This window comes from Castanea sativa, chromosome 12, assembly GCF_040712315.1.
Source record: "Castanea sativa cultivar Marrone di Chiusa Pesio chromosome 12, ASM4071231v1".
Lineage (NCBI taxonomy): Eukaryota > Viridiplantae > Streptophyta > Magnoliopsida > Fagales > Fagaceae > Castanea > Castanea sativa.
The window spans coordinates 2769813-2913991 of record NC_134024.1 but is presented as its reverse complement, the minus strand read 5'-3'; the positions used below and the strand labels follow the sequence as shown (position 1 = coordinate 2913991).

At 33.7% G+C, this 144179-nt stretch overlaps 3 protein-coding genes and 1 long non-coding RNA gene across 8 annotated transcripts; 3 read left to right on the top strand and 1 right to left on the bottom strand.

Moving 5' to 3' along the window:
- The first annotated feature begins 48018 nt into the window (after positions 1–48018).
- Positions 48019–117363, top strand: LOC142618895 (TMV resistance protein N-like). 5 transcript variants are annotated; one of them, XM_075791946.1, is made up of 10 exons: positions 48019–48679; positions 53363–54455; positions 54607–54822; positions 54930–56776; positions 57508–57567; positions 58285–58694; positions 60084–60192; positions 61388–61655; positions 61904–62066; positions 116807–117363. In XM_075791946.1, the coding sequence occupies exons 1-4, from the start codon at positions 48159–48161 to the stop codon at positions 56763–56765; spliced, it is 3666 nt and encodes a 1221-aa protein (XP_075648061.1). In that variant the 5' UTR covers positions 48019–48158; the 3' UTR covers positions 56766–56776; positions 57508–57567; positions 58285–58694; positions 60084–60192; positions 61388–61655; positions 61904–62066; positions 116807–117363. The 5 variants fall into 5 exon arrangements, with proteins under 5 accessions (XP_075648061.1, XP_075648063.1, XP_075648060.1 ...); XM_075791948.1 differs by lacking the exon at positions 57508–57567 and having other exon boundaries at positions 60084–60137; XM_075791945.1 differs by lacking the exon at positions 57508–57567 and having other exon boundaries at positions 58272–58694.
- Positions 63930–66788, bottom strand: LOC142619494 (uncharacterized). The gene is made up of 3 exons (XM_075792614.1): positions 66543–66788; positions 64718–64832; positions 63930–64003 (listed from the first exon to the last, which is right to left on the bottom strand). The coding sequence occupies exons 1-3, from the start codon at positions 66786–66788 to the stop codon at positions 63930–63932; spliced, it is 435 nt and encodes a 144-aa protein (XP_075648729.1).
- Positions 102627–111155, top strand: LOC142618843 (TMV resistance protein N-like). The gene is made up of 6 exons (XM_075791876.1): positions 102627–103603; positions 106072–107164; positions 107316–107531; positions 107632–109487; positions 110011–110126; positions 111008–111155. Exons 1-4 carry the CDS (start codon positions 102873–102875, stop codon positions 109474–109476), a joined length of 3885 nt encoding a protein of 1294 aa, XP_075647991.1. The 5' UTR covers positions 102627–102872; the 3' UTR covers positions 109477–109487; positions 110011–110126; positions 111008–111155.
- Positions 117364–130434: 13071 nt separating the features above from the next.
- LOC142618900 (uncharacterized) lies at positions 130435–135708 on the top strand. Its single transcript, XR_012841387.1, has 4 exons — positions 130435–130603; positions 133965–134211; positions 135026–135092; positions 135414–135708. It is a non-coding gene; the product is annotated as an uncharacterized LOC142618900 (long non-coding RNA).
- Positions 135709–144179: the final 8471 nt, after the last annotated feature.

Genomic DNA, 144179 nt, shown 5'->3' with positions numbered 1-144179 from the left:
TTATCAAAATTCAATTGACTTTAGTTGGGATTCTGTATCCTTTAAAAAAAGAAAAAAAAATACTTTTAAGTCACCATCGATTTTTTTTTTTTTACCACTATGGCTACATACAAAGAAACCTACAAATTATGAATTCTAACACAAATTTTTTAAAAAAAAAATTCTAACTTCATAAATAATCAATTAGAAGGTTTCTTTTTCTTTTTCTTTAGTTCTAAAATAAAATATATCTATAACTTTCCCAAACCAAAATCTCAAACACTCAAAGACTCCAAGTGAATCATAACCTTCACAAAATCTACAATGTCTGACTTCAACATCAAAATCGTAAGCTACAGTCACTAAATAAAAAATGCAAGCCCCTTCAACATCAAAATCATAAGCTACAGTCACTAAATAAAAAACGCAAGCCCCATTCCTTGATTATAGCTTACTCATATAGGTTACAATCAAAAGATATTGCAACATTGGAGTTATGTAGGTATCATTGAAAGGTCGAAGCTAAATGACATCATTTTTTGTCTAAGTGTATTTGAGATAGGATGATATGAAAGGCTATGGACAATGTGTATATAAATGAGCAAAAGTGAAAAGGATGAATGGAAATGCAAAGAGTTTTTTTGTATGTGTGAGTGATGGAAGGTCTTGAAACATTGAGCCAAATATAATAAATAGTAGTCTTAAAACATTGAATACAAAATGTAACAAAAATTGGTCTTGAAACATTGAACCAAAAGAAATAAAGAGTTTCCACTTTTAAATTCGTTCTTATCTCTAATATGACTTAAGGGTATCTCAATTTTTTTCATAGAGTGCGCCACATGGCAGAACCTCAAGGCAGAACCTAATAAATACTAACTTGGACCCCAAGTAAATAACCTAAGATACTTAGAGTACCTTAGTATATTCTAGACTCAACTAAATTAACAAAATACCCTTGATCTGCAGGAACTGCAAAAATTACAGATTTGCCCCTCAATATAAAACTGACTGTAACTAATAAAATAAAAACCCAAATTAAAAATTGTTTTAACCCTAAAGGCTCATACTTATACCAATAGAAGGGCATGACTTTCACTTCCATTGGACTTCACACAAGGACCCAATAAAATAATTATTGAATTGGCGAATTTGCAAAGTAATAGCATATTAATCTTCCATGATTCCATCAGCACCAACATAGATTGTCGCTTCCAACACACCTAGGAATCCAAGATTGAATGAAGTCAAGAAAAGAAAAAATTATCTCTAACTCCCAATCATGGAAATCATTGTAAAATCCCAAGTTCAACACTCGTCATTTTCACTTGCCAGAAGACATAAAACATCAGAAATACAAGCTTCCTTGTTGTTTGAACACTCATATAACTCAGGACAAAGGATTTTAAGAGGATTATCCTCCACCCACCTATTATACCAAAAGAGAATACGAGTACCATCACCTACCACAAAAGTCTAATGTTTAGAAAAACTCTCCCACCCTTCACTAATACTTTGCCATAAACCGCACTCATGAGCCCTCCTACATACTTTAGTACTCCACCCCCTTTTACCCTTTCCATATTTAGTGGCAATAACCCTCCGCCAAATATGGGTAACTTCATTGCCATACCTCCATAACCATTTCTCTAATAAAAATTGATTAAAAGACACCAACTTCCTAATCCCCAACTTGCCCAAATCAAGAGGTAAGCAGATCTAATCCCAAGCCACCAAAGGGTATTTGAAACCTTTGAAACCTCTCCTTATAATTGGACCACTTGAGAATGCATAACGGTCTCATCCTCATAAAGAGCACCATTCACCTCAATACTTCTAATATGATTAGTTCTTTTGTGAGAGTTCGCTAATCGATGAAAGAAATGTGTATTATTATCTCTCTCTTTCACAAATAAAACACGAAACTTTTGTCTCCAGAGGATCTCCTCCAAAGTAGCTAAATGTGAATTATTGCCTTTAATCTGTGTTCAACGAGTTTGTTCCTCATGCGAAAGACCTAGAAAATCTTATCTAGCATCCAAACCCATTAGTTCAGATAACACGCTCCTCTTCCTAAATGCCAAATCCTTATATTCCTTCTTATTCCACTTAGATTATCTTTAAGAGCTTTTAATTTTCGAGCTACAGCAAAACTTGGAGAGCCCAAAAAATAGTACCCATTCCACCATTGCTAAACTCTCTCATCCTCATCTTTCAACCACATATTTTCAAATTTGAATGAACAACAACCCTTATGGACACCACTAGCTTCCACCAAAAGTGGACAATGATCAGAAACTGAAAACTTAGACCTTTTTTTTTTTTCCTAATTGTCAAAGAAACTAAAAACTTAGACCTTTTTTTTTTACTTGTCATCTAGAGAAATCTTGTTTGGTTTGATCTGTCCATTAGAATTAATTTCATTCAGCCATTCAGAAATGGATGAAGAGCTGGATGAAGGAAATCAGGGCAATTTGGAGAACTTGAAGTACTTCTCGTTGTCTTTTGTCTCAATCTTATGGTCTATTTGGACTTATAGGAACAAGGTAACCATGAAGAAAGAGCCTTTTTCTGCCACTAATGAGGTCATGCATTTTAAAAGTTTGAGTAGAGCTGCAAGGGTAGGAGAAGGAAATTGTGGGATCTAGTTTCTTTTGTAAAAATAGAGAATGTGCTTGTCCATGGCTGGTTGTGAGGAGTCAAGTGAGTGATTAGCTATGAAGCACGGGTGCGTTTCGGGATTCGGGTGTGGGTGCGGGTGTGGGTGCGAGACTCGGCAATTTTTGAAAAAGTAGGGTGCGGGTGCGTTGGGGTGCGGCGATTAAAAAATTATTAAAAATACTTTTATTTATATTTTTAATATATTGCTAAGCATACTTTTTTCACATTATATAAACATATACCAAATTTAAGAGTAATAGTAGATAATAACTAGAATACAACTCCATTATATAAACATTCCATTATGTTCGAAAATTAGAATACAACTCACAAGTTTGAAACTAAAACAAAATAAAAGATACATCAACAAGACAATCAAACACCAACTTCATCATCATCAAGATCAATAGGTTCACTTCGAACTTCACTTTCACTAGTTGTAACACTAGTGCTAACATTCCCAATAACCATGGCTTCCAACTTTGGCTCATCAAGTGTAAGGGCTGCATTCTCAAGAATTCCAACTCCTCCACGTATGTCGCTCTCATTCCAAGAGTCTCCTACAATATCCCACATCTTTGTATATCTATTTATGTATTCCTCATTACGCCTTGACAAGAGTTGAAGATTAGAATGCACATATATCTTTTTTCTTTCCATTTTCTTATAATTATTTTTGATATTTTTTTATTTCATATTTATAATTCTCCAACCTTTTTCCCTCCCTTACCTTTTTATCTCCCCTCTACTTCTCCAACCTTTCTCCTTCTCTTACCTTGTTATCTCCCCACTACCCTCTACATTAATATCATTCTTCATATTTCCTTTCATTTTCCTCTATTTTTTCTCTTCTTATTCACACCCTCTTACTATAAATATTTATCACTATTTCTTTCATTCTATGCATAATTTTTCCTTAAAAAAAAAAAGGGTTCTCTCTCTCTCTCTCTCTCTCTCACACACACACACGCACACACACAAAATTTTTGGGTGGATTTTTATCTTTTATTTTTCTTGCATCTTCGCTTTAAGTTGATAATTTTTTATATTCTTTAATCTAATTTAAGTTGATGCGATTCGGTTTTGTTTTTTTTTTTTTTAATTGTTGTGTTTTTTTCTCTCTCTTTGATTGTTAAATGTTATCCTATATTGCGTTATAAATTATTAAATATAAATATATAATATTGCATTTAATCCTGTGATGCTCATGTTGAGCTACGTCAACGTTCACGTCATTATCTTCTTCTTCTTTTTTCCATTTTCTTATAATTATTCTTAATATTTTTTAATTCATATTTACACTTCTCCAACCTTTCTCTCTCCCTTACCTTTTCATCTCTCCACTACTTCTCCAACCTTTCTCCTTTCCCCACCTTCTCATCTCCCCACTACCCTCTACATTAATATCATTCTTCATCTTTTCCTTTATCTTCCTCTATTTTTGTCTATTCTTATTCACTTACTCTTACTATAAATTTGTCACTATTTCTTTCATTTTATGCATAGTTTTCCCTTACGAAAAAAATGTTCACTCTCTCTCTCTCTCTCACACACACAAAATTTTGGGTGGATTTTTTTTTTCTTGCATCTTCGCTTTAGGTATAATTTTTTATATTCTTTAATCTACTTTAGGTTAATGCGATTTAGTTTTTTTTTAATTGTTGTGTTTTTTCTCTCTCTTTCTCTCTTTGATTGTTAAATGTTATCTTGTATTGCGTTATAAGGGATTAAATATACAAATATAATATTATTCTACTACATAGCATGATTTGGATAATTTAATTTGGTAGCTGTTGTAATTTGATAGCATGATCTTTATAGTGCTCAATTTAGATGTTAAACTATGAGACATTAATCATTTTTGTTTATTTTTTAATCCTTTGTGGTGGACAAAGTACTCTTAATAATTGTATTAGAAGTACTCTATAATGCCATTTATTTAGAGAAAAGCAAAGGTTGGCTAAACAAAAATTATTGGATGAGAGACAAATATTATCTTTTGCAATTTTACTTTAATTATTATTATTATTATTTTATAACTATGCATATATAGAAATTTAATTCTTAGATATTGCTAACAATTGTTTATTTGATAATATGTTTTGGGTGGATGAAATTACAATTTCTGCGAAGAAAATAACCTTAGTAGATTATAAACAACAAATTATTTTCCTAATTGGTCCAATTAATCATAGTTAAGTTTTATTAATTTTTTTAGTTACTTTTTGTAGTGTTTTAGATTGTAGGCAAAAAAAAAAAAAAGTTTGAAAAAGTTTGTTTAAAACTAAAAGAATAATTTCCAAATTTTATATTCTTTTTAATGATTTACAAAATGTTATAAATAACTTTTATTAAAAAATAAAATTTTAGTACGACAAAAATTATTAAATTTATGATTTATGATTATTCATACATTACATTTATGATTATTCTTATAATAAATAAAAATATAATTACAAAATACATTACCCTTTATTAAATTAGTTTAAATTGTAGAAAAATAATTAATAAAACCACCATAAAAAAAATTATCATGCGTAACGCGTAGGTTCACGGCTAGTATAAATAATCTTGATGTCAATTACGAACTTTGCTTGCTCCTAGCCTTCACTATTTTTTTCCCTACATTATTTTTTACTCTCTTCATTTTCAGTTTCTAAATGTCTAAGTCACCCTATCTGTGCACTTCTATAGTTTATTTGCACCCTTTGCCTTTTCTCATAAAATTATTCCTACTTATCATAGAGAGACCAAAAAATAAAAATCAGCCTTACCAACCCCAAATGAAATTACTCTAAATAAGAAAGAAAAAAGAGTAAAGCAGAAACCAAGTGCAAACACAGTTACACATCCTTATCATTGTTATCAATGACCTGGAGTGCATAATTATTTTGCACTCTGCTTATATTAAATTAGTTAGTGGATGTATTAGTCATAAAATTTCCAGATTCCACTAAGCATTTAAATAAAAATAACTTTATAGTTTTTCAAAAAGAAATTAGAGCAGGACTTCTAGGAAATTACACAGAATGTGTAGGAGTAATTGTCATCAAATTTCCACTATAGTGCTAATCCAAAAATAATAAAAATATCATAAAAGCATGATAAAGCGTAAACAAGACATTACTAGTTACCTGAAACTTAATCTTTCTTCTCTCTTTTTTTTTTTTTTTTTTTTTTTGAGAGAGTTCCAAAATCTCTTATTTAACCATTAGAAACTTTACCAGTTGAGCTAACTGGAACCCACTTTCTTCTCTTTTTCTTAATGGGAGAGTAAAAACTTATATATAACTCTAATAAAGTCCACTTCCCTAATTTATCTTCCTTCAACTTTTTTTTTTTTACTTCAGTTTTAAATTTTATTTGAATGTACTTATTATTTAAATAGTGGTTCTAAGATTTATTAGGATATATTATGATTTATTCCTTTGAAGCTATGGATTGGGTCTAGTGGGTCAGTAGATTTTGTGATTTGGACTTGACGGGGGGTTTGAGGATTGGTATGTGTTAGGAATCAAAATCTTGTGTCTCATTCTCTCACAAGTTTGAAAATAGTTTTGTTCCATTAGATAATCTTATTGAAAAATGGGTCAATGCAAGGTCAACACAAAAATCCAAAAGAGCACCAAAAGCCCATACAATTTACCTCGCTCCATGAGATTATTTTCCACTAAGCTTTTCAACTTTCCACTAAGCCTGACATTTATAAATAAATAAATAAAAAGTTTTCCACAAGAGCATTTATGCCGTCCACGATACAACGACGTCTAAATTGAAGAAAGCAATATTAACAAACTTTACAACGTATAACTATGAAGCTAAATTTTTTGTCCCACAATTTTATTTTATTTTATTTTTAATTTCAAAGCCTATTTCCGCTAAAAACTTGCTATTAGAAAACTTAAGTTATTATAGAAAATTTTATGCTACAAAAAAAAAAAAAAAGTTACTATAGAAAATTTAACATAACTTTAGAATATGTTTCAAAATATAATTGTAACTTTAATATATACATACAAAACATACATTAAAAAGAATTTAGAAAGAACTAGAAATTCATAGAATTTTAAGATTACAATTTGCTGTTTAGAGAGAAATTCCTTATTATATATGATGATGACAATATACGGTGAGGCTGTCATTTTAGTCTCTCATAATTATCTTCCATTTTTTTTTTTGAGAAAGTAATTATCTTCCATTTTGTTTAACATAGTTGAATAAGTTTCTCACTTTCACATCTACTTACTTTGTTTTAACAAATGATTTGTTGACTCTCTCTTTGATTTCAATATGGCAATACCCAATGCCCATTCTTAAATTTATTAGTAGAATAGTCCTAGTTGTTTATGATTCTGCTTTCTTAAAACACGGAAAGCCCACTTCCTATTTTTGAATTTAATGGCTCTTAACGTTAAACAACACCGTTTTATAATTTAATGGCACGACGGAGTCAACATTGTTCTTCCATTAAAGAAGAGCTATATATATAATTGAAAAATATATTAAAATCATATTGTGTCATTGAAAAAAATTAATTAATTTTTTACTTTTTTAGCTTCTCTAAATAATACTTATTTTCCTTCTTTTTGGTACCACTAGTTAACCTGGAAAAAAGTAATTATTATATATAAAATTTAAAAATATTATGATTTTTTTTATCCTTAAAATATATTTGGACCACCCTAAATTGCTTTAAGCCCAATAAAATTAAAAAATAATTAATTGAATTAAAATAAAAAAAAAGATCTCTAAATTTATTACTAGCAATTAATAAACAATTTTTTTTTTTAGAAAGAGTTTCAACCTATAACGTCCACTCCTAATGATAACTCTTTTATCTTCAGACCAAAATACCAATTGATTTTTAATGTAGGCGGGGATTGAACTCCAGATCTCTTATTCAACCATTAAAGACTTTACCAATTAAGCTAACTAGAACCCACTAAAAATAAGTTAAATAAAAAATTTTAGTTCTCAAATCTCACATGTAAACATTGCTTTGCACATAAAGCAAATAGAAAATAATTTCATCATGTGTTATACACTGTCATAGTGAAAGGTCTCACCTTTATACCAAAGGGCAAGATTAATGGTAACATCACTCACAAAGATCCAAAATCGACAAACAACACAACTATATACATACTCTGCAAAGAATTAATAAATTGGTGGGTGCATTATTGATCATAAAGTTTATAGATTCCATCAAAGCATTTGTGAGTGACTCATCACAATGGCATACTGATTCTGAATAGGTAGAAAGAAAGCAATATGAATAGAACTTTATTGTTGGTCAAAAAGCAATATAAACAGAGGACTTTATAGCTAACCACTAGGATGTTACTCTTTTCCTTCTTTTCAACCACGCAGAATGTGTAAAGTCAAATTTCCACTCACGTACTAAAATAATAAGTTTCCTCTAAAGCAAGTAAAAAGGTTCTCCTTTCCCTCTCCCCTGTGTGTGTTTGTTTCTCAAAAAAAAAAAAAAAAAAAGGGGTAATTGTCCCATATTGCTTAAGAGAGTGTGTTGTGTACAGTATAAATTGCCCCACCCTCCCTTAAAAGTTACCATGACTTTTGAGTGGAATTGTGATGTGCCTTTGTGTTAGAACCCCTCTCCCTCTCCCCTGTGTGTGTGTGTGTGTTTGTTTCTTTAAAAAAAAAGAATGGGTAATTGTCTCACATTGCTTAAGAGAGTGTGTTATGTGTAGTATAACTTGCCCTACCCTCCCTTGAAAGTTATCATAGCTTTTGAGTGGAGTTGTGGTGTACCTTTATGTTAGAACCTCATTCCCTCTCCTTTGTATGTGTGTGTTTGTTTCTCAAAAAAAGAATGGGTAATTTTCTCACATTGCTTAAGGGAGTGTGTTGTGTATTGTATAAATTGTCTCACCCTCCCTTAAAAGTTACCATGATTTTTTAGTGGAGTTGTAGTGTGCCTTTGTATTAAAACCTTTTTCTCTTTTCTGTGTGTATTTGTTTCTCCAAAAAAAAAAAAAAAGAAGTAAAAAGGTTCTAATAAAAGCAAAATAAAGTGTAATCAAAACTTTATACTGGTTCCCACAAACTTACACTTTCTTCTCTTATATTTTTTTAATGGGGGAGTAAATTATTTGCATATTGCACTAATTTAGTTCATCCCATATGATATGACACGTTTAAAGAAGAAAACCCAAAAAGCAAAGTCAAGAGTAAATGCATTTAAGAATAACTAGCCGGGGAATTAATTAAGGATAAAAGAAAAGTAACTTTAGAACTGTATCCAGAAGCATTGTTTTAAGAGGTTCTAGAGCTTTATAACCAATTGTACACATTTATGTGTTTTATTTCCCTCCTTGAAATAAAATCTCCACAACAAAATGTTTTCCCTCTTCTCTCATTTATCTTCCTTCTAATTGTTTTACTTCAGTTTTAAATTTTATTTTAATGTACTTTTTGAATAAAATTGTGGTTCTAACATTTATTGGGATATACTACGATTTATTCCTTTGAAAGTACATACCCCACCAGAAGATTTTGAATCATTAGAATATACCCATTAGATAGTCCTTCTGGTCAATGCAAGGTCAACACAAAAATAAAAAAAGGGAATCGAAAGCCCATAGAATTTATCTCACTCCATTAGATAATAATTTTCTTGGAAGTGGAAGTGAGCCAAAATAAAGCATTAATAAATAAATAAAAAGTTTTCCACTAGAGCATCTATGCCGACCATGAAGCAAAACCTATTGTCCCACTAATTTTTTGTTTTTTATTTTATGTTTTACACCTATTGCCCCTAAAAACTTGCTATTACAAAACTTAAGTTATTATAGAATATTTAACATAACTTTAGAATATGTTTCAAAAAATAAATATAACTTTAATATATACATAAAACTCATACATTAAAAAGAATTTAAAACATATGTCAAAAAAATAAATTAAAACAAAATAGAAATCCATAGAATTTTTAGATTACATTTGCTGTTTAGAGAGAGATTCCTTATTAGATATGTTGATGACAACAAATAGTCAGGCTGTCAACTTAGTCTCTTATAATTATCTTCCATTCCGTTTAACATTGTTGAATAATTTTTGGTCATTGTTTTCTCAGTATCACACGGACCTACTTTGTTTAAACAATTGATTTGTTGACTATGTCTCTTTGGTTCCAATACCCAATGTCCATTCATAAATTTATTAGTATAAAAGTACTAGTTGTTGTTTATCATTCTGCTTTCTTTAAAACATGAGAAGCCCACCGAGTGCAAAAACAGTACTAGTAGTTGTTTATCATTCTTTATCATTCATAATATCCAATCTTGTTGCCTATTGTTTGTTCTTCAAAAACTTTCAAAGTGCAAAAACAGCATGTGCATGCCACTGCGCAGCACCTAAAACTCATGGAAAGGGTTTGATACCCAAAAATTTCACTCAAATAGCGGTTTCTAGCTCTTGCTGTATGTGGCTGAAACCTTCAGCGAACCTTTTTTAGCCCCTAAGAGCAAGTTGTCTTCTTAGGACAACTTTGGTTGCATATTTAGGGCAACTTACCAAAAGGTTGAATTGGTTAGGGAAGAGCATCGAATCTCATTTAGTCAAGCCTTTAATCTTTTGATGTAAAAAGAAAGCCAACCCTTTGCCTAAACAAAAGCAAACTAAACACAAACATCAAATTAGCACCAAAGAGGTCCATGTCCTCATCCATTATCCATACACTAGTCCTTAAGGACATCCAAAACTTGCTATAACGCCCCACAATCAGATCTAAACAACTGATTCACGTTTTACTTTAAAGCTGAAATTTCAAAACAAAATCGCATACAACCATCAAGGAGTTACACAATTTTGATACCCAGGCATGAAAATGGTGGTACCAAGAACTCTTCTCTCTCTCCCTCACCACCTCTCTCAAATTCCACTTCCTGCTCTGTGAAAAACAGTTTCAAACCTAGTGTCTTATGCATGTTTTCTATCTCTTTGTTGTTTTGCAATTTGATTTTATTATTGTGGTGCACCACTAGCCTCTATTCACTAGTAGCTGGAATTTTGGGCTTGAATATCTCCATTTAATTGCACTTTAAAGAATCCAAGGGGACTTTAGGCTTGTCCTAGCATTTTGGCCCTGGTCGCAAAAATGTCCCCAATACTATCAAATTCATACCCAGCCTCTAAATCTAACATATGTCAAGTTAACACATTTAAAATACATATCTTTGTCAAAATTATTAAAAAGGAGTTGTGTTATTTGAGTTGAAATGCTAATCCGAACTAGATCCAATCCAAGCTTAGGGGGAAAAATTAATTTAAAAAAAATAGTATTCAAACAGACCCAAAGGCGAAAGTGATAATTTTGATATAATTTTATTAGTAGTAGGTAGAAATAAATTATTTAAGCAAAGTTGAGCATGAAAATTACCCAACAAGTGGACTAGGAGGTCCAATCAGGAAACTTCTTCTTCTTACAACTTTATTACACAGAAAATTTAGTTGGAGTGGCACATGTTCAATCTTTTTTAAAGAAAAGTGTTGTTGCACATTCGAATATGCACACAACCATCCACAGTACACGAATCGAAATTTCAGTTCTGATTTTGAAATAGTGAAATGATGTCTTGACTGAAATTGTGTTTTGTACACGATTTCGCACTAGTGTATAATTAACAGCGCCCATCCCAGCTTCTTCCTTAGATTATCTTCCTTTGGCTTTTACATTTTTAAATAATTTTCTGTCATTGTTTAAACAATAATTTGTTGACCACACTGCAAACGAGACTGTCTGGATGTGCATGCTTGCATGTGACTCTGCCTCATTGATTCCATTGCCAAGCAATTACATAATGTAAGCTGAATCTGGCTTTGAAATGAATAAACAAATTGGAAACAGAAGATGGGTTTAGCTAAAAAGGCCAAAACATGGGTGTTGTGAATGACCATTCCATTTCCATTGTATAATAGGAACAGAAACTGGTACCTTTTCAAGTGGTCCTCAAGCTCTACAGTCCGCTGCTGCAATAAATAATAGAACTGTGGCGCAACAGCGTTTTGTTTTCAGTTACTGCTATTATTTGACGAAACGACCGGCGTTTTGTTATTTGTAAATTCTGTTAGTTATGTTAGAGCCACAACGGCTAGTTTGATATTTTAGTTAAGTAGATCAATTTTCAATCTATAGATATGATAACCGTGTAAAAATAGTTACTGACAACGTAAAAAAACAAATAGAATTAAATCTAAAAGTTGCCAATACAGTCTTCACCTAAACTATATTACACCCCAAAAAAAAAAAAAAAAAATTGGCATGTTTAATGTTTTAATTATTTGAGAATCATCTCTCTTCCTTAAGCTACTCATTTAATCCAAAAAAAAATTTAAAACTTGTGATTTGTATAAACTAAACAGTGACTAGGGGTCATTTTGGTTCAGTGATTTGTGTTTACTTATTTGTGCTAGTTGCTCCCATAATGGAAGATTATTGGACTAATTCATGAGAAGAAACTGGCACATGGCTAGGAGACAAGAAGGCAAGTGCAATTGAAGGGTAAAATATGCAATCTTGTTGCCTGTTGTTTGTTGTTCAAAAATTTTCAAAGTGCAAAAACTGTATCTGCATGCCATTGCAAACATTATAATTTCTATTAATTAAATCAATTATTAGTTAATGGATTGCCCAACATATATTTGATTATAATTGCCAAATAGACTGCAATGTACAAACAATTTGATTTGAAAGAACAAAGCATGGCAAGAAAATGCTTTTTGCTGGTGTTTTAGAAAGCATAAGAAATCATGTGTTGGACGATACGTAACCAACCATCAAAACTAGAAAGCTTTTATACGTTCTTAGTAGATAATAAGGGACTAGTAGAAATTATAGTCTTTTGGCTGAATATTGCGGAATCTGGAGTTTATTTGCATTACAGGTACCGTTCCAAGTTATTTAGGGAATTGAGGAAAGAGAGTTAATTTCGGCAACGGTGTTGCCGAAATTCTAAAAAAGTATGAGAGAGAAATAGAAAAAGTTAGAGAGAGAAAATTTTGAATTTCGGTAATGTCATTACCGAAATTCCTGTTGCCCAAGCTGCTGCCCAAGTGAGTGAATGCGTGAGTGCCCGAAGTGCCAGGAACTACTGAGCGCCCGAAGTGAATAAACCAATTGCGGCAATGGCATTGCCGAAAATGGAGGGAAAGAAAATTGTGCAATTGATTTGTGGCAATGTCATTACCAAAAATGGGGAAAACGTTTTTTTTTTTTTTAAAAGAACCAATTCTGGCAATGACATTGCCGAAATAGAGGGAAAAAAATTGTACAATTGATTTATGGCAATGCCATTGCTGAAAATGGGGGAAAAAGTTACAAGAGAGAGAGAGAGAGAGAGAGAGAGAGAGAGAGAGAGAAAACCAATTGTGGCAATGGCATTGCCGAAATAGAGGGAAAAAAATGTGTATGTCATGTTCTTTCATATTGTAAAAGTACCATATAAAACAAATTCAAGTACACTGAGTGCATTGATTCTTATTATAAAAAAAGTACATAAATTCTTGTCCATTATAGAAGAAAAAAATGATTGATGTGCACACTGTAAACGAAAAAAAAAAAAAAAGATTTTTACAGAGATTCTTTGCAGTTGCATTGCCGAACTAGAAGAAAAAAAAAGTACGTCCACAACATTTTTATTTTTAAAATATTTTTACAATAAATCATAGGTGGTTAGTTGTTGCTAGTTCAAATTTGAACCTAACGTTAAGATACTTTTTTGCCTCAACAATAATAACTACTAACAACTTGCCACTTATAATTTGTTATGAAAATATTGTCCAAATAAAAAAATATATATAGTAAACATATTCTTATCTTTCAGTAGTTTTTTTTTATCTGATTTGTGTATATGTCATGTTCTTTCATTTCATATTGTAAAAGTACCTATTAGGAGTCAATCAACCAATCAATTCACCTCTTCCTCCCATTCTTATTTTCTGCTTGAAAAGGTTCCATTGATCCTTCCCAATAAAATCATATCACACCTAAACTTTATCTTTAGAGATTCTTTTTGACTTTTTATCCCTCCTCCCCGTGACAAGAGATTCTTTTTTGTCTTTTTATTTCATCTCTTCCTAATAAAAGGCAAGGGCCCTTTATTAGGAAGAGGTGAAATAAAAAGACAAAAAAGAATCTCTTGTTACAGAGAGAAGGAATAAAAAATTAAAAAGAATCTCTGAAGATAGATTTTAGGCGAGATATAGTTCTATCGGGAATGATCAATGGAATCTATTCCAGGCAGAAAATAAAAATGGGAGGAAGAGGTGAATTGATTGGTTGATTGACTCCTCACAAGTACTTTTACAATATGAAATGAAAGAACACGACATACACACAAACCAGGTCAAAAAAACTACTGAAAGATAAGAATACGTTTACTATTTTTTTTTTATTCGGACAGCATTTTCGTAACAAATTATAAGTGGTAAGTTGTTATTGGTTGTTACAGCAACAACTAACCATTTATGATTTGTAATAATATTGTAAAAATAAAAATGGTGTGGACGTACTTTTTTTTCCCCTTCTATTTCGGCAATGGCTTTGCCACAAATTAATTGCACAAGTTTTTTTTCCCTTCTATTTCAGCAATGCCATTACCACAATTGGTTTTCTTTTTCTTTTTTTTTTCTTTTCTTTTTCTTTTTCCCCCATTTTCAGCAATGGCATTACCACAAATCAATTGCACACTTTTTTTTCTCCCACCTCTATTTCGGCAATGCCATTGCCACAATTGGTTTTCTTTTTTTTTTTTTTCTTTTGTTCTTTTCCCCCATTTTCGGCAATGGCATTGTCACAAATCAATTGCACAATTTTTTCCCCTCTATTTTGACAATGCTATTGCCAAAATTAGTTTTTTTTCCCCTTATTTTTGGCAATGGCATTGCCACAAATCAATTGCACAATTTTTTTCCCTCCATTTTCGGCAATGGCATTACTACAATTGGTTTATTTGCTTCGGACACTCACAGCACTTCGGGCACTCACTCACTCGGGCAGCAGTTTGGGCAATAGGAATTTCGGTGATGAAATTACCAAAATTCAAATCCTGCCATCACCTGACAATTTATTTCTCTCTCATACTTTTTGTTACAATTTCGGCAACGTTGTTGCCGAAATTCAGTCTCTTTCCTCATTTTGCCAAATAACTTTGAACAGTGCCTATAACAACAAAAAACTTCATTTTTTGCAATATTTAGCCAAAAGACTCAGGAATTATGTGATATTAATAAAATGAATTATACGTGTTCTCATTAGATACCAATGGACTAATAATACTAGTATGAATGAATTCCCCTAATTGAGAAAATGAAGTCATATTTTAAGAACAAAAGGGTTTTTGGTAAACATTGTTAATGTCAAAGCTGCCCTCTTAAATTGAGATAAGCATTGCTTAGACTAATTATTACCATAATACTGACATAGATTGTGGGACCAAGCAATGCTTATCTTAATTTATTTTATTTACAAATATAAATTTAAGTCATTGTATATGACTTGTCTAGATAAAGGTGGCCACTTGCACACCTACTCTGTTTAAAAAATGAGAAGGTGTGGTGGGTTTTTCTCTTTCTTTTTTAACATGCAAATTACATAAAAATAAACTGAATACGGCTTTGATTTTTTTTTCTTTATGTTTTGTTTTGTTTTTTCTTTATGGATTTGATAACTTCGAGTACGACTTTTGACTGCAAGATACCTAGAAGGAGATGATGTAAATGCTTAGCTCTTTAAACAACCAAGCAATACATGGGGTTGGGTTTATCATTAGAGCTGCATTATAGTCAAAAAATAATTTTCAGTCGCTGTCTTGCCATTGTATATGACTTGTCTGAATAGAGGTGGTCATCTGCACACCTACTTTGTTTAAAAAATGAGAAGGTGTGGTGGGTTTATCTCTTTCTTTTTTAACATGCAAATTACATAAAAATAAACTGAATCCAGCTTTGATTTTTTTTTTTCTTTATGTTTTGGTTTTGTTTTTTCCTTATGGATTTGATAACTTCGAGTACGACTTTTGACTGCAAGATGCCTAGAAGGAGAGGATGTAAATGCTTAGCTCTTTAAACAACCAAGCAATACATGGGGTTGGGTTTATCATTAGAGCTACATTACAGTCAAAAAATAATTTTCAGTCGGTGTCTTGCCAGGAAAATTTTTGGAAGGAAAGGGCCATTTACACACCTACTCTATTTAAATAAATAAACAAATAAATGTTGCTGACTGAAAACAGAGGATGTGAATCCCCCTCTTTTCTCTTTCACAAACACAGAAATAATAGAGGCCATTCCTTTATTAAAAAGGCAATTATATAATAGGATCTGAATCCGACACTGTTTATCCGAGTTTGTTGAGCTTTATACCAAAAAAATTAAAAATTTCTCTAAACAAAACTTTATACTAGTTAGCACTAATTAGGTTCATCCCACATGTCCCACACCTAAAGAAACCAAAAAAGCAAAGTCAAGAGTAAATGCATTTAATAAGTCGGTGGTAGTATGGATTAAAGAAGACACTGAAACCGAGTGCATAGTTACACATCCTTACCATTGTTATCAATGACCTGAAGTGCATAGTTGTTTTGCACTTTGATTATATTAAATTAATTAGTGGATGTATTAGTCATAAAGTTTCCAAATTCCATTAAGCATTTAAATAAAAATAACTTTATAATTTTTCAAAAAGCAATTAGAGCAAGACTTCCAAGAAATTACACAGAATATGTAGGAGTAATTGTCATCAATTTTTCACTACAGTGCTAATCTAAGAAAAAATAAAAATATCACAAAAGCATAATAAAGCGTAAACAAGACTTACCTAGGTACCTAAAACTTAACATTTCTTCTCTTTTTCTTAATGGGGGAGTAAATTACTTGCATATAGCTCTAATTAAGTTCATCCCATGTGACTTGTTAAAAAAAAAAAAAAAAAAAGCAAAGACAAGAGTAACCAGTCTTTCATTTTTTGAGAGCATTGCCTAAGCACAAAAACAAATAGTACAAAATAATAAGTCGTTCTATTCAAGGAGGGAAATAAAAGACATAAATGTCTGTAATTGGTTATGAACCTCTACAACCTCTTGAAACAACGCTTCTCCACAACAAAGTTTTCCCTCTTCTCCAATTTATCTTCATTCAACTTTTCTTTTTCTTTTTTTACTTCAGTTTTAAATTTTATTTGATTGTACTTATTATATAATTGTAGTTCTAAGATTTAGTAGGATATATTATGATTTATTCCTATGAAACTGTGAGTTGGGTGTAGTGGGTCAATAGATTTTGTGATTTGGACTAGATTGGGTGGGGGGAGGGGGGGTTTGAAGATTGGTATGTGTTAGGAATCAAAATCTTGTGTTTATTTCCCTTACCTAATCTTGTGTCTCACTCTCTCACAAGTTTGAAATTAGTTTTGTCCCATTAGATAATCTTACTGAAAAATGTACGTGTCAATGCAAGGTCAACACAAAAATCAAAAAGAGCACCGAAAGAAAGCCCATAGAATTTACCTCGGTCCATGAGATAATTTTCCACTACGCTTTTCAACCTTCCACTAAGCCTGGTATTTATAAATAAACACTTTTCCATTAGAGCATTTATGCCGTCCACAATACGACGACGTCTAAATTGAAGAAAGCAATATTAACAAACTTTATAGCGGATAACCATGAAGCTAAATTTATTGTCCCACAATTTTTTTTTCATTTTTTTTTAAAGCCTATTGCCCCCTAAAAACTTGCTATTAGAAAACTTAAGTTATTATAGAAAATTTTATGTTACAAAAAAAAGTTATTATAGAAAATTTAACATAACTTTAGAATATGTTTCAAAATATAATTGTAACTTTAATATATACATACAAAACATACATTAAAAATAATTTAGAAAGAAATAGAAATCCATAGAATTTTAAGATTATAGTTTGCTGTTTAGAGAGGAAATTCTAATTATAATGTTGAGGCTGTCATTTTAGTATCTTATAATTATCTTCCATTTCGTTTAACATAGTTGAATAATTTTCTCACTTTCACACCTACTTACTTTGTTTTAACAATCAATTTGTTGACTCTCTCTTTGATTTCAATACGGCAATACCCAATGCCCATTCTTAAATTTATTAGTAGAATAGTCCTAGCTGTTGTTTATGATTCTGCTTTCTTTAGAGCATGGAAAGCCTACTTCCTGTTTTTGAATTTAATGGCTCTTTATGTTAAACAACCCTGTTTTATAATTTAATGGCACAACAGAGTCAACATCGTTTTGCCATTAAAGAAGAGCTATATATATATATATATATATATATATATATATATATATATATATAATTAAAAAATATATTAAAATCATATTGTGTCATTTAAAATAAATAATTAATTTTTTACTTTTTCAGCTTCTCTAAATAATACTTATTTTCCTTCTTTTTGATACTACTGGTTAACTTGGAAAAAAAATAATTATTATATATAAATTTTCAAAATATTATGACTTTTCTATCCTTAAAAAATATTTGTAACCACCCTAAATTTTTTTAGACTCAACATAATTAAAAAAATAATTGATTGAATTTAAAATATATATTTATAAATAAATTTATTACTAGCAATAAACAAGTAAAAAAAATTAGTTCACAAATCTCAAAAAAGAGAAAAATAGTACAACAGAAACCGATTGCAAACAAAGTTACAACTATGTCCTTATACACTGCGCACCCTGAGTGCGGTGGTCACTCTACAAGTATAAGTACTTGTGAGGTGTGGGGAGTAAGGATCGGGATTCAAGTCTCTAGGAGGGAGCTTTACGCACATATACACTTAAATTAGACTAGACTAGAAATTTTATCTTGTATAAAAATAAATAAAAACTGTGTCCTTATAAATGATCTGAAGTGCATAATTAGCTGTACTTGTACCCATTTCTTCAGCTACTTTACACACTACTTATACTAAATTAATTAGTGCGTGCATTATTGGTCATAAAGTTTATAGATTCCACTAAATCATTTATGAGTGACTCATCACGATGGCATACTAATTATTGTTATTATTATTATTATTATTTTTAAGAAACAAACTAACTGTTAAACACACACACTTAATTACTCTCTCTTACCAAGCTTAAATACTGATTTTGAATAGATAGAAAGAAAGAAATTTGAATCAAGGGAGTCAATCTTGTACCAAAGGTTGTACTGGTTTGACCAATGGAATGATATATTTCGGTACTGATCAATACCAATGTACCGTTTTGGGTTTATAGTTTTATTTATTTATTTATAAATATATATTATAATAAATATATAAATTTACCATAAAACATTACCTCAATTCAGAACAAATTATTCATAGTTTTAGACTTCAGTATCTGTAAGGTCACAAGGCCCAAAGAGCCCAATACAATAAATTTGTAGAGAGTGGGTTGGGAAACTAGGCTTTAATGAGTTGGGTAACAATTATAATGGATCCAGATGACAAGAAAGCAAAGATAAACTAGTTTATCTAAAGAAAATTGTCCTCGACACAATTCGAGGAGATTAATTCTTGTATAAATATCTCTTTTGAATTTGGTTACAAGTCCTGTTCTTGTTCTTAGTGTGTTTTTCTCTTAATCTTTCGACCCCCCCCCCCCCCCCTCAGATTATTCTTTCTCTTTTATACTATCTTCTTCTTTCATCTCCATCCTCCACGTATAGACCAAGTTACTAGTGTTGATCCCTATCCCATCAACACCTTCCTGAAATCTCTAGGAGTAGCTATAAGACTGAAAATTATTGTTCATGTATCAATCCACATTAATGTGGCCAGAGAGTTAGCTGCAAAGCATTTAATGCGGTGGTAGCAGTTTTATTTTAGATATTTCATAGTTTTTCTTTGTCTTGTGCTTTCATGATGTATATCCTTATCACTAGAATCTCCTAGAACATTGCTTCTGGATGGCAGACCGCCCCTTCTGACCTCTACTTTGCTCAACCGAGGAAGCATTCCTTCTTGGACCACCTTTTTGGATCATCATGACCAGACCCCTTTCTTTATTCACTAATGTCGACTTCCATAATAGTGTTTACCTGTCCTCAGACTACTAATGTCCTCGGACCGGGCCCCCGGCCTAATATATACTACTGGGCCTATCATCCCTACAAATATAATATAGAAGAAAAAAAAGAATAATTCAAGAGAAAAAAGATACAAAACTTATTGTTTACCTTTTAAAAGTGTTATGAGTTGAACTTTAAATTATTCAGTAATTAAGTGACCTCTATCCTGTGGACATAGATAGAAACATTGTGTTTTGACATGAATATTGGACACAGCATCCTATTGTTTTATTTTCACGAAAAGTGGGGTCATGTAGCCTGCTCCTAAGCCTTCCTTAACAACTAAGTTAAGGTTTTTTTTTTTTTTTTTTTTTTTTGAGAAACAACTGAGTTAAGTTTAACAAAAAAATATGATAAATCACACAAATTTCCCTTAACTTCTTCGAAGTGCATTTTCTCTCAAATTCTCTCATAATAATAATAATAATAATAATAATAATAATAATAATATAGTTTCAAGCAATTTATGCATGTTAAAGATATATTAGACAAATTAGCTCAATGTAATAGGTTCAAACCCATACCTACTATGCCCATTCCCTTTCCATAAAAAAATTAAAACTGTACTATATAGCTGGTTACCACCATTAGGTTAATCTGTGTTAGTGATTGAAGTGTGTCATATTTCTTTTTCCAGTTTTCATTGAAGTTTCTAGTATTTTCAAAATAAAAATAAAAAATAAAAAAGAACAAAAAGAAAAGAGAGGAGCGGGATAAATGAGGCATGGTTAAAGTTAAACACTAATGTAAAAAACAACTCAGAAAGTAAACCATGGTTAAGCACTATTGAAAAATGCTAAGGTTAAAAATAGACATAAAAAGCAGATAAAATTTTCAATGAAAGTGCGGGAATCGCCGAGGTATTTGTGCAAATAGGTATAATCCATGTAATCGCATAAATTATCAAAATGAAAAAATGGATGCCAATAGATGGAGACAATAGATTCATATGAGAAAACATAAGTAAACGAGCCTCCACTTGAGCCTCCAAAGATGCATTATGCATTATTTGGTCATCCATTTCCTCTAAAAACAATCATGCAGTCAACAGTCCATGTTAGGTTCTAAGACCTTTAAGTTTAAATATATTAGAACACTAATTTGTAATGTTGGCAAACCATGATCAAAACGTTTTAGTCTTGTTTAGACTGCTCAAAGTATGTGTCTTTTATGTAAAGTTTGAATCGAGTTGCTGTAGAATTTATTGTGCAATTCTGCCTGGCTCGATCGATCGAGAATTAAACTTGACCGATTGAAAGTCGTGCAGATTGTTTTTTCTGCAAAATTTTCCAACTCAACCCAAGCCCGTTTTACATGTAGGGTTTTATATTTTGCCTTAGGTGTAAAAGGAAAAACCCTAGCCACATTTTTAGACGTTGTTGATGCTGTGTGTGTGAATCTTTTGTGAAATCTAGAGGTATTTGCCTTCACACATACTTAGAGTTATCAATGATCAAGATTATGTCAAGAACTTGATGATCATTCAGTTGCTGCATTAAGAGCTTAAAGATATACAAACGGGAGTGCTTGTGCTTGTTGGGAATCCAAGAAGGAAGTAGTCCGTGGACTCGGAGCTGTCACGTGGTCGTAGCAGTAAGTTTCTTACTCGAGATAACAATAGGATGTTAGTGGTCTAAGTCGCTATTGTGTAAACTTCAATTCTTTCATAGTGGATTCTATTTTACCTTGAGGATAGCTAAGTTAAATCCTCCCCAAGTTTTTTACTGGTTTGGTTTTCATAAGTCATCATATGATTGTGTTCTTTATATTTCCGTTGCTTTGAATAATATGATATATTTGTGTTAACTTAAATCTGCATAATTTACCTAAGTTAATAACTTGGCTAAATAACTAGGTTAAACTGGTTGTTTTAAGTGGTTTAAAAACATACAAGTATTATCAGAGCGGGTAGCTCTTTTGTTGAAGATCTTTTGATCTCTGAGCTGATCCTTGACCCTAGTTGTCATGGAACACGGACACTCTCTTGTTATTCCTTCTCTCTTTGATGAGAATAATTATGCTAACTAGAAAGTCAAGATAAAAGCATTCCTAAAATTTATTGATGAGAGAGTCTAAAACTTTGTTGAATACGGATGGGAGAAGCCCACTACTCCTGTGAATGAGTGGCAAACTTCTCAGAAAGAAGCAGTAGCTTTTAATAGCAAAGTCATGAATGCTATCTTTAATGCTGTTTCTATGGAGGAATTTAAGAAAATCTCTAATGTTGAGGTTGTTCATACTGCTTGGAATATCCTCCAAACTATGCATGAAGGCACAAAGGCAGTTAAAATTAATAAGCTGCAGCAATTAACTACTAGATTGGAAAGCATTAGGATGTTTGATGATGAATCTTTTGATGGATTCTATGCTAAACTTAATGACATTGTTAATTTTGCATATAATTTGGGTGAAATCTATGATCAACTTCAAATTGTTAAGAAGATTTTTAGACCCTTGACTGAGGACTTTAGACCCAAAGTGACTGTTATCACTGAAAGCAAGGATGTAGACTCCATCCCCATTGATGAACTTGTAGGATCTCTTCAATCCTATAAGTTGGACCTATCTAAGACTAGCAAATCCAAATTAATGGCTCTTAAGTCTATTGATGATGTTGATGTGAGTGATTTTGATGATGAGCTCTATGCTACAGAGATTGCATATCTTGCTAAGAACTTTAGAAACTTTCTTAGGAACAACAACAGAAGGGCAAGAGGTAAGAACACTACTGAACCTAAAAATTTTAAGAGGAATGATCCTACTAAGGTTAATAACACTGAAAAACCTAAAGAAAAAGTAGGTCAACCTTCTAATAATTCTATGGGACAATAATGTTTTGGGTGTCAAGGGTATGATCATATGAAATCTGAATGTCCTGCATACTTGAGGTCTAAGGGTAAGGCTATGGCTGTAACCCTTAGTGATGATGAAGTTTCTGACAATGAATCTGGTAGTAACGAGGATGGAAACTTTATTGCTTTCACTGATACTGCTGTAGTTGATAAAAGTGTTGCTGTTGAGGAGAACCCTTCTGATGAGGAACTCTCTGAGGATGCAGATCTTCAACAATATACTTTGCAAAGTTACTGCAAAGGATGCTATGAATGTTGATCTAGGCTTAAAGAAAATTGCATCTCTTGGGCTTGAAAAGAAAAAATTACTTGTGAAATTGTTTGATACTAATAAACTATTGAATAATATGAAGACTAAGAACATGCTTTTACTTGATAAAGTTAAGAATTTGGAACATGATTTATCTGTTGCTAGAGAACAAACTAATAGGTCTACTAGTTCCAAACTTGATCATATGCTGAGTGTTCAAAAGTCTCCTTCAGAAAAAATTGGGTTAAGTTTTGTAGTAAGCATCTTTGTTTCTGAAACACACTTCACAAACTTTGTTCCATCTTCTGAGCCCCCTGCGTGTGAGGTTGTCAAACCTGCAGAAGTCATACCTCCGAGAAAGATTAGGGTTGATCTTCAAGAGTCTAAACCTAAGACTAATTTTTCTAATGTCCAGTTGCATGATAGACGTGCGTGGGTTTGTCATATTTGTGGAAAGTCTGGTCATATTCGTCCAAACTGTTTCAAGTTGCAAGTTGCTAAGCGAGCAAATAAACCAAAAGTACATATGCCTTAAGCACACGATCCTATAGTACTTATTGGTGAGTTGGTAAAGGCTTTAAACCTTTATTCCAATTCTAGAGTTGGAAATAATTCTAATGTGAACAAGAACTCCAATGCTCAAGGTGCATCAAAAAAGCTTTGGATGCAAAAGGCTCAATCTAAGTAAGTCTTTCTGACATGGTCCTTGTGCTTCATTGCTCTACTCTTTGTGACTATTTTTTTTTTGTATTTATTTTTTTTGTTTTCTTTACCTTTCTAGGAATTGCATTGCATAACATTCATGCATTTCATTCCAGGTTGTTTTTGTTGTTTTCATCATAAATTTAAAAAAAAAAAAAAAAAAAAAAAGGGAAGCAAAATGTGTTTTGCATTTTTGTCTTGGATTTGAAATCAAGGTTGGCCATATTATCCTTACATAACATGTTTATGTACCTTGTTTAGCTTGGATGAGCTTATTTTATTGCACTTTACTAGTTTAAACTTTGTAGTGCATGGTGTGTGAAAAGATGTTTATAGTTTTTTATTACATGATTTTGATCTTGAAATCACATACTTTTGATTGTCAGACTTGAACTTAATGAGAAAGGCATAAATAACCATCTCACCACTGTTTACTAGCTAATCATGAACACCTTAGTGCATCTTGTAAGATTTTGTACTCGAGAAAGTGTAGCACATGCACAAAAAGAATATAAGGTGTTGCTTTGGTTTAAATGCTAAAATTGGTGTGTACATTATTGGACTATAATAATCTCTATCGATTAAAATTGGTGTGTACATTATCCTGGCTAATTCTTAATAAGTTGTTGATAAACTAAAATCTGTGTATATTATGAGGCAAATCAAAAAACTTACATGATTGCAAGCTTTTATTCTAGGAGATGTGAGAGTTATATGATGTAACTTTTTGAAGGATAGTCTCTTTTAAATATATGTGATGAATTTTGTAGAAAGTGTACTTAATTACTATTCACATGTCACCTCACATGTCTCTCAAGCCTTTGCTAGTTGCACACACTACACAAGTTACTATTTGCTAAACTTTGTACATATTATTGTGTGTGATTTTGGTTGGCCATCCAAGATTGAAACTTCCTTGGTTTAAATGCAAAATATGTTTTGAAGTTTGAGATTTTAAGGTGAACCGAGTGAAAATCTTAACTTTTGGGAAATCTGGGTTTAAATCATGTTTTTTGAAAAGCATTTCATCTCATACTCATGCATTTTATTTATAAAATTCTTTGCTTTAAGGAGTTTTTGCATACAAATCCTATGTTTTTCAAAAATCTGATTTTTTCAGAATTTCGATCGATCAAAGCTGTTTCTCAACCGGTTGAAATTGCAATTAAAATTTTGGTCAACTTCTGTCTGTTTCAATCAGTACTCGATCGTTGTTGGATCAATCGAAGGCATTTTCGATTGATCGAACCTAATTTTTGACCAATCGAAAATCGCACAGGGAGTTTGTTTAAAAAAGCTTTGAATTTCACGTGTTCATCACTTTCCAAAACTTTTCAAACTTATTTTCTTTCTTTTCAACCGGTCTAAGGGTCAAAGCTAATTTTTGTCGTTTTCCTCCGAATCTTTTGCAAGGTTTTTGTCTTCTAAGGCCGGTAAGACCATTCTACCCTTCCTTTTTCATTTATTTTCTTTTTTCATGCATTAAATCATGCATTTAAAGGGAAATTTCGAACCTAAGAATTTTTGGGGCTTTTGCTGTTTTAGGCTATTTCTTTCACAATTGATCAATGAGTTTTTGTTATGGGTTGATATATTACGATTCTTGGTGATTTAATTTGATCAATTTGGAGTTTTGTGAAAATTTTAAAATTCTAGGGCTTGAAATTACCTAAGTTGGGGATTTTGTTCAATTCAGTTTAATTCGATAAAATTGGCTTGTTAGATTGATTAATTTGATCATTTTAATATTTTATCTATCTTTTGTAATAATCAATTGGTCAATGTACAAGCCAATTTTGGGGTTTTTGATATAAACGCTATGCTCAAGCCAATTTTGTGATTTTAAAGTTGTATTGAACTTATTCTCATTGCATTAGGGCATGCATCATTTGCTTACATTGTTCATGCATCATATAGATTTGTTGTTTTTCTATATTTTTTTGTGCTAACTTGCAGTCTGCCCTTGGTTTTCTCTTATTTTCTTTTTTGGTTCTTTTTCTGCTTGTCTGTTCTTTCCTTAGCATCATGCCTAGGAAAACTAGAGCCAATAAGACCTCCTCCTCTTCTTCTGCTCCATCCTTTGAGAGAGAGATTCTTGAGTGCGAAGCACCAAGAAACCTTTGAGACACTTAATCTTAAGAGGAACATTTGGGCTGAGAGAAAGGTTCTTTTAGATGAGCTAGATCCCGAGATTAGGAGAAACTTTGAGTGTAGGGGTTGGTTACCTTTGTTAGATATTTCTCACCCCCTTCCTACTACCTTGATCAGAGAGTTCTACTCAAACCTCTCTGTCCACTCTGCACTCTTGTAAAGAGTTGGATTCGTGGTGATGAGTACACCATTACCCCTTCGGTAATGGATACTGCTCTTGGTGTGCCTATTGTTTAGCATCTAGTTTATCCTAATGATGAGTCTCCTCCCTTAGACGACATCATGTCTTACATCACTGGGTCTTCTATTCAATGGGGTTCTGATCCTCGGATCACTACTGCTGAGCTTTTTGAGGTTCACTATCTTTTCTTTCGGATTGCTTGTCATTCCTTGTGACCTATTTCTCATCTGCACACTGTCACGCCCCAAACCCAAATGAGAGCTAGGCACGTGACAACGGCCACACACTTATAAAGTTTACACCCTACAAGTATGTAAGGCCCTCATAACAATTAAAGAGTTATCCTCAAAGAAAATTTCATCAAGTCCATAAATTTGAAAATATCCTCAATAAGCAATTCTCGAAAGATCTTCAAATAATAATCTTCCAACATCAAAATAAAAAAAAATAAAAAAAATAAAAAAAAAACTAAACCCTTTAAATTTGAGGGTCCACACAAAATGGTAATCTTAAACATAAAAATTCAAATCTTATTCCATTGATTTCCTAAACTTCACTCATGCACACATCCCAGTGGAAGCCCCAACATTTGCTACTCTTCCTGATCAAAATTTGAAAGGAGAAAGAGGAGGGGGTGAGTGACAACTCAATAAGTAACCAAAATCCTATGAAGTTCTATCAAGTAATAGATCCATAAAGTAATAGGTGTAATATGTGTTTTCAAATTAACTGAAGAAGTTTCATAGTCTTAAAATAATAGGTTGCATATAGATCGCATACTTTACTCTTACAAGTATATCATAGATAGTTTAGAAAATAGTCAGTTCCTCATATATCCAGAAGCCATAACTTACAATACATTCCAAAACTCATAAGCAGTGTTTATGTCTCAAAGTAGTTCCAATACTTAAACATTTCCATAATCATATGTGTAGTTTAAGGACTCAAAATAAATCAAATATTCAATGGAATTCATATTTCTTAATAATCTTATGACTATGGTCACGCTATATCCCCGCAACTGGACATCAGAGTATCAATGAATAACCCCCATTGGCTGGGTATCAGAGTACCAATGAATGACCCCCATTGGCTGGGTATCAGAGTACCAATGAATAACCCCCATTGGTTTGGGTATCAGAATACCAATGAATAACCCCCATGGGTTTGGGTATCAGAATCAATTCATGGTCAGACTGTCTATAATCATATATATGAAATCATAATTTCTAACAAAATATATCTTATTCAATCGCATATACATATAATCATATATTCAATATTTTCAATACATTTGTGATATTTCTATATTTCTTACTTTAAATCAATATAGCAAAGAAAACAATTAAATAAAATAAATCTTATATTCAATGCTCATATATGTTTGTGGAAATTCTTTATTCTTTACTTTGAATCAGTATGGCTAAAAACAATTAAACAAAACACATCATATATTCAGTAACCAGATATATTTGTGATAATTCTTTACTTTGGAATTAGTGATACAATAGAAATAAAATTGTAACAATTATAAACAAATTTTTTAGTAGTTAAAAATACATTAACATAAGCAAAATAAAACCCAATTAGGATAAGGTTACTTACCTCAGTTAGCTCACCACAAGAACTTCTTCCTAACACTTTCTCTAAAATCCTTAGATATCACCTAACAATTTTAAGCACTATACTCAATAATCAAATAATTCAAGAAAAACTTAAATGGTATTCAATCAAAAATGAGACTATTAAAAATAACCAATAACTGCCTACTATCAACTCACACCAAAATCCCACATAATTACAATATTTTTGCTCTCCTTATTTTCTGCCACTAATAGTTCCTAGGAATCAAGTCTATAGTCACATCATACCTATAGACATAAAGGATCAAAAGTACATCAATTAATCTTATTTTCATGAGTTGATATATATATATTTGATCACTTATGTCAGACCTGCTGACCTCCCTTGTACGCCTCAACCAATCAATAAACAAATATTATAATAATAATAACAATAATGGAAGGTGCTGGCATTGCTTTGTCAAAGTGGTAATCCATTTATCATATATATATATATATATATATATATATATATATATATATATATATATATATATATATATATATATATATATTTGCCATTGCCGCCGACCCTAGTTTCTCTTTTAGCATGAGGACAAAACTAAGAAAAGCACCCTATTGAACTAGAATCAAGCTCCTAACATGCTTTTAAGGAAAAATATTATTTGACATATATATATATATATATATATATATATATATTTACCTCAATAACTTATCACACTACCGCCAACACCATAACTTTTGCTATTCACCAAAACTCAATTTAGTAAACTTGTGCAGTACTTACAGTTAACGCAACACCGGCACAGGGAAAATAGATCTAATTCCTTCTTCGTTTACATCATCATACTCATTGGATTTTTTTTTTTTTTTTAAAGTAGTCTCACCAAAATACTTCATATAAAAAAAAATACTCTAATTCCAAATAAAGTTTAGATTCAACAAGAAAGAGATTCTTAGGCTCTTACCTCAAGGGTGTAGTCAATCCTTCTCTACTTCAGTCCTTTGGATAGTTTCTTCTCTCCAAATATCTGTCAGTATACGCTAACTTAAATTAGACTATATAAACTAGGGTTTGAACCTTATTTTCTAAAAACTCCTTAGTAATTTTAATTATAACAATTGACCCCATAGACAAATTTACTTAAATACCCCTCCTTTTAATTTTTTTTTTCTTTTCGGGTATTACAGCACACCATCCCTATTAAGCGATGTGTGTTTCTGTATGCCCTTGTTACTGATACTCCTATCAGTTTTCCTCATTTGTTTATTCGTTCTTTGAACAAGGTTCATCAGAGTAGTTTTACTGCTCACGCTATTTTCTTCCCCATTTTTATTCACCAGATTCTCTTACATCTTGGTTTAGAGGAGTTTCCCGTGTCCGAGCCTGTTCATATTATCACTTCTATAGGTGCCACATTTCTTAGGCAGAGGGCTGCTCAGTTGAAAGCGAGCTCAAAACATCCTAGGGTGACTCTTCTGGTGTCGTACCTCCTCCTCTTCTTCCCTCTTCTACAGGTGATACTTCTGCTGAGGCGTCTGATGATCCTGCTGCTGATGTTCCTCCGTCTTCTACTTCAGATGATTCAGACATTCGACGTATGTTGGAGACTGTCATGACCGTTCAGGCGGCTCATGGTCAGCTTTTGGTGGACATGTTTGATGAGCTTCGTGCCTTGCAAGCACATTTGGAGAGTATTAGACCGCCACCTCCTTTTGATGATGAGTGAGTGCCCTTTGACAATTCGTCACAAAAAGGGGAAGTGCATATATGGTGTAGAGATATAGTTAGGGAGAGATTTTTCAGTTGTTTGGAGCTATGGAGTTTTTAGATTGTATCTAGGTGCTTCACTTTGGATGTATCTTTTTGGCTCATGATATTTATGTTGAGGTTGTCCATGATAGGGTGATATATTTTGTTTTGTTTATCTGTTTCTTGTTTCACATTGTGCTACATTGTTTATTGATCTATATTGATGAGTTTATTCATGATATATATCTTGTAGTTTATGTTTATGTGAAAGTTGTTTTACTTGTATCTTCATGCGTTTATGTGTTTGTTAAGTGTTACAGGAATATATAGGTTGATTCAGTCATGTTGCTGTCTACACTTGCAACTGATGGATAGTAGTTAGGTTGAATTTGTTATATTGGGCTTTGTTTTTGTAATGGGCTGTTTATATGTAAACTTTGAGTAATTTGTTGTGTTTGTGTTTTGTCACGGATTGCCAAAAAAGGAGTTTGTTAGGTTTTAAGACCTTTAGGTTTAAATGTATTAGAACACTAATTTGTAATGTTGGCAAACCATGATCAAAACATTTTAGTCTTGTTTAGACTGCTCAAAGTATGTGTCTTTTATGTAAAGTTGGAATTGATTTGTTGCAGAATTTACTGTGCAATTCTGCTTAGCTCGATTGATTGAGAATTAGACTCAACCGATCGAAAGTCGTGCAAATTATTTTTTCTACAGAATTTTTCAACTCAGCCCAAGCCCGTTTTATGTGTAGGGTTTTATGTTTTGCTTTAGGTATAAAAGGGAAAACCCTAGCTATGTTTTTAGAGGTTGTTGATGCTATGTATGTGAATCTTTTGTGAGATCTAGAGGTGTTTGCCTTCACATATACTTAGGGTTATCAAAGATCAAGATTATGTCAAGAACTTGATGATCATTCAGTTTCTACATTAAGAGTTTAAAGATATACAAGCAGGAGTGCTTGTGCTTGCTAGGAATCCAAGAAGGAAGTAGTCCATGGACTCGGAGCTGTCACGTGGTCGTGGTAGTAAGTTTCCTACTCGATGTAGCAATAGGATGTTAGTAGTCTAAGTCGCTATTGTGTAAATTTCAATTCTTTCATAGTGGATTCTATTTTACCTTGAGAATAGTTAGGTTAAATCCTCCCCAGGTTTTTTACCGGTTTGGTTTTCTTAGGTCATTATATCATTATGTTCTTTATATTTCCATTGCTTTGCATAATATAATATATTTGTGTTATTCTAAATCTGCATAATTTACCTAAATTAATAATATGACTAAATAACTAGGTTAAACTGGTTGTTTTAAGGGGTCTAAAAATGTACAGTCCACACTATATAATTTTATGTCTAAATTGATGAAAGCAAAATCAGCAGAACTTTAATGCAGGAGTTATGTCCTACTGTACACTTTCCAAGAACTTGGAGGGTGGAAAGTGGCTAGCCTTGAAGAGTACTAAATTAATTCTTCGTTAAAGCCTTAAACGTGTTGAGCAAAAATATAATATATATATATATATATATATCACTCTTCTTTTTTAACTCATCGCATGTCAATTTAAATAACTATTTATTTGTGCGTTCAGTTCTATTGCTTATAAAAATCATAATAACTTATGCAGGAACCATTCTGTCTTTAAATTGTCCAACATGCAACCATTGACATATGATAAGGGATAAACATAAATATTCACAATCCAAAAGTCATGAGTTGACATGCAGTCACTAGGGTCATTATGGAACTATTGTTATAGGCAAAACACATTTGTTGAAGCACCACTACTTAAACCACTCAATTCATGCCAAGCATCTTGTGAAGTGATAGAAGAACTACTACCAAGTCACACTTTATAGTGGAATCCAAAAGCCATGACTAGTCAATTAATTACTAACAAAGAAATATATTTAAAAATATATGATTGTGATCAAAAGACTAAGAAAAGAAAATTAATTCTTCCTAACAAAAAAAAAAAAAAAATCAAAGCATGCTCTGGACAATTTCTAGGCATGGTGAAAATCTGTTATACGAAGATAGTGATAGTGTAATACTTCTTTAGAAAATCAAAAATACAAAACAATACTGTCTTTGTACTCTCTCTCTCTCTCTCTCTCTAAATAATGGCTAGGGCTCCATGTCATATATGCAATTTCATCAGATATTTTTCTCGTTTCTTAATTTTTGTTACTTAAAATTTTGGATTTTTGGAGACAGATTTTTCATTATTTATTCATTTTATTCAAAATCCTTTTCAATTTTTGTGGTTGTGGAAGATTTGCAATATGGGATATCACACAAACATTAATTTTAATCTCTTGGGTGACTTGTGTAAAAAAAAAAAAAAAAAAAACTAGTGACTAGTGAGGAAACTTTCTACAGCATTCATACCCCACCCCCATCTGATTAATGGGAAGATAACTATATAGACTATAGAGTCACCACGAAATTACTAGCGAGCCTTGTCTTCTTGGTAGCTGGGAAAGAAAAAAAGGGAAAAAGATGCATGCACTAAAGAAAGTGGGGAATCAATGACTTGCAAGTCTTGCATATAGTGTTAAGGACTTTTAGAATTGCGTGGTGACTTGCGCCAAAACTATTTGGGAAAAAAAAGGGGAGGTGGAAAAAATAATTGGGTGACCAAAAAGAAATTTTTTATAAAAACTAAAATAAAATAAATTCTGCAATAGCTGTGCTCTTTCTTGGCCATTGTATTGACCGCAGCCTGTGGGGTTTCCAACAACAATGGCACCAAGGGAGTCTAGGTGGTTTCCTATTATATCAAATTAAAATTTAAGGTTTGAAAGTTAAAGAAAAAAAAGGGTGAATAAATAAATATAGAAGAAAAAAGTATAAATCAGGAGGAAAAAGATACAAAACCTATTGTTTACCTTTCAAAAGTGTTATGAATTTAACCTTAAATTAATCTATAAGTGATCTCTATCTTGTGGACATAGACAAAAACATTGTGTATGGACAATGGACATACCAGAAATCATAGTATTTCTAATATTTCTATGAACAGGTGATTATATTCAATAGAAAAATTGCACCAAAATTTATACAATGGCAAATCTCTCCACAATCCGTTGAAAAAAAATTATATTAAATATTTTAAAATACTGTTTAATTTAAATAATTGATTTTAGAATTAGGGAACAAGAAATTGAGAAAAGTTAATTCTTCTTCCTTTATGGGAGTTCTTCTAGGACAACGATCTACTTGTTTATTAGCATCAGTAATAGTAGCATCAATTCTTGGCATTTTGGGTATTTCAAGCAAAATATAAGAGCATTTGTGTACTTGTGTTTACTAGGTAGGGTTTTTTTAATTTTTAGACATTTTAAATCTAACAGGAATGGAAATTTTGGAAGACTGCCCTTATTGAAAGGGTAGATTAATACACAACATTTTTTACTTCAAATTAATAAAGTTTTGTTAATTGGTGGTGGGATATACTATTTGGGATCATAATTTTCTAAGATAATATTTGTTTATGTGCATCAGGTATTCTTTGTGATTAAACCTCAATGCTATATAATTAAATTTCAACTTATCTTATTGAAAAATGCAACAGTTTAAGTTGTGAAGATGTAATTTTGAGATGTTTAGATTTGAGTTGGTTTAAAGTGTCTTCCTTAAGAACTGGTGCGCAATTCTTGTTATAATTTTAGTTAAACGATTATAATTAAATTTACCATTCCCTAACAGTAATAGTTTAGACTTTTGAAAAAATCAATAATTTAAAATAGTATTAAAGTAGAAGATCTTGACTTCAATCTTTATCTCTCATTTAAAATGTTTAAAGTCCTACGTATTGAACTCCACTTATTAAGGGGAGTATGGACTTACACGTGAGAGAAAGTGACAGAATTATAATTAATAAATCATTTAATTCACCCTATAGCATCCTAAGCTTTAAAAAAAATTGATATCTTGGAAACCAAATCTTATACCTGCAGGTCATTAGAAAATTATTTTACATCGTATTCTCTTCCTTTCATGAAGCCGGAAAGTGGGTCACGCTGCTCCTAAGCCTTCCTTGACAATTGAGTTAAGTTTGATAATAAAAAAATGAAAAATTACACAAATTTTCCTTGAACTTCTTCACATGCATTTTCACCCAAATTCTCTCATAATAATAATAATAATAATAATAATAATACAGTTTCAAGCAATTTATGCAGCCCACGAAATGACTCGCTATATAAAGTCACCATGAAATGACTCACTAGCCTCGTCTTCTTGGTAAGCGGGAAAACAATAGGGAAGATAAACTAAAGAAAGTGAGGAATCAATGACTTGCAAGTTTTGCATAATAGCGTTAAAGACTGCAAGCCAAGGGTAAAGGCACTGAAATAAAGTTACCACGAAATGACTCGCTAGTCTCGTCTTCTTGGAAGGTGGGAAAAAACAGAGGGAAGATGAACTAAAGAAAGTGGGGAATTAATGACTGGCAAGTCTTGCCTGTAGCGTTAAAAACTGTAAGTCAAGGGTAAAAGCACTAAAATAAAGGTTGTAAAAGAAAAAATGAGATAGGAATTGGGGAACCTTTTTGTTTAGGAAATATTATTGAATTTCCTAGTTTAGGAACTATTTTTATAAATATTTTATGAGAAAATAATAAAAAAATTTCTATTATAGTTTATTAACAATTGTTTTATGGGCACTTATTAACATGATAATTTGTTTAAGAAAAATGCTAACGGATACTCTTAGGGTAATGATTAACAATATATTTAAAGAAAATTTTTTATGGGAAAAGAAAAAAAAAACAATTAACATTTTGACAATTTTTTTCATTTCTCATAAAAATGGTGTCAAAACTTTCTTAAAATGAATTGTTAACCATTGCTCTAAGAGCACTCGTTAGCATGACCATATGTTTAATTAAAGGGATTACACTACGCCAGGTATTGAATCCATAATGTCTCTTTTTGGGGAGATGCAGACATACTTCTAAGAAATTGAAGTGAAATAGTAAGAAATATAACAAAAGAAAACTTCAAATCTTGGGAGACGAAAATTCACCTATCTAAAAAACCACATAGACTAAGTTTATAATTTCCTTCAGCACTTTCCTCAAACACAGTGTTTTAAAACTTGTGAGTTACTCAAATATGCATTTATAAGTATGACACCATTAGCTAGACAATGTTCATGTAAATGGTATATTTTGTGGTGTTTTATGTATATAGTTCGAATCCTACCAGTAACTTTCCCTCCCCTATTATCAACCTATGAAAAAAATATTTAAGCAAATTGGGAAAATAAAACTATAAATTAAACTTGCCCATTAATTATGTCCAACATGGCACACTAATTATGTCTTCTTGCCAAACTCGACAGTCGATTTGAAATTCATGTTACATGGACTTCATACCATTAACAAGGTTCACCAAATAAGGATCAACAATTAAATCAAATCTGTCAACCCTAATAAAATTTATAAATTTTGGTTCAGTACTTCCCACCAAAATAAATTTGTAGTATCCTTTCCATTGTTCTTCTTCTTATCATGCTATTAGATTATGCATAATAATCAGGTTTCATTAGTTCATATTATGGCCCAAGGCCTCAAGTTTACAAGATTTCAATAAAAGCCCTTAGATATTTTCTACTGAAAAACTTAATGCCATCTGTATATCCAAAAGAGCCAAAATTTTACTAGATTAATAAGCCAACAGGGATCAAAAAGGTTATTGCCGCATTAGCATTTTGTTGATTATATTATACGCATGTCTGGATCTTTAATGTTTTGGGCCCTTAAAAGATTCACTTTTTTGTCAGATCTATTGAATATAGATTTTGTTTATATTCTTCTATTGTTTTTTTCCCCCTTTCACGTCTATAATCAAAAGTTTTGTTGATATACAAATTTGAGTTTGAAGCTTTTGCGGTCAGTTTGGTACGGAGCAGATGGAAGATAAGGAGGGAAAATTTAAGAATCTTGCAATGCTTCATTTTTAGTGTTTGTGACATGGGGAATTATCATTTCTTTTACCCATTATAATAGTTAATGGTTTTTATCAATCATATAGTTCAACTGAGTCTCTCAATTCCCCATTTCTTTTACCCATTATAATAGTTCATGGTTTTTATCAATCATATAGTTCAACTGAGTCTCTCATGCATGTTGAAGCACCAATTTTTGCATCACTAAACAGCAATCATTTTAGTTTGCATGCTAAAAAAGTTTGGTATTATAAAAACATGAATGTAAAAGATACAAATTAAATAACACAACTATAGACCCATGTGTTCTAAGAAATCGATTGAAAGGCCTTTTTCAATCTAATTAATTTTGACCCAAAAAATAGTTGGTATCTAAATTGGGAGCCAAAATGGGCATTTGCCCTTTTTGCCTAAAACAAGTAGAAAAATGCCTCTGTTCTGAAATTATTTAGCCATATGCTCATGTTTTAAACTCGATTTTTAGAAAATTGAGTTATAGGCAAAAAAAACTTTAAAATATATAAATATATACTACATGGAACTCGAGTTCCATGAACTTGAGTTCCATTTAAGGAACTCAAGTTCTATGTAGCATTTTGCAAGTAACTCAATTTTCATTAAATCGAGTTTTTCATTGAAACTCAATTTTTTTCAAAACAGGAGCATTTTGCTAGATAGTTTCAAAACATGAGCATGTTACTACTTGTTTTGGGCGAAAGGGATAACTGCCCATTTTCGCCCTAAATTAGGTGGTGGGGAAAACAAGAAATCCGCCCTACAAGATCTACCTTTATACGTGAGTTATGGTTAACTCAACTGATAAAATTTTTTGTCTTTGAAAAAGAGAACAAGGGTTTGAACCTTGTCTACACCAAAAATCAATTGATGTCTTAATATGATAATAAAGACCAATCAATATGAAGCGGATCCCATTGATTAAAATTTTATCCTATCTATAATAAAATAAAAATAAAATCTGCTTTTATGCGTATGTGTCAAGTTTTTACAAAGGCATTTATGCAATCAGCACTAAAATGGCATGTATAGAAAAAAAATGAACATAATCTGAAGACTAAGGTTGAGAACACAAAGTTTTCTAATTTTTTTTCTCACAAATGTTTTTTTTTTTTTTTTTTGAGAAACAAACACACACACCTGTATAAGAGAGAGGGAAAGGAGTTCTAACACAAAGGCACACCACAACTCCACTCAAAAGCTATTATAACTTTTAAGGGAGGGTTCCTACAAATGTTGATGTGTCAAGCCGTGATTAAAACATCATCACTTTTACATGTTTCTCTTGTGATTAAGTGTCATTAGTGCACCTCATTTTATTTTTTTAGCAAGTAACAGTTGTGGTCCGTGTGTATGCATTGAAATTCAATTGAATTTTTTTTGGAGAGATGAAATTCAATTGAAATTGAATGTGAATTTAAGAGGGCGTTTGGATCCGCCGTTTTGTGCGTCTACGTTTTTGTTTTGTTTTTTTTTTTTTTACTCAGCAGCAGATATTGACTTTTCAGCCATGAACAGTGCACAAATTTACTGTTCATGATCCCACAAATTTCACTTTTTAACAACTTTTTCATTAAAAATGGGTCCCACAAAACTATTCACATATTTAAAAATTATTTTGCTACAGTATTTTCAGTTTTCAGTTTTCAATTTCAGCAAAATAAGTTCTATCCAAACAGACCCTAAGTGTGCACCCCCTTCCATTTCCGTACATATTCAGAATTGAACTTCATGCTCTAGCTAGTCACCATCTGTGTCCTATTTCCCTCGGTTAAAAAGAGTGGAAAATGGGCTATGATTAAACACTAAAACCCAAAAGTTAAAACAATGCAGAAAGTGAACCATGATTAAACACGCAATATTATTAAGAAGAACGCGGAAAGTGGATGGGACTGTCAACGAAAGTTACTGCATGTATTGGTGGTCGTACTCGTACATTCCACACTTTTATCACCCTGTTACTTCGTGCGTGGAAAACAGGCTAGGCTTGACTACAACTTTGAATTTTCGTTAAAGGTATTGAGTTTTTCAGGAGAAAATATCTAAGGGCTTTTTAAGAAAGTGCATGAAAATGAGTTTACTTATTCACGAATATTCAAAAGCCATGATTATTTGTCTAATTTTTAATAGTAAATATAATTTATTATCATATTAATATTTTTAAATGATTGTTATCAACAGTTTAAGAACATAATTTTTTTTGAGAAGATTTAAGAACATAAAATTAATTCAAAAATTAAAGCATACTTTACATGACTCTAGTGCGCGCTTATAAGCTATAGTTTCATAAGGCATAGTGAAAATTTAATATGAAAAAAAAAAACACGAGTTTAGACCCCAATTACCACTAATTTACTAATGTATACGCTAGATCTTAGTATCAAACTAATAAATTACATTGTAAAAGAAGGGCTTATCTGTTATACCATTTTAAACTCACATTTTTACATTTTAAACAACATTACATACATTTTCACACACTTTTTTACCCACACATATTTTTAAAAACTACAAAAATCTCATCTTAAACTACTCTATCAAACATCCCCAAATTATAATTAGAGATTGAAATTTTTCTTCATAAGAAAGCTAGAGTTAATTATGTTGAAGCACCAACTTTTGCATCACTAAACAGAAATCATGCTTGTTTTTTTTTTTTTTTTTTTTTTTTTGCTGAATAAATCATGCTTGTTTATTTTGGAAACATTTTGGCGGAGCTATTCAAAGCTCAATCTCAAGCCTCTCTCAAAGGGGTGTCCCATGTGTTAAACATAATGATTCAAATTAATGATATCCTTTCATAGACTACTTAACACTAAGTGTGCGTTTAGCTCCAAATTAAGTCCACTAAAGAAAATGACGTCGTTTCTTAGGCTTCAGAATGGTACCGTATCAGCTTTGAGCCATTGGTTCCAAGTCAAAAAATTGTGTTATTGTTTTCCGTGGTAATTCTCTCATTCCCGTTACATTTATGGACATTCACAAATAAAAATCTTTCATCTTAGTCTTACTATGGCACTTCATGCTCCATTAAGGCACTAACTACAGTAAGTCATGCATATGGTTTTTTCTAATTTAAATACTGGATACTTTATAAGGGGTTGAAAAAAAAATATGTAGTAGACTGCGATTGTTATAGTATAAAATAGAACACTGAGAGAGAAAAAGACAAGAATTTTTTTATACATCCTGATAAGCCAAGCTATGCAATTGCTTGGTGCAGTGGCCTGAACTCTGCTAAGTCTTGTAGCATGTTGGCAAATTCCATGACAAATTAATTGTATTTTTTATCTTTTTATTGAATTTTTTTTTCATTGGGCGTTCAAGTTTATATCAATTAGTGAATTTTCTTGCGTGGAATAAAAGACTAAGGTTTGAATTATAATTATACAAAAAATTAATTGATATATTGGAATGATCATAAATACTATAAATATAAATCTTTATCTTATCTAGATTTTTTATAAAATAAAAATAAATTATAGTTATCACTAAAGCAATTTATGCAGCCCCTTCCATTTCCATATATAAATTGAACTTTATGCTTTAAAGCTGGTCACCAATCTGTGTTCAATTTTTTTTTTTAGGGTAATCTGTGTTCAATTGAGTGAATAAAAATAAATTGAGCCTTATATAATGTTTATATATATTATATACAAAATTTTAAAAATGATATTGTTTTCTTTAAAGGTTTCGCCGCACAAATGGTTATTATATGGTTTAAAATTGTAATAACTTAATCATTTTATGAGTCTAACAAAAACTTATATAAACTGTACCTGAGGCTTATTGAATTATTAAAAATTTTTATTGAGAATTATAAGTGGAATTTTTTACTATGAAAAAAATAGAATAAAACTTATTCAGACATTAAAAAAAAAAAAAAAGTGAATAAATACAACATAGTAAATATACTATAATTTAATGGGTTTCTAACATTAAAATGCTACTTAATATTCACATGAGTGGTATTTTATAATACAAATTGGCCTCAGGTTTTATATATATAAATTATAATGTATGTGTTGTGCTTGTCCATAAGTTTGTATAAATCTACATATGCTTGTGAGTATAAAAAATGAATGTCTAATAGAGTGATAGTTACAAATTTCACCCTTGTGAAATTAAAAGGGCGTTTGGATACGGATTATTCGCGTTGCGTTTCCTTTGCTGCGTTTTTTTTTTTTTTTTTCTGGGCACGCGTTTCAGGATGCAGAGGCTACTGTTTATGCACTGTGCATGAACAGTAGCCGCAATAGTGGATCAAATCAACTGTGAACAGTGCACTATATACTGTTTATAGACCCACAAAATTCACTTTTCAACAACTTTTTTATTAAAAATGAGTCCCACGGTACTATTCACATATTTAAAAATTATTTTGCTATAGTATTTTCAGTTTTCAGTTTTCAATTTCAGCAAAATAAGTTCTATCCAAACGGACCCTAAATCTTAGCTCCGTTACTTGTTCTGGAGTGTCTCATATATGGACAGAAAATGAAATAGTTTGATGAGACAAATTATGCAGACCATTCCTTACAATAGCCTCTAAATTATTGAAAAGCGATATAAAATGGATTTTTTTTCCTGGTCACACTCACATAACAATGTATGTCTCCTATTTCCTCTATTTGAAAACGTGTCAAGTTTTGCTAAAAATGGGTCATGGTCAACACGAAAATCAATAAGAGCACCGAAAGTGCATAGAATTAACCTCGCTCCGTGAAATAATTTTCCCTGGAACTGGAAGTGGGCCAAAGTAGAAGACTACCATCAAGGAGGGTAGAATTTTCCTCCCGAAACTACTACATATGTATTGATGATCAAATTCTACCAAAGCATTTATGCAGTCCACGCTATGATTAATTAGGTCTAAATGGGAGAAAGCAACATCAACATACTTTTAGCAGATAACCACGAAGCTACACCGACTATTGTCCCCATTCCCCAAATTATTTTATTATTATTTTTAAATCCTATGGCCCCTAAAATTTACTATTAGAAAATTTAATATAACCATAGTATACAAACATACATTAAAAAGAATTTAATGACTCCAAAATATGATAGGAGCAGTCTCAACAGAAATCTTTGCTAATGATGGACCGCTATGACAAAATACACTTACAAGCATTCCACAGTAGAAGATGCAAATTAGTATTGCCCTTTGAAAATCTATCTCAGAATTTTTGCATAACTTAAGTCATAAATTTTTGTTGAACAAAAGATTCTAATTTGGGTCCAATATTGCTGCCATCACTTTTTACTCATCAATAAAAGTTTGTCACATAAGATTTTTTATGAAAATGTTGTGGATATAGCGTTGTAAGGTCACAATTTGCACCCAAACCTAGAAGTAAGAATCGGATAGGCCCAAAAAGTCCAATACAATGAAATTTATAGAGAGTGGATTTGAAACCTAGATTCTAGTGATATTAAATAACCAAAATGATGGACTAGATTGCAACGTCATACACATTAGATTGTTTATGTAATAGAGATTGTCCTCGGACTCAAGCCAAGGATGCTGGATCTTATCTTTTACTCTTTCAAAGACAGATTACAATTATGGACATTAATGTGTACAGTGTTTTCTCTCTTTTTCTCCAATCCCCCTTTCTCAATGTCCCCTCCTTCTTTTATATCATACTTCTTCTTTTCCCCATCCTCCACGTATGGACCAAATTGCTAGTTTTAGATACTTGTCCCATCAGCCCATCCCCGAAATCTTTAGATGCAGCTGTAAGGCTGAACCCTGATGCTCAGACATCACTTTCCCATTAATGTGTCCAAAGAAGTAACTGTAGAGCATTCAATGCGGTGGTAACAGCTTTATCTTAGATATTTCATAGCCCTTCTTCTTCTCATGTACATTCACCACGCCTACCCCTACTTATAGGATCTCCTAGAACATCGCTTTTGGACGTCGGACAACCCTTTTCAATCTCGGCTTTAACTAGCTGAGGACACAATCTTCCTCGGACCACCTTCTTGGACAACCTTAATCTGATCTCGTCTCTTTATCCATCAGCAATGCCTCTTGGGCGGATATTCCTACATCCTCGGATCATTCAGTGTCCTCAGATTGGGCCTCTAGTCCAACACACATTCTTGGGCCCATTGACCCCACAAGCGTTATTCTAAAAAAATAATTTTGGTCCCAATCATAATCCTTAACCCCTTAAACAAAAAAAAAAAACAAAAAAAAAGGAGGAAGACTAGACCAAACAACAAAAAGTTAAATAAAAATCCTATTAAAAAAATTCTCTAATAATTCAAATTTGTAACTCATTTAACTCATTAAATACAAACAATCCCTTATTTTATTTTTAATTGAAAAATGTACCAAAATAAATATTGTGGTCATAAGTTGTCCTAGGTGGTGCCGACATTAATGCTCTCTTTGGCTTTATAGTTGCATCAATTTTGCTCTTCTTAGCAACTCAACTTGCAATTATAGCAAATAGCATCTGTGTGTGTGTGTGTGCGCGCGCGCGTGTGTTAATAGAATGAAATTGTAATATACTTCATGTATTTAATTAGGCATTTTTATTTTGTGTAACAATATATTCAAGTTAACCATTTATTATATTTTGTATAATTTACGTTTCTTAGTAACTACCCTAAAATAAATTTTTAGTCACCACTGTACCACCGGAGTTTTAATGGGATTATCATTATGGGCACAACAAATTTGTTACAAAGCCACTGCTAGAACCATTCAACTTCTATCAAGTATCATGTGAAGCGATATGAAGAATCTTTCCACCTTGTAATCGATAGATTAAGGGTCCATTTAGTTGAAGGAGTGGAAAAGTGGGAGAATAGAAAAGATTTTATTTTCTCTCCTATTTGTTTGGTTGGGGGTGAAAAAGTGGAGGGATGAAAAAAATGGGTTTGAATAAATTTACTCATATACCCTTATTAAAGAATGATACCCAATTAAAACAAAAAAAAAAGTGACAAATAACCACACAAAAAAATCCAAATTTATTAAAAAAATAAAAATCATGTAAAAAAAATCACAACTAGTTAAAAAAAAAAAAACTATCATGCCCAGGCCTAAAAAATCAAAAGAAGAAAAAAAATAATAGGAAAAAAAAGAAAGAAAAGGCCACTGCCCCGTAGAAGAAAAAAAGAAGAAGAAGAAAGAAGGCACGCATGCCTAGGCCTGAAAAAAAAAAAAAAAAAAAAAAAAAAAAAAAAAAAAACACATAAGCCAAAGCAACATTACTAAGAAGAAAATAAAAATAAAAGCAACTTGAAGAAGTATATGTATATGTACTGGGCATTTTTGTCAATCAAGAAAAAATTTATCCTCACTCAGTTTTCTCTCCATTTTGGAGATAAAACATTTTGGTGGGCCATAGGAGAAAATACCTGGGCCCCATCATTTATTTTCCTTTCTCCCCACTCAACTAAACACACTCCAAAAAAGTTTTCCCTCCTATTTTCTCTCCAAAGTTTTCCATCCACCTTATTTCACCTCCAAACAAACACACCCTAAGAAAAGAAAATTAATCAAATAATCAAAGCGTGCTCTAGATAATTTCTAGGCATGGTGAAAATCTGTTTATACCAAGATAATGATAGTGTAAAACTTCTTTAGAAAAAAAAAAACAAAAAAAAAAAGTGTCTTTGTACTTGAAGAAGCAACGTTATTGAGAAGAAAAAAAAAATAAAGGCAACTTGAAGAAGTATGTAAAAAAAATAAAAGCAACTTGAAGAAGCATGTATATATGTACTGGGCATTTTTGACAATCAAGAAAAAAAATTTCCTCACTCAGTTTTTTCTCCATTTTGGATAGAAAACATTTTGGTGGGTCAGGAGAGAAAATACATGGGCTCCATCATTTATTTTCTTTCCTCCCACCCAACCAAATACACTCCAAAAAAGTTTTCTCTCCTATTTTCTCTTTAAAGTTTTCCATCCACCTTATTTCATCTCCAAACAAACACACCCTCAGAAAAAAAAATTAATTAAATAATCAAAGTGTGCTCTAGATAATTTCTAGGCATGGTGAAAATTTGTTATACCAAGATAATGATAGTGTAAAACTTCTTTAGAAAAAAAAAATACAAAAAAAAAATTGTCTTTGTACTTGATTTGATTGTCTAATTCCAAGCGCTTTTTCTTCTCCGTCTCTCACGCTGTGCTTCGAATGGCGGGAAGAGGAGGGAAGGGAAAAGAAATGGAGGGAATGGATAGTATTTCTGCTGTTTGGTTGACTGGAGAGAAAAGAAACAAAAGATCTCATATCCTTCCGGGCCCACCTTTTCCAATCCGCCCAAATTGGGCAGAAATGAAGATAAAGGTGGAATGGAGAAATGCAGCTGCATTTTTTTTTTTTTTCAAAATTACAATTTTGCCTATTTGGCCTTTTACTCACTTCTCCAATTAATGAGGGTATTAAAGTAAATAAAACATTTTCTTTTCTTCATTTCTCTGCTTTTGCAAACCAACAAACATTTTCTTTTTTCTTTTCCCTTCCCCTCCCTGCTTTCAAACATATACCAAGGAAACATTTTCTTTATCATTTCTTTTCTCATCCTCCGTTTGCAAATTAACACAGTGTTAGTATCTTTCCTAAATCCTCCAATATACATACCCCACCCCCGATCTGATTAGTGGAAACAGAACTATATAAAGTCACCGCTAAATTACTCGCTAGCCTTGTCTTCTTGTTCTTGGAAGGTGGGAAAAAGAGAAAAAGGGGAAGATGAATGCACTAAAGAAAGTGGGGGAATCAATGACTTGCAAGACTTGCATAAAGCCTTAAAGACTGTGTAAGTCAAGGGTACAGGCACTCAAATAAAGTCAGTAAAAGAAAAAAAGAGATGCAAACATACTGGTAAGAAATTGAAGTAAAAATAGTAAGGAATATAACAGAAGAAAACTTCAAATCTTGAGGGACAAAGAATTGCCTATCTGAAAAACCCACATAAATTAAGTTCATAATTTCCTTTAGCACTTTCATTAAACACGGTGTTTTAGCACTTGTGAGTTACTCAAATATGCATTTATAAGCATGACACCATTAGCTACACAATATTTATGTAATTGGTATATTTTGTGGTGTTTTTATGTGTATAGTTCAAATCCTTTTCTAAGAGTCTGATTGAGAAAATTTTATTTAACTGAAATTAAAAAATTTTTATTGAAAGTACTATAGATAAAGCTAAAAGTTAACTGAAATAGTACAGTAGAATTCGTAAATAGTATCAAAAAATGCAATAGAACCAATGAGTAGTAACAAAAATAAGCTAAATAGTTAAAAAAAAATCTGTCTTTTTCAGCTAATGTCAATCGCAACCTAACTTTTTCTCCCCTTTATCAAAATCAACCTATAATAAAAATATTTAAGCAAATTGGAAAACTTGGAACACAATTGGGTGATTAAAAAAATTAATTAAATTTCTCCTACTTGTGTACAGATTGTACTCCTTTGGTTGACTGTAATTGTGTGACTGGCTATACTAGTCATCAAGTCTACAATTTATGTCTTGGGTTACGTTAGATCAATTGGTAATTCTTTTGTGATTAAATAACAAACTTTAGATTAAAATTTTATTTACACTAAAAATAAAAATCAATTTTTATCTATGTCTGGTGATTAAAAAAAATTATTATTATAAAAATTGATAGTTTGATACTATAAACTTAACTCTTATCATATAAAAAAGGGAAAACAATAATTGTAGTTACCAGTAACACTAAAGCAATTTATGCAGCACATTCCAATCTTATCAAACTATTTGTAATTATTAGTATGGCACTGCCATCCTAATAAATTACCTTGTAATAATTTTATACTTGAGATTGAAGGCTGAGGCTTCACTTTCTAGGAAAACTATCGAATGCATGGGGGTGAATAAACTTTTATCATCCCCCCTTAGCGAATTAAGCCATCGATTATGTTTTAATTTGATATTTAGGATTTTTCTAATTTTTACTAGATTAATAAGCCAACAGGGATCAAAAAGCTTGTTTGCATTTCATTGATTATATTATATGCTTGTTTGGGTCTTTAAGATTTTGGCCTCCACAAAGATTCACTTTTTTGTCAAATCTATTGAATATAGATTTTGTTTTTCATTCTTCTGTTGTTTTTTTTTTCCCCATTTCACATCTATAATCAAAAGTTTGGTTGGTATACAAATTTGAGTGTGAAGCTTTTGTGGCCAGTTTTGGTCCAGAGTAGATGGAAGATAAGGAGGGGAAAAATTAAAAATCTTGCATGATTTTCATATTTAGTTTTTGTGACATGGAGAATTATCATTTCTTTAACCCCATTTTGCGTTTGGTATTCATTTTTTTTTTTTACTATTTAACTTATTTTTGTTACTATTTAATTTATTTTTTGCTACTATTCATTGGTCCTATTACACTTTTTGGTATCATTCATGAGTCAAATTGTACTATTTTAGTTACCTTTTAACTCTATTTACAGTACTTTTAGCAAAAAAAATTTCAATTTCAGCTAAATAAGTTGTTCCCAAACGGACGCTAAATTAATTGAAAATTCAAAGCATACTTTACAAGATTCTAGTGTGCGCTTATAAGCTATAGCTTTACAAGGCATGCATAGTGAAAAATTATTACGAAAAAACACTAGTTTAGACCCCAATTACCACTAATTACCAATTACCTCTCAAAGGATAAAAGAAATGTTGTAAAGGACAAAAGGAATTGGGAAGAAGGGACTCAATATCGTACCCGAGGTCATTTAAGTTTGGTAGAAAGCGAAATATTTCGGTACTAATTAATACTGATGTATCATTTCGGAATTATTACTAATTTTATATAATAAAGCAAAGCACGCATTATGCTATTGAATTATAAAGTTCTTAACTTTTACAAGGAAACATTTTTTTTTTAAATGGCTAATTATCATGATTGCTTACTCTAGCTTAACCAAAATCGCTGAATTCCACTCACAATTTTTAATGAGACAAAAATTTCCCTCTCTTTCATATTGTATCTCCCACCAATTTCTCACTTTTTCAATATTTTTCATTTCACTTTGCATCACTACTTTACAAACATAAAAAATTAAAAAATAAAGGGAAATGTTAACAAATTCTCTAAGGGTATTGGTTAATGAATCATTTTAGAAACAAATATATATATATATATATATATATATATATATATATTTTTTGACATCTTTTTCTATTTCTCATAAAAGTAGTGTCAAACTTTTCTTAAAATAGTTTGTTAACAATTGCCCTAAGAATATCCCTTACATGACCTAAAAATAAAACAACAGAAAATACTTGGGAAGTATTTAGGAGAGACTAATCATTATAGTTACTAAATTATTCTAAATTATTCAGCAACACATGCAATACACGAGAAATATAACATAATATATATTTTAAAAATTTGATAATTATGGTAGTTATTAATAGACATTTATTATGATTATGTTTGTACGTGCTTGGAACTTTATATTTTTGCATGAGGCATTTATTATAATTGTGTTTGCATAAAGAATTTATATTCTACTATCTAAAGAAAGCATGAAGTACCAAGATTATAATGGAATATTTAAATAAAAAATAGAAATTAAATTCAATTAAAAAATATATAATAATAATAATAATAATAATAATAATGACTTGTAAATTGTGAGGTCTTATAAGTTTATGTGGCATAATAATATTATAAAGTTAAGCAAAAGTCAAACAACTTCCATGTATATATTTTGTAGATAGATTATAGATAATGTACAATTATTACAAAATTATAGTTTTTTTTAATATCCAAATTTTATTATATAATATATACTTTTAGTTAAATTTTTTCATTTTTATAAACTTAGTTCAGTTCTCATAGATCCTTATACATGATTATACAAGACTCTATTTTTTTCCCTAGACCCATTTAAATATTTCTTTTTATTAATTTTCTCTTTTTAGTTTATTTATTCTTTAATGAGTAGGATAATTAATTTCATTCTAAGATTAAGAAAAAGTTGGTAACACCACCAGTTCATCACAATTAGAAAGAACAGTACATCACTCTCAAACATTTTTTTTTCCTTTATAGCATTGATGGGAACTTTTTTTTTTAATGTAATCGGTAGAAAGAGTTTATAAGCGGTATGAAAATGTACCTAATATATTAATTAGGTGAAAATACCATTTTAGCCACTAAAGTTTGGGGTTATTGTCAATTTTGTTCCCTACATTTTATTATTATCAATTGATTGTTGTTATTTTCAATTTTAAATCAATTTTTCTTAATGAGTTAATGGTATAGATTAATTTGCAACAAATTGAAAATAATATAAACTAAACTGGCAGTAAATATATAAATAAATAAATATATATATATATATATATTTACTCGTTGGCCCGCGTGCACGAAAGTCCCTAATTTTAATGCTAAGCCACGTTCACACCGCAGTCTGCAGGTTGCTGTGCTGCGTTCTAAGCCAAGTGCAAGCCTTTCGATATCTTTTTTTTTTTTTTTTCTAAAAAAAATAACACTAATTTAAAAAATCTGAAAAAACGATAAAATATAGCAATATTTTCACAATTCTATTTACTTTTAGTTGTGGTTAATCCTAACCTAATAAAAGATTTGTAACTTTTGTGGTAATTTATTATATCCTAATTCATTTGTAATTTTTATTTTTTAATTTTCCTTGCATGGACACGTATTCCACTTTACCTTTTATTTTTATTTTTATTTTTATTTTTTTTACTTTTCTCTTTTTTCTCAACCACACGTTTCCTTTCACCCTTATCTTCTTCCACCTTTATATTCCCCCATCCTTATCTTCTTCCTCTGCTTCTCATTTTTCTCTAATAGAGCTAGCTAGACGATCCTTGCAATAGGGCATTCTACTTACAGAAAGTAAGATCTCATAAAGCTCTGATAACTCTCTTTCCAGGTTTCCATTTTCTTTGTTCTGCAACTTTCTTTGTAACTTTTCCACAAAAAAGCTAGTTACTAAGTTTCCAATGGCTTCCACTAGCTCTAAAACACCTTCCTCATCATCATCATCATCTCCTTCTTCAATTCCTGGTTCAAACTATGATGTTTTTCTCAGTTTTCGGGGTGAGGACACCCGCCATAGCTTTACAGACCATTTATACGAGGCATTTAGATTGAGAGGCATTGACGTCTTTAGAGACAGTGAAAAACTCCAACTAGGACAAGTCATTGCTTCTGAGCTCATACAAGCAGTAGAAGAATCCCAGTTTGCAATCATTGTTTTCTCAGAAAAATACGCTGATTCCAGGTGGTGCTTGGATGAACTTGCTGAAATTGTTGAATGCAAAAAAAATAAGCAACTTAAAGTGGTGCCCGTCTTTTACCACGTAGATCCCTCCGATGTACGGAACCAGACTGGGCCGTTTGAAAAAGCCTTTAATGAACATCAGAAAAATGACAGAATCAACGGAGAGAAGATCCAGAAATGGAAGGTCGCTATGAGAGAAGTGGGGAAATTATCCGGCAAGCATTTACTGCCACATCAAAGGTAAGATCGTGTATTTTTTTAGTAGCATTTTTTACACTGTTACACACGTATAAAGCATGTGCATCTTCTATAAAAAGTTATTTCTAATTTAGTATAAAAATCTATTTTTTTTTATCTTATTTTTTAAAATACTCTGCATCAAATTATCTATTTCACAAACTATTTCACATTAATTTTTCTTGATTTTTTTTAAAAAAATTTCTCTTTCTTTCGTATTCAAAAACTAACATTCCCTCTCCTTTCATTTCCAAGATAGGTAAAGAAAAAAAAAAAAAAAAAGTAAAAAAGTAAATACAAAATAAATAATGTCAATATAAATTTACAAGATATCTATAATATTTATGTACTTTTACACTACTTGACTTTACATTATCTGACATATGTTTTGTTTATTTCGGTAATGATAATTTTTAAAAATAAGTCATTTTTTAAAAAGTATTTTTTATAATATTATCTCATTTTTCTATATTGGTAAATGGGCTAAAAAAAATTTCTTCACTTCTTTTATTTTTGTTCGTTAGAGGTGTTTTCCAAAAAAATTAGTGAAGGACCATCTTTAAAAATAAGCTATAATTTTTTTGTTGACCAAATATAATTTTCAATTAACATATATTTTCTGATGTTACAAAATATTGAAGAACAACAAAAACTATATTTATACAAGATTTTTCATCGAAAACAAACAAAGTAGCAAACGAATTTCGTGCTTGATTAATTAAAATGTAATGCTTTTTTTTTTTATTTATAATTCTACAAGCAACTATAACTGTGACCCTAAGTCATTTCAACCAAAATCGTACTCTTTCAAGCGTGTGTAAATGTGTATTCGAACTTCTTTTTTTTTTACTTTATTTGCAATTTGTGTCTCTTGTACCACCCAGTCAATAAAGCTATCTCATTTAGAAAACTTTTTTTTAAAAAAAAAATTTGAAATGGTAGAAAACTTTAAACATAAAGAATGAAAAAAAGATATAATAAAAGTAAAACTAGGTGAACACAAAGATATAAATATATATATATATATATATATATATATATATATATATATTTATATATATATATATATATATATATAAGAATAAAAAAATATATATAATAAAAGTAAGACTAGGTGAATACTCTATGTTTACATGGAATTTTAGCATTTGGCCCAACTTCATCTCGGCCCCCTAGTATGATCCTGAGCCCGAACATAAAATAAAGACAAAGTTTAGTTACAAAACCAGTTGTAATTTATGGCTACAAACTGCTCTAATAAATTAACATACGTAAAAAATGACATGTACATCGCACATAATTACTTAAGTAAATTTATCCCAACTAACCCTAGGTAATTATAACACCTATAGAAAACATAAAAACATAAAAAGGACAAAATGTATAATCTCTCTCTCTCTATTTCTTTCATCGAAAAAACCCAGCTCCCAAAACCAGAGACCCAAACCCTCCTGTCTCTACCATCAGCCAGCCAACCCATACCCTCTATTTCCACCGCCGGCCAACTTCAAATCAGTTTGAGATCCTTTCGCTTTTGTAGACACCTTAGAATAAATAATAGAATCTTTCTTTGGCCTTGTCTGTGTAAGTGATGAGAAATTGAAGATTTGTCAAAGTTCTTTTTTGTTTTTCTTTCCTGAACCTTAATAGTGGAGAACTAAGGACTCTGATGCGTAGTTGACAAAAGTGAATTTTTTATGATGTAGTTTTGGAATAGCACAGATCCTCACGTCTACATGAGTTGGATTTGTAGTTACTGAACATAGAGTTCGGATTAAGGTACTTAGGTGAAGTATGTGATTAGAATATACTGCAGGTTATCTCACCTCTAGGATAATGTTCTTGTTCTTCATGATCATGAAACTTAAGTGGTTGAAATTGGACTCACATTGCCATTGGAATTCATGAAGGGTTAATGTGATTGACGACTTGTGAATGCATAAACTGCCATCCTCTATTTGATCTCAGTTCTAATTGCAATTTTGGATTTGGATTAGGAAGAATTTTCTAGTGAAAGTCCCATCTTGTCATTGTAATTTTTATTAACAACTTTATTGTGTTGGCCGGTGGTGGAGACAGAGGGTTTGGGTTGGCCGACCAACAAAGGAGACACGAGGGTTTGGGTCTCTAGTTTTGGGAGTTAGGTTTCTTCGATGAGAGAGAGAGAAAGAGAGAGAGAGAGATTATATGTTTTGTCCTTTTAGGTTTTTAGTTTTTTTTTTTTAATAGGTAATGTGGTTAATTAGGGTTAGTTGGATTAAGTTTATTTAAGTAATCATGTGTAATACATATGCCATTTTTTACCCATGTCAGTTTATTAGAGTAGTTTGTAGCCTTAGGCTACAATTGGTTTTGTAGCTAAATTTTGTCCAAATAAAAATTAGTCCAACAAACAACAAAATTAAACCCAAACAACAACAAAAATATAGATCTCTAGCCCATTTTTAGCCTTGCAAAAACATGAATTTTTGTTGGTTTCATATTTTAAAAAGTAAATGACAAAATTTGAAGTACAGAATATGATGAGCTTTTTTTTTTTTTTTTTTTTTTGAGAAAAGAATATGATGAGCTTAAAGTCTTAAACTTGTCAAATTAAAAAGATACCCCAAAAAAAATCTTAAATGGTGGGATGTGAGAGGGAAAAAAGGTTGAAGAAAAAATTGTTATCTTTTGGAATCGATCCATACTTAATTACATTTAAAAAATAGTGAAGGAGTTATTGAAATTAAATATATATATATATATATAATTAGGCAAACTAAAATTTTAACAAAAAAAGTGCTTCAAATCAATTAAAATTTAGCAAATTGCAGTTCGATCGGTTAAAGGTCTCTCTCGATCGGTCGAGCTCTTCAGTTGTTAAATTCATTTTTCTGCAGCTTGTACGTCCTTGAATCTTGACTTATATCAACTTGAGCAATGTCTAAACCACTTCAAAGACACTAAGATCTTATTCTAGACTAGTTTTTGTTCTTGGTTTTCCAACATACAACATATTTAGAACCTAAACATTTAAGACTAAATATTTAGAACCTAACAATCCTAATTCAAGATAAATTCATGAAGAAGTAAAATTTCTTTAGGATCTAACCATGAAAAAAGTTATTTAAAGCAAGTATAACATAAATCAAATTTCTACAATAATACAACAAATAAAAAAGTCCTATAGATCTTAACATAAATAAAAGCTATGTATAAATTTCTCACATTATATAAATAGCAAAGAATAAACTCAACATCACAAATAAGACATTTAAGTTGTCATGTCCTGTGTATTGTCCAAGCAGGAAGGATCACACTTATATGGGTTCATCTATGAATATGGAGATTTATCAAGTATGACTCTTTTTCTTTTTTTTTTTTCTTTTTTTTGAGAAGAAGACAAATGAACTTCATTAATCAAACAAGGCTAAATTGCCTAAAGTACATGAGTAATGTCTTGTGGCACATCTTCCATCTAGAGCAGGAAAGTAGGATTTACATGTTAGATTTATAGAAACCTCAAGAGGAATGAGTGTTATTTAATATAAATGTTGTTGGGACGAGTGTCATCTCAATAAATCTCAAGGAATGTTGGTTTAATTAACCCTAATTTTAAGGATTATAATATATGATTTGATGTGATTTTGACATGAGCTTTAATAATAGTTAATTTTAATGTGAATGTTTTGGAGACAATAACTAAATGACCGATTGTTATATAATTCTAAAACTCTTATATATTGTACCAAATATATTGTAATTTTGCATGGAATAATATTTTTAGGCAGGCATAAGTCACAATTTATGTTATTTGTAGTTAACAGTAACTTATTAAGGGCGACAATTGAAACAATTAAAACAGTTAATGATTTGATGTACAAGACAAATAAACAAGACTAATGGTCAACAAGGCTATTTAGTCGGCTCTTTTATTTCTTATATTTTATTATAATGATTTTTTTGATAGATTTAGTAGACTTATTAAGGAAAATGCTAAGAACACAAAAAATTTCACAACTTGTCACATGACAAGCTGTGAATGGTGGAGGTCAAATGGTGGGTCCACACCTTCACCACTCATAATTCGCCACATAACAAATTGTAGCAAAAATTGTAAAAAAAAAATTTGTCCCTAACATTGCTACACTTATTAATGACCATTGCTATCGTAAGCAATGGGTTGGATGATGACATTGAATTTCGTCATTTCTAAATATTCTGCTGCTCGTTTTCCCTCCGGTTCATAGATTTTCTTCTTCTTGCTTACTCCCTGTAAATTAGCTCTAGTTTGGAAGGCCAAGATCATTTCATATGAAATTACACATAAAGAGGTATAAAACATGTTAAAGATTGAAGATGTAAAATCTAGGAAATTTCAACGACAATTATTTATGAAAATTAAGAAAGGAATCAAGGAACAGTTCATAATTGTATTGCTAAAAATGAACGATGGTAAGTTGATAACCCAATATCTATATGGGTAGTTTAACTTATATGGGTAGCTCTTTGGATTTTGGCTCGAAGCGTTAAATTACATTATTATAAAAAACAATATAAAAAAGAAGCATTCGATTCCATCTATTCGTTCCAAATTCAGTTTTAACAAACTAAACTTAATGCCATATATCTACTAAATTAATATTATGGATATATCCTGCACTGGTAGATTCAGATTCACAGCTTATTATTCTCTCTTTTATGTAGGTCTGAGGCGAAATGTATCAAAGTCATTGTGAAAGAGATATTAAATAAATTGAGTAATACATTCTCAACCGATACTGTTGGACTAATAGGAATAAAAACCCGAGTTGAGAAATTGAAGTCACACTTAGCTATGGAATCAAATGATGTTCGCATTATAGGAATTTTGGGAACAGGAGGAATGGGTAAGACAACTCTTGCTAGAGTTGTTTATGGTATGATTTCCAATAAATTTGAAGCTTGTAGTTTTATCGCTAATATTAGGGAAGAATCTAAAAAATGTGGTTTACATAAGATACAACAAATACTTTTGAGGGAACTTTTAAATGATGGAGATTTGAAGGTACACAATGTTCATAATGGAGTTCTCATGATAAAACATAGATTACGTAATAAAAAGATTCTTCTTGTTCTTGATGATGTAACTGAATTAGACCAATTGAAGAAGTTAGTTGGGGAGAATTGTTGGTTTGGTTCAAGTAGTAGAGTTATGATAACAACAAGAGATAAGCATTTGTTGGTGTCGCATGAAGTAAAAGAAATATATGAGGCTGAAGTCTTGAATCATGAGGAAGCTCTTCAACTTTTTAGTTTGAAAGCTTTGAAAATGGACCATCCACCTGAAGATTATGGAAAGCTATCTCAAGCTTTTGTAAATTATTCTAAGGGTCTTCCTTTGGCCCTTGAAGTTTTGGGTTCTTTCTTGTTCGGAAAAAACATTGATGAATGGCAAAATGGATTGGATAGGCTCAATGTATTTCCTGAAAGAAGAATTCTCGATGTGCTTCAAATAAGTTTTGATGGACTACAACCAATAGAACAGGAAATTTTCTTAAATATTGCATGTTTTTTTAATCACGTGCATCAAGATATTGTCATAAAAATACTAGACTATCTTGGGCTTTATCCTAAGATTGGATTAAGGGTTCTTATTGATAAATCTCTAGTAAAATTGCAAGAAAATCAATTGTGGATGCATGATTTACTACAAGAAATGGGCCGAGATATAGTTCATCAAGAGTGTCCTAAAGACCCTGGGAAACGTAGTAGATTGTGGTTGTTTGAGGATATTGACAATGTGTTGACAATAAATACGGTAAGGGATTATTGAAAGAAACTAAGCATATATCTTATTTTATTATTCAACATATATTTTTTTTTAGAAAGAATGATATGGAGTTTAAATTATATTAGTCTAGTAATAATATAATACATTTTATACTAATCCCTCTTATTCTTATTAATAGGTAACAAAGGAAATTCAAGGCATAGTACTAGAGTTGAATGAACCAAAAAAGGTATATTGGAATCCTAAAGCCTTTTCAAAGATGCAAGATTTAAAATTGCTTAAAATTTGTGGTGTTCAACTTATGCATGATCTCAAACATCTTCCTAATAGCTTAAGAGTTCTTGATTGGAGAGGGTACCCTTCAAAATCGTTGACATCAAATTTCCAATCAAAGGTAATTTAGGTACCCTTATACTATTTTTTTATATATAATAAGTTTGTTTGTAGAAGCTAATTGTTTCTCTTTTTCTTTTTTCTTTTTTCTTTTTTGGCTTTTAACAGAGTTTTGAGAATTTGAAATCCATTAAGCTGAGTGAATCTCCAAAACTTATTGAAGCCCCAGGCATCATTGAAGTCCCAAATCTTAAGAGTATGGTTCTTAAAGATTGTATAAATTTACGTAGGATTCACCCATCAATTGGAATTCATAAAAAGATTACTATTCTTAATTTAAATGGGTGTAAGAACCTCACAAGTCTTCCAAGGAAGTTTGAAATGGAGTGTCTTACGGAACTCAATCTTTGTCGGTGCTCTAAAATAAAAAAAATTCCAGAATTCAGCAAAAACATGAAACATGTACAGAGCCTTTATTTAGGAGATACTGCAATTACAACACTGCCTACGTCGATTGAGCATTTGACTGACCTTGATTGGTTGGATTTACGTAATTGCAAAAATCTTATGCATTTACCTGATACCATTTTTAATTTAAAGTTGATTAGAAGAGTCGATCTTGATGGATGCTCAAAACTAGATAGACTGCCAGAGAACCTAGGGAATGCCAGAAGTCTAAGGTCGTTGGCTTTGGGCAACACTACTATAAGAAAGGTCCCTTCTTCCATTGGTCTCTTAAAAAATCTTGATTCGCTATCTTTTTTTCAATGCAAGGGGTTATCATCTAATAAATTGTGGTATGAGCTCCTCCCGTTTTATTCAATGCCAACTAGTCCTCGTCCCATGGACTTGCTATTCTCTTCTCTATCAGGTGCGTCTTCTTTGACCCATTTGTGCTTATATGATTGCAATCTCAAGGCAATCTCCAATGATATTGGTTCCTTATTCTCTTTAGAACGGTTAGATCTAAGTGGAAATGATTTTGTTTGCCTTCCGGAAAGCATCATTCGACTTTCGAAATTAACATGGATGAACTTGAATAAGTGCACAAGTCTTCGATCATTGCCAAAGCTTCCATTGAATATTGAATGGGTTGAGGCAGAAGGTTGTATCTCACTGGAAATGTTAGCAGATCCAATAAAACCAAGCGATTCATTGGAACCATCTCTTGGTCTTCATAATTGCTTTCAATTGGCTGACAATCAAAGCTACATAGACAGGTTTATCTCAGGGATAAAAAAATCTCTCAAGCTCTCTCCCTCTCTCCCTCTCTTATTCCTAGAAAAGGAATATAACATTGTTATTCCTGGAAGTAAAATTCCTGAGTGGTTTAGCATAAGGAATGAAGTGAAAATAAAACTACCTTCTCATTTGTGTAAGGAAGTGGGAATTGCTATTTGCGTTTTGTTTTGTACGCATGATAATCCATACCCCTCTCTTAGCTATTGGTTGATAGCCAATGGAAAAAGAATTTATATTTGTAACTCTACCTCAATTGGTAAGGCTTCGTCAGATCAGCTTTGGCTAGTCTATCTGACTCCTCAATACTTCAACATGGAATTTAATAAATTATTGTGGGAAGATGACGTGAATGGATTCAGTCAGATTAGAATCAAAATTGAAGACGATATTTTAAGGTTGAAGGTAAAAAAATGGGGGTTCCGAATGATATACAAGAAAGACATAGAAGATCTTGACCGAACAATGGTCCAGTATAGCAACAACGACATCACTCTTTATGATGGCATGGATGTTCTCCATCATAATTTCGGCAATTCGTCAGTGGCAGTGGAATGTCACGAAGTCAAGCGCAGTCATGATGATTACAATGGGGTTGGACCCAGTGGAGAAGGAAGCTCTAATGACATAACAAACCCAAAAAGGATTAAAAGGCACACAGAAGCCCATGGTAAATCAGATTGTGAGGAGTCAAGTGAGTACAAGGAATGTGATGAGGAGTTAAGCGATTGGGACGAATCTAATGACAGTAACCCCGACGCTTAATCAACTTTTCAGTAAGTCATCGTCTTTCCTCTATTGGTTTCTGCATTTTCTTTTTCTTTTTCTTTTTCTTTTAGTGTACATTTATTAATGGATTGCCCACCACATGTTTGACTAGAGTTGTCAATGAGAGCAATTTGAAACAAAGAATGGCAATACTCCTAGCTAATTTGATATGCTTATAAAAAAACAGAGTCTTATGAAATAAACAATGATTAGGGTCATCTTGGTTTAGTGATTGTGTTGCTTGTGCTGGTTGCCCCCTTGATGTTGGATTATTGGACTATTTCATGAGGTGAATCTGTCACATGGCCAAGAGACAAAAAGATAAGTGCAGTCCGTTGAATGCTTTGTAATTTCTCTCGTCATTGATTTAAAATTTTTCAAGGTGCAAAAACATTATATGCATGCCACTGCAAACATTAAAATCAAAATTAATTTTTATATCGATACATATTATATATGTGAAGTCATGCATATATCGCAGTCAGAATGATTAGTCTAGCTAGGGGTAGTATCTAGCTTCCTCCTTAGTTGAAAGTTCTCTTAAGTTGTGTACTAACCTTCAACCAAAGAAAATGCTTTTTTTTTTTTCTTTTTTCTTTTTCTGTTTAAGAGAATAGCTGAGTTTTCTGTTCTTGTTCCTTTTAGTTTAGTTTTGCTCTGAAAATTCTTATTATGAACATTAACTCTGAATAAAATTATTGACTGAAATTTGTACTTACCCATTTCAAATCATGACCAGGGCAAAACTGTTCATGCTTATTTCACAGGATAAAACAAACCAGAAGACTTATCTCCATAGGTAACCTAAGCGTACAACAAACTTAGCCATAAATTACTAACCCAATTCTCTGGTGCATAGTCAATCAGGCAAGCAACTGTGCAGAAAAGGTTGAAAAATAGAGAAGGCATCCTACTTGGATTAGTATGCCCTGCTCTAGATGTATTGTTGTTTTGATGCCTTACATCCACAATTTAAGTTGTCATATTTTTTGGCTTGGTTTTGTCTTTTTAGTCTGATGTATTGTGTTTTGTAGTGGAAAGATCCTATAGTTTTATTTTGATGTGTTTGTCCAGAATTTAAGTTTAGTCATGTATGTGTGTGTCAATGTTTTTCAATAATACAAAAAATATTATTTTGCTAGGTTATAAAAACCATACTTTAGGAATCCCTCAATTAATTCAAAATAAGCTACTACTATTAATAGGTATTTAAACTTATCTTTACACTTTGGCTTGAAAACAGGACCTGAGTAGAGAGCTATACTCTCCCGAAGTGGCTGCTCAAATTTTAGCTATCCCTAGCTCAAACTGTGGAGTTACTGATAAGCTGCTATGGCCTCATACAACACAACTTAGTGAGTGAAACCAAGTGTCTTATGCAAGGAGGGAGACAACTTGGATCGTTTATTCCTGAAGCACAGTCTTGCTTGGGCTGTATAACCTCAACACAGTGATGTTTGAGGGTGCAAAAAAGTGTACTTATCATGCTAATGCTCAGTAAAGCTTTGTTTTGTAGGTATGCACAAGCCTATGATGCACAACATGTTGATTAGAGTAACTACTGGAGAGTCCCAAAGCGAGTGTGTCCAGTCGTGGAGGGATGGCAAGTGTTGCTGACAATTGAGGGGCACTGGCAGAGCAAATGCAAATGGGGTTGTTTTGCCTATGTAGCTAAATAATGGGCTGGCAGATAATTTCTCAAGCTGTTCCAGTAATGCTGTATGCAAACGAGTGGAAGCTTACTGTTTGAGAAGCATATTTTCCCGGCTTGTTTTGGTTAGTGGAAAATTGGAGAACCTGTGGAATAGAAGAAGGTTCCTTGGGAACTTGCTGTGCTGACTGAAGAACACGAGTGCAAGGAAGTTAGAGAACACGAGTGGTGTACATTTGCTGTGCACGGGAGTCACCAATGAGGCTAGAGCCCTGGTTAGTGGTTACTCTTGCTTCTAACTCTTTTATGAACATTTTTTGGGCTTGTAACTCTATTACTAGAGAGTTAAATTTAGCAGTCTGGATAATATATAGCCAATTTGTTTCAATAGTGGTACTTTAGAGTTACTTTCAGCAAAACTGTTCATGTTTAGTAGATATTCATCACATGTTAATAGACAGTCAAAATTGCCAATGAGCTGGTTAGCTCAATGGTATTTTCTATCCTCCAAATTATATACCAAGTAATCACAAGGCTCAAAGGTAATTTAGGCACCTGACACAATTTTTTTTTTTTTTTTTTTTTTAAACTATAAGGTTTTGTTGAATCTTTCTTTTTCTTTTTTTTTTGGTTATTTCAGAGGTTAAAATCCATCCGATTAAGCAAGCCTCTAAAACTTACTGAAACCCGTCTTCACCGAAGTCCTAGTCCTTGAGAAATTGGTTCTTGAAGATTGTTTAAATTTATCCAAGTTGCACCCATCAACTGGAGTTCATAACAACCTAACTCTTCTTAGTCTGAAAGGTTGTAAAAATTAAAAACTCTTTGAAACAAGTTTGAAATGAAGTCTCTTGAAACCCTTATTCTTTTTGGATGCTCAAAAATTTTAATAAAAAAAATTTCCAGAATTTGGGAAAAACATGCAATGTGTATTGAAAGTTTAATTGGATGGAATTGCTATTACAAAACTACCGACATCAATTGGGCATTTGAACGGCCTCGCTTTTTTGAATGTAAGAGATTGCAATAGTCTTACATGTCTATCGAGAACACTCTTTAATTTAAAGTTGCTTGAAGACGTAAATATTTCTGGATGCTCAAAACTTTGTTTGGTTTTATTTTAAATTCTAAAAAGTATTTGCGAGCTGCGGCTTAGCTTTGCTATTGGCACTTATTCCAACAACAACATCATTGAAGATTGTTGAACTTCTTGTCTTTTTTCTTAGTCAACTTTTTCTCTATATTACCTGTAAGTCATTGCTTTTTCTTCTCAATCAAAGCTTTTCATGGGTTGCTCTGCATTATCTTTTCTTTTCCCCTTCCTTTGGACACATGTACTTAACTAATATTAACTTAAAAATATAATTTTACTATCTGTGTATTAGCTTCATTTTGATCACTTATTCCTACTCTCATCTGTTCTGTTTCCTTGATCAAATAACACAAATTTGTGCACCTAGCTAATTAATGCATATTATTAAATCTTATGGATTGGTATAATTGATAAAAAAAAAAAATCACCTCCCTTCTTGAAGCTACTCATTTAATCCACAAAAAAAAAAAAAAAAAAAAAAAAACATAGTTTTACAAAATAAAAAATGATTAGAGTAATTTTGGTTCACTGATTGTGTTAGTTGTTTGGGTTGGTTGCCCCCTTGATGTAGGATTATTGGACTTGTTCATGAGGAGAAACTGTCACATGGCCAAGAGACAAGAAGGCAAGTTCAACCCATTTTATGCTTCTGATTTTTGCTAGCCATAATAGATTGCAAGGTAAAATCTGCACTCTTGTTGCCTATATAGTTTATCGTTTTAAAAATTTTCTAAGTGCAAAAACAATATATGCATGCCATTGCAAACATTATAATCTGAGTTAATCATTATGTCATTTCTTATCGTATATGTGAGCTCATGTATAGATCGCAATTAAAATGATTCTAGCTAGATGTAGCATCTAGCTTTCTCATTGAAGATTATCTATAGCTATGTACCCACCTTTAACCAAAAAAGTGCTTTTTCCTGTTTAAGAGAATGACTGATTTTTCTATTCTTGTTTTGCTTTGATATTTTTCTTATTTTAATGTAGGATAACAATTAAAGATGTTATAAAAATGATTTTGTATTACATGTTTGAGGACATTGGTAATGTAACTCTCATATGTTTAAAATTTCAAACATTCAGAGTTTGATCATAATTTACATTTTATGAGGAAATAATGTAGATATGCAAAATTTCCTCATTGACCAAATCATTCAACTGAGTTCCTGATATATCCAAGTATCATCAACATTGTTCATAATTGAGTGATCTGCACCAGCATAAGTTATGTTTTTCATAATTTTCTTAAGCTATCATCATTTGGAACCTAAGCTTGTGCCTATATGTAAATAAATGTGTAATAACTAACTAAATATTAATCTCTCATAGGAGACCATCTTCAAAGCTAAAAGCAATTAATTTAATTTATCTTCACCAAATAAATGTTATGAATGACTATAAATTGTTCAATTGTTAGACATGCTGTGATGGATCAGTGATTTATCATAATTGAATATTGAAATGTAAGCAGTACTAAATGGCCTTAAGCCATGTGCTGCTTTTATTCTGCAATGTAAGGAAATCATCATTCTTGTCATTGTACCATGTAATGCTTGTGTAGAAGCATTGGTGAGACCTAAATAATATTTCAATCCCATTTAAAAGTAACGACTTTTTCCTCTGTGTTTTGTTACTAGGAGATACATACATACATACATACATACATCCCCGTCGAGTTTAAAAGAAAATAAGTGCTATGACATGAATTTAACAGTTTAAAACTCTTTTTAATATGAAACAGCTCTTAATTTTTTAACTGCACAAAACTTTTGTGCTTTTGCCTCTTGATGTACTTGAAATTTTTTCTACCTTTCTAAAACCTTCACTCTGAAACAAATTATTGACTGAATGTTGTCCTGCCCATTTCAGATCATGATCAGGCAGAGCAGAAACAAACCAAAAGGCCTATCTCAAAATCGTAACTTAATTAGCTTACACCCTGTCAAAGAGACTCGACTAGAATTAGAATTAAAGGACAGCAGTAGACAGTAGAGAAACCCAACCATACAACAAACTTGATTATATATCACTAACCATATCATCTGAGCCATATTTGTCCTTACAGTAATCAGACTCAAGCAAGCAAGCAACTCTGTAGACAAGGTTGAAAATTGGAGAAGGTAGCCTACTTAGATTGGTAAGCACTCCTGTTCTAGTTGCTATCGTTGTTGTACTACATCTAGAATTTAACTTTTCTCACTTTCTTCCCATGGGGTTTGTTATTTTAGCCAAATGTATTATATTTTATACTGGAAAAAGATGCTACACTTTGATAATCAATGTCATTAATTTTTGAGAATTTTATATTTTTTTTAGGGAAGTCAAAAAAATCTACATCTATTAATAGGTATTTAAAGTTATCTTTACACTTTGACTTGGAAACAGGACCTGGTTAGGCAACAATACTCTCCTGAAGTAGTGAAGTGACTGCTCAAATTTTAGCCACCCCTATCTCAAGCTGAGGAGCTACTAATAAGCAAATATGGCCTCGATGTAACACGTGGTCGATATCAAAATTAGGCTACCATTGAAAGTAGGGGGAACTCAGGTAATGGATTCTCATTGGAGGGTCACAGCTCTTAGATGGAGACATCTGTGGGAATTGAAGCTTCCTTTGAAGTTAATAATTATTATGTGGAAGTTCGGCATGAGGACTTACTTATTAAAAATTTAAAACAGAATAGTGAAATGAAACATAGTGAGTGATAATAATTATGTGAGGAAGAGGAAAACTTGGTTAATTTATTCCAGAAGTGCAATCTTGCTTGGGCTGTATTGTTTGGACAGATTTGATCCTTAGAACTGAGTTCATTTCTCCTTGCTCTTTGAAGCAGTGGTTGGCTCAGTGGATGGAGGATCTTAATTTTCAAAAACAGGAATATATTATGTTCTCTAGATTGATGTTTAAGGGTGCAAAATAGCTTCTAAAGAAGTGCTAATGCATTGTTTTGCAGGTCTGCACAATTCTCTAATGCACAACAAGCGGATCAGAGTAACTGCAGGAAAGTACCAAGGCGAGTGTGTTAAGTTGTGGAGGGTTGTATGTGTTGCTGAAAATTTAGGGACACTAGCAAAGATAGTGTGAACGGGGTGGTTTTGGCTTTGTAGCAAATCAATTGCTGGCAGGCTGTTGCAGTTCTTCCATATGCAACCAAATGGCATGCAGCTAGATGCCCCTTTGTTCGGAAAGCATTAACTAAGGCTATATGGCTTGGTTTTTGTAGACTTGTTTCCATAATTTCTAAGAGTGGAGGACCTCTTTTTGAAAAGAAGGTTTCCTTTGCAACTTGCTGTGCTGATTGAAGACCACCAGTGCATGGATGTTGGAGAATGGTAGTGGTTGTATATTTTGTAGATAAGAGAGTTGCTACGGATGTTGGGGCCTTGCTTCAAATTCTTTTGAACATTTTTGGACTCTCCTACCAGCCAACGCTTCAGACATTATTGTATTAATAAACCATACCCAAAAAGAAAAAAGAAGACGAAAAGAAAGTAGTTAAATTAACACCTTTTCTGGACTAATTGAAGCTATGGCATGCAACTACATGCAATCATTAACATTGTAAGACATCATATAAGAGATTCATGTCCTTGCGTGAAAATCATATTCAACTCTACTATCTAATGGCTCTGACTGATGAACATGCTTTTATTTTTGTGCCCTACAAATGGATTGTTCTGTCAAACGTATATCAAATACAGAAATTGAAATTTCTCTTCCTTTTATGAAGGTTGTTATATACTTAGATTGTTTTTATTTTTCCCCACGATAATGCAAAATATTTCATGTGTCTTTTTGGTCAGATTAAATATTTTTTTATCAGAAAATGTTGGCTCCGGCCAAAGTCCCATTAAATAATTTTTTAGCATAAATACTTGGGTCAAATTGGCTAGGGGGTAATGATAAGAAGATAAATGATGTTTAGAATGACAGACTTTTTGTTTGTTAATGGAAGGTTGAAATTTGCTTAATTGATTTCCAATTTAAAAAGGATCTAGGGCAAAATCATCTAATCTTTTCAAGCAAAAAAATGGTTAATTTTTGCTATGTTGCAAAACATGAGCATTTGGTTTCATTCAAGGTTAGGCAAAACATATTAAGAAATCTCATTAGTACTTGTTTTTTTTTTTTCTTCAATAAATATCATCAGTGAACTTATTGAAACTCTCATATAGCTCATGATGCAAGTCCATGTGCAAAGTCAAAAAATTTTATGAAAGGATTCCCACTCAATTTTTAGATTACATTTTCAATCTTCAGATATTATAAATTCTCCAAAAAATAAATCCTTTAGATATTAAGAATAATTTGAAACAGTTACATCTAAAATCAGCAATAAGTCTTCGACTGCCTTCTAAATCCCCTCCCCTCCCCCTGCCCTCCTTCCTTTTCCTTTTTTTAATCTCTTTTTCAACGAACGCGGCGAGCTTTCTCTTCTTGTCCTATCCCTAGTGATTTTTGGGCATTTGCTATACCTTCTGGATCTACAATACAACAAATCACATAACAACATTACACAACGAAAATCAGCTATTCTGTAACAATCATCAATGCATTAATGGAAGGGAAACATGTCAAAGGTTTGATTGCATGATACAATTTTTTTTTTTTTTTTTTTTTTTTTGTGACTTTCAAAGAACTTGAGTGCAATCATGAGACCAAGATTAGCATTTTTTTTTTATAATAAGCATGAGACAAAGTTAGCTATTGTTTGCAAAGATCAAACCAAAATATAGAATCAAGAGAATTGTCTACCAATTCTAAGTCTAAAAGTTTTGCAATTTAAATTACTTGATTGGACATTGAAAATCTCTCAAAACCAGTTGTATTCCCTGAATTTATACTTCTTAGTCCTTCTAAAAGATGTAGGAGTCAAGCCCATTGTAACTTCCAGTGAAGTTATAGACTTGATAGCCCCAAATGCATTGAAAAAAGGTTCAGACCTTCCACAAGCATACTCATTATGCTGCATAAATTGCACAACTCTAGATTCAGTGAAAGAAACAGATTACTAGAAAAAGAGAGAAAAAAGAGAGAGAAAAGAGCCAAGGGGAGCAGAAACAGAAGCTGCAAAGGAAGACTAGGAAAAAGAACCCTCAAAAGTAATTAAGAGTGACATCGTTATCTTGTTCTATGAATTTGTAATATATACCATCTTCTCTACTACCTATAAATGGCACAAAGAAATCAATACTCACCAAAGAACTGAGTGAAAATTCGCGTAAAGAAGTTCAAGTTGCGGGAAACATTGTAGGCCATGGCAGGTGGAAGAGGTTTCACAATGGTGTCAATGCTGAATACTCGTTGAAGAAACTGCATACACAAAACTCAAAAGAAGTACCATATCACAAACTCAATTATGAACGGATTTAGATGCAAAATTATACAAAGGAAGCAGATGGAAGAAGAAAAGAGGAGTAAAGATATTATTGAGAGCCAAACAAACATAGATGTAAACTGTATAATTCCAAGCAATAAGTGATGAATAGGCTATAAAAGTGTCAATCATGCCCTTGCCATAATAACAATGTGGATATTGATGGCGTTCACACGCACACAAAAAAACCCTCAAATCAATTTCTGTGATCTACATTATAGCAGGCACAAATACGTAACCTCACTTCATAAATTGAGCCTTCAACCATATTAAGAATCAACTATATGAAGCCTCAAATAATAAGAGGCTTCAACCCCATGTTAGTTTCCTTACTACCTATAACAAAAGCTTAAACTATTAAAAAATAGTAGATTTAATGTTTTAACTATTATTACAACATTTTCTCTCACGTGTCGGTCCATACTCCCCTTTAATAAGTAAAGCCCAACATATTTGATTTTTAACTTTTTTTAAAATGAGAGGGTAGAGCAAAGATAGGGTTTGAACTCAAAATCACCTACTTTGATACTAAACTATCAGATGTCCTAAAAGCTTAAATAGTTAGAAAATAGTGAGCTTAAGCTTGGTTTGGATACAGCTTATAACGTCCACGTCTTGAGTTTTCTGCGTTTTCTGTTTTTTTTTTTCTTCTTCTTCTTCTGCTGTTGCACGGGTCAGGGGGGACAAAGGCTACTGTTCATGTACTGTGCATGAACAGTAGCCGCATTTTGCTGACTTTTCAGCACATCTATGGGTCCCGTGTACTGTTCACAGGACCCACAAACTTCACTTTACCGAATTTTTTTATTAAAAATGGGTCCCACGGCACTATTCATACATTTAAAAATTATTTTGCTACAGTGTTTTCAGTTTTCAGCAATAAGCTCTATCCAAACGGACCCTTAATCATTTAATCATTATTCTAACTGTTTGAAACAAAATGACCTGCCATGGTCAGATGGTCTATCAACTTGAAACTTTATATTAGGTAAAAGTTCTCATCCGCTACAAGAATAAATTTCTTCTTTCCTTCCTTCTGTTTTCAGTTTTCTCTGCAGGGTAGAAGTTATCAACCACTACTACAATGGGTTATCCCCAGTTGTATTTCTAATTTGGTTTATTATAGTAATATTGAGGCTTTGAGTAGTTTAACCCGGAGATATCATAGAGTTGCAACACATTGGCCAACTGGTAGGAGCTCACATTCCCAATTTATTCTTAAACAAATTAACAATCTCTCATATAACACATAACTCAAATCTATTACACAATTGAGAACATCCAAGAATCCCCCAACACTGCGAAAGGGTACACTACTAATGACAAAGACATGAACTTTAAACAACCAATAGCAAGTAATCAGGAAACTAAGAATTGGGTAACCAAAGATACACAAATTAAACCAAGTAATCCAAAATTTTCTCAACTGGGTAACCAAAGAAACACAATGTAAAGCAAGTAATCAAGAAACTAAGAATTGGGTAACTAAAGAAACAAAATTTAAAGCAAGAAATCAAGAAACTGATAATTGGGTAACCAAAGAAAAAAATTTTAAAGCAAGAAATCAAGAATTCTTTCAACTGGGTAAGCAAACAAAAACAAAAAAAAAACCAAGAAACGGAAATGAAAATCAAGAAAATAGAGACCTGGTAGTTACGTTGAAAGCTGTAGCGGAGCTGGGGGTCAACCTCGACGAGGGAATCATCATCGTAATTGTCATGGTCGTGGCGTTTGGACTTGTCTTTCTTCTTGCGAGGCACGTGCATCACTGACTCGGCTCCAAGCTTCTGCTTTGTGACTTTGAGCTTTGCGTCTTGGAACTCTTTCGTGGCTTCCTCTTTGCCCCTCCATGGCGCCGATGACATCAACTTTTTCTTCTTCACTGTTGTCATTTTCATTCAATTGTTGTTAGAGAGAGAGAGGTAGTGTTGTCGGAAACTCGGAATACATTATAGAAAGAGTAATTACCGTGAGGATTGTCGGCTCTACCCGTACGTCTCTCTTTCGGCTTGGAACTTAGGGCTTGGGTTGGCGAGTTGGGTCGGCGGAAGGGGTGGGTCGGAGTTGGGCAGGCAATCTGAGTCTGTGGCGGCGTGTGTCGGCGGCGTGGGTCGAGGGTGGTGGCATGAAAGGTCTAAAAGTTGAGAGTAGAGAGAGTTGAGAGTTGAGAGTTGAGAGTTGTGAGGGTTCTAAGAAGAAAAGAAAAAAAGAACTTTTAGCTACCGTTCACATCTATTTATAGATGTTCACTGTAGCAAGAAGGTAAAAAAATTTAACTAGAGCTCTACTGCTGCAATTTTTTGCGTTTTGGGTAACTAAAATAGCTAAAGAGCTATTTATCTACACGGCAGCAAATACTCTTACCGTGAGAATTGTTTGGTAAACCTATTGTTAACGCTTTTATCACAGAAGCTTTAAGAAAACCAAAAAGGACATAATGGACTGAGGTGGACCGAATAGGACCAAAGTGGATAGAATAAACCGAAAGGTACTAAATAGAACCGAAGTGTACTATTCTCACTTCCAAGTTCCAACAAAAAAAGTCAAGCCCATTTGAAATTTGAAGCATTGGTTTGTAATCTGCATTTGGTTTCATTTGTCAAAAAGCAAATGATGAAAGCCCAACCTTTTTGAAATTTGAGGCACTGACTTTGACCGAAAAGAAAACAAAGCTTGCAAAGAAATAGTTAGTGTTTAGTGAATACGCGTGGGTGAAAAAGTGTGAAAATATGTATAATATTGTTTAAACACTGAAAACTGCTATTTTAGTTACACTACCAAACAGCCCCAAATTTTTACGATTTGGAACTCGAGTTCCATGTGGTTTATTTATTTATTTATTTATTTCCACGTCAAATCTATAGTAGTTGGGGCTCGAGTTTGTTAAACTCAATTTTGAGTTGGAACTTGAGTTTGCTAAACTCAAGTTTCAAAAACAATCTACATAACTAAATAACTTCAAACATATGCTATTCACCTAAAATTATCTTAAAAAGTTACCATTCAGCAACTTTTCCTAAGAATTGTTTGGCAAACCTATTCTTAACGCTTCTATCACACAAGCTTTATGAAAATCAGAAAGGACAAAATGGACTGAAGTGGACCAAATAGGACCAAAGTAGACATAATAGACCAAACGGCACTGAATAGAACAGAAGTGGACTGTCAAGGACAAAATAGACCAAATAAGACCAATATGGACCGAATAAAATCGAATGGACCCAAGTAGACCCAATAGGACTGAATAATTCAGAAGTGAGTTTAATTGGTTAATAGTTTGATTTGTTCAAACGTAGGCTTAATAAGTCTCAATATAATTTAAAAGTCATGATATTTGAAATATCCTAAATTTGCATGTGCAAATATTTTGTTTTTGATTTTAGGTTAAATACATAGTTGGTCTCTAAACTTTATAGCCTATAAAAAAAGTTTTAGTCTATAAAATATAAAATGATTGCTTTTAGTAAAATGATATGACCAAACTAAAAACAAAGCGTGTGCATGATTGGCTTAAGTTTGAGAAACCTTTTATTCTATATTAACCTCATGAAGGCCAAAAATTTCTCACTCAAGCTAACATAGCCCAAAATAGCTCTAAAAATCAACTCGACCTAACCTGTAAGGGTAGATTGGAGCCATTTGGTAAGGTCTAATTAAAAAAAAATCATTAAATCATTTAAATTCATTATTAAAAGAATTTACAATTTAGCCTAATATTTGAATTATATTAAAAAACTATCCAAATATTAAAATAAATAAAACCATCAAATTCATACCAAGTATTTTTTTTTTAATTAAAAAAAAGATAATAATCAACCAGACCCAAAGGCCAAAGTCATAATTTTACGAGTGGTGTCAGTGGAAAGAAATTATTTAAGCAAAGCTGAATATGACAATTATCCAACAAGTGGACTAGGTGAAAAAATGTGGGTTGCGAAGGACATTGAAGCAGCGGAAGGTTACGAAGCGAAGAGAAGCCGTGAAGACTAAGATGGGGCTGGAAGCTCTAATGACAAGTGAGTACAAGTGAGTACACGGTAACTCTGACTGTGAGGAATCAAGTGAGTACAAAGACTCTGGTGAAGACTGAAGAGGTAAGCGAAAGTGACCTTGAAGGTTAATCAACTTTTTTCCCTGTAAGTCACTGTCTTTCTTCTTAATTCAAGCTCTGTTCGTTGCTACAATATCTTTTTCTTGTGTAAAAATATTCATGGATTGCCCACCATATGTTTGATTAGAGTTTTTAATGAGACTCCTAGAAATTTGACGAAGACGAACAAAAGATTGCAACAAAAAGCTTCTTGTTGTTGTTTATAAAGCGGAGAAATAATCTGCTTGAAAGCTTTTGCTGCCAAACGTACTCAGTAACACTGCCACATTTTCTCGTTTTTACCAACCCAAGGTGCTATCTCCATAAGTGTTCTGTCAAGGGAGTGGAGGCATCTCTGAACTCTTGTCCCCATTCCTGACTTAGGCCCATACTTAGACTCTTTGCTTTGTGGATATAATGTTCATAATTTAGACTCTTTGCTTAACCAAATGTCTTTCCTCCTACATTGACACATGGTCTGCACCACCATTCCACATGTTATGGAAAAGCTTGATCTAACCATTACTAATCCTTTGGTGGGGCTGCCTTTCTGTCTCTTCTTTTCTACAATGTTAGTGCCTCTGAGTTTGATAGGTAATATTTTTCTCAATCCTCCTTCTGCTTCTAGGTTCCCAAATCTAAGGATTCTAGTACTTGGATCTGTAGAGTATGCAAACTCTGAATCTCTCCCCACCCTCCTCACTGCCCTCCTTGTCCTCATTTTAGAAATCCACAAGCACAACCTCATTTTGTTTCCATGGCAGGTTCTTCAAAATGAATAAAGTAGAATTGCATGAATTTATGATTGTAATTGAGGAAAAAGTTCGGAAAGTTAATAATGTCACTAATTGTAATCAACAAATTAGGTGAAGATGCAAGAGGCATGCACCATGAATTAATAATTGCAATTGAAAAAAACAGTTTAAAAAGGTAGTATTGTCACTAATGGAAATCAACAAATTCTGTGAATAATAGATAGTATTGGACACGATGTATTACAAAGTGGCCTTAGCCACGTGCTTCCATTGTTTTGCAATGTTAGGAAAACATCTTACACCTCATCATCCCATGTAATGCTTGTGCAAAGGCACAGGTCAGATCTTAATAATATTTGAATCTCATTTAAAAATGAAATATTTTTTTAAATTAGATTTTTCGTTCCTTTCTTTATTTTGTTCCTTCCTGGTATATTTTTTTTTTTCAGACATTCAGGAGTTTAATAAAATATTTGTAATGTCAATTTTGAATGGAAAGGCTAGTATCAACCTATCACTTGCATTGCCTCATTGATTTGTAATATTAAAAGTTTAAACTCATTTTATACATAACATTGTTCGTTAATTATGGAAATTATTACCATATGACTTTTGTGCTTTGGGGCCTTGATATTCAAAAAAATTTCCAGACTTATTTCAAATCATAACCAAGGAAAACCATCCATGTTCATTTCATTTTTCTTTTTAGTAATTAGACTCATGCAGGCAAACAACTGTGCATTGGAGAGCTGATTAGATTTGTAAAACCTGCTCTACTTGTTATCTCTGTTGATGCAATTGTTTCTTTGTCATTTTAACTTGATGAAATACATTTCATAGTGAATTGATAATACACCTTTTTAGACATCAGTGTGTGTGTGTGTGTAGGGTTCCTATTTTATTGGTTGTACCCATAGGAAAAGTGATGTCAAATGAAATTGCTTTGGCTCTCTACATGGTGTGGCATATGTGCTAGTCAAAGATACTTTCAGGTGAAATTTTGAATTAGTTTGAAAACCCTATAACCAAAATGATTCCGAGGGAATTTCGCAAATTCCTCTTTGTGTTGCTGCCAAGCTCATAAGGTCTCATTCCAAATCTGGGGTTTATTTGGTTGAAAAGGATAGTGGCTGTTGCATACTAGGAATTGTAGAAACCAAGCTGGCAGGTCCTTTATTAATCTCACTGGCACAACCATAAGTGAAGACCCTGAGCAGGCTGAGCTTTGGAACTAGCTATGTAGGTTACAATTTCCTTTTAAAATGATTGTTGTTCTTTGGAGAATTTTATTCAATTTTCTTCTTGTGAGGGCAGAATTGAGAAGGCATTTGAGGACTTAGTCCTTTGACTCAAAGATACTGAAAGACCATATATTTTTTTCCTTTTCATCTAGAGAAATCAGGTTTGGTTTGATCTGTACATTAGGACTGATTTCATCCAGCCTTATTTTATTTAGGCATGGTTGAAGAGCTGGTTGAAGGGGAGGGAGATTTGGGGATCTTAAAGTACTTATCATTGCCTTTTTTTTTTCTCTATTTTATGGTCTATTTGGACTTAACAGGAACAAGGCAACTGTGAAGAAAGAACCTTTCCATGCCACTAATGTTGTCTGGTATTGTAAAAGTTTGATTTCAATGTGCAGGGTAACTGACATTTCAAAAAACAAAGAAAAACCTTGACAACAACAAGATAAGCAAGGGTAGACCTTTAGAGAGTGTCACAACTGGCAACCAATCCTGTTGGAGTCAAGCTGCAAGGGTAGGAGAAGGAAATACAGGGGATCCAAGCTTTTTTTGAAAAAATAGAGTAGGTGCATGTCCATGGCTGGTTGTTTTAGCTGAGCTTTTTCTTCATTTTTAATCTTTTTGTGGATATTCACAAAACAACATGACACTTCCACTAGTAGATATTGCCACAGATTTTCAAGAATAAATTCCATTAATTGTATATGCATGCATGCAAGTCAAATCCATATTATACATGAACAGAATGTAGATATTGCATTCCCCTTTGAACCTCCTAAGTCCTAACACCAATCAAGTGACTTTGTACATTTTCATAACATTGTTAAATGATTGCTATTCACATATAGATTGACAGGCCTCACACCTAGAAGTGATCCCCATAGCTATAATATCAAAAGAGTAATGTAAATAACATAAAAATAAATAAATAAAATGAAAATTTTAAGCAAAAGAATCTATTGCTGATCTAGAAGCTCCAGGAAAGCCTACTTGACATGCCATCCATTCTTTAACCTCAAACTATTTGGATGGTCAAAATGACATCATCCCCTTAAAAAAATGCAAATATATTTGACACACACACTAAAACAGAAATGGGGATCATGAGAATGACACATATTAACTAAACGACAAAAATATATATTCCAGCTTTTAGGATGCTCCCTATTGGCTATTACATCACTTCTTCTAGTTTGTCCAACTCTTCCTTTATAGCATCTTCAGGCTTTGAGATTTCTCTCTGTTTGTATGCTTATAATTAAGAAATAGGTGGCAAAGTTGGCCAATAGAGAGGTTGTGGTGAAGGACATTTAACAGCTTACAAATGTTTGGGTTTGACAGGTGGACATATGTCCTGGTGGAGCCTTGATCCCTAGTAACCATTGCCCCTAAGTTCTTTATGAACAATAGCTTGGATATAAACCTCATTCTTCCATCTGATGCTTGTGCAGAAGCATTGGTGAGTCCTCAATAATATTTGAATCTTATTTAGAATGGACATATCTTTTTCCTCTGCTTTTTCATAATTATATTATTCTTTCTTTCTTTCTTTTGTTTTGTTTTTTTTTTTTCCCAGACATTTAGGAGTTTAATAGGTTACATCATATATGTGTGTCTGATGTCAAGTTTTGATGGAAATGGGTGCTGCCACATGTAAGTTCCCTGTTAATTTGTAATATTGATGGCTAAAAACTCCTTTTATGCAGGATTGTTCAGTTTAATTATATCGGTTTACTGATAAGATGATATGGCCTCATACAACTCCTAAACATGGTGAGTGAAACTATATCTTATGCTATGAGGAAGAGGAAAACTTGGATCATTTATTCCTGAAGTGTAGTCTTTCTTGGGCTGTATGGTTTTGGTCAGATTAGACCCTTAGAACTTTGTGCATTTATCCTTGCTCTTTGAAGCAGTCGTTGACTTAGTGAATGGAGGATCTACATTTTCAATAGCAGGAATATGTGATGTTCTCTAGATTGTCATATCTTAAATCTGTTGACCTTGTGGTACAACCTCAACAAAGTGATGTTTGAGGGTGCAAAACAGGCTGGCTTATGAATTGTTAATGCTCAGTAAAGCTTTTTTTTCCAGGTATGCACAAGCCTATCATGCAGATTTGGATCAGAGTAACTGTAGGAGAGTACTGAGGCGAGTGTGTCCAGTTGTGGAGGGATAGCTGGTGTTGCTGACCGTTAAGCGACACTGGCAAAGACGGTGCAGATGGAGTGGTTTTGCCTAAATCATGTGCTGGCAGGAAAATTTTGAAGGTGTTGCAGTTCTGCCATATGCAGCTGAGTAGCTGCTAGAAGCTTATCTGTTTTGCTCTGCATCATTCGTCTCTTATAACATTAAAGAAATTTCCAGTAGAACTTGGCTTGGATAGGGTGATGATTGTTGATCACAAAGTGTTTCAATTCAAAAGAATCTAGAAGAAAACTTCTATAAGCATATTTTCTTGCTAACCACAGAAAGGAGTATCCCCTATTGAATTTCTAATTTGCTATGCATGAAAGAAAGTGTATGAAACAGCATGACATTTCTTTTTTTGTTTCCTTCTTTTTTTTTTTTTTTTAAATCAGTTTTGGTTAAGTGTACTAATATTAAGGTTTTAAGTTCCCTAATCCAAAGTAATATTAAAGAGTTGCAACACATCAGCCACTGGTAGAATATAGGACTTCTTAAACTTGGAAATCTGTACAGAGCTCACATTATTCCCAAATCATCATTTAACATTTACAATCAAAATTATTTGCAACAATCAAGAACAACCATTTATTTACCCAACTGCCAATGCTACTGAAAGGGTTCACCACTAATGACAAAGACCTGAACTTCAGACAACCAACAAGTAAGCAAGTAAGCAAGAATTCTCTCTTTTTTTTTCTTTTTTTTTGGTGAATAAAAAAAAATGTAATCCAAAAATTAATGAAACGCCCACAAAATAGAAAATGGAGGCCTGGTAGTTACGGTGAAAGATGTAGCCGAGCCGAGGGTCAATCTCAGCTACAGACTGCTTTGTGACTTCGAGCTTCGCTTGAGATTTTTCATCTTTACATCAAGCTCGTGGCCTGAGTAAACTTTTTGTAAAACATTTTATCACATTATACTAACTCAACCAGGAATACGCTTTCTAAAAAGAGTTTAATTGGTTAGCAGTTTGATTTGATAATACTTCTCACTATTATTTTATGGGTCTTGTTAGGTTAAAATTTTATAACACAATCAAATCACTTTTTTTTAGGAGTCAAGGCACTCTTTAACTAAAAGTTCATACTTTTATGAATTTTTACTATTTCTCAAAGTAGGTAGAGCCCGTTTGAACTTTGAAGCCTCTTTAATGATTGTCTAAGACACCTGCGAACAAAAGCCTAATTTTAAAAATCATGCTATTGAATCAAATTTTCACTTGATTGTCCCTTTGCAACTTATATGATGTGATCCATTTCACAGTTGATTTCAATGCTTAATTGTTGATAACGTGGCAACTTCTTTCATAATGGGAAATACTGTTTGGGATGATAGGTTACTAAAATAATCGTTATTCATGTGCATTAGGTATTCTTTGTGATTATGATAGCTCAAAGCAATAACAATTCTGATTTATCTTATTGAAAAATCCAACCGTTTAAGTTGCGAAGATGTAAATTTGAGATATTATTTTAGTTGGTTTATACTTTAAAGTGTCTGCCTTAAGAACTAGTGCACAATCCTCATATACTATCGTCCTCTACTATAAATTCAACAGATAAATATACATATGAAGATTAAAAAAATACATTTAATTTTGACATATTATTGATATTCAGCTAATCATTTTGTTAACGGATTTTGGTGAGGACTCAAATATAATCTTAATTCATTGCTGAGCCTCAATTCTCTCTAGCTCTTGAGAAGCTTCCTTGGGTCCATGGTTATGAGAAAAGAGTGAGGCCTTTGGTGTCTTTGAGTCGAAGTGAGCTTGGGTTTTCAGTAATCTTTGATTTTGGTGCTGAGCAAGATTAAGAGAGCCTTCGTCCATTTTTCCTAAAATTTCCCCTTCTCTTAATTGGTTCTTGCTTCTTTGAATTACCCAGAGAACCCATGCCTTATGCTTCATTGAAACACCCATATTATTAGCCCATTCATATTTCAAGCCCAAAGCAAGTGTTGGTGAGACTGAAATCACAGAGCCATTTATCCAGTGATGTTCACTACAGTCAAAACTTCCAGGAGTGTCATTAGAGTGCCAGGGGTTCTGGTCTTTTGCAAGCAAGGAGTATTGGAGGAAATCACTATTGAAGGATTCCAAAGATTCTAGGACAATTACGGTAGGAAGGCAAGCCGCGCGCTTGTAGAGGTTATATAGAGTTTGTACCTCAATGGTGTCCCCTTAGTGGAACCAATGAAGTCACTTCATGAGAAGGCATGTAACAGATTTAGTTGCTATTACCAGTCTCGATTTTTTGGACACCCCTTCATTAATTGGCATGTTTATTTTTTTAAAGAATAATTACGTTATTTGCAGAGTGATCCCATTATTCATTTTAAAGATTCATAATCATTAGTTTGAAAGGGTAAAAATTATTCAGTTGATGTCAAAGCAGCTCTAATATAAATAATCTTGATGTCAATTACAAACTGTGCTTGCTCCTAGCCTTCACTTTTTTTTCCCTACATTATTTTTTACTCTTCATTTTCAGTTTTTAAATGTCTAAGTCACCCTATCTGTGTACTTCTATAGTTTATTTGCACCATTTGCCTTTTGTCATAAAATTATTCCTACTTATCATAGAGAGACCAAAAAAATCAGCCTTACTAAGAAACCCCAAATGAAATTACTCTAAATAAGAAAGAAAAAAGAGAAACATAAACCAAGTGCAAACACAATCACACATCCTTATCATTGTTATCAATGACCTGAAGTGCATAATTAATTTGCACTCTACTTATATTAAATTAGTTAGAGGATGTATTAGTCATAGAGTTTCCAGATTCCACTAAGCATTTAAATAAAAATAACTTTATAGTTTATCAAAAAGAAATTAGAGCAGGGCTTCTAGGAAATTACACAGAATGTGTAGGAGTAATTATCATCAAATTTTCACTACAGTGCTAATCCAAAAATAATAAAAATATCATAAAAGCATGATAAAGCGTAAACAAGACTTTACTAGTTACTTGAAACTTAATCTTTCTTGTTTTTTTTTTTTTTTTTTTTTTTTTTGAGAGAGAGTTTCAAAATCTCGTATTTAACTATCAGAGACTTACCAATTGAGCTAACTGAAATCCATTTTCTTCTCTTTTTCTTAATGGGAGAGTAAAAACTTATATATAGCTCTAATAAAGTCCACTTCTCTAATTTATCTTCCTTCAACTTTTTTTATTTTTTACTTCAGTTTTAAATTTTATTTGAATGTACTTATTGTATAAATAGTGGTTCTGAGATAACTATGAAGCTAAATTTTTTGTCCCACGATTTTTTTATTTTATTTTAAAGCCTATTGCCCCTAAAAACTTGCTATTAGAAAACTTAAGTTATTATAGAAAATTTTATGCTACAAAAAGAAGAAGAAGAAGTTATTATAGAAAATTTAACATAACTTTAGAATATGTTTCAAAATATAATTGTAACTTTAATATACTCACACAAAACATTCATTAAAAAGAATTTAGAAAGAAATAGAAATCCATAGAATTTTAAGATTACAGTTTGCTGTTTAAAGAGAAATTCCTTATGATATATGTTGATGACAACATACGATAAGGTTGTCATTTTAGTCTCTCATAATTATCTTCCTCTTTTTTTTTGAGAAAGTAATTATCTTCCATTTTGTTTAACATAGTTGAATAAGTTTCTCACTTTCACATCTACTTACTTTGTTTTAACAAATGATTTGTGGACTCTCTCTTTGATTTCAATACGGCAATACCCAATGCCCATTCTTAAATTTATTAGTAGAATAATCCTAGTTGTTTATGATTCTGCTTTCTTAAAACACGAAAAGCCCACTTCTTATTTTTGAATTTAATGGCTCTTTACGTTGGAAAATTATTGAATACTCCGAGAGTACTGTAAGGACACAATTCGAGCCCGGACCCACAATTAGAAGGGAATGGGCCTGAAAAGCCTTTTTACAATAAATTTGTAGAGAGTGGGTTTGAAATCTAGGTTCTAATGATATTTTAAATAACAAAGAATGATGGCTTTGGTCACAATGGCACTCACAAGGATTTATTTGTATGAATATGAATGTAAACCCCTCCTCGGACCCAATCCGAGGATAATTTATATTACTGCTTCCCAAAAATAGACTACAAATGTGGATAGTCAGGTTTACAATGTACTTTTTTCTCTTCCTTTCCAAAAAGTTCCCCCTGTTACCGAAGGTCCTTTCTCTCCTTTATACTCCCTTGTTCCTCCCCTTTTCATCCTCCACCTCATGGTTAGACCGCTGGTTTAGATACTTGTCTCATCCACCTTCCGTGAAGTCTCTGGAGATAGGGACCAAGTTTCAAACCTGATACCCAAGTCTCACTTCTCCATTAATGTCGCCAGAGTAGCAGTTGTAGAGTCTTCAATGCAGGGGCGGTGGTAACAGCTTTATCTTATATATTTCACCGTCCTTCTTCATATCTTCCACTTTTACCATTGTTACCTTTGCATGCAAGACTTTTCTAGACCATAGCCTATGAAAGTTTTAACCAGGTCTTCATCTACCTCGGCTTTACATAGCCGAGGACACAATCATCCTCGGCTTGTTCCCTTGGACATACCTATTCAGGCGTTACCTCATTTTTGTTCAGTATTGTTTTTGAGTTGACTTTCACCCATCTTCGGACCATTCGAGGTCCTCGGATTGGGCCTTTAGCCTAAAAGACATTCTTGGGCCACCCTACACATATTCCTAGGCCTAATGATCCTACAATAGCCCTTCGAGATTCTCATTTTGCGATCCCCAAAGGAAATGAGGATCTCGACATCTGTCACCTCTTAACCTGTGGACATCTTGCACCTTTGTTGACAGGGATGATGATTTTTGAACTGCCCACCGCATATTCCCGACGTTTCGGCATGCGAAGCGTCCCTAAATTAAATTCTGGCGTCTTTCTGTCCCTCACGTTCAGTGATGTGACACGCATCCAACGGTTGAGGATTACCTTTAGACAAAGGCAGGAACTCTCCCACTTCATAATTCCCAATGACATATAAATACTAATATTTCAAACCTTCTCACACATTACAACGCTCGTACAACGTATCTGCCACACTTCGCAATCTATATGTGCTTTCTCACTTACCAAATATCTGGCCGAGGTGATTTTGTCATTAAAGTAAGTTCTCCCAGACTATCTCTCTTTTTTATCAGCTTTTTGTTTTTCCTCCTTCTTTCTCTTGTGTTTCTTTATCCTCGGCTCACCTATTTTCTTAGTTCTTCCAACACACCCACACCCTGTTTCCCAAAAATGGGTAGATTTGCATCTCTAGTAAATTCAGGTGAAAAAATAGAACAATTTAAGGCTAAGTACCAAATCCCATCGGGGGTATCTGGTACGTACTGTACAGAAGATGAGTATTTAGTAAAAAGAAAAACGGGAGAAGTCGTAATTCCGATGATAGCATTCATCGAAGGAGGGATGAAAATTCCTATGGGGACCGTTACCAGGGATTATCTTAGGGCCTTTAGACTAGCTCCTACCCAGTGCGCCCCAAATGTATTTAGGATTCTAGGTTCCATAGATGCCCTAAATGAGAAGATGAACCTAGGACTCACTTACCATTACGTGAATTGGGTTTATAACCTCCACTTCCTGAAGAAAAAAAGGAGAATTGAATATTACCTAAAATCTAGACACTCAGAAGTTAGGTTAATTCAATGCCTCCCTGAATCCAACAAGGGTCTAAAAAATGATTTCTTGATCATATCAGGGAATTGGCACAACGGCGTGCCTTGTCCGACAAGGGAGGGTTCACCAGGTGAAGTTTCAGATCTATTTGAACCCTTTGCAACCATCCTTTTTACCTTTTATTTATTCTCACCTCATTTTTCTTTCTTTCAACCAATTTGCAGACCCACACGCAGCAGATCGTCATCGTCTCCTTGTTGATTTCGGGAGACTAGACAGAATATTACAAGCTGAGGTGTTTGTACATTCAGACGGCCAACTCCGAGCGTCTCATTTAATCCTTGGTTACGATCCCATTTCCAAAGCTTTTCAGGTGCCAAAGTGTGTGATCAAAGCCAAGGACCCACGTCTACCTCGGATAAGCGTTGCCGTTGAAGGTTTTCTGCTACCTGAAGGGGCTTCTATTCCTCAAGGTACCTTGGTTACCCAACCCATACAACCCCCACAACCCGTTCTGGACGGCATTCCCCTAATCCCTCTTACAACACAACACACATCTGGTGAAGCAACCTCTTCCCAACCCGGCATAAAGGAAGAAGAAGAGATTGTTGAAGTATCCGATTTCGAGAACGAGTTCAAGGTTTTTAATCAACCTCACTCCCCTGAAGACCAAGTTTCTGTCCTCGGCACATCCTCTTTAACCCTACAAGACATCACCCAAAAACCTGATACCATGGGCATCCAATGCAAACCAAAGCCGAGTCTCAAAGATGTACTGGAAGCTTAAGTAGGGACCCAAGAGCTTTCTAAGATACCTCGCACCAAGGTCCAAGATAAAGGCCCTGAATCCAGGCTCCCTCCTTCTCCCCCTCCTTCCCAATCCCAGCATACCAACCAGGCTGACCACAAAAGAAAACGGGACCAGCAAAAAGGGAAAGAAGTGATGGAGGGAGGGAAAGACTCTCTTCCTAAGGAGCTAGAGCTCGAAAAAGGAGGAAAACAGGCACGCACCATGCATACGAGGTCAGATAGACGGATTGAATCTCACGCGGCTGTACATACTCCAATCTGGGTCCCCGATATGACTATGGATGACCACGCAGTCACTGTTGACGCATCCATCAGGAATTTCGATGAGGGAATGGCCGCTTGCGTAGCAGACGTATTGGAGCAAGCTTTGCTATTACCTGAGGATATGGGTGAGCTCAGAAAAATGAGAGATCAAAATGTCTTCATGATTTTGAAGAAGGAGCTTGCCATGGTAAGCATCTTGTCCAAGTCTTGTTTACTTCTATTTCTGTTACTTTATAAAAATTTTAACTTTGCCTTATTATTTTGTTGTCTTTTACGCATAGGCTGTTCAGTCTGCTCATAGGGCAGAAGAGATCGCTATTAACTTGTACAAGTCCTTAAAGGCTGAAGAATCAAGGTGTGAAAATGCCCAAAGGATCCTTGACCTACAAAAGAAAAAACTACAAGGGGTCACAGATAAACTTACCAAGGCAGAGAGTGAGAAGTCCAGCTTGGATGCCGCTCTTAAAAAAAACGCGAAACAAACCAAGGACCAAAGACTACTGCTCAGGCAAACTGATGAAAACCTTGCTGCCACAAGAAAGCTGATTAAGGATCTTAAAAAAGACTTAAAGGAGTCTGAGAGGGCAAAGGAGGAGGCTATCAAGGTTAAAAAGGAGGCTGAGAAGGCAAAGGATCAAGCTGAGCAAGAGGGTTATGAGGTCGGGGTGGCAGAGACCACTGAAACCTTCAAAGCCCAAGTCGCTGAGGTGTGTAGGGATTACTGCCTTCAAGTATGGAATGAGGCACTCTCCCGAGCTAGTATTGATGCTTCTTCCATTCTTTGGAAGGCAGAAAATGTCTACTTCCCCCCAGCCATCCGAACCTCTGCTCCTCCCCAAATCAAGGATGGTGCTGTTGCTCAAGGAGTCGAGGATAAACAAAGTGATGCAGTCGAAAAACCTATCTCTATTGAAAGTCAGTTTCCACCGCGTGCTGAACCAACAAAAGGGGCGGCCTTTAAGGATATACAGCCCCCAAGTGATCCCAAGGAATCCTCCAATAACAAACAGACTGGCCAAACAATGGAGCTTGTGTTAGCAACAATTCCTGTAACCTTGAAGGAAGATCCAAAAGGAAAAGGGATAGCTGCTGACTCCTCGGCGCAACCTTAGCTTCCAACAAACCCTAAAGGGCCCTTAAAGTTAAAGCTGAAGCCATAACTGCTCTACTTTCCTCCATCTTTTTCCTTATCTCTTTTAATGTAATTTTTGGCAACTTGCCAGCAAATGTATCTCTTAAGAATTACAAATTAATGAAAAAGAGCAAGTTATTTCTACCACAGATTCCAATTTTATTGCCTTTCTTTATATTTATAGTTGGTATCCTTTTCATCTTACCTTAAGTTTGTCTATTATATTAAAACAATAGTCTGTTTTTCTTTTTAGAAATCTATTAATACATCCAAGGAAACAACCTGTAATGAATTAGGCAACAAATATGTTCAATATACTTGCAAATGCTTTAAGTTATGTTCATGGGCTTCTACCCTTTTATCACTATCTTGGGGGTCTTCAAAATTTAAACGTAATTAAATTTTAACCAATGCTCAATCAGAATATCAACATACTTGATATATATTGATGGCAAGAAGTGTTAATTTTTCCAAAATAGATGATCTAAGGACCAGACATAACTAAGATTCTGTTTAACACTTGATAAGATATCAATTTAGATGAGGTATGTGGTTTGAGGATTCAGGCAAGACCAAGTTTCAGTTTGATACTTAGAAAAATGAACTGAAGTGTCAATTTCTCCAAAGTAGATGGTCCGAGAACCAGACATAACTAAGGTTCTGTTCATCACTTAATAAAATATCAATTTAGATGAGGTATGTGGTCCGAGGAGCCAGGCATGACCAAGTTTCAGTTTGATACGTAGAAAAGTGAATTGAAGTGTCAATTTCCCCAAAGTAAATGATCCGAGGACCAGACATAACTAAGGTTCTGTTCAAAACTTAATAAAATATCAATTTAGACGAGGTATGTGGTCCGAGGAGTCAGGCATAACCAAGTTTCGGTTTGATACTTAGAAAAGTGAACCGAAGTGTCAATTTCCCCAAAGTAAATGGTCTCGAGGACCGTACATAACTAAGGTTCTGTTCAACACTTAATAAAATATCAATTTAGATGAGGTATATGGTCCGAGGAGCCAAGCATGACCAAGTTTCAGTTTAATACTTAGAAAAGTGAACTGAAGTGTCAATTTTCCCAAAGTAGATGGTCCGAGGACCAGATATAACTAAGGTTCTGTTCAACACTTGATACGATATCAATTTAGATGAGGTATGTGGTCTGAGGATTCAGACATGACCAAATTTCAGTTTGATACTTAAAAAAGTGAACTGAAGTGTCAATTTCCCCAAAGTAGATGGTCCGAGGACCAGACATAACTAAGGTTCTGTTCAACACTTAATAAAATATCAATTTAGACGAGGTATGTGGTCCGAGGAGCCAGGCATGACCAAGTTTCAGTTTGATACGTAGAAAAGTGAACTGAAGTGTCAATTTCTCCAAAGTAGATGGTCCGAGGACCAGACATAACTAAGGTTCTGTTCAACACTTAATAAAATATCAATTTAGACGAGGTATGTGGTCCGAGGAGCCAGGCATAACCAAGTTTCAGTTTGATACTTAGAAAAGTGAACTGAAGTGTCAATTTTCCCAAAGTAGATGGTCCAAGGACCAGACATAACTAAGGTTTTGTTCAACACTTAATAAAATATCAATTTAGACGAGGTATATGATCCGAGGAGCCAGGCATGACCAAGTTTCAGTTTGATACTTAGAAAAGTGAACTGAAGTGTCAATTTTTCCAAAATAGATGGTCTGAGAACCAGATATAACTAAGGTTTCGTTTAACATTTAATAAAATATCAATTTGGATGAGGTATGTGGTTCGAGGAGCCAGGCATGACCAAGTTTCAGTTTGATACGTAGAAAAGTGAACTGAAGTGTCAATTTCTCCAAAGTAGATAGTCCGAGGACTAGACATAACTAAGGTTCTGTTCAATACTTAATAAAATATCAATTTAGATGAAGTATGTGGTCCGAGGAGTCAGGCATGACCAAGTTTCAGTTTGATGTTTAGAAAAAGATGATAATCAATGAAATACAGTGTTAATAAAAATAAAAATGGCAGAAGTGCCTTTCACTTAATAATAATACTTTCGTAGGTTATTACATTCCAAGGATGTTGTACAGCATATTCATCTAGATCTTCAAGATTATAAGCTCCTATGCCCGCGACTGAGGTAATACGATAAGGTCCTTCCCAGTTGGGCCCCAGTTTTTCCTATGTTGGGTTCTTTGTAGTACCCAAAACTTTCCTCAGTACTAAGTCTCCAGGTACAAGAGGCCGTAACTTTACATGAGAATCATACCCCTACTTGAGTTTGTATTGATAATAAGCTAGCTGAACCATGACATTCTCTCGTCGTTCTTCAACTAAGTCTAGATTTCTCTCCAATAGATTATCATTGCTGCCTAGAGTGAAGGAGCTCGTCCTTAGTGTTGGGAACCCAGTTTCTAGAGGTATTACTACCTCGGCTCCATAAGTCATGGAGAAGGGTGTTTCTCCTGTGGACCTTCGTGGTGTAGTTCGATATGTCCACAAGACGTGTGGCAGTTCTTTCACCCATCTTCCCTTAGCATCATCTAACATTTTCTTGAGCCCATTGACTATCACTTTATTGACCACCTCGGCTTGCCCATTCCCTTGAGGATAAGCTGGAGTGGAATATCTATTTGTGATGCCCAGATCACAACAGTATCTTCTAAAGGTCTTACTATCAAATTGTAAACCGTTAACGGAAATGAGAGTATGAGGGATGCCAAACCGGGTGACAATGTTCTTCCATACAAACTTTTTGCTTCCATGTCTCCGACATTTGATAATGGCTCACTTCAACCCATTTGGTGAAATAGTCCATTCCAACGAGTAGTCACCTCCTATTCCCTCGCCGCTTTTAGGAAAGGCCCAACAATATCCAAGCCCTATTGAGCAAAAGGCTAAGGACTAGACAGAGGATTAAGAACACCCCTTGGTTGATGTATGTTAGGAGTGAATCTTTGACATTGGTCACATTTCTTCGCATAATCCCGTGCTTCTCTCTCGCATATTGGGCCACCAATATCCTTGAGTAAGAGCTCTATGAGCTAAAGACCTTCTTCCAATGTGGCTTCCGCAAATCCCTTCATGCAACTCTTCTAAAAGTAACTCGTTGCTTCGGGTGGATACATAGCAAATATGGTCCTGAATAAGAGCGCTTATATAATTTCTGGTCCTCGGATAGCCAGAACTGAGGTGCTTTCCTGCGTATCTTATCTGCTTCGAACCTTTCCTTGGGCAAGACATCATCTTTGAGGAATGTCACAATTAGATCCATCCAACTAGGCCCCATCCTAATTTGATGAATTCGAATAGCGTCATTACTCGTCCCCGTGGGTTTCCACAGATCTTCAACAAGGATAACTCGAGGTAGGCTTTGCGTCGAGGATGTTGCGAGTGTGGCCAAGGAATTAGCATGGGTATTCCCAAACCTGGATACATGTAATAAAGAAAAAAACTTAAATTTGGATTGTATATACCTGACCTGGGTTAGGTCTCCTTGCATTCTTGAATCTCTTGCCTCTAACTTTCCTTCCACTTAACCTACCACCAATTGTGAATCCGAGAACATTTATACCATCTTTCCTCCTATTTTATGAACCATCTTCATTCCGGGGAGGAGAGATTCATATTCTGCCTCGTTATTGGTGGCCGAGAACCTCAATCTCAAGGATTTCTCAAAAGTAATTCCCTCAGGGGATACCAAAACTAGCCCCACACCAGATCCTCTTTGATTTACTGCTCCATCAACGTATACCTTCCATAACGGAGGCTCTTTGCACGAAATCATGCCAACCGATTTTTCATCCATGCTTGATCCCTTAATATATTCTTCTAACGAAGGCTCAGCAAACTCCGCCACCAGATCCGCAATGACTTGCCCCTTTATAGAGGTGCAAGGCATATATTTGATATCAAAAGCCCCTAGGATAGTACCCCCACTTGGCAATCCTTTCCGTGTAGTCTGCACTCCGAAGTATTGACTTAAGAGGGAGTTGAGTTAGGACAACAACTGTATGCAACTGAAAGTAGTGGGGAAGCCTGCGCGTAGCGTGCACCACTGCCAGGATTGCTTTCTCCAACGGTAAATAATTCACCTCGGCCTCATGTAGAGACTTGCTTACATAATAAACTGGCCTTTGTACATTATCATCATCCTGTATAAGAACCAGACTAACTGCATGATTAGCTACCGCAATATACACGAACAGAACTTCATCAATTTTTGGTCGAGACATAACGGGTGGTCGCGATTCTTTAAGTTGTTGAAAAGCCACCGCACACTCCTCGGTCCATTCAAATCCCTTCCACTTGTTCAACAACTGAAAGAAAGGCCTACACCTGTCCGCGGATCGAGAAATAAATCGGTTGAGGGCAGCAGTCATTCCTGTCACCCTCTGAACCTCTTTTGGATTCCGAGGTGAGTGTAAGTTGCTAATGGCTTTGACCTGGGTAGGATTAACCTCAATTCCCTGGTGAGTTACCATGTAGCCTAGAAATTTGCCCGACCCCACACCAAAAGAACATTTAGAGGCATTGAGTCGCAATTTGTACTTTCTCAGCGTTTGAAAAGTGTTGCTTAGATCTTCTAGATGCGTGGAAACCGCTTTACTTTTCACCACCATGTCGTCCACATATACCTCAATAGTTTTTTCCCATCTGTGGCTCAAACATCCTAGTCATCATCCTTTGATAGGTAGCCCCTGCCTTCTTCAAACCGAAGGGCATTACCTTATAATGATAATTTCCTGTGGGAGTGACAAATGCAGTCTTTTCCTGGTCCTCCACAACTAAAGGTATTTGGTGATAATCTTGGAAAGCATCCAAAAAACTCATCCGAGGATGCCCAATAGTAGCATCCACCAACTGATCAATCCTATGCATTGGGAAAGAATCTTTGGGACAAGCCTTGTTTAAATCTGTGAAGTCCACACAAACTTTCCACTTCCCATTTTTCTTCTTTACCACCACTGTATGAGCTAACCATTCAGGAGAAAAAACTTCTTTGATAGCACTCACCTTCTTGAGTTTGAGCACCTCCTCCTTAACAGCCTCAGAATTCTCTTTGGAGGAGCGCCGAGGTGGTTGCCTCCTCGGTACCACAGCTGGATTGACATTTAAATTATGACAAATAAAACTCGGATCAACCCCAGGGGCTTCGTAAGCATTCCATGCGAATACATCCACATTTTTCTTCAAAAACATAATCAGCTCTATCTTCTCCTCCTGTGGCAATTAAAATCCCACCTGAAAGAATTTCTCAGGGTCGTCGTCTATAAGAACCCTTTCTAGTTCTTCACATGTAGGTTCTTCTACCGATGGTACCTTGGTTGTGGCTAGAGACTTTGATTGCTACGACTTTCCGTTAGCTGAGGCTGAGGACTCCAGTTCAGGCTAACGCAGAATTGCAGCCGTGACATATTGTTGAGCCACAGATTGACTTCCAAGCAGTTCCACCACCTGATCCCTAGAAGGAAATTTAACCTTGACATGCAAGGTTAAGGAAACGACACCCAAAGCATGCAACCAAGGTCTTGCCACAACAGCTGTATAGGAAGAATAGGCGTCTACCACAATGAAATCTACGTTTACCACTTCTGGGCCTGATTGTATAGGCAGCTTAATTTGCCCCTTTGGTATAACAGTCTTTCCCTCAAAGCTTATTAAGGGTGAATCATAAGCGATAAGATCTTCAAGCTTTAAGTTCAACCCTTTAAATAGGTCAGGGTACATGATATCTGCGCCACTCCCCTGATCAACCATCACCCTCCTCACATCGTATTCCCCTATCCTTAGGGTAACAACCAAGGCATCATCATGTGGTTGGATAGTCCCGATTTTGTCCTCTTCCGAGAAACCCAAAACTGGTAAGACATTCGCCTTAATCCTCTTCGGTTGATCCCTAGATTCCTCGGCCAGGGTCCGAGCTACAAACATCACTTTGGATGGATTTGAGCCAGTCCTTTCAGGTGCAGCAAAAATAACATTGATTGTACCCAGAGGAGGCCTTGATGAAGTGCCATTATGGTTCGTCGCCCCTGAGTCATTTCCTTGCCCATTAGGCTGATACAAGAATTGCCTTAACTTACCGTCTTTAACCAATTGCTCCAAATGATTACACAGAGTTCTACAATCCTCAGTGGTATGACCCTTCTCCTGGTGATAATGGCAATGGAGGTTTTGGTTGCGTCTCAAAGGGTCCCCTGCCATCTTATTGGACCATTTGAAGTATGACTCATGCCTGATTTTTAGCAACAAATTTGTTGCACTGGTTCCTTGAAAATGGTGTTGACCACCAGTGGGACTGTAAAACCAGCTTGTTTGGAAAAATCTCTCCCAGGCCTGTTGTTGTTGTATCTGTTCGACCTGAAATCCCTCCTCTCCTGAGGGATAACCTTCGCCTTACCCTTTTCTTGCTGCTGATCTTCCTCCACCCTCTTGTACTCATCGATGCGATCCATGAGCTGACGCACGCTCTTGACAGGCTTTTTGGTCAAAGATTTCCTTAAGTCATGCTCCGTAGGTAGGCCGACCTTGAAGGTCCTTATCGCCACATCATTGAAGTCTTCATCAATCTCATTGAACATCTCCCAATACCTGTTTGAATACGTTCTCAGGGTTTCTCCTTCTCTCATGGCCATGGACAATAATGAATTCAAAGGCCGAGGAACTCTACTGCATATGATTAAACGAGAGCCAAATGCCCTAGTAAGTTCCTTGAAAGAATTGATAGAGCCTGCCCTCAAGCCATCAAACCACCTCATCGCCACCGGTCCCAAGCCGGAGGGAAACATCTTGCATATCAAAGTCTCATTCTTGGAATGTACCGTCATCCTTTGGCTGAAATGACTCACATGCTCCACAGATCTCGTTCGGCCATTGTAAATAGTGAAGGTTGGTTGTGTGAAGCACCAAGGTAGCCTCCCTTCCTCCAACTTGAGTATGAAGGGTGACCTGGAGATTTGATGCAATGCCCTACCCATAGCATCGTTTCCCAAGCCCCTAGAGGAATAGTTTTTACCCTTCCGCCCATGCAGGTTGTCTTCCTCGTAAGAGAAAGAGTCATCTGGGGGAGTTCTAGACCTTTGCCGTAATTGTCATCCTCGGAACCCTCGAAGAGGGATCGGAGACAAGGAGTTCGCTTTCGCCTTTCGTGACACAACTTCCTTTTTAGGTTGTCAATTTCTTTCGCATGGCCTTGGTATTTTCCTCGTGAGGAGCTTTGCTTCCCCCTCGTGAGTGACTCCTACTTCTGGTAGTGTGCGTAGTATATACACTACCCTCCTGGTCTTCTTCGTGCTCAAGATGCAAGGAGTGATCCTCATGCTAGGACCCCACAGACTCCACGCGGTGTTGTGGTCCTGAACCCACCATGATGTTAAACCCCGTTCAAATACTAGATTTCCCACGTACGGCGCTAATTGTAAGGACACAATTCGAGGCCGGACCCACAATTAGAAGGGAATGGGCCTGAAAAGCTTTTTTACAATAAATTTGTAGAGAGTGGATTTGAAATCTAGGTTCTAATGATATTTTAAATAACAAAGAATGATGGGCTTTGGTCACAATGGCACTCACAAGGATTTATTTGTATGAATATGAATGTAAACCCCTCCTCAGACCCAATCCGAGGATAATTTATATTACTGCTTCCCAAAAATAGACTACAAATGTGGATAGTCAGGTTTACAATGTACTTTTTTCTCTTCCTTTCCAAAAAGTTCCCCCTATTACCGAAGGTCCTTTCTCTCCTTTATACTCCCTCGGTCCTCCCCTTTTCATCCTCCACCTCATGGTTAGACCGCTGGTTTAGATACTTGTCTCATCCACCTTCCGTGAAGTCTCTGGAGATAGGGACCAAGTTTCAAACCTGATACCCAAGTCTCACTTCTCCATTAATGTCACCAGAGTAGCAGTTGCAGAGTCTTCAATGTGGGGGCGGTGGTAATAGCTTTATCTTAGATATTCCACCGCCCTTCTTCATAGCTTCCACTTTTACCATTGTTACCTTTGCATGCAAGACTTTTCTAGAACATAGCCTGTGAAAGTTTTAACCAGGTCTTCATCTACCTCGGCTTTACATAGCCGAGGACACAATCATCCTCGGCTTGTTCCCTTGGACATACCTATCCAGGCGTTACCTCATTTTTGTTCAGTATTGTTTCTAAGTTGACTTTCATCCATCTTCGGACCATTCGAGGTCCTCGGATTGGGCCTTTAGCCCAAAAGACATTCTTGGGCCACCCTACACATATTCCTGGGCCTAATGATCCTACAAGTATCATAAATGCATACTCTCTCATTTCACATGAATTGTGGGTCTTACCATAAATTTAAATAGTGAAACCCACAGTTATGTAAGAGAGAGGGAGTACGCATTTATAGTACTCCGAGAGTACTCAATAATTACCTATTTACGTTAAACAACACCGTTTTATAATTTAATGGCACTACGGAGTCTAGATTTTTTTGCCATTAAAGAAGAGCATATATGTAATTGAAAAGTATATTAAAATCATATTGTGTCATTAAAAAAAAATAATTAATTTTTTTACTTTTTCAGCTTCTCTAAATAATACTTATTTTCCTTCTTTTTGGTACCGCTAGTTAACTTGGAAAAAAGTAATTTTGTAAGTGCAAAATTTGTACCCGGACCCAAACGAGTGATGGGCTCAAGCCCAAAGAGCCTTATAGAATGAAATTTGTACAGTATGAGTTTGAAACCTAGGTTAGGGATATTGAAAAGTTGATAAATAGGCTAGAATGTCGCAATCTATACAAGTAATAGATGAATATGACAAAAAACTCTCCTCGGACGTAAACCGATGGCAATTTGTATAGCCTTTCTTTCTCTAAACAAAAGGTTACAATTTGTGTTTTTTGTTTTTCCAAAAAGATCCCCCCCTTCTTTCCTCTCTCGTCCTCTTATACCCTTCTTCTTTTTCCCTGTTTCATCCACATGTAACACAGATTTTCCTCCTAGATACTTGTCTTATCCACCACTTTCTTAAAGTCTTCAAATAATAGCTGGAAGGCTGAATACTACTGTTCAGAGGTCATTTCTCCATTAATGTGGCCAAAGAGGTAGATGCAGGGCCTTTAATGCAGTGGTAGCAGCCTTTTCCTCAGATATTTCTCACACATTCCTGCTTCTAACAGGTGCTTGGATCACGCCTTTACCCAACATATCTTCCAGAATTCTGTCTCTAAACCCTTCAACAAGTCCCATGGCCTTTACTGGGCCTGTCCGAGGAGATACTCCTCCTCGGACAACTCCTCGGACCATTATAGTGCGGACTGACCTGTGGGCCTAGAAGACTCTTATTAAACAGACTTATACCAACTAACCAGGCCCAAGGCCTAAACGTGCATTTAAGCATTTTTACCCCCCACAATAATTATTATATATAAATACTAAAAATATTATGATTTTTTTTTATCCTTAAAATATATTTGGGCTACCCTAAATTTTTTTAGGCCCAACATAATTAAAAATAATTAATTGAATTAAAAAAAAAAGATCTCTAAATTTATTACTAGCAATTAATATACAAGTTTTTTTTTGTTTGAGAGAGTTTCAAGTTTCAACCTATGGCGTCCACTTCTAATAATAACTCTTTTATCGTCAAACCAAGACATCAATCGATTTTTAATGTAGGCGGGAATTAAACCTCAAATCTCTTATTCAACCATTATAGACTTTACTAGTTGAGCTAACTAGAACCCACTAAGAAAAAAATTAAATAAAAAAATTTAGTTCCCAAATAAAAAGCTTCCTCTAAAGCAAGTGAAAAAGTTCTAATAAAAGCAAAATAAAGTGTAATCAAAATACTTTATTCTGGTTCCTGTGTGTGTGTTTCTCAAAAAATACTTTATTCTGGTTACCATGAACTTACACTTTCTTCACTTCTATTTTTTTTAATAAGGGATTAAATTATTTGCATATTGCACTAATTAAGTTCATCCCATATGATATGGCACCTTTAAAGAAGAAAACCAAAAAAGCAAAGTCAGGAGTAAATGCATTTAAGAATAACTGGTCGGGGTATTAATTAAAGATAAAAGAAAAGTAACTTTAGAACGGTATGCAGAAGCATTGTTTTAAGAGGTTCTAGAGCTTTATATCCAATTGTACACATTTATGTCTTTTATTTCCCTCCTTGAAATAAAAATCTCCACAACAAAATGTTTTCCCTCTTCTCTAATTTATCTTCCTTCTAATTGTTTTACTTCAGTTTTAAATTTTATTTGAATGTACTTTTTGTATAAAATTGTGGTTCTAAGATTTATTGGTATATACTACGATTTATTCCTTTGGGTTTAGTGGGTCGGTGGATTTTGTGATTTGGGTCAATGCAAAGTAAAGTATTAAAACCAAAGTAGGTAGAATTTTCCACCGAAAGTACTGGCATTTAATATTTATTGATGATCAAGCTTTTCAACTTTCCACAAAGTACAGGCTTTTCCATGTAGCATAAGTGAAAATGACGAGGAAGGAATCATGTAGACTTTTCTTTTCAGGTCAATTCGCTGAAGGTCAAGAAGGGGACACCAATGGAGTTCCCTCTCCTTTAACGGAAGATGCTGAGAAATTATCATAGTGAGGAAAAGTTGTTTGGTAATTGCAGATAAAGTGGCTTTGTAGAGGTCACAAAGTGAATGGATTGCTTTTGTTTTTATTAAAGTAACTAATCAAGATTAATGCTGCAAGGGAATCTTTATCCAACTATCTGAACTATATTACATGGTATAGTTGAAATAACATTAGATTATTTATTTATTTATATTTAAATTAAAAATAAAATAAAATCTGCAATAGATATGCTCTTTCTTTTTTCTTTTTTTCTTTTTTGATAAAGTTTCAAACTTCAACTTATGGTATTTGTTTCTGATGATTATATCTTTTATCATCAGAAGAAGACACTAATTGGTTTTTGATATAATCAAAAATTGAACTTTAGATATCTTATTCAACTATTAGAAACTTCGGACTTTGTATTGGCCTAATTTAGTCGTGGTTAACCAATTATGGGTATGTGGGGTTCCAACTACAATAGAACCAAGGGAATCTAGCGGGTTTCTGTTATATCAAATTAAAATCTAATGTTCACAAGTTATAAAAAAAGGTAAATAAATAAATATAGAAGAAAAAATTATAATTCAAGAGGAAAAAGATATAAAACTAATTGTCTACCTTTCAAAAGTGTTATGAGTTTAACTTTAAATTATTTATGTTTTGATTTTTTTTTCATAAAAATGTATAACTAATAAAATTTGGAACTAATTATATAAACTTAAAAGAAAATGATATTCTTTTCTTTAAAAGTTTAGACGCACAAATGGTTACTATATGGTTTAAAATTGTAATAATTTAATCATTTTATGAGTCTAACAAAAACGGATATAAATTGTATTTATGATCATGAAATTATTAAAAATCATTATTGAGAATTATAAGTGAAATTTTGACTAAGAAAATACAATACAACTTACTCTTTTATATATATATTTTGACTGAGAAATAGTTTGATGAGACAAATTTCTTATATCCAAAAAAAAAAAAAAAAAAATCAAATTATGCTTACCATTCCTTATAATAGCCTCTATATTATATTATAGAAAAGCAAAATAAATTGGAATTTTTTCCTGGTCACACACTCACGTGATGACATCATACAGGGGTGTGTCTTGATGGTAGGGGTCCTTATCCCAACACTCAGAGATGACTGGTTTGAGCGATAGCACTAACAAGGGCCGTTTGGTACACATAGTATTACCTATTGCCGTTGCGTGGTGTGGGGTTGATGAGCCCATGCCGGAAACCCTTTTTTTCATTCAGCAGACAAAAGAAAAAAATTACTCACATGATGACAATGTGTGTCTTCTATTTTCTCTATTTCCACACATGTACATGTCTCACATGGTTGAAAATAGATGCCCCATCATATCATCTTTTCCCAAAAATGGGTCATGGAGGTGAACACAAAAAATCAAAAAGAGCACGAAAGTCTCGTCAAAAAAAAAAAAAAAAAAAGCACGAAAGTGCATAGAGTTTACCTCACTCCATTGGATAATCTTCCCTGGAACTAGAAGTGGGCCAAAGTAGAACACTACAATCAAGGAGAGTAGAGTTTTCCTCCCATATTGATGATCAAATTCTATTAAAGCATTTTTGCATCCACACTATGATTACTACTTCTAAATAGAAAAAATCAATATCAACATACTTTTAGCAGATAACCATGAAGCTACACCTATTTTCCCACTTCCCTTTTTTTTTTTTTTTTTTTTTTAAAGCCGATGACCCCTAAAAAATTACTATTATAAAGTTTAGAGTAAACTACGTATTTGGTCCCTATCTTATACATCATATTTCAATTTGATCCCTAACCTTTTAATTGTGTCAATTTGGTCCCTAACCTTTCAATACCGTGTCAATTTAATCCCTACAGTTATCTTTTAGATGAAAATTAATGACGTGTCTAATGACCAAAATAAAAAATTAGCTTCTGTTGATGTGACAATAAACTAAAATTTTATTTTGGCTGTTTGCTATGTAAGAAATTTTCATCTAATATATAATGGTAAAGACTAAATTGACACGACACTAAAAGATTAAGGACCAAATTGACATAATTGAAAGGTTAAGGACCAAATTAAAATATGGTGTAAAGGTTAGGGACTAAATATGTAGTTTACCCTAAAGTTTAATATAACCTTAGTATACAACAGATAATATAACCAGTTGTTTTAATTGCTGGACTTCAGTGTATTGTTCTTGTTTAATTGGTTGGTAGTACCAATGAGCTAAGTAGTAAGGAGTTTTTTTTTTGTTGATGGGAAGTAGTAAGGAGTTGTGTCATATGTTTAATGGTTGCTCCACCAAACCAAAGTGACCAACTTATTAGTAAACTTATTATAAAGAATAGAATTCGCTAAAAAGCATTATGAAAAGAATCTAAAATTGTTCAACAGTTTAATTTGTTAAAATTTCGCCTTCGCCTCAGTATATAAGTTTCATGGTCAGATAATATTTTTGTTTTTATTTTTTTAATAATTCTTAGAGATTTCACGTTATGAAAATCATGAAAAGAATAAAAAGTCAGTAACTTTGATATTTTTAATTATTTTAGGAGTGGAGTAAGTGGAAGGAAATCAAAGAAAGCTCAATTATCTAGTCCCAACAATCGACTAATTTCCGATCAATTTTACTCTACTCCCTTTCCCTCCCCTCAATTTAAAGGAGCAATAAAAGTCAGATAATATATTATTTTGATTTTAGAAATTTTACATGATCTCTTTCTATATATATACATATATATATATATATAATTTTAAAAAATATTAAAATCATATTGTGTCATTTAAAAAATTAATTAATTTTTTTCTTTTTCAGCTTCTTGGAATAACACTTATTTTCCTGCTTGACCACTGGCTAACCTAAAAAAAAAGTAATTATTGCATATAAATTTTAAAAATATTATGATTTTTTTATCCTTAAAACATATTTGTGACATTGACCATCTTAAAATTTTTTAGACTCAACATAATTAAAAAATAATTAATTGAATTTAAAAAAAGATCTCTAAATAAATTTGTTACTAGAAATAAACCAGTTATGACAAAAAACTTTAGTCCACTAATCTCACAAGTAAACAAAAAATTTATATAAAAAAATTGTTAGAATATAATGAAATAATACAACAGGAAGTTGAGAATAAAAAATAATTATAATGATGTTCAAATAGATTGTAATATAAAAATTCTTGATAATAACATCAAAATATAAGAAAAATAAATTTTAAATAAAAAATTATTAATATTTAATAGAGATTTAAATAATAAATAAAAAACTCCTTTTAAAATAACACGTTTGGCCTCAAATAGCTTGAGCCAGCCTGTATATAGCATTAAACAAATCAATAGATCTTTTCTTGGGTCTATCTTTTTTCTTGGGTCCGTCTAAATTAATTATGGAATTCACCATTATCATGACGTCACTTTTTCTTATTTAATCATTGTCATGATGTTACATAATTGCTTCAAATAATCGTCAATGACTTATTTCTTAAAAAATATATATATATATATATATATATTTATTTTGATAGGATCCAAAAGATACGTTGCTATGACTAGACTTATTTACCTTATGAAAATCATAAAAAGCATAAATAAAGTTATAATTTTGATAAATAGAGGAAGGAAAATAGGGTGAAAAATACTGTTTTTTACTGTTCGTTTGGGAAAGGAAAATAGGAAGAAGAGAAAACTGGGGAGAAAGTTTTCTCTCCGGGTTCACATTTTTTTTCCTTCCAAATCGGAAAGAAAATCTGGAGAGAAAAATGTTATGGTAGCACTTTTACAAAAATACCCTCTTCCCACATTTTTTTTTTCAACGTTCTCTTCTCTTTCTTTTTCTTTTTTTCCTTTTTTTTTTCAATGTGACCTGATCTTCAACGTTCTTTTTTTTTTTTTTTTTTTTTTTCAACGTTCAGGTAATGTTTCTCTTCTTCTCAACATGACCTGAACGTTTTTTTTCTTCTCAACGTGACCTGAACGTTTTTTTTTCTTCGACGTAACCTAATCTAATTTTTACATTATAATAATAAAAATAAAAATTTATATATATGATGTGATAAATTTTATATTATGTAATGAATATAAATAAATATATTTCTTATATATTATGTAACAAGGGTATAATAGTCAATTTATATAAATTACATTTTTCATCCTTTCATTTTTCTCTCCAATCGAACAAAAGAATTTTCCACCCTCCTACTTTTCCACCCCTCCAACCGAACATACAAGAGGGAAAACTAATTATTTTCCATCCTCCCACAATATTCCATCCTCCCACTTTTCCACTCCTCCAACCGAACGGACCCTAAGAGTCAATCCGGAAACTTCGAGGAACTTTCCTAAGCTCTCTAACATGAACAAAACTCAACACTTCATTAATGTACAAACCATTATTGTCCACAAGTTCTCGATCCGATAGGTATTACACTGGGTGCAATTCACCTTCCTTTGTCTCACAATTTTTTTTTTCACATTTTACTTCTCCTAAATCTTTTCTTAACGTTTTTTTAATCAATGATTGAGATTGAAAGTTGCTTGTTTACAACTATCAATCTCAACTATTTATAGTAATTGCACTAATGATCTCAATCCATGCTGGCCACCAAGAAGTAAATTCCAATCATGAAGCTTCCTACAACTTTCCTCTCAACTCTTCAACTTAATACTAATAGTTTTCCTCTTCAATTATTGTCTCTCTATTTTTTTTTTTTTTTTTTTGTCTTCTCAGACTATGAAACTGAGCACAAGGAAAGTTTTAGTTAGGTATATAATTTTCCCAAATCACAGTGTCAATCTCTTTGTTCTTAATCACATAGGGGTCTAAACCTAATCATTTATCATATTTTTAAAATCGGTTGATAATCATCTCTCTCTTGAAGCCACTCAATCAATCCAAAAATAACAATTAAAAATTAAATACATTCTTATAAAATAAAGTGACTAGGGTCTTATAAAACGGAGTCTTATAAAACGGATCTAGCGAAGGTAGAAGCATTGCCTTACAGTATCTTCATCATACATTGTCCTAGTGAAAGGTATGAACTTTGTACAAAAGGGAAAAGATTAATGGCAACATCACTCACAAAGTTCAAAAAATGACAAATTGTGCAGTTATATACATACTTTGCAATCTACAAAGAAATAAGCCCAATATAATCCTACTTGGTGAAATTTTTACTTTTTACCTCATATAAATGTAAAAGTTTTTCTCTAAAATTTGAAAAATCGACAAACAATTCAATGAAAAAAATGGAACCAATGACAACACTTCATGAAAAGGCATGGAACAGATTAATTTGCTATTACCAGCCTGGATTTTTTGGACACCCTTTCATTAATTGGCATGTTCAATTTTTTAAAGAACAATTAGGTTATTTGCCGAATGATCCTAGTATTCATTTTAAAGAAGCATAGTCATCAATTTGAAATGGTAAAGATTCTTCAGTTGATGTTAAAGCAACTCTAATATCAATGATCTTGATGTCGGCTATGAACTTTGCTTGCTTCTAATTCTCACTTTTTTTTCTCACATTATTTGTTCTTAAATAAATGTCTAAGTCACCCTATATGTGTACTTTTTTTCTCAAATTATTTGTGACCTGAAGTGCATAGTTATTTTGCACTCTGTTTATATTAAATTAATTAGTGGTTGTTGTAAGTGCACAATTGCACCTGGACCCAAAAACACACGTGGGCTCAGGCCCAATGAGCTTTAAACAATGAAATTTGTAGAGTGTGGGCTCGCAATCTAGTTTAGTGATATTTGAAACTTGATGAACAGGCTAAAATATTACAGTATTTGCAAATAATAAACAAACGGGGCAAAATAAACCTCTTCGGACGTAAGCCAAGGACAAATTATATATTATTTCTCTTTTTTCTCTCAAAGGTCACAGTTCTTAATATTTGTCTCCCCCCTTTCTTTGCCCTCTTTTCTCCTTAAATACTTCTTCTTCTTCCCTCTTTATCCACGTGTAACACAAATCACCCTATTAGACATCTGTCCCATCCACCACCCTCTGGAAGTCTTTAAATTATAGCAAGAAGGCTGACTTCTACTATTCAGGGGTCACTCCCCCATTAATGCGGCCAGGGAGGTAGGTGCAGGGTCTTTAATGTGGAGGTAGCAGGCTCTTTCTAAGATATTTCTCTCACACCGTTGCGTCTGGGGGGTGCTTAAATCCCCCTCTTAACCAACAGTTTTTCCAGAACTCTGCCTTGATCTTTTTGGCGAATCCTAGGGTCATCGTGGGTCTGTCTGAGGAGATATTCGTCCTCAGACGAATCCTCGGACTCTGAACTCATGGGCTGACCTACAGTTCTAGGAGGTTTTTAGTCTAAAACAAACTAGCGCCCATCAACAAAGCCCAAGGCCCAAACACTTACTTAGGTCCTTTTAGTCCCCACAGTTGTATTACTTATAAAGTTTCCAGATTTCACTAAACATTTAAATAAAAATAACTTTATAATTTTTCAAAAAAAAATTAGAACAGGACTTCTAGAAAATTACGTAGAATGTGTAGAAGTAATTGTCATCTCATTTCTCATAAAGCCTAAACAATACTTTACTAATTAACTGAAACTTATCTTTCTTCTCTTTTCTTAATGGGAGAGTAAATTACTTGCATATAGCTCTAATTAAGTTCATCCTATGTCTCACAAGAGCACAAATTAGGTACTCTCGGAGCACGGAGAATGGTGCTCCCTCCTCTCACATTCATGGTAGGGTCTGTTCATTAAATTCATGGTGTGGTCCACTATGAATGTAAGAGAAGGGAGCACCATTTCATTATACTCTGAGACTACCTAAGAATTTCCCATCTCACAATATCACATGTTCGAAAATGGTTTTGCTCCATTAGATAATCTTTCTAAAATAATTGGTCAATGCAAGGTCAACACACAAAAAAAAAAAAAAAAAAAAAGCACCGAAAGTCCATAGAATTTACCTCTCTCCATGAGAAAATTTCCCTGGAAGTGGAAGTGAGCCCCACTTGGAGGGTAGAATTTTCCACCGAAAGTACTGGCATTTAATATTTATTGATGATAAGCTTTTCAACTTTCCACGTACAAAACTGGTATTTAAAAATAAAATAAATAAAAAAGTTTTCCGCTAGAGCATTTATGCAGTCCACGATGAAATGAAATTGAAGAAAACAATATTAACAAACTTTACAGCGGATAACCATGAAGCTAAACCTACTCTGTTTAAATAAATAAACAAACGAGTGTTGTTGACTGAAAACAGAGGATGTGAGTCCCCCTCTTCTCTTTCACAAACACACAAATAATAGAGGCCATTCCTTTATTAAAAAGGCAATTATATAATAGGATCTGAATCCGACATTGTTTCCAAAAAAATTAAAAATATCTCTAAACAAAACTTTATACTAGTTACCAGCAACTTACTCATTCTTATCTTATATTTTCTTTATGGAGTAAGTTACTTGCATATAGCACTAATAATTACGTTCATCCCACATGCCCCACATCTAAAAGAAACCAAAAAGCAAAGTCAAGAGTAAATGCATTTAATAAGTCGGTGGTAGTAAGGATAAAAGAAGACATTGGAATCTTTTTTTTCCTCATACAAAGGTGAGAGCATTGCCTAAGCACAATGACAAATACTACAAAATAAGAAAATTTTCTATTACAACTCTATTCAGGAGCGTTGTTTCAAGAGGTTTTAGAGCTTTACTTCACGACAGCCAATTGCTGCAGTTCTCCATATCCGTAAGTTCTTACTCTTCTACTTCTTGCTCGTATTCATGTCTTTTGTTTCTCTCCTTTCACTCCCTCTCTGAAAAAAAAGAAAAAGAAAAAAAAACACATCGAATCGTTTTTTCTTATTCCTTGAACTATTTTCCTATTATTTATTTTCTTCAGTTTTAATTGATACCTAATCTATGCTCTTATATGGTTAATTCCTTAACAATTTGGATGAGAAAATGTCTAATCTGTTGGTGATGTTCTTATATACCAAACACAATCTTAGTGGGTGTTTGTGTCTAGTGAAGCATTTCTGCTGTTCACATCACAATAATTCTGTAGAGATAGTAATAGAACAAAGCAATATGAATAGAGTTTTTTTTTTTTTATAATGAAAATATGAATAAAACTTTATAGTTGGTCAAAACGCAAAATATATATATATATATATATATATATATATATATATATATATATATATAAAACTTATATAACTACCACCAGGAGGTTATTCTTTCCTCTTTTTGGGAACGCTGAGTGTGTTGACACTTGACGGTATTTGTCATCAAATCTTTACTCCACAAAAGTACTTACCTGCGAGAGATACAATTTTAGGCCCCAATATTACAGCTGAAGTCAATTTTAAGCTAATTACATAATTAAGTCCAATTGTTTAAGTCATTAGCCAATAGAAATATGCGTGGACATTAAACACAACAATAAATCCCAATCACAACACAAACACCCCACACAGTGTTTTCAAAGAGAAAAACCCGAAATTTGGGCAAAAAAAACTCTCAAGACCTGTAGCACCAAACAATCCACCAAACCAGAATAATTGCAATACAAATCACTTAACAAAACTTGGTAAGTTAAGTAATGACTATGTACTTGAGCCTCCAGCAACAACTAGCAACTAATTTCTCAAATCTTTTTTTTAAGTTAGTCTCTGGATCTGCAAAATTAACCACCAATATCAAGACAAAGTCTCCTTAGCCACTCAAAGGCCCCTTAGAGATTTAGGAATTGCTTCAATGTTTGGTAGAGTAGTTTGAGTAATGTTGTTTGAGTGTTTTTGATATACATGTGAAGGAAAAAGTGTGTTGAAATGTGTGTAAGTGTGTTTAAAATGTGTTGTTTTGTGTTTGAGTATGCTTACCAAACGGGGCCCAAATAGCACCAAGAACTTAAAAGGTTTCTTTGTGCGTATTGGATTTAGTCTCTTCAAATGGAATTGGCAATTAAAGAGGGAGAAGTTTGATAGAATTGAGAAGGTCTTAGCTCTAGGCTTTTAGGTCACTCCACAGCTCTTCAATATAGAAATTAGGTTTAAAATTTTGTGAGAAATTGGGCTCATAAAGTGGAGTCTAAGGGTCCGTTTGGTTTGAGGAGTGGAAATTAAAGTGGAAGGATAGAAGAAATTTAGTTTTCTCTCTTGTATGTTTGGTTTGAGGGGAAGAAAAGTGGAGAGATGAAAAACTCATTTACTGGGTTGAGAAGAAAAGTGAAAAGATAGAAAATAAAGTTTGTATAAAATTACTCTCATACCCCTATTACATAATATAAGAAATAATTTCCTTCCAATCATTAAAAAAATACTTATTATCAATAAAAATTAAAAGAATAACATATTATAAAAATTAATATACTATTAATATTATATTATTATTTTTTGTTATTTTATTTATATATAACAATTAGAGGTGCTTTCTTAAATATATAAAATAAAATAAAAAGAGTGAAAGCCCCCCATTTGATAACACCACCGTTGATTAAAAAAAGGGAAAAACAAAAAGCCAAATATGCAAAAGCAACTGTTTAAAGCTTTTGAATAAAAATGCAATACGAATTCAGAAAAAGAAGAAGAAGAATAAAGCAAGACATTGAAAAGAAAAAAAAAGAACACAATGTGAACGTAGTTCAATGCATAAACAATATGCATAGTCATTACACTGAAAAGAGGGGTAAATCTAGTATTAGGCTAGCATGGTGTTTTTTCCCAAATTGAGGATAAAACATTTTGGTGGGCTCGGGGAGAAAATACTCTAACCCCACCAATTTTTTTTCCTCCTCTCCCTCTAACCAAACAACCATCAAAAGTGTTTTCTCTCCCTTTTTCTCTCCTTTTTTTTTTTTTTTTTTCATCCTCCCTAAAATCCACCCAACCAAACATACCCTAAGGGCCCATTTGGATTGAAGGAGGAATGAGGGCGAACAGAATAGATTTAGCTGAAAATAGACTAATAAATTATAACTAATTTCTCTCGAGTTTTGAGTAGTGAGAGGCGACAAAGAGGCAAGGATGCTGCCTTTGGCTTTCAGTAATAATTTAAACACTTTTTTTCAATAAAGTATTACATTTTATATAATATACTTCAATTATATTCCAAAATTTTAAATTTATCAAATCTAATTATCAAAATACCAAAATTAATCAAACTAAAAAAAAGAAAGAATATAAAATAAACTCATATGCATAGTGGGTTGGGTTGGGTTATATGGGTTGAAAAAATTATAAACTTGACATGACTGAAGGCTCCAAACATGTCTTTTTCCAAAAAAGAAAAAAAATAGAAATAGAGTGCAAACAAAGTAACCTTTGTCTTTATCAACGATCTGAAATGCAATATTAGGTAGGCAGAAAAAAGAAAAATAAAGTAATTATGCACTGCTTGTACCTTTCTTCACATATTGCTTATACGAAATTAATTAGTGGATGTATTATTAGTCATAAAGTTTTCAGATTCTACTAGGCATGTTCGGTTAACTGCAATATGCCCTTAATAATACACATTACGATAATGTAACATTAAAATTTTGGTTTTTTTTTTTATTTTTTTTAATATTACCATAATTTAAAATTACAAAATATATCACACTACCTTAATCTCATCACATTTCTAAACAATGTAATATTGTATTCTTGTATTGAGATTACATTAATATAAGATTACAATAACGTAAAATTACGGTGTAATGTAACATCACGACGAACCAAAAGCCCCTTAAGCGTTTATGCGTGTCACATCACGATCAATGGCATCTGGAATATATAGAAAGATAGCAATATGAATAAAACCTTATAGTTTTTTTTTTTTTTAAGTGAATAGAACTTATTGTCCCGTCTCAAAAAAAAATCTTTATTGTTGATAAAAAAATCAATATAAATACTATAAATACAACTTTATAGCCGCCAGGAAATTCCTTGTCATCAAATTTCCACTAAAGCACTCAAAAATAAAAAAATTTCACTAAAGCAAGTAAAAAAAGCTAGAGAAAGTAATATAAAGTATAAACAAAACTTTAGTTAAAATTTAAAAAGACCGAATGAGATTGGTTCAATTGCAAACACATTCCCTGCACTTTTAATTTTGTATTGTTCATTTCGGTAATGACAAAATTCTTATTTCAAGTGATCATGTATAGTGCACGTGACCATTTTATCATATAATCATTAAAAAAATTATTGTTTGTAACGAATTATAATAATAAAAATTCTTTCTAAATTAAAGTTTAATAAACAAATTCTTGAAATGCAAACGGGCGGTATTGGTTTGAGGGCTATTTGTATTTGGTGGCGTTTCCATGGATTTATGGGTCATTACTGAAAGCCTTAAGGTGTATAATACAAAATTAAAAGCACAGAGGGTGTGTTTTGAAATTGACCCAAACCTCGGGGATATTTATGCAAATTGTTTGTCCTCTTCGCCAATCTATTTTCATTTTAAGTACTTTGTTTCTTCAATTTTGACTGATTGTACTTTTTATCTAATTTTTGGTTCAAGATTTTCTAGGATGATTTCAATGGCTTCCATGAGCACTGGAAGAGCCTTCTCACCATCATCATCTTCTTCTTTTACACCTCGATGGAAATATGATGTGTTCCTAAGTTTTAGAGGCAAGGATACCCGGAATAATTTTACAGACCATCTATATTTAGCTTTGAAACAGAAGGGTATTTTCACTTTTAGAGATGACGAAAAACTAGAGAGAGGAAAATCAATTTCACCAGAGCTCTCAAAAGCAATAGAAGAATCAAGGCTTGCTATTGTCATATTCTCAAGAAACTATGCATTTTCTACATGGTGCCTAGATGAACTTGCAAAGATCATTGGATGTGTGAAAGAGACGGGAATGACAGTTTTACCAATTTTTTATAATGTGGATCCATCTGATATACGAAAACAAATTGGAACTTTTGCACAAGCTTTTGCTAAACACGAAGAACGTTTTGAGGAGAACATAAAGAAAGTGCAAAAATGGAGAGATGCTTTGAGAGAAGCGGGCAATCTCTCTGGGTGGCACTTACAAGATAGGTAATTTAATTTGAGATATATTTTTCTTCCGTATGTGTCAAACATCTCTCCCTATATTTACCATGTGAATTATACTGCCAAACATATACTCAAGATTTTGACTACAGTATATTCCACATTTAATATGTGAACATTATACTTCTTATGTAATCTATACTGTATCAATAAAATAGGATTTTTTTTTCTCAAAAAAAAAAAGAAAAGAATTTGATGGTTTCGCTTTTAATTTAGGAAAACAATATTCATTAAATAATAAGAAATAAAATTATAGAATTTGAAAGAACAAAATATCATGACCTTAAATGTCGGATAATAATAATAAAATGTTGGAAAGTGTGAGAAAAACACAGAGGTATAAAGAGGTGGCTATCTCTTAAAATCAAACTATCCATACATACATATAAAGTGGAGGAGTTAATGATAGTTATAAAAATTAGGGAAAATAAAAATTTATTAAAAAAATATCTCCAAATAAGCTTTTTACTAACTTGTAACTCTACATATTCACGGACACATTTAAGAATAAATACAATTAGATAAATATTAAACATTCATATCTAAGCTTAATACAACTGATATTCATTTTAGTATTTTTGTTAATTCTTTAACAATAATTTGTAATGATAACTTTGAATAGAGTATGCAATTTTTTATTATGAATTCCTTGATTTTATTTTTTATTTTGAAGAAAAGGGTAATTTGACTATTTATATACTTAAGTTTGATTTACATTTGAACGTAATTTTTGTTAATTTTAACAGAATGAAATTACTTAATGTTTAAAATTTCAAATAATGAATATGTTATGAAAATTGAGTTTATATAAAAATATAAAGAAGATAACAACCAATTCTTTAGAACACTATAGAATTTTTCATTGACATTTATGCATGAATTAAAAACAAGTTTTAAGGCCAAAAAGTTCAATTCAAAAAGTCTATATTTTACCCACAATAGAAAACTCTAAAACAAATAAATTCAATCTCAAAATCAAAGCACATAGTAATTCATCTTATCTCCAAAATCAACATGGGTGACTCATAGTATGTTAATAAATTCAATAGATGTTAACATAAAAATTAGCTATGTATATAGAAACAATAGCTCATATCATATGAATAGCAAAGAATAAACTTAGTATCACAAATAAGACATTTAAGATGTCATGTCATGTGTATAGTCCCTACAGGATGGGTCACACCCACATACTGCCCCCATCGATAGGGTCACTAGAAAATAAACAACTGCCAATTAAAATCACAACATCACAACTTCCACAACGCGAACGAATTATAATACGGATAGTGTACAAATACGATCAAAGGAGTTTCACAAATGCAATAGCAATAGCTCAAAGATATAAGAATGGAATTTGAGATTAAAAGGGTCACATGAGATGGTACAATGTGTAAAGAAAATGGCAATGAGTTGAGGACACTCAAAAAAACATGGAAATTTATCAAGAATGAACTTTTAAATGGGTTCATCAATGAATATGGTAAAAGAAGAGGAATAGTGTGTAAAGTCCCACTTATATATTTGGATCTATAAAAACCTCAAGAGGAGAGATTGTTATTTATATAAATGTATGGGAGGAGCGTCATCTTGATTCTTGATAAAATTTGAGGAATGTTGGTGGAATTTACTCTAATTTTAATTATTATAGTATATGTATGATATGATTTTGAGATGAGCTTATATATATAATATCTAATTTTAATGTGAATGTTTTGGTGCCAATAACTAAATGACTAATTGTTATATAATTCTAAAACTCTCATATATTGTACCAAATATCTTATAATTTCACATGGAATGATTTTTTTTAAAGATAGGTTTGAGTCAAAAGTTATTTCAAATTTTGTTATTTTTAGTCAATAGTAACTTATTAAGGGCACAAATCGAAACAATTAAAAAGGTTAATGGTTTTAGTTGAAATTTTAGAAATTGAAGGTTAATTTGAAACCAATCCAAGCCTTATGGGAATTATGTAATTTATAACTCTAACACAACTCCTAATTAGATTAATATTCTGACAATCAAAATAATTCCGCTATTAGATCACACGTTCTAGTAGGTGTAATTTTAAGTTGGCTTTCCACTGTTCAATGGCCAACAAGGATAATGACCATTGCTATCATAAGAAATAGGATTGGATGATGACATTAAATTTCCTCATTTCTAAATATTTTGCAGCTGCTCTCTTCCCTCTCTTTTGTAGGCTTTCTTCTTCTTCTTCTAATTGTATAGTTAAAATACGGGTAGTTCTTTGGATTTTGGCTTGAAGCATTCATTTACATTATTATAAAAAAGAAAAGAAAAAAAGAGGCATTCAATTACATAAATTCAACCCAATTTCAGATTTAACCAACTAAACTTAATGCCACATGTCTACATAATTTTTTTGTTGGATATATCCTGTCCTCGTAAATTCAGATTCACAACTTATTGTTCTCTCTTCTTTGTAGGTCTGAGGCAGAATGTATCCAAGACATTGTGCGAGAGATATTAAATATATTGAGAAATACATTCTCAGCACATACAATGGGACTAATAGGAATAGAATCCCGAGTGGAGAAATTGAAGTCATACTTAGCTATAGAGTCAAATGATGTTCGCATTATAGGAATTTGGGGGACAGGAGGAATGGGTAAGACAACTCTTGCAAGAGTTGTTTATAGTATGGTTTCCAATCATTTTGAAGCTTGCTGTTTTATTGCTAATGTTAGGGTAGAATCTAAAAAATGTGGTTTATGTAAGTTACAAAAAATACTTTTGAAAGAACTTTTGATGCTAGAAAATTTGAATCTACAAGATGTCGATGATGGAGTTCAAATGATCAAGAATAGGATACATAACAAAAAGATTCTTCTTGTTCTTGATGATGTAAATGAATTAGACCAATTGAAGAATTTAGCTGGGGAGCATTGTTGGTTTGGTTCAGGTAGTAGAATTATGATAACAACAAGAGATAAGCATTTGTTGGTGAATCCTGAAGTAAATGAAATATATGAGGCTGAAGTATTGAATCATGATGAAGCTCTTAAACTTTTTAGTTTGAAAGCTTTTAAAAAGGACCATCCAGCTGAAGATTATGAAAAGCTATCTCAAGCTTTTGTAGATTATTCTAAGGGGCTTCCTTTGGCCCTTGAAGTTTTGGGTTCTTTCTTGTGCAAAAAAAACATTGATGAATGGGAAAGTGAACTGAATAGGCTCACCGAATTTCCTGAAAGAAGAATTCTCGATGTGCTTCAAATAAGTTTTGATGGACTACAACCAATAGAAAAGGAAATTTTCTTAAATATTGCATGTTTTTTTAATCACATGTATCCAGATTTTGTCATAAAAATACTAGACGATCTTGGGCTTTATCCTAAAATTGGATTAAGGGTTCTCATTGATAAATCTCTAGTAAAATTGCATGAAAATCAATTGTGGATGCATGATTTACTACAAGAATTGGGCCGAGATATAGTTCATCAAGAGTGCCCTAAAGACCCCGGGAAACATAGTAGATTGTGGTTGTTTGTAGATATTGACAATGTGTTGACAAAAAATACGGTAAGGGGTTATCGAAATAAACTAAGCATATATCTTATTTTATTATTCAACATATATTTTTTTTTATAAAGAATGATATGGAGTTTAAATTATATTAGTCTAGCAATAATATAATACATTTTATACTAATCTCTCTTATTCTTATTAATAGGGAACGGAGGCAATTCAAGGCATAGTACTAAAGTTGCATGAACCAAAAAAGGTATATTGGAATCCTAAAGCCTTTTCAAAGATGGGAGATCTAAAATTGCTTAAAATTTGTGGTGTTCAACTTATGTATGATCTCAAACATCTTCCTAATAGCTTAAGAGTTCTTGATTGGAGAGGGTACCCTTCAAAATTGTTGACATCAAGTTCCCAATCAAAGGTAATTTAGGTACCCTTATACTACTTTTTTTATATATATAATAAGTTTGTTTGTAGAAACTAATTATTTTACTCTCTTTTTCTTTTTTGGCTTTTAACAGAGTTTTGAGAATTTGAAATTCATTGGGCTGAGTAGATCTCTAAAACTTATTGAAACCCCAGACATCAATGAAATCCCAAATCTTGAGAGTTTGGTTCTTGAAGATTGTAGAAATTTACGTAGGATTCACCAATCAATTGGAATTCATAAAAAGCTTACTATTCTTAATTTAGATAGGTGCGAGAACCTCAGATGTCTTCCAAGCAAGTTTGAAATGGAGTGTCTCACGGAACTTAGACTTTCTGGTTGCTCAAAAATAACAAAAATTCCAGAATTTGGGAGAAACATGAAACGTGTACACGGCCTTAATTTGAGTGGTACTGCGATTACAACACTACCCACGTCAATTGAGCATTTGACTGACCTTTTTTGGTTGGATTTACGTAATTGCAAAAATCTTGTGCATTTACCTGATACCATTTTTAATTTAAAGCGGATTGCAATAGTCAATCTTGAGGGATGCTCAAAACTGGATAGACTGCCAGAGAACCTAGGGAATGCCGAAAGTCTAAGAATGTTGTTTTTGAGCGAAACTGCTATAAGAAAGGTCCCTTCTTCCATTGGTCTCTTAAAACATCTTGATTGGCTAGATTTCAGAGGATGCAAGGGGTTATCATCTAATAAATCGAGGTATGAGCTCCTCCCGTTTTATTCAACGCCAACAATTCCTCATCCCATTGACTTGCTATTCTCTTCTCTATCTCTATCACCTGTGTATTCTTTGTTCGGCTTGGATTTAAAAGACTGCAATTTCAAGGCAATCTCCAATGATATTGGTTCCTTATTCTCTTTAGCATTGTTGGATCTAAGTGGAAATGATTTTGTTTGCCTTCCTGAAAGCATCATTCGACTTTCGAATTTGCAAGAGATGTACTTGAATAATTGCACAAGTCTTCGATCATTGCCAAAGCTTCCATTGAATATTCGACTCATTCAGGCAAAAGGTTGTATCTCACTGGAAATGTTACCAGATCCATTAAAACGAAGTGATTCATTGGAACCATCTCTCTATCTTCAAAATTGCTTTCAATTGGCTGATAATCAAAGCTGCGTAGACTGGTTTATCTCAGGGATAAAAAAATCCCTCAAGCTCTCTCCCTCTCTCCCTCTCCCAGTCCTAAAACCCTACCATTATTATCCATATGTCATTGTTATTCCTGGAAGTGAAATTCCTGAGTGGTTTAGCCACCAAAGCATGGGGAATGAAGTGAACATAAAACAACCTTCTCATTTGTGTAAGAACGTGGGAATTGCTATTTGCGTTGTGTTTTGTACAAATGATGATCCATATCAATTCACCTCCCGTCTTAGTTATTATTTGATAGCCAATGGAAAAAGAATTCTTATTAATTACTATCCCTCAATTTATAAGGTTTCATCAGATCACGTTTCACTAGTCTATGTGGTTCCTCAATTCTTCGATGAGGAATCAAATAAATTATTATGGGAAGGAGACGTGAATGGATTCAGTCAGATTAGAATTAAAATTGAAATGGCTGATTCAAGTTCGAAGGTAAAAAAATGGGGGATCCGTATGAAAGACATAGAAGATCTTGACCGATCAATGGTACAGTACAGCAACAGCAGCATCACTCCTTATGATGGCATGGATGTTCTCCATCATAATTTCGACAATTCGTCAGTGGCAGTGGAATGTCACAAAGTCAAGTGCAGTCGTGATGATTATAATGGGGCTGAACCCAGTGGAGAAGGAAGCTCAAAAAGGATTAAAAGGCACACAGAAACCAATGGTAACTCTGATTCTGAGGAGTCAAGTGAGTACAAGGACTGCGATGAGGAGTTAAGCGATTGTGAAGAATCTAATGAACGTAACCCTGATGGTTAATCAACTTTTCAGTAAGTCACTGTCTTTCCCCTGTTGGTTTCTGCATTTTCTTTTTCTTTTAGTGTACATTTTTTAATGGATTGCCCACCACATGTTTGAGTAGAGTTGTCAATGAGACTCCTAGTGGTTTGACAATAAAGAATGGCAAGAAAATGCTTTTGTTGGTGTTTTAAAAGCATGCTTTTAATGTGATTAAAAGTGAGTAAACATCAAAACTGGAAGTTTTTGCTGCCAAATCTCATCTTAAATAGACATATCTTTTACCTTTGCATTTTCTTAGCTAGACTTTTTTTTTCCTATTCTATTTTTTCCTCCCCAGACATTTAGGAGCTTAACAGAATATATATAATGTCAAGTTTGAATGGAAAGGGTGCTATAGCCTATCACATGTATTGCCTCCATCTGTAATATAATTACCTCATTTATCTGTGATATTAATACTTTAAAACTCATTTTATAATTGCTTTTTAATTATGGAAGTGTTTGACATATGATTATTGTTCTTTGGCTCTTGATATTCTTGAAATTTTCCAGGTTGTTTCGGATCATGACCAAGTTCAACCACCCATGCCCATCTCACATGTTCATCTTTATAGTAATTAGACCCAAGCAGGCAAGTAAGTATTTAACAAGATTGAAAATTGGAGAAGGTAGTATGCTTAGATTTGTAAACCCCACTTTACTTGTTATTGTCATTTTGATGCATTATGCCTACAATTTAAGTTTTGTCACATTTTCGTCATTGTTTTGCCATTTTAGCCTGATTTATTACCTCTCATAGTAAATTGATAATATACCTTTATAGACATCCTAGTATATACATATGGTTCCAATTTTTTGGCATGTCAATAAAGGGGTGTCCTATGAAACTGTTTAGTTTCTGTAAATGTTGTGGCAGATGTGCTAGTCAAAGATACTTTTAGCCCGGGTGGAATTCTGGATTCGTTTGAAAACTCTATAGCCAAAATGATTTTTAGAGAATTTTACAAATTCATGTTTGTGTTATTGACAAGCTCATAAGGTCTCATTTTAAATCTGGTGCTTATTTAGTTGAAAAGGATAATGGTTGTTGCTTAGCAGAAATCATAGAAACCATGCCGGCAGGTCCTTTTTTTATCTCACTAGCACAACCATAAGTGAAGACCTTGAGCATTGGAGCCATTTTGTAGGTTACAATCACCTTCTAAAATTATTGTCGTTCTTTGGAGGATTTTATTGAATTTTCTTCTTGTGAGGGCAGAATTGAGAAGAATTGTGAGGACTTTTTTCCTGTGTGTCAAAGACTCAAAGATGCAGAAACCTTAGACCTTATTTTTTTCCCTTGTCATCTATAGAAATCTGGTTTGGTTTGATCTGTCCATTAGAACTAATTTCATTCAACCTTACTTGATTCAGGCATGGATGAAGAGAAATCAGGGCAATTTAGAGAACTTAAAGTATTTATAGGAACAAGGCAACCGTGAAGAAAGAGTCTTTCTCTGCCACTAATGTGGCCATGTTTTTTGAAATTTTGTTTGATTTCAATGTGCAGGGTAACTAATAGTTCAAAAAACAAAGAAAAGCCTCAACAGCAGCAAGAAAAGCAAATCCAGACCTTTAGAGAGGGTTCAACTGCAACCAATCCTGTTGGAGGAGAGCTGCAAGGGTAGGGGATGGAAATAGCTGGGATCCAATTTTTTTTTTTAAAAAAATAGAGAATATGCATGTCCATAGCTGCTTGTGAGGAGTCAAGTGAGTGATTAGTGACCTGAGATTTTTTCATTGGAAGGAATTTTGTGAAGTGACCTAGAAGGTTGATCAACATTTTTCTCTCTATCGCATGTAAGTCACCATCCTTCTTAATTTGAGTTTTGTTGGTTGATGCATCATCGCTTTCCCTTTCCTTTGGCATATACTTGTACTCTTTTGGGTTAATTTTAACTTCAAAAAAGTTTCTTGCTAGCTGTACCTTAGTTAATTATTAGCACTTATTCAAACTCCCTTCTGGTTTGTTTCCTTAATCATAAAACACAAAGCAATACTCCTAGCTAATTTGATACGCATATAAAAAACAGAATCTTATGAAATAAACAATGATTAGGGTCATCTTGGTTTAGTGATTGTGTTACTTGTTTGTGCTGGTTGCCCCCTTGATGTTGGATCATTGGACTATTTCATGAGGTGAATCTGTCACATGGCCAAGAGACAAAAAGATAAGTGCAGTCCATTGTATGCTTTTTAACTTCTCTCGTCATTGTTTTAAAATTTTTCAAGGTGCAAAAACAATATATGCAGGCCACTGCAAACATTACAATCAAAATTATTTTTTATCTCATTACATATTATATATGTGAAGTCATGCATAGATTGCAGTCAGAATGATTAGTCTAGCTTGGGGTAGCATCTAGCTTCCTCCTTAGCTGAAAGTTCTCTAAAGTTGTGTACTAACCTTCAACCAAAGAAAATGCTTTCTTTTTTTTTTTTTTCTTTTTTTTTTTTTCTGTTTAAGAGAACAGCTGCATTTTTTGTTCTAGTTCTTGTTCCTTTTATTTTTGTTTTGCTCAGAAAATTCTTATTAATTTAAAGTATGACAACAGTTATATAACTTTTCCCCAATCCACTTGCTATATAGCTTAAGACAATCAGGATTCCAATTCTAAAATGTACAAACTTTACAATCAAATGTAGTTATAAATTTAAAATCTTCCGCAATGAGGAACTTGATGATAACTTTTATGAGGAATTAATTTGGATATTTAAAATATCTGTAAAGAACAAATCATTAAAACAAGTTCTTGATACATCCAAATATCGACATTCTTGACAATTGATCGTATTGGAATAATTAGTCTTCCTAGAGGTTGTGTCTAGCTTCCTCCCTTGTTGAAGGTTTTTTAGGGTTGTTTACTAACTTGAAACCAAAGCAGATGCTCTTTTTCTGATTAATAGAATAACTGATTTTTCTATTCATTTCTTTTCATTTTTTGCTTTTGCTTTTCTCTGAATTTATATTATTTAAAAGTACGACAACAATCATAAAGTTACTAAAATGACTTGTATTAGCATGTTTGAGGACATTGTTATTGCAATTCTCATAATGCAAACAATCTTTAGAATCAAATCATGGTTAGTGATGGTTCAAAATTTTCAACCATGAGGAGCTTGATCATAACTTTCCTTAATAGGGATTTAATTTTGATATGCAAAATTTCTTCAATGACCAAGTCACTACCATGTTCTTGATATATCCAAATATTGTCATGTTGTTGACAATGGATCAGTTCATTGATCAACAGAGAAAGGTCTGCTTCAGCAGCAATAATATTCTTGGTGAACTGCTTAAACTATCAGCATTGGGAACCTAAGCTTGTACCTATATGTTAATAGATTTGCCATCACCAACTAATTGAGAAGCTCTCATAGGAGACAATCTTCAAAGTTAAAAGCATTTAGTCCAATTTTATGTGTCACCCAAAAAATGTTGTGAATGACTGCATATTACTCAATTGTTAGACATGTCTTGTCAGATCTGTGATTTACCATAAGAGAAGCGCGTTTGGATCTATTACTAAATGACCTTAGCCATCTGATGCCTTTATTCAATGTTGGGAAATCATCAAAGACTTCATCTTCCCATGTAATGCTTGTGGAGAAGAATTGGTGAGACCTTTATCATATTTGAATTTCATTTTTAAAGTGTCATATCTTTCTTCCTTTGATTTCTTATTTAGATATTTCTTTCGTTCATTCTTTCTTCTCCTTCCTCTTTTACTTCAGAGATTTAGGAGTTTAATAGGTGCCCTGTGACATATCTTTTTTCTATTGTGCTTTCTTATATATATAATTTAGTAGACAGGTACTACCACATGTAAATGCCCCGTTACATTTTAATAATAATAGTTTAAAACTCTTTTTATATGTAGTACTGCTCTTTAATTGTTTAAGCTTTTACCAAATAAATTTTGTGCTATTTCCTCTTGATGTTCTTGAAGTTTTCTAACTTTTATACCTGTAACTCGAAATGAAATTATTGACTGAAATTTGTACTTACCCATATCAGATCACGAGCAGGGCAAAACTGTTCATGCTCATTTCACATGATAAAACAAACCAAAAGACTTATCTCCATAGGTAACTTAGCTTGGCTACCCTATCAAAGTGACTCAACTAGAATTAGAATCAAAGGATAACAGAAATTAAACCTGAGCATACAACAAACTTAGCCATAAATTACTAACCTAATTCTCTGGTGCATATTCAATCAGGCAAGCAACTATGCAGAAAAAGTTGAAAAATAGAGAAGGTATCCTGCTTTGATTGATAAGCCTTGCTCTAATTGTTATCATTGTTTTGATGCGTTACATTCAGAATATAAGTTTTCATATTTTTCTGCTTGGTAGTCTTTTTAGCCTGATGTATTGTATTTTGTAGTGGAAAGATCCTACAGTTTTATTTTGATGTGTTTTGTCCAGAATTTAAGTTTAGTCATGCATGTGTGTATCAATCTTTTTCAATAATACAAAAAATATTATTTTGCTAGGTTATAAAACCCATACTTTTGTAATCCCTCAATTAAGTCAAAATAAGCTACTACTATTAATAGGTATTTAAACTTATCTTTACACTTTGGCTTGAAAACAGGACCTGATTAGAGAGCTGTACTCTCCAGAAGTGGCTGCTCAAATTTATGCTATCCCTATCTCAAGCTGTTGAGTAACTGATAAGCTGCTATGTCCTCATACAACAAAACATAGTGAGTGAAACCAAGTGTCTTATGCAATGAGGAAGAGAACTTGGATCGTTTATTCCTAAAGCACAGTCTTGCTTGGGCTGTATACCCTCAACACAATGATGTTTGAGGGACGAGGGTGCAAAACAGTGTACTTGTGATGTGCTAATGCTCAGTAAAGGTTTTTTTTGTATGTATGCACAAGCCTATGATGCGCAACATGTTGATTAGAGTAACTACTAGAGTGTACCAGGGCAAGTCGTGTAGGATGGCAAGTGTTGCTGACAGTTGAAGGGCACTGGCAGAGCAGGTGCAAATGGGTTTGTTTTGCCTATGTAGCTAAATCATGTGCTGGCAGATAATTTTTTGGCTCTTCCAATAATGCCGTATGCAAACGAGTGGAAGCTTACTGTTTGAGAAGCATTTTTTCCAGGCTTGTTTTGGTTAGTGGAAGATTGGAGGACCTGTGTTTGGAAAAGAAGAAGCTTCCTTGGCAACTTGCTGCGCTGACTGAAGAACACGAGTGCAAGGGAGTTGGAGAACGCCAGTGGTATACATTGGCTATGCATGGGAGTCACTAATGAGGCTAAAGCCCAGGTTTCTCTTGCTTCTAACTCTTTTATGAACATTTTTTGGGCTTGTAACTCTATTACTAGAGAGTTAACTTTAGCAGTCTGGATAATATATAGCCAATTTGTTTCAATAGTGGGACTTTAGAGTTACTTTCAGCAAAAATTGTTCATGTTTAGTTGATATTCTCCGCATGTTAATAGATAGTCAAAATTGCCAATGAGCTAGGTAGCTCAAATGGTATTTTCTACCCCCCAAATTTTATACCAACAGGTAATCACAAGGCTCATGAGCCTGAGAGTTGGCTTGGAACGTCAATCAACAAGGCTAGCCAAATTTGGATAACATTAGTAAATTACTGATTCTTCTAAAAGTTTAAGCTGTTAGGAAATTGTGAATTTAATTATTTAACTATAATTTTAACACTTCCCCTCACATGTAGACCTAAACCTCTTTCTAAAAAGTAGGGCCCAACTTGTGGGGTTTTTAACATTTTAAATTAAAGATAGAGTGGAGACAGGATTGAAATAAGGATCTCATGCTTTTATACCATAGTAAATTACATATTCACCTAAAAACATAATAATTACTTAATTAGTAATTTATCAAAGAATGGAGACAGGATTGAACTAAGGTATCTATACTTAATTAGTATAGTTGCAAGTTGCAACTCAAGAGTTATCTATAGCAAAGTAGAAAATTACTAGATTATAAACGAATCTAGCTAAGGAAGAAGCATTGCCTTGCAGGCTTGCATTTAAAGCAGATAAAACATTAGCTCACAGTTTCTCTTAGCATCATCATACATTTTGTCATAGTGAAAGGTCTGAACTTTGTACAAAAGGGCAATGATTAATGGCAACATCACTCAAAAAGATCAAAAATTGACAAACAATGCAATTATATATAATCCTATCTAGTGACATTTTTACTTTTTACCTCATATAAATGTAAAAGAAAACTAAAGTAATATGACCTGCTTGAACACTTTCTTCAGCTACTTTACACTGTTAATACTAAATTAATTAGTGGATGTATTAGTCATAAAGTTTCCAGATTCCACTAAAGCATTTGTACGTGATACATCATGGTGGAACCTTGATTGTGAATAGATAGATAGAAAGAAAGCCATATGAATAAAAATAGGTTTATAGCTTCTCAAAAAAAGTAATACGAGTAGGACTTTATATAGCTGGGCACTAGGAAATTACGCAAAATGTGTAGGAGTAATTGTCATCAAATTTCCACTACAGTACTAATCCTAGAAAATGGAAAAAAAAAATTAAAAAAAAATTTATAAAAGTATGATAAAGCATATTCATCCCATTACCACCACCACCAGCAAAAGATTTTGATTCATTAGAATCTACTCATGCATGTGTCTCACTCTCTCACATGTTTGAAAATAGTTTTGCCCCAATAGTTAATCTTTTTGAAAAATGGGTCAATGCAAGGTCAACACAAAAATTTACACTTTGACTTGGAACACAGGACCTAGTTAGGGAGCTATACTCTCCTGAAGTAGTGAAGTGGCTGCTCAAATTTTAGCCACCCCTTTCTCAAGGTGAGGACCTACTAATAAACAAATATCGCCTCAATGTAACACATGGTGATATCAAAATTAAGCTACTGTTGAAAGTAGGGGGGAATTCAAGTAATGGATTCTCATTGGAGGGTCATAGCTCTTAGATTGAGACGTCTATGGGAATTGAAGCTTCCTTTGAAGTTAATAATTGTTATGTGGAAGTTTGGCATGACGACTTCCTAATTAATACAGAATAGTGAAATGAAACATAGTGAGTGATAGTAATTGTGTGAGGAAGAGGAAAACTTGGTTAATTTATTCTTGAAATGCAATCTTGCTTGGGCTGTATTGTTTGGATAGATTTGAGCCTTAGATCTGAGTTCATTTCTCCCTGCTCTGTGAAGCGGTGGTTGCCTCAGTGGATGGAGGATCCAAACTTTCAAAAACAGGAATATATTATGTTCTCTAGATTGATGTTTAAGGGTGCAAAGTAGCTTCTAAAAAAGTGCTAATGCTTTGCTTTGCAGGTCTGCACAAGTCTCTAATGCACAACAAGCAGATCAAAGTAACTGCAGGAAAGTACCAAGGTAGGTGTTTCAAGTTGTGGAGGGTTGTAGGAGTTGCTGACAATTTAGGGACACTAGCAGAGATAGTGTGAACGGGATGGTTTTGGCTTTGTAGCCAAATCAAGTGTCGGCAGGCTGTTGCAGTTCTTCCATATGCAATCAAATGGCATGCAGCTAGATGCCACTGTTCGGAAAGCATTAACTAAGGCTATACAGCCATGTTTTTGTAGACTTGTTTCCATAATTTCTATGAGTGGAGGACCTATTTTTGAGAAGAAGGTTTCCTTGGCAACTTGCTGTGCTGATTGAAGACCACAAGTGCATGGAAGTTGGAGAACGTTAGTGGTTGTATATTTTGTGCATAAGAGAGTTGCTATAGATGTTGGGGCCTTGCTTCAAATTCTTTTGAACATTTTTGGACTCTACTACCAGCCAACGCTTCAGACATTATTGTATTGATAAACCATACCCAAAAAGAAAAAAGAAGATGAAAAGAAATAAGTTGAATTAACACCTTTTCTGGACTAATTTAAGCTATGGCATGCAACTACATGCAATCATTAACATTGTAAGACATCATGTAAGAGATTCATGTACTTAACGTGAAAATCATATTCAACTCTCCTTTTAGATTCAAATAAGAGCAATTGAATTAACTATCTAATGGCTCTGACCGATTAACATGCTTTTTATTTTTGTGCCCTTCAAATGGATTGTTCCGTTAAACTTCTAGTAAATAAAAAAATTGAAATTTCTCTTCCTTATGTAAAGGTTGTTATATAATTCGATTGTTTTTATTTTTCCCCACAATAATCCAAAATATTTCATCTGTGTCTTTTGGGTCACATTAACTAATTTTTTAACAGAAAATTTTGGCTCCAACCAAAGTCACATTAAATAATTTTTAACATGACTTGGCTCAAATTGGCTAGAGGGTAATGATAAGAAGATAAATGAAGTTTAGAATAGCATATTTTTTGTTTTTTAATGGAAGGTTGAAATTTGCCTAATTGATTTTCAATTTAAAAGGATTTAGAGCAGAATTATCTAGTCTTTGAAGCAAAAAAAGAAAGAAAAAAAGTTAATTTCTGCTATGCTGCAAAACATGAGCATTTGATTTCATCCAAGGTTAGGCAAAACATATTAAATTAGTACCATTTACTAATGAGAAATCTCATTAGTACTTTTTTTTTGTTCAATAAATGTCATCATTGAAACTCTCATATAGCTCATGATGCAAGTCCATTTGCAAAGTCAAAAAATTTTATGAAAGGGTTCCCACTGAATTTTTAGATTACATTTTTAATCTTCAGATATTATAGATTCTCAAAAAAAGAAATCTTTGGATATTAAAAATAATTTTAAACAGTTACATCTAAAATCAGCAATAGGTCTTCAACTGCCTTTTAAATCCAACCCCCACTCCCCCACCCCGACCCCCCCCCCCCCGGCAGCCCTCCTTCATTTTCCCTTTTTTTTCTCTCTTTTTCAACGACCGTAGAGAGCTTTCTCTTCCTGTCCTATCCCTAATGATTTTTGGGCATTTGCAATACCTTTTGGATCTGCAATACAATAAATCACATAAACTACATTACACATAAAAAATCAGCTATTTTGTAACAATCATCAATGCATTAATGGAAGGGAAACATGCCAAAGGTTTTATCACATGAAACAAATTTTTTTTTTTTGTTTTTGACTTTCAAAGAACTTGGGTGCAATCATGAGACCAAGATTAGCTTCTTCTTCTTCTTCTTTTCATAATAAGCATGAGACCAAGTTTACAATTGTTTGAAAAGATCAAACCAAAATATAGAATCAAGTTAAATGTCTACCAATTCTAAGTTTAAAAGTTTTGCAATGTAAAATACATGATTGGACATTGAAAATCTCTCCAAACCAATTGTATTCCCTGAATTTATATAGTTCTTAGTCCTTCTAAAAGATGTAGGAGTCAAGCCCATTGTAACTTCCAGTGAAGTTATAAAAGGAAGACTAGAAAAAAGAACCCTAAAAAGTAATTAAGAGTGACATCATTATCTTGTTCAACCTTTGTTGCCCATAAATGGCACAAAGAAATCAAAACTCACCAAAGAACCGCGTGAAAATGCGCGTGAAGAAGTTCAAGTTGCGGGAAACATTGTAGGCCATGGCAGGCGAAAGAGGTTTCACAATGGTGTCAATGCTGAATACTTGTTGAAGAAACTGCATACACAAAACTCAAAATATCATATCACAAACTCAATTATGAATGGATTTAGATGCAAAATTGTACAAAGTAAGCAAATGAAAGAAGAAAAGAGGAGTAAAAATATTATTGAGAGCCAAACAAACATAGATGTAAACTGTATAATTCCAAGCAGTGAGTGATGGATAGGCTATAAAAGTGTCAATCAACAGAAAAACAGAACATGACAATAAAGACCATATCAATTAATTGATATACATCCTACAGACATGCCCTTGCCCATAATAACAATGTGGATATTGATGGCATTTACACACAAACCAAAAAACCCTCAATCAATTTCAGTGATCTACATCATAGAAGGCACAAATATGTAACCTCTCTTCATATATTGAGGCTTCAAGCATATTAAGAATCAACTATATGAAGCCTCAATAATAAGAGGCTTCAACCTTATGTTAGTTGCGTTACCACTTATAAAAAAAGCTTAAACTATTAAGAAATAGTAGATTTAATCATTTAACCATTATTGCAACACTTTCTCTAGCATGTGAGTTTATACTCCCCTTTAATAAATAAAGCCCAAAAGATTTGATTTTTAACATTTTTTTTTAATGAGAAGGTAGAGCAAAGATAGGGTTCAAACTCAAGACCACCTACTTTGATACTAAACTATCTGATGTCCCAAAAGCTTGAAGTGTTAGAAAATAGTGAACTTAATCATTTAACCATTATTCTAACTGTTTAAAACAAAATGACCTGCCAGGGTCTATCAACTTGAAACTCTATATTGGACAAAAGTTCTCATCTGCGACAAGAATAAAAACTTCTTCTTTCTTTCCTTCTGTTTTCAGTTTTCTCTGCTGGGTAGAAGTTATCAACCACTACTACAATGGGTTTTCCCCAGTTGTATTTCTAATTTGGTTTATTATAGTAGAGATATCATTGAGTTGCAACACATTGGCCAACTGGTAGGAGCTCACATTCCCAATTTATCCTTAAACAAATTAACAATCTCTCATATAACACATAACTCAAATCTATTAAAACACAATTGAGAACAACCAGGAATCCCCCAACACTGCAAAAGGGTACGCTACTAATGACAAAGACATGAACTTTAAACAACCAATAGCAAGTAATCAGTAAACTAAGAATTGGGTAACCAAAGATACACAAATTAAACCAAGTAATCCAGAATTTTCTCAACTGGGTAACCAAAGAAACACAATTTAAAGCAAGTAATCATGAAACTAAGGATTGGGTAACTAAAGAAACAAAGTTTAAAGCAAGAAATCAAGAAACTAAGAATTGGGTAACCAAAGAAACAAAATTTAAAGCAAGAAATCAAGAATTCTCTCAACTGGGTTAGCAAAATATTAAAAACAAAAACCAAGAAACAGAAATGAAAATCAAGAAAATAGAGACCTGGTAGTTACGTTGAATGCTGTAGCGAAGCTGGGGGTCAATCTCGACGAGGGATTCATCATCGTAATTGTCATGGTTGTGGCGTTCGGACTTGTCTTTCTCCTTGCGAAGCACGTGCATCACTGACTCAGTTTCAGGAACTCTTCTGCTTTGTGACTTTGAGCTTCGCGTCTTAAAACCCTTCGGCGGCTTCCTCTTTGTCCCTCCATGGCGCCGATGACATCAACTTCTTCTTCCCAATTGCCATTTTTATTCAATCGGAGTTTACACACACAGAGAGAGAGAGAGAGAGAGACAGAGAGAGAGAGGTGTAGTGTTGTTTTGTTTGCATAGGTGATAAGGTTTGTGTTTGGCTACGTGGGTTATTATTGCTTGCATTCTATGTTATGTTAGGTTAAGTCCATTCCTGTTTAGTGTAACCTTTAATTAAGAGGGAATCATTATAGACTTGCTTCAGTATTGGCACTTATTCAATTCAAAAAAGTATTGGCACTTATTCCAACAACTGCGTCATTGGTGTTTGGTAGAGTAATTTGAGATGAGATTTTTGTAATTTTTGAAATACGTGTAGATGAAAAAGTGTGTAAAAATATGTGTAATATTATTTAAAATGTGAAAATGTGAGTTTGGGGTTACGCACCAAACAGGCCCTGAAGATTGTTGAACTTGTTTACTTTTTTCTTAATTAACTTTTTCTCTCTTGATTTTGTGTAAGTCAATGTTTTTCCTTCATAGTTAAAGTTTTATTGGTAGCTGCATTATCTTTTTTTTCCTTTCCTTTGGACACATTAAGGGTGTGTTTGAAAACTACTTATTGCTAAAAATTAAAAACTGAAAATATTGTAGTAAAATAATTTTTAAATTTGTGATTAGTACCGTAGAATCCAGTTTTAAAGTTATATTTGCTAAATTTCATACTTGCGAGTCCTATAAATAGTACACGAGACCCACAGAAAAAAACACAGACGTGCAAAGCAACGCAAATTCGTTGCTCTCCAAACCCAGCCTAATTTTAAGTTCAAAATATAATTTTGCTAGTCGTGCTTTAGCTTCATTATTGGCACTTATTCCAACTCTCATCTGTTCTATTTCCTTGATCAAATAACATTGCAGTACACCTAGCTAATTTAATACGCATAGTATTAAATGTTATGGATCGGTACAATTGGTAAAAGAGTCACCCCCATTCTTGAAGCAACTCATTTAATCCAAAAACATTATTTAAAAAAAAAACATATTTTTATAAAATAAGAAATGATTAGGGTAGTTTTGGATCAGTGATTTGTGTTGGCAGCCCCCTTGATGTAGGATTGTTGGACTTGTTCATGAGGAGAAACTGTCACATGGCCCAGAGACAAGAAGACAAGTGCAGTCCATTGTATGCTTTTTAGCTAATAGATTGCAAGGTAAAATTTGCACTCTTGTTGCATTTTAGCGCATCTTTTTAAACTTTTTTGTTAAAATTACAAAAGCAATATATGCATGGCACTCCAAACATTATTATTGCACTCAATTAAATTTGTCATTACATATTATATGTATCATATATATGAACTCATGTATAGATCGCAATCAGAATGATTAGTCTAGCTAGACATGGCATCTAACTTCCTTGTTGAAGGTTTTCTATGATTGTGTGCTAACATTCAACCAAAAAAAATGCTCTTTTTTCTAATAAAGAGACCGGGTGATTTTTCTATTCTTTTTTTTTTCTCTAAATTTTTATTTATTTATTTTTTAGAGAGTTTTAATACATAACGTCCGCTCCTGAGGGTAACTCTTTATCATCAGATCAAGACATCAATTGGTTTTTAGTATAGGTGGAGATTGAAATTTTTATTCTAATGTAAGATAACAATCATAGAAGTCACTAAAATGATTTGTCTTAGCTGTTCGAGGACATTGTTATTGTAATTCTCATAATGCAACAAACTCTACAATCAAGTCGCAGTGGTGAATGTTCAAAATTTCAAACATTAGGAGTTTGATTATAACTTACTTTTTTATGAGGAATTGATGTGGATATGCAAAATTTCAGCATTGACCAAATCATTCAACCGAGTTCTTGACATATCAAAATAATGTCAACATTGTTCATAATTGATTGATCCATGGGTCAACTAAAAAAAGGATCTGCATCAGCATAAGTTATGTTTTTGGTATTTTGCTTAATCTATCATCATTAGAAACCTAAGCTTGTACCTTCATGTAAATAGATGTGTGATAACCAACTACATAAAAAGTTCTCACAGGAGACAGCCTTCAAAGCTAAAAGCATTTAGTTTCAATTTTTCCTCACCAAAACAGTGTTATGAATGACTATATATTGCTCGATTGTTAGACATGCAGTGATGGTTCAGTGATTTACAATAATTGAAAATTGAATAGTAAGTAGTAATAAATGGCCTTAGCTATGTGCTGCTTTATTCTACAATGTAAAGGAAATCATCGTTCATGCCACCGTCCTATGTAATGCTTGTGTAGAAGCATCTTATTTCAATCCCACTTAAAGAGTAACAACTAACATCCTTTTCTCTACCTTTTGTTACTGGGTTATATATATATATATATATATATATATATATATATATATATATATATATATATATATATATATATAAGATTAGTGATTTAAAACTCCTTTAATATGAAGCGGCTGTTTAATTATATAAGTTTATACCATATGACTTTTGTGCTTTTGCCCCTTGATGTACTAGAAAGTTTTTCCACCTTTTTAAAAACTCTCGCAAATCAAATTATTGGCTGAAAGTTGTCCATACCCATTTTAGATTGTAACCAGGCAAAAGCTGAAATGAACCAAATGACCTATCTCTTACTTAATTGGGTTAGACCTTGTTAAAGAGACTCGACAAGAATTAGAATTGAAGGACAGCAGTAGACATAGAGAAACCTGACCATAAAACAAACTTGATTATATATTACCGACCATAACATCTGAGGCAAAATTGTCTTAACAGTACTTTAGACTTGAGAAGGCAAGCAAATATGTAGACAAGGTTGAAAAATGTAGAAGGTAGCCTGCTTAGGTAAGCCCTCCTATTGTACTTGCTATCATTGTTGTATTATATCTATAAATTAAGTTTTCTCACAGTCTCGAATGTATTAAATTTCACAGTGGAATGATGCTACACTTTGATAACCATTGTCATTCATTTTTGAAAATTTTAAAATCTTTATATAATATTTGGGGTTTCCCTTAGATAAGTCAAAAGAATCTGCATCTTTTAATAGGTATTTAAAGATATCTTTACTCTTCGTCTTTGGAAACAGGATTTGGTTAGGGAACAATACTCTCTTGAAGTTGCTGCTCAATTTTTAGCCACCCCTATCTCAAGGTGAGGAGCTACTAATAAGCTGATATGGCCTCAATGTAACACATGGTTGATATAAGGTCATAATTAAGCTATTATTGAAAGTGGGGGGAATTCAGGTAATGAATTCTCAAGGGAAGGGCATAGCTCTTAGATGGAGGCATCTGTGGGGATTGAAGCTTCCTTTGAAGTTTATAACTTTTGTGCGGAAGTTTTGGCATGAAGACTCATTAACACATAATAGTGAAATGAAACATAGTGAGTGATAGTGAGTGTTATGCAATAAAAAAGAGGAAAACTAGGATTATTTATTCCTGAAGTGCATCTTGCTTGGGCTGTATTGTTTGGATTAGATTTGAGCGTTAGAACTAAATTCATTTCTCCTTGCTCTTTGAAGCAGTGGTTGGCTCAATGGATAGAGGATCCAAAATTTTAAAAACTGGAATATTTGGTGTTCTCTAGATTGATGTTTAAGGGTGCAAAAAAATCTGCTTAAGAAGTTCTAATGCTTTGCTTTGCAGGTATGCACAAGTCTTTAATGCACAACAGCAAGATCAGAGTAACTGCAGGAAAGTACCAAGGCAAAAGTGTCCAGGTGTGGCTAACTATTGTGGGACACTAGCAGAGATGGAGGGTGGTTTTGGTTATGTAACCAAATCCAGCGCTGGCAGTCTGTTGTTGTTCTTCCATATGCAACCAAATGGCATGCAGCTAGATCAGATGCCCAGCTATACAGCTTGGTTTTTGCAGATTTGTTTCGATAATTTGAGAAAGAAGGTTCCTTGGCAACTTGTTATGCTGATTGAAGACCTCAATTGCATCAAATTTGGAGAACGCTAGTGGTTATATATGTTGTGCATAAGAGAGTCACTGTAGATGTTGGGTCCTTGGCTACTCTTGCTTCAAAGTCCTATAAACATTTTTGGACTCTACTACTAGCCAACTCTTCTGACATTATTGTATCAGAAAACCAAACCCAAAAAGAAGAAGAGGAAGTTATCTTTACACCTTTTATGGACTAATTTATGCCTTTGGCACATGTCTGCTTGCAATCATTAGAAGCAACAAATCCTTTTCCTCTGCAATTTATTGGTAAGATTTTTCTTTTTCTTTCTTTTTTTCCTCCCGTCATCTTCTTTTCAGACATTTAGGAGTTTGGTAGAATATATATAATGTCAAGTTTGAATGGAAATGGGTGCTATCACTTGATTTTCTCATCAACTCGTAACATTAATAGCATTGCTCTTAAATTATGCATGTTTTTACAATATGACTTTTGTGCTTTTGACATGCTTTTAAGGCCTCTTTCTAACAGTGTGATTTATTTGGTTTAAAAAGTATACTGGCTGTTGCATGCTAGGAATTGTTGAAATCAAGCAGGCAGGTTTGTTGTTGATCTTATTGACACAAGTTTAAGTGAGGACATTAAGCTTTGGAACCAGTTATGTAGGTTATAATTACCTTCTAAACTACTAAACTAATCAGACTTCATTAGCAATACAAACTAATCAGACATTGCTACTAATTAAACTACCAAACTACTAAACTTGGCTTTAACTACCTTCCAGCTATACTTAACAATCAAATACACAGTCAAGACCCCAATTTGATCAAATTTGTCTTTCTAACTTGCTATGCATGAAAGGAAAAGGTTTGAAACAGCAGGACCGGCCATCGTCTATCACTTGAAACTCTAGTGTACTACAGTTGTACCTAGAAAAAAATGACTTTAAAAAGTTGCGCATTAGCAAATATGCTAAAAAGATGAAAGCTAAAAGCAGATCCAACACGCACTCAGCCAGTCAGCCATTGTATTATAGACTATAGTTCTCATTAACTAGTAGAATAGATTTGTTCTTTCTTTTCTGTTTATCAGTTTTCTCTGATGGGAAGAAGTTCTCATCCTCTACTAATAATTTGGTTTGTTGCGGTAATACTAAGGTTTTAAGTTCCTTAATTCAGAGTCATACTCATATCACAGAGTTACAACACATTGCCAACTAGTAAGAGCTCACATTCCCAAATGATCCTTAAACAAAAACATTAACAACCTCTCATATAACACATAACTCAAATCTATAAAAACACAATTAAGAACCACCAGGAATCCCCCAACACTGCAAAAGGGTATACTACTAATGACAAAGACACAAACTTTAAACAACCAATAGCAAGTAATCAAGAAACTAATAAATGGGTAACCAAAGAAACACAATTTAAAGAAAGTAATCAAGAGTTCTCTCAATAGCACCCACAAAATAGAGACCTAGTAGTTACCTCGACAAGGGAATCATCAATCGTTATCATCCTGGAACTCTTTTGTGGCGCCGATGACATCAACTTCTTCTTCTTCTTCGTTGTTGTCATTTTCATTCAATTGCTGTTACAGAGAGAAAGAAAGTATTGTGGGAAACTCGGAACACGTTATAGAAAGAGTTATTACCGTGAGAATTGTTTGGTCAACGCTTCTATCACACAAGCTTTATGAAAACCAAAAAGGACATAATGGACTGAAGTGGACCGAATAGGACCAAAATAGAGAGAATAGACCGAGTGGTACCGAATAGAAGAGAAGTGGACCGATGAGGACATAATAGACCGAATAAGACCAATATGGACCGAATAAGAGCGAATGGACCCAACAAGACCCAATAGGACCGAATAATTCGGAAGTGAGTTTAATTGGTCAATAGTTTGATTTGTTTAAATGTAGGCTTAATAAGTCTCTATATAATTTAAAAGTTATGATATTTGAAATATCCTAAATTTGCATAAGCAAATATTTTGTTTTTGATTTTAGGGTTAAATACATAGTTGGCATTTAAACTTCATAGCCTGTAAAAAAGTTTAGTCTATAAAATATAAAATAATTGCTTTTAGTAAAATGATATGACCAAACTAAAAACAAAGCGTGTACATGATTGGCTTAGGTTTGAGAAACCTTTTATTCTATATTGACCTCATCAAAGCCAAAAATTTCTAACCCAAGCTAACATAACCCAAAATAGCTCTAAAAATCAACTTAACCCAACCTGTAAGGGTCAGATTGGAGCCATTTGGTAAAGTCTAATAAAAAATTATTATTAAATTATTTAAATTCATTATTTAAAAAATTTACAAATTAGCCTAATATTTGAATTATATTAAAAAACTATCCAAATATTAAAATAAATAAAACCATCAAATTCATACCAAGTCTTTGTTTTTAATTTAAAAAAGATAATAATCAACCAGACCCAAAGGCCAAAGTCGTAATTTCGATATACAATTTTACGAGTGGTGTCAGTAGAAAGAAATTATTTAAGCAAAGCTGAACAAGTGAAAAAATGTGAGTTACGAAGGACATTGAAGACCTTAACCAAACTATGTCTGAGAGAAGCAGCGGAAGGTTACGAAGCGAAGAGAAGCCGTGAAGACTATGATGGGGCTGGAAGCTCTAATGACAAACCTCACCCAAAAAGGATTGCAAGACTCCTAGAAATTATGGCCCACGGTAACTCTGACTGCGAGGAGTCAAGTGAGTACAAAGACTGTAGTGAAGACTGAAGAGCTGAGTGAAATGATTGTTGTGGTAATACTAAGGTTTTAAGTTCCTTAATTCAGAGTCGTACTCATATCACAAAGTTACAACACATTGCCAACTGGTAAGAGCTCACATTCCCAAATGATCCTTAAACAAAAACATTAAGAACCTCTCATATAACGCAACTCAAATCTATAAAAACACAATTAAGAACCACCAGGAATCCCCCAACACTGCAAAAGGGTATCTACTAATGACAAAGACACGAACTTTAAACAACCAATAGCGAGTAATCAAGAAACTAATAAATGGGTAACCAAAGAAACACAATTTAAAGCCAGTAATCAAGAATTCTCTCAACAGCAAAAAAAAAAAAAAAAAAAAAAAAAAACCACAAAATAGAGACCTAGTAGTTACCTTGACAAGGGAATCATCAATCGTTATCGTCTTGGAATTCTTCTGTGGCTTCTTCTATTTGCCCCTCCATGGCGCCGATGACATCAGCTTCTTCTTCTTCGCTGTTGTCATTTTCATTCAATTGCTATTACAGAGAGAGAGGTAGCGTTGTCGGAAACTCAGAATACGTTATAGAAAGAGTTTACCGTGAGAATTGTTTGGTAAACCTATTGTTAACGCTTCTATCACACAAGCTTTATGAAAACCAAAATAAGCTAAAAACAAAATAAGCTCTTTACAAAACTTGGACCAAAATCATATTAAAGCCGAGAAGGGCCAATAGGCCCAATTCATGAACTCGCCGTAAGACCAAACTGGCCTAGGCCTAGAAACAGTCTTTAGTTTAACATAAGATTGGGCCTTATCCAAAATGAGCTCAGTTTATACGAAAATGGCTAGGCCTAAAAGCATTGACTTTGCTTTTAATAAGATTATGTCCAACCCAAAATGAGTTAAAAGTTCAAAAATCGGCGTTCGGTCAAAAGTGTTTGAGCCTAACCAATAACGTAAACGTTGAGCCCGCAACTACATAAACCCAACACTTCTGGACCTGGTCTAGAAAAATAGAATTGTAGAACAAGTTTGAATTGGGATAAATTTGAAATTAGAGATTAAACCAAAGTAAAATTTAAAAAAAGGAACAAATTTCAGTCAAACTTGAAGAGTTCAATTTGTATTTTAGCCTGTAGTTTTTTTTTTTTTTTTTTGGGAATCAATTGTGATTGATTTCAAGATGGAAAGATGACAAAATTTTCATCTCTTTGACGCCCCAAATCAGCAGGGGACCAATTTGCTATCAAGGACAGAAAAAAAAAATCATGGGGTTGCTGCCACCAACCCTCCCTAGTTGACTTGTTTTATGTGGACTTGGGCTTTGTTTTAGTTCATACTTCATAGTTCATACAACCTTGGTTGCAGCAAGTCTTGCATAATGTGTGAACGTGAGAGAGAGAGGGATGAGTGTTAAGAGAGAGGGGTGAGAGAGAGGAGTGAGAAACACTAACTGGACGGGAGTCATTTTAACATATTGCCGCATCCACTTTTATGCAGGACTTCCTGCAACCAAGGTTGCAACAAATCCTCGTCCTTAAATATATGCCACAGATTGCTCCAATGCGATTACAGGTGATTGCCTATGAAGTTTTTGCAGACATCATTTGGAGAGTTGTGACAACCTTTTTTTTATTTTACTTGTTCCTTTGCCAAAACAGTTTGGCTGCAAAACTTAAGCTTACTAGGATATCCAATTCCCTACAAGAAGTTTCAAGACTGTTATGTGCAAAAATAATCAATTTCTAAGTTGACTATTGAAGCACCAAGAAGATGGGACACTGAACTACTGCACCAGTTATACTCTCCGGATGATATGGCTCTCATCAATCAAATCCCAATAACACTACCTGTGGGCTGGAATCAAATATGGTCACTTTACAATCAAGTTTGCATATTTCTTGGCTCTTCAGTAGGTCACCAAAGCAGGGTGAAAGCTCAAGTATTGGTCACCACAGACAATTCTGGAACCTTATTTCTTGACTCGCTCACTCATTCAGCCAGTCTGATTTTTATGTTTTTATTTTTTTTATTGTTCTTTCTTAGATATTCTCAATTTCCAAATAGAGTATGAGGGGTTCGAATTTCTATTAAATAATTTAAAGAATTAACTTGCATGTGATTATTGGATGAAATAATTGGAATTTGATGATAGTATTGTATGCTACACATAGGAGCAACTGAGACATGAAATGGCGGCAGAGATCAAGACATTAGGGCATGTTCTTTTATTTGATCTTGCAGACACTATAGATGTTGATATATTCGGTTGGGAGTCAACCTCGACGTGGTGTTTTCAATGATAACCTCATAATCTTATTCATACTCTGAAACCTATGAATACGCAAGAAGTTGAAGTTACTGTGGGAGAACAGGTCGGTTTGAAGGCCCAATGGGACTAGGCCCATATAAGCAAATGGAGGCCTTGTCATTGATAGACAGACCCAATACCAAATGAGTTGTGAGTGAATGTGTCTGTAGAATTACGTTAACAGGGGATTTTATTCTTTAAGGAGGTGTTGGGATTATGCTTTGAAAGGTGGAGTTTATTTTGTTAAGATCGGGTCAGCCCATGAATTTAGTCTATAAAATATAAAATGATTGCTTTTAGTAAAAGGATATAACCAAACTAAAAACAAACCGTGTACATGATCGGCTTAGGTTTGAGAAACTTTATATTCTATATTGACCTCATCAAGTATAGAAATTTCTCACCCAAGCTAACATAACCCAAAATAACTCTAAAAATCAACTCAACCCAACCTGTAAGGGTCAGATTGGAGCCATTTGGTAAGGTCTAATAAAAAATTATCATTAAATCATTTAAATTCATTATTGAAAAAATTTACAATTTAGCCTGATATTTGAATTATATTAAAAAACTATCAAAATATTAAAATAAATAAAACCATTAAATTCATACCAAGTCTTTGTTTTTAATTTAAAAAAGATAATAATCAACCAAACCCAAAGGCCAAAGTCGTAATTTCGATATACAATTTTACGAGTGGTGTCAGTAGAAAGAAATTATTTAAGCAAAGCTGAACAAGCGAAAAAATGTGAGTTGCGAAGGACATTGAAGACCTTAACCGAACTATGTCTGAGAGAAGCAGCGGAAGGTTACGAAGCGAAGAGAAGCCGTGAAGACTAAGATGGGGCTGGAAGCTCTAATGACAAACCTCACCCAAAAAGGATTGCAAGACTCCTAGAAATTATGGCCCACGGTAACTCTGACTGTGAGGAGTCAAGTGAGTACAAAGACTGTAGTGAAGACTGAAGAGGTAAGCGAAAGTGACCTTGGAAGGTTAATCAACTTTTTTCCCTGTAAGTCACTGTCTTTCTTCTTAATTCAAGCTCTGTTCGTTGCTACAATATCTTTTTCTTGTGTAAAAATATTCATGGATTGCCCACCATATGTTTGATTCCTAGAAATTTGAGAGAGGGAGAGATATTTGAGAGCAAGGTCTTGTAGAGTTCCCTCTCCTTTGCTTGACAAAATGCCCTCAGTAACACTGCCACATCCTCTCGTTTTTACCAACCCAAGGTGCTATCTCCATAAGTGTTCTGTCAAGCGAGTGGAGGCATCTCTGAACTCTTGTCCCCATTCCTGACTTAGGCCCATACTTTGGGCGGCAGAATCAAAATCTTAGCTTTGTGGATATAATGTCCATAATTTAGACTCTTCGCTATGCCATTTTCAATCCCATACCCCTACGCATATTGCGCAGCTGTTGCTTAACCAAATGTCTTTCCTCCTACATTGACACATGGTCTGCATCACCATTCCACATGTTATGGAAAAGCTTGATCTAACCATTACTAATCCTTTGGTGGGGCTGCCTTTCTGTCTCTTCTTTTCTACAATGTTAGTGCCTCTGAGTTTGATAGGTAATATTTTTCTCAATCCTCCTTCTGCTTCTAGGTTCCCAAATCTAAGGATTCTAGTACTTGGATCTGCAGAGTATGCAAACTCTGAATCTGTCCCCACCCTCCTCACTGCCCTCCTTGTCCTCATTTTAGGAATCCACAAGCACAACCTCATTTTGTTTCCATGGCAGGTTCTTCAAAATGAATGAAGTAGAATTCCATGAATTTATGATTGTGATTGAGGAAAAAGTTCGAAAAGTAAATAATGTCACTAATTGTAATCAACAATTAGATGAAGATGCAAGAGGCATGCACCATGAATTAATAATTGCAATTGAAAAAACAGTTAAAAAAGGTAGTAATGTCACTAATGGAAATCTAAAAATTATGTGAATAATAGATAGTATTGAACACGATGTATTACAAAGTGGCCTTAGCCATTTGCTTCCATTGTTTTGCAATGTTAGGAAAACATCTTACACCTCATCCTCACCTGTGATGCTTGTGCAAAGGCACAGGTGAGATCTTTATAATATTTAAATCTCATTTAAAAGTGACATCTTTTTGTAAATTAGATTTTTTGTTTCTATCTTTATTTTTTTTTCACATGGTATATTTTTTTTTTAGACATTTAGGAGTTAAATAAAATGTATTTAATGTTATATTTGAATGGAAAGGCTGGTATCAGTCTATCACTTGCATTGCCTCATTGATTTGTAATATTAATAGTTTAAACTCATTTTATACATAACATTGTTCGTTAATTATGGAAATTATTACCATATGACTTTTGTGCTTTGGGCCCTTGATATTCAAAAAAATTTCCAGACTTATTTCAAATCATAACCAAGGAAAACCATCCATGTTCATTTCACTTGTCTTTTTAGTAATTAGACTCATGCAGGCAAACAACTGTGCATTGGAGAGCTGATTAGATTTGTAAAACCTGCTCTACTTGTTATCTCTGTTGATGCAATTGTTTCTTTGTCATTTTAACTTGATGAAATACATTTCATAGTGAATTGATAATACACCTTTTTAGACATCAGTGTGTGTGTGTGTGTGTGTGTAGGGTTCCTATTTTATTGGTAGTCCCATACGAAAAGTGATGTCAAATGAAATTGCTTAGGCTCTCTACATGGTGTGGCATATGTGCTAGTCAAAGATACTTTCAGGTGGTATTCTGAATTAGTTTGAAAACCCTATAACCAAAATGATTCCGAGGGAATTTCACAAATTCCTCTGTGTTGCTGCCAAGCTCATAAGGTCTCATTCCAAATCTGGGGTTTATTTGGTTGAAAAGGATAGTGGCTGTTGCATACTAGGAATTGTAGAAACCAAGCTGGCAGGTCCTTTATTAATCTCACTGGCACAACCATAAGTGAAGACCCTGAGCAGGCTGAGCTTTGGAACTAGCTATGTAGGTTACAATTTCCTTCTAAAATGATTGTTGTTCTTTGGAGAATTTTATTGAATTTTCTTCTTGTGAGGGCAGAATTGAGAAGGCATTTGAGGACTTAGTCCTTTGAGTCAAAGATACTAAAAGACCATATATTTTTTTCCTTTTCATCTAGAGAAATCAGGTTTGGTTTGATCTGTACATTAGGACTGATTTCATCCAGCCTTATTTTATTCAGGCATGGTTGAAGAGCTGGACGAAGGGGAGGGAGATTTGGGGATTTTAAAGTACTTATCATTGCCTCTTTTTTTTTTTCTCTATTTTATGGTCTATATGGACTTAAAAGGAACAAGGCAACTGTGAAGAAAGAACCTATCCATGCCACTAATGTTGTCTGGTATTGTAAAAGTTTGATTTCAATGTGCAGGGTAACCAACATTTCAAAAAACAAACAAAAACCTTTACAGCAACAAGATAAGCAAGTGTAGACCTTTAGAAAGTGTCACAACTAGCAACCAATCCTGTTGGAGTCAAGCTGCAAGGTTAGGAGAAGGAAATACAGGGGATCCAAGCTTTTTTTGAAAAAATAGAGTAGGTGCATGTCCATGGCTGGTTGTTTTAGCTGAGCTTTTTCTTCATTTTTAATCTTTTTGTGGACATTCACAAAACAACATGACACTTCCACTAGTAGATATTGCCACAAATTTTCAAGAATAAATTCCATTAATTGTATGTGCATGCATGCAAGCCAAATACATATTATACATGAACAAAAGCTCTATGTAGATATTGCATTCCCCTTTGAACCTCCCAAGTCCTAACACCAAGCAAGTGACTCTGTACCTTTTCATAACATCGTTAAATGATTGCTATTCACATATAGATTGACAGGCCTCACACCTAGAAGTGATCCCCATAGCTATAATATCAAAAGAGTAATGTAAATAACATAAAAATAAATAAATAAAATGAAAATTTTAAGCAAAAGAATCTATTGCTGATCTAGAAGCTCCAGGAAAGCCTACTTGACATGCCATCCATTCTTTAACCTCAAACTATTTGGATGGTCAAAATGACATCATCCCCTTAAAAAAATGCAAATGTATTTGACACACGCACACTGAAACAAAAATGGGGATCATAAATGACACATATTAACTAAACGACAAAAATATATATTCCAGCTTTCAGGATGTTCCCTATTGGCTATTACATCACTTCTTCTAGTTTGTCCAACTCTTCCTTTATAGCATCTTCAGGCTTTGAGATTTCTCTCTGTTTGTATTCTTATAATTAAGAAATAGGTGGCAAAGTTGGCCAATAGAGAGGTTGTGGTGAAGGACATTCAACAGCTTACAAATGTTTGGGTTTGACAGGTGGACATATGTCCTGGCGGAGCCTTGAACCCTTGTAACCATTGCCCCTAAGTTCTTTATGAACAATAGCTTGGATAACAGGCAGCAAACTCTGAAACGTGTACTCTTTTCTTCTTGTGCTGCTTTGGTTTCAATGTGCGAAAAAAGAATGGCTAGACAAAGCTTTTTCCTGGTGTTTTAAACAGAAGTAGAAATCATTTGCTAGAAAGCAAGTAAACATCAACACTGGAAGCTCTCACTGCCAAAGGTATATTGATTTATTGTTCTATTCCATGTTTTTTTCTTACATTTAGAATTAGGCTTCTGGGTTGTCCTTATTTAGAAGTCCATAAACACAAGCTCATTAGTAAAGTCATGAGAGATAGACAGGTAGTTCAAAATGAATAAACTTGAATTCTAATTTGTATATATTTCCTTCTTGTCCTTTCCATATATTATGGTTTGCTTTATGTTAAAGTATGCAAAGGGGTTTTACTTATTTGGAACTTTTAAAATGCTTTTTTTTTTTTGTTTGGTTTGATCTGTCCAACAAAATAAGAATCTCTCATACAGCTATTCTGAAAAGCTAAAATCATATACTTCCATTTTATCAGTCACCAAAAAAAAAAAAAATTGTTGTGAATGGCTACATATTACTTGATTTGTCATATCAGTGATTTACCATGAGAGAAGTATCTTTTTGCAAACATTAATGTATCATATTGAGTGGTAAGTATTACTAAATGGCCTTGGCCATGTCCTGCTTTTATTTTTAAAGTTAGGAAATCGCCATAAACCTCATTCTTCCGTGTGATGCTTGTGCAGAAGCATTGGTGAGTCCTCAATAATATTTGAATCTTATTTAGAAGAGACATATCTTTTTCCTCTTCTTTTTCATAGTTATATTATTCTTTCTTTCTTTCTTTCTTTCTTTTGTTTTTTTTTTTCCCAGACATTTAGGAGTTTAATAGGTTACATCATATATGTGTGTCTGATGTCAAGTTTTGATGGAAATGGGTGCTGCCACATGTAAGTTCCCTGTTAATTTGTAATATTGATGGCTGAAAACTTTTTTTATGCAGGATTGGTCAGTTTAATTATATCGGTTTACTGATAAGCTGATATGGCCTCATACAACTCCTAAACATGGTGAGTGAAACTATATCTTATGCTATGACGAAGAGGAAAACTTGGATCATTTATTCCTGAAGTGTAGTCTTTCTTGGGCTGTATGGTTTTGGTCAGATTAGACCCTTAGAACTTTGTGCATTTATCCTTGCACTTTGAAGCAGTTGTTGACTTAGTGAATGGAGGATCCACATTTTCAATAGCAGGAATATGTGATGTTCTCTAGATTGTCATATCATAAATCTGTAGGCCTTGTGGTACAACCTCAACAAAGTGATGTTTGAGGGTGCAAAACAGGCTGGCTTATGAATTGTTAATGCTCAGTAAAGCTTTTTTTTCCAGGTATGCACAAGCCTATCATGCAGATTTGGATCAGAGTAACTGTAGGAGAGTACCAAGGCGAGTGTGCCCAGTTGTGGAGGGATAGCTGGTCTTGCTGACAATTAAGCGACACTGGCAGAGACAGTGCAGATGGAGTGGTTTTGCCAATATAATGTGTTGGCAGGAAAATTTTGAAGGTGTTGCAGTTCTGCCATATGCAGCTGAGTAGCTGCTAGAAGCCTATCTGTTTTGCTCTGCATCATTCGTCTCTTATAACATTAAAGAAATTTCCAGTAGAACTTGGCTTGGATAGGGGGATGATTGTTGATCACAAAGTGTTTCAATTCAAAAGAATCTAGAAGAAAACTTCTGCAAGCATATTTTCTTGCTAACCACAGAAAGGAGTATCCCCTATTGAATTTCTAATTTGCTATGCATGAAAGAAAGTGTATGAAACAGCATGACATTTCTTTTTTTGTTTCCTTCTTTTTTTTAAAAAAAATCAGTTTTGGTTAAGTGTACTAATATTAAGGTTTTAAGTTCCCTAATCCAAAGTAATATTAAAGAGTTGCAACACATCAGCCACTGGTAGAATATAGGACTTCTTAAACTTGGAAATCTGTACAGAGCTCACATTATTCCCAAATCATCATTTAACATTTACAATCTATGATGTAACACATAATTCAAAATTATTTGCAACAATCAAGAACAACCATTTATTTACCCAACTGCCAATGCTACTGAAAGGGTTCACCACTAATGACAAAGACCTGAACTTCAGACAACCAACAAGTAAGCAAGTAAGCAAGAATTCTCTCTCTCTCTTTTTTTTTTTTTTTTTTTTTTTTTGGGTGAATAAAAAAAATGTAATCCAAAAATTAATGAAACGCCCACAAAATAGAAAATGGAGGCCTGCTAGTTACGGTGAAAGTTGTAGCCGAGCTGAGGGTCAATCTCAGCTACAGACTACATTGTGACTTCGAGCTTCGCTTGAGATGTTTCATCTTTACATCAAGCTCGTGGCCTGAGTAAACTTTTTGTAAAACATTTTATCACATTATACTAACTCAACCAGGAATACGCTTTCTAAAAAGAGTTTAATTGGTTAACAGTTTGATTTGTTAATACTTCTCACTATTATTTTATGGGTCTTGTTAGGTTAAAATTTTATAACACAATCAAATCACTTTTTTTTAGGAGTCAAGGCACTCTTTAACTAAAAGTTCATACTTTTATGAATTTTTACTATTTCTCAAAGTAGGTAGAGCCCGTTTGAACTTTGAAGCCTCTTTAATGATTGTCTAAGACACCTGCGAACAAAAGCCTAATTTTAAAAATCATGCTATTGAATCAAATTTTCACTTGATTGTCCCTTTGCAACTTATATGATGTGATCCATTTCACAGTTGATTTCAATGCTTAATTGTTGATAACGTGGCAACCTCTTTCATAATGGGAAATACTGTTTGGGATGATAGGTTACTAAAATAATCGTTATTCATGTGCATTAGGTATTCTTTGTGATTATGATAGCTCAAAGCAATAACAATTCTGATTTATCTTATTGAAAAATCCAACCGTTTAATTTGCGAAGATGTAAATTTGAGATATTATTTCAGTTGGTTTATACTTTAAAGTGTCTGCCTTAAGAACTAGTGCACAATCCTCATATACTATCGTCCTCTACTATAAATTCAACAGATAAATATACATATGAAGATTAAAAAAATACATTTAATTTTGACATATTATTGATATTCAGCCAATCATTTTGTTAACGGATTTTGGTGAGGACTCAAATATAATCTTAATTCATTGCTGAGCCTCAATTCTCTCTAGCTCTTGAGAAGCTTCCTTGGGTCCATGGTTATGAGAAAAGAGTGAGGCCTTTGGTGTCTTTGAGTCGAAGTGAGCTTGGGTTTTCAGTAATCTTTGATTTTGGTGCTGAGCAAGATTAAGAGAGCCTTCGTCCATTTTTCCTAAAATTTCCCCTTCTCTTAATTGGTTCTTGCTTCTTTGAATTACCCAGAGAACCCATGCCTTATGCTTCATTGAAACACCCATATTATTAGCCCATTCATATTTCAAGCCCAAAGCAAGTGTTGGTGAGACTGAAATCACAGAGCCATTTATCCAGTGATGTTCACTACAGTCAAAACTTCCAGGAGTGTCATTAGAGTGCCAGGGGTTCTGGTCTTTTGCAAGCAAGGAGTATTGGAGGAAATCACTATTGAAGGATTCCAAAGATTCTAGGACAATTACGGTAGGAAGGCAAGCCGCGCGCTTGTAGAGGTTATATAGAGTTTGTACCTCAATGGTGTCCCCTTAGTGGAACCAATGAAGTCACTTCATGAGAAGGCATGTAACAGATTTAGTTGCTATTACCAGTCTCGATTTTTTGGACACCCCTTCATTAATTGGCATGTTTATTTTTTTAAAGAATAATTACGTTATTTGCAGAGTGATCCCATTATTCATTTTAAAGATTCATAATCATTAGTTTGAAAGGGTAAAAATTAATCAGTTGATGTCAAAGCAGCTCTAATATAAATAATCTTGATGTCAATTACAAACTGTGCTTGCTCCTAGCCTTCACTTTTTTTTCCCTACATTATTTTTTACTCTTCATTTTCAGTTTTTAAATGTCTAAGTCACCCTATCTGTGTACTTCTATAGTTTATTTGCACCATTTGCCTTTTGTCATAAAATTATTCCTACTTATCATAGAGAGACCAAAAAAATCAGCCTTACTAAGAAACCCCAAATGAAATTACTCTAAATAAGAAAGAAAAAAGAGAAACATAAACCAAGTGCAAACACAATCACACATCCTTATCATTGTTATCAATGACCTGAAGTGCATAATTAATTTGCACTCTACTTATATTAAATTAGTTAGAGGATGTATTAGTCATAGAGTTTCCAGATTCCACTAAGCATTTAAATAAAAATAACTTTATAGTTTATCAAAAATAAATTAGAGCAGGGCTTCTAGGAAATTACACAGAATGTGTAGGAGTAATTATCATCAAATTTTCACTACAGTGCTAATCCAAAAATAATAAAAATATCATAAAAGCATGATAAAGCGTAAACAAGACTTTACTAGTTACTTGAAACTTAATCTTTCTTGTTTTTTTTTTTTTTTTTTTTTTGTGAGAGAGAGTTTCAAAATCTCGTATTTAACTATCAGAGACTTACCAATTGAGCTAACTGAAATCCATTTTCTTCTCTTTTTCTTAATGGGAGAGTAAAAACTTATATATAGCTCTAATAAAGTCCACTTCTCTAATTTATCTTCCTTCAACTTTTTTTATTTTTTACTTCAGTTTTAAATTTTATTTGAATGTACTTATTGTATAAATAGTGGTTCTGAGATAACTATGAAGCTAAATTTTTTGTCCCACGATTTTTTTATTTTTTTATTTTATTTTAAAGCCTATTGCCCCTAAAAACTTGCTATTAGAAAACTTAAGTTATTATAGAAAATTTTATGCTACAAAAAGAAGAAGAAGAAGTTATTATAGAAAATTTAACATAACTTTAGAATATGTTTCAAAATATAATTGTAACGTTAATATACTCACACAAAACATTCATTAAAAAGAATTTAGAAAGAAATAGAAATCCATAGAATTTTAAGATTACAGTTTGCTGTTTAAAGAGAAATTCCTTATGATATATGTTGATGACAACATACGATAAGGTTGTCATTTTAGTCTCTCATAATTATCTTCCTCTTTTTTTTTGAGAAAGTAATTATCTTCCATTTTGTTTAACATAGTTGAATAAGTTTCTCACTTTCACATCTACTTACTTTGTTTTAACAAATGATTTGTGGACTCTCTTTGATTTCAATACGGCAATACCCAATGCCCATTCTTAAATTTATTAGTAGAATAATCCTAGTTGTTTATGATTCTACTTTCTTAAAACACGAAAAGCCCACTTCTTATTTTTGAATTTAATGGCTCTTTACGTTGGAAAATTATTGAATACTCCGAGAGTACTGTAAGGACACAATTCGAGCCCGGACCCACAATTAGAAGGGAATGGGCCTGAAAAGCCTTTTTACAATAAATTTGTAGAGAGTGGGTTTGAAATCTAGGTTCTAATGATATTTTAAATAACAAAGAATGATGGTTTTGGTCACAATGGCACTCACAAGGATTTATTTGTATGAATATGAATGTAAACCCCTCCTCGGACCCAATCCGAGGATAATTTATATTACTGCTTCCCAAAAATAGACTACAAATGTGGATAGTCAGGTTTACAATGTACTTTTTTCTCTTCCTTTCCAAAAAGTTCCCCCTGTTACCGAAGGTCCTTTCTCTCCTTTATACTCCCTTGTTCCTCCCCTTTTCATCCTCCACCTCATGGTTAGACCGCTGGTTTAGATACTTGTCTCATCCACCTTCCGTGAAGTCTCTGGAGATAGGGACCAAGTTTCAAACCTGATACCCAAGTCTCACTTCTCCATTAATGTCGCCAGAGTAGCAGTTGTAGAGTCTTCAATGCAGGGGCGGTGGTAACAGCTTTATCTTATATATTTCACCGTCCTTCTTCATATCTTCCACTTTTACCATTGTTACCTTTGCATGCAAGACTTTTCTAGACCATAGCCTATGAAAGTTTTAACCAGGTCTTCATCTACCTCGGCTTTACATAGCCGAGGACACAATCATCCTCGGCTTGTTCCCTTGGACATACCTATTCAGGCGTTACCTCATTTTTGTTCAGTATTGTTTTTGAGTTGACTTTCACCCATCTTCGGACCATTCGAGGTCCTCGGATTGGGCCTTTAGCCTAAAAAACATTCTTGGGCCACCCTACACATATTCCTAGGCCTAATGATCCTACAATAGCCCTTCGAGATTCTCATTTTGCGATCCCCAGAGGAAATGAGGATCTCGACATCTGTCACCTCTTAACCTGTGGACATCTTGCACCTTTGTTGACAGGGATGATGATTTTTGAACTGCCCACCGCATATTCCCGACGTTTCGGCATGCGAAGCGTCCCTAAATTAAATTCTGGCGTCTTTCTGTCCCTCACGTTCAGTGATGTGACACGCATCCAACGGTTGAGGATTACCTTTAGACAAAGGCAGGAACTCTCCCACTTCATAATTCCCAATGACATATAAATACTAATATTTCAAACCTTCTCACACATTACAACGCTCGTACAACGTATCTGCCACACTTCGCAATCTATATGTGCTTTCTCACTTACCAAATATCTGGCCGAGGTGATTTTGTCATTAAAGTAAGTTCTCCCAGACTATCTCTCTTTTTTATCAGCTTTTTGTTTTTCCTCCTTCTTTCTCTTGTGTTTCTTTATCCTCGGCTCACCTATTTTCTTAGTTCTTCCAACACACCCACACCCTGTTTCCCAAAAATGGGTAGATTTGCATCTCTAGTAAATTCAGGTGAAAAAATAGAACAATTTAAGGCTAAGTACCAAATCCCATCGGGGGTATCTGGTACGTACTGTACAGAAGATGAGTATTTAGTAAAAAGAAAAACGGGAGAAGTCGTAATTCCGATGATAGCATTCATCGAAGGAGGGATGAAAATTCCTATGGGGACCGTTACCAGGGATTATCTTAGGGCCTTTAGACTAGCTCCTACCCAGTGCGCCCCAAATGTATTTAGGATTCTAGGTTCCATAGATGCCCTAAATGAGAAGATGAACCTAGGACTCACTTACCATTACGTGAATTGGGTTTATAACCTCCACTTCCTGAAGAAAAAAAGGAGAATTGAATATTACCTAAAATCTAGACACTCAGAAGTTAGGTTAATTCAATGCCTCCCTGAATCCAACAAGGGTCTAAAAAATGACTTCTTGATCATATCAGGGAATTGGCACAACGGCGTGCCTTGTCCGACAAGGGAGGGGACACCAGGTGAAGTTTCAGATCTATTTGAACCCTTTACAACCATCCTTTTTACCTTTTATTTATTCTCACCTCATTTTTCTTTCTTTCAACCAATTTGCAGACCCACACGCAGCAGATCGTCATCGTCTCCTTGTTGATTTCGGGAGACTAGACAGAATATTACAAGCTGAGGTGTTTGTACATTCAGACGGCCAACTCCGAGCGTCTCATTTAATCCTTGGTTATGATCCCATTTCCAAAGCTTTTCAGGTGCCAAAGTGTGTGATCAAAGCCAAGGACCCACGTCTACCCCGGATAAGCGTTGCCGTTGAAGGTTTTCTGCTACCTGAAGGGGCTTCTATTCCTCAAGGTACCTTGGTTACCCAACCCATACAACCCCCACAACCCGTTCTGGACGGCATTCCCCTAATCCCTCTTACAACACAACACACATCTGGTGAAGCAACCTCTTCCCAACCCGGCATAAAGGAAGAAGAAGAGATTGTTGAAGTATCCGATTTCGAGAACGAGTTCAAGGTTTTTAATCAACCTCACTCCCCTGAAGACCAAGTTTCTGTCCTCGGCACATCCTCTTTAACCCTACAAGACATCACCCAAAAACCTGATACCATGGGCATCCAATGCAAACCAAAGCCGAGTCTCAAAGATGTACTGGAAGCTTAAGTAGGGACCCAAGAGCTTTCTAAGATACCTCGCACCAAGGTCCAAGATAAAGGCCCTGAATCCAGACTCCCTCCTTCTCCCCCTCCTTCCCAATCCCAGCGTACCAACCAGGCTGACCACAAAAGAAAACGGGACCAGCAAAAAGGGAAAGAAGTGATGGAGGGAGGGAAAGACTCTCTTCCTAAAGAGCTAGAGCTCGAAAAAGGAGGAAAACAGGCACGCACCATGCAGACGAGGTCAGATAGACGGATTGAATCTCACGCGGCTGTACATACTCCAATCTGGGTCCCCGATATGACTATGGATGACCACGCAGTCACTGTTGACGCATCCATCAGGAATTTCGATGAGGGAACGGCCGCTTGCGTAGCAGACGCATTGGAGCAAGCTTTGCTATTACCTGAGGATATGGGTGAGCTCAGAAAAATGAGAGATCAAAATGTCTTCATGATTTTGAAGAAGGAGCTTGCCATGGTAAGCATCTTGTCCAAGTCTTGTTTACTTCTACTTCTGTTACTTTATAAAAATTTTAACTTTGCCTTATTATTTTGTTGTCTTTTACGCATAGGCTGTTCAGTCTGCTCATAGGGCAGAAGAGATCGCTATTAACTTGTACAAGTCCTTAAAGGCTGAAGAATCAAGGTGTGAAAACGCCCAAAGGATCCTTGACCTACAAAAGAAAAAACTACAAGGGGTCACAGATAAACTTACCAAGGCAGAGAGTGAGAAGTCCAGCTTGGATGCCGCTCTTAAAACAAACGCGAAACAAACCAAGGACCAAAGACTACTGCTCAGGCAAACTGATGAAAACCTTGCTGCCGCAAGAAAGCTGATTAAGGATCTTAAAAAAGACTTAAAGGAGTCTGAGAGGGCAAAGGAGGAGGCTATCAAGGTTAAAAAGGAGGCTGAGAAGGCAAAGGATCAAGCTGAGCAAGAGGGTTATGAGGTCGGGGTGGCAGAGACCACTGAAACCTTCAAAGCCCAAGTCGCTGAGGTGTGTAGGGATTACTGCCTTCAAGTATGGAATGAGGCACTCTCCCGAGCTAGTATTGATGCTTCTTCCATTCTTTGGAAGGCAGAAAATGTCTACTTCCCCCCAACCATCCGAACCTCTGCTCCTCCCCAAATCAAGGATGGTGCTGTTGCTCAAGGAGTCGAGGATAAACAAAGTGATGCAGTCGAAAAACCTATCTCTATTGAAAGTCAGTTTCCACCGCGTGCTGAACCAACAAAAGGGGCGGCCTTTAAGGATATACAGCCCCCAAGTGATCCCAAGGAATCCTCCAATAACAAACAGACTGGCCAAACAATGGAGCTTGTGTTAGCAACAATTCCTGTAACCTTGAAGGAAGATCCAAAAGGAAAAGGGATAGCTGCTGACTCCTCGGCGCAACCTTAGCTTCCAACAAATCCTAAAGGGCCCTTAAATTTAAAGCTGAAGCCATAACTGCTCTACTTTCCTCCATCTTTTTCCTTATCTCTTTTAATGTAATTTTTGGCAACTTGCCAGCAAATGTATCTCTTAAGAATTACAAATTAATGAAAAAGAGCAAGTTATTTCTACCACAGATTCCAATTTTATTGCCTTTCTTTATATTTATAGTTGTTATCCTTTTCATCTTACCTTAAGTTTGTCTATTATATTAAAACAATAGTCTGTTTTTCTTTTTAGAAATCTATTAATACATCCAAGGAAACAACCTGTAATGAATTAGGCAACAAATATGTTCAATATACTTGCAAATGCTTTAAGTTATGTTCATGGGCTTCTACCCTTTTATCACTATCTTGGGGGTCTTCAAAATTTAAACGTAATTAAATTTTAACCAATGCTCAATCAGAATATCAACATACTTGATATATATTGATGGCAAGAAGTGTTAATTTTTCCAAAATAGATGATCTAAGGACCAGACATAACTAAGATTCTGTTTAACACTTGATAAGATATCAATTTAGATGAGGTATGTGGTTTGAGGATTCAGGCAAGACCAAGTTTCAGTTTGATACTTAGAAAAATGAACTGAAGTGTCAATTTCTCCAAAGTAGATGGTCCGAGAACCAGACATAACTAAGGTTCTGTTCATCACTTAATAAAATATCAATTTAGATGAGGTATGTGGTCCGAGGAGCCAGGCATGACCAAGTTTCAGTTTGATACGTAGAAAAGTGAATTGAAGTGTCAATTTCCCCAAAGTAAATGATCCGAGGAC

What these genes read in the sequence shown, in the direction of transcription:
- LOC142618895 (XM_075791948.1), top strand. Translation starts at nt 48,159, where the DNA reads ATGGCTTCCACTAGCTCTAAAACACCTTCCTCATCATCATCATCATCT. An exon ending in ATGTGTTGACAATAAATACG is followed by an intron (nt 54,456 to 54,606) that starts GTAAGGGATTAT and finishes TCTTATTAATAG; the next exon opens with GTAACAAAGGAAATTCAAGG. An exon ending in CATCAAATTTCCAATCAAAG is followed by an intron (nt 54,823 to 54,929) that starts GTAATTTAGGTA and finishes GGCTTTTAACAG; the next exon opens with AGTTTTGAGAATTTGAAATC.
- LOC142619494 (XM_075792614.1), bottom strand. Translation starts at nt 66,788, where the DNA reads ATGACAACAGTGAAGAAGAAAAAGTTGATGTCATCGGCGCCATGGAGG. An exon ending in GCTTTCAACGTAACTACCAG is followed by an intron (nt 64,833 to 66,542) that starts GTCTCTATTTTC and finishes TTGTGTATGCAG; the next exon opens with TTTCTTCAACGAGTATTCAG. An exon ending in AATTTTCACTCAGTTCTTTG is followed by an intron (nt 64,004 to 64,717) that starts GTGAGTATTGAT and finishes GTTGTATTGTAG; the next exon opens with ATCCAGAAGGTATAGCAAAT.
- LOC142618843 (XM_075791876.1), top strand. Translation starts at nt 102,873, where the DNA reads ATGGATTTATGGGTCATTACTGAAAGCCTTAAGGTGTATAATACAAAA. An exon ending in ATGTGTTGACAAAAAATACG is followed by an intron (nt 107,165 to 107,315) that starts GTAAGGGGTTAT and finishes TCTTATTAATAG; the next exon opens with GGAACGGAGGCAATTCAAGG. An exon ending in CATCAAGTTCCCAATCAAAG is followed by an intron (nt 107,532 to 107,631) that starts GTAATTTAGGTA and finishes GGCTTTTAACAG; the next exon opens with AGTTTTGAGAATTTGAAATT.